The sequence below is a fragment of the Antennarius striatus genome, chromosome 18, assembly GCF_040054535.1.
Source record: "Antennarius striatus isolate MH-2024 chromosome 18, ASM4005453v1, whole genome shotgun sequence".
NCBI lineage: Eukaryota > Metazoa > Chordata > Actinopteri > Lophiiformes > Antennariidae > Antennarius > Antennarius striatus.
The window spans coordinates 6,802,417-6,946,595 of record NC_090793.1 but is presented as its reverse complement, the minus strand read 5'-3'; the positions used below and the strand labels follow the sequence as shown (position 1 = coordinate 6,946,595).

Below are 144,179 nucleotides of genomic sequence, written 5' to 3'. Positions count from 1 at the left end.
GTCTTCTGTCCAGGTTTCATTCCATTTCTGGCCTACGTTGTTGTTAGCATGTTGCTAACATAGCTTACCATGACTCGCCAGTTTTTGTGGTTTTCGCTGACGTTATCTTACCAAATTTGAAACCGGAGAAGGGGCCCCGTGGCAAACTGCATCTTCATCTTCTTCACGCCGCCGGTGTCACCAGACGTGGCGCAGCACAGAGAGAAGACCCCCAAAGCGAGGAACGACAAACGCAACCACTTCATCGCCTTCCGTGTTGGGGTTCGTCTCTCCGCTCAGAACAGACTAATTTATATGGACGGGTCGACGCTGTTTCGGCCCTCCCCGCTCTTGCTCGACTGTCGGAGTTTAAGCACTAGTACCACTTATATGTGGTGCCACCTACTGCTCTGGCTGTTCCACTAACTACGTCACTATAGCGATTGTTCTGAGGCTATGTGACACATACTGTATGTCAGAGTCAAGGGCCGGGGCCCACGGTGTTTGTAGACTTCAGTTCTGCCTGTAACACACTTGTCCCGAGCAGACTGTTGTTCAAACTGCATGGTTTGGGTATCGACGAGCACACCTGCTCATGGATCAAGAGTTTTCTCACGAACCGCAGCCACTCAGTCAAGCTGGGGGATTGCTACTCCTCAACCCTGGCTGTGAGCACCGGGGCCCCCCAGGGCTGTGTGCTCAGTCCAATGCTGTACCCTGTACACTCATGACTGCGTCCTGATTAACAGGGGCAACTTCCTCGTGAAATTTGCTGATCACATTACTGTGGTGGGGCTTATCATAAATAATGATGAGTCAGCCTACAGGGAGGAGGTCCTGAACCTCACCACTTGGTGCTCCCTCAACAACCTGGCACTGAACTTGAAAACCAAGGAGATGGTGCTGGACTTCAGGAGGAAGAGGGAGAATCCTAGGAGCATACATGTCAGAGGACCTTACATGGGGCACTAACACCAATGCCCTTGTGAAAAAGGCACAACAGCACCTGTACTGTCTAAGGTCCCTGAGAAGAGTAAATGTGTCGCAGGATCTGCTGCTGTCCTTCTACAGGGGTGCTGTGGAGAGCATCCTCACCAACAATATGCTGGTGTGGTTTAACAGCTGCCCTCAGGCTGACAGGAGGGCTCTGGAAAGAATCAGAGAATCAGAGTCTTTATTTGTCATGCTGACACACGTTTACATATGACAGTACAAAATATGTCTCTGAAGGTCCCAGTAAGCCTGGTCGATAAATAAGATAAAATAAGATAAAAAGGATAATTTAAGTAAAGATAGGTTAAAAATGTAAGATAAATAAGAGAACAGAGAAAAGTTAAGAATGCTAGATATATAAAGTGTAAATTTTTCTTGTTTACCATTTTAATCATAGAAAGGATCCCATTTGTATCTTATAAGGGCTACATTCTCCATTGATTACTCCACACATGTCATTCCATTTATGTGCATCTCTAAATCTTTTCCATCTGCTTGCCTAAAATGAAATTGAGTCTGACAGTCATTCACACAGCCAAAACTGTACTGGCAAGCAAAGGGTACTTTTATCAAACAGTACTTGACCAAAACAAAAAAAGAAAAACATAAAAACCAGTGGAAACTTGAAATCTAGCCAAGAACTGTTCGGCTAATTCCTTCTGAACAAACATTATATTATTCAGACGGAATCAAACGAGTAACAGGAGAACAAAACATCTGAGTTCCAATCAAATGTAGGCTTTACTCAAAACTGGCAGACTCATTTCCAAGAGTGTCAACTTGTCTTGATGTTGGAGAAAACAGTGGAGGAAATACAGGGATCATTAATCTACTACACCACTCGCCGTACTTCAAAAAATCTCTTCAGGTAGTAAATCTGTCCTAGTGTCATTGCCACCAGAACCAGAGCTTCGAAGAATGACCACAGCACCACTCTGCTGTTTGTGTTGTCATTGATTGCTCTGTGTATTCTCTCACGAACCTCCATGTACTCTTGCTCATGCTTCACAGCCGTCATGGCCACAGCCAGCTCATTGATCATCTCCTCCAACTTGTTTTGGTGAGCTTCAGTCTCCATATCTTGGCCTTTAGGGGCCTCTCCAATATCAATGGTGAACATGACGATCTTTGGTGTCATGGTTGACATCTTGTTGCTGAAACAGAACTTGTAGGTCCCGTCCATATGTGCTGCAACAGAGTATTTCTCACTGGACTCTTTATCACCTTTGTAAATCTGCTTGCCATAAAGTGTAAATTGAAAAGTGTCTGAACAGCAAAATCTATTTACAGTGTAGCAGCTTAAGTATGTAGGTGCTCCATCTATTGCACCTGATGAAGCACCATATTGCAGCAAATCGCCGTGTGTCTGTGGTGACATACGGGGCGTCGTGAGGGTGACTACAGAGCACCACAGGAGTTCAGCTGTCTAACAGCCTCTGGGAAGAAGCTGTTCCTCAGCCTGGTGGTCCTGCTCCGGATGCTCCGTAGTCTCCTGCCTGAGGGGAGGGGTTGGAACAGACAGTGTGCTGGGTGGGTGGGGTCTCTCATGATGTGGGTGGCCCTCCTTCAACACCTACTTGTGTAGATTTCTGTGGTGGTAGGTAGGCCACCCCCCACAGTCCTCTGTGCAGCCTTCACCACCCTCTGCAGAGCTTTCCTGTCTGCTGCAGAGCAGCTGCCGTGCCACACAGTGATGCTGGTGGTGAGGATGCTCTCCACCGCTCCCCTGTAGAAGGCCTTCAGGACGGGACCCCCCAGTCCAGCACGCCTCAGCTTCCTGAGGAAGTAGAGCCGCTGGTGGGCCTTCCTGAGCAGGTAGGAGGTGTTACAGCTCCAGGTGAGGTCCGCAGTGAGTTGAACCCCCAAGTACCTGTAGCTGGAGACCACCTCCACAGCTGCTCCTCCGATGTGCAGGGGGGGAGGGGAGTGACTTTTCCTCCTGAAGTCCACCACCATCTCCTTGGTCTTCCCCACGTTGATGCAGAGGTTGTTGTGTCTGCACCAGTGCACCAGGTGCTCCACCTCTGTATCTCTGTATTTGGACTCATCATTGTTGTGGATGCGTCCCACCACTACTGTGTCATCTGCGAACTTTACGATATGACAGCTTGGGTGTTTTGCTGAACAGTCATACGTCAGTAGGGTGAACAGGAGGAGGCTGAGCACGCAACCCTGTGGGGAGCCGGTGCTGAGGGTGATGGGGGAGGAGACCGTGTTGTTGATCCTGACAGTCTGTGATCTGTCTGCCAGGAAGTCCAGGACCCAGTTCCCTGTGGTGGCAGACAGTCCCAGCTCTGACAGTTTCTGTACCAGGGTCTGGGGGATGATGGTGTTGAACGCGGAGGTAAAATCCAGGAAGAGCAGGCGGATGTAGGAGTCCTTGTTCTCCAGGTGGGTGAGGGATGTGTGGACCACAGAGGAGATGGTGTCGTCGGTGGAGCGGTTCCTCCTGTAGGCATATTGGTGGGAGTCCACCGTAATGTCTATGGAGTCCTTTATGTGTGCCATGACCAGCTTCTCAAAGCACTTCATGACTATCGGGGTGAGGGCCACCGGCCGATAGTCATTAAGCTTCTTCACCGAGTGGCCTTTGGGTACCGGGACGATGGTCTTGGACTTCAGGCAGCTGGGGACCGTTGCTAGCTGCAGTGAGGTGTTGAAGATGTCTGTTAGCACCTCTGCTAGCTGGTGGGAACAGTCCTTCAGTTCTCTCCCTGGGACGCCGTCGGGGCCTGCAGCCTTGCGAGGATTGATCTTTTGCAAGGTCCTCCTCACATCCTCCGTGGTCACACTGAGGGGCGTGTCGTCAGGGGGAGGGGGGGGTGTTAGTTTGGTGCTTGGGGGGGTGTTGGGGTCCTCAAAGCGGGCATAAAATTTATTGAGGGCATCTGCTAGGGGGGTCTGTCGGGCCCTGTGCATTCCTGGTGTTAAAGTTAGCGATGCACTTGATGCCCTTCCACATACTCCGTGGGTCCCCTAAGGTCAGGTGACCCTGGATCTTTTGAGCATTAGTGGATTTTGCCTCCGTTATTCCCTTATCCAGAGCCCTCCTCGCTGCCCTTAGTGCCCCTGTGTTCACACCCCGCCCACAGCCTGTTCTCACTGCTGCCCTCTGGAAAGAAGTACAGGTCCATCAAGGCACGGACCTCTACACTAACCAACACGTTTTACTCGAGTGCAATCATAGTACTGAACACAGCACTCCGAAGGCGTACATGTTGGAAGTCAGTCCCAGTTAGGAACCCTGTGTAATGTCCTTGTAGCAATTGCTGCTAGTTACTGTTACTGAGTTTTGTTTTTGTATTTAGTTACTTTATACCAGAACTTTTGCACAGAGGGTTGTATGCTTGTGTATAATGACATTAAAGGTATTCTATTCTTCTATTCAATACTACATTCCCCACAATGCAAGGGTAGCCTGCAAATTCACTTCAGCAAGCAGGCCTCAGCTTCATTATTCATCAGCCGTCAGAGCAGAAGAGAACTTTCAGCTACCCCCTCCTCAAAAATGGCTAAATGGAAGGTAGAAGCTGAGAACAGGGGGTTTCAAGCCAGGTGGGAGGCAGAGGATATGTTCACGGAGGTAAAGTTAAACCTCTGTCTTCTGTGTGGAGAGTTTGGCTGTAATGAAAGAATATAATCTAAGAAGGAACCATCAAACATCTCAAACACAGACATGATTTTTCTCTGGAAGTTCATTTTTGTCTGTGTACCTGTTGAAAAATGTTTTCAATTGAAATTACTGACATAAGAAAATATTTCTTCACTTAATATACTTTCAAATAGACTTTAAACCTATAAATCCAACACTGAGGATGTAAAGAACAATACAAGACAAAAACAAGAGATAGTGTCTGATTATATTTTATTTAATTTGTCCATTAAATGCAATTAAAAGAAAGAGAAAAAAAGGTCAGTGGGTTTATTTTAGTGTTTCATGATTGCCAGGCTCTCCTGCTCCACGGCCGTCTGCAAGGCCAGCAAAGTGTCTGCGGATCACATATAAAATTGACTCAATAAAGTATTTAACAGTCATCTATCCAGATCATGACCTGTGGAAAGTAAATTTGAGGGCAGAATCTGTTACTGCCCCTTTATCTATTTTTTTAAACAAACCCAGTATTTTTTGGGAATGATCCAGCATGTCAGGAAGTTCTGCCTTAATGTCGAAAGAGGTTTTCTTCATCGCTGTGACAAATTCATTCACCCTCTGAAAAAAAAAGAAACAATCATGATGAGAATGTGGACTTAGAATGTAAACTTAGGGGGAAATGACAATTTGTAAACTGTGAAGCAGTGTAGGTACTACCATGAACTGGCCATAAACCTTCTCTTCCAACTCTGTCACTTGAGAGATGACATCATACACATGGGCATCCTCAACAATTTCCTACAATTTAAAAACCAAACTTTTCAGCTGTTTATAAAAAGGATAGTAGCAGTAATTAGGATTTTGGGCCCATATCATACAAAATTACCTCATCTGTTGAGATGTTTACAGGTTCCTGTGGCTTGGCTGCTCTGTTGGCTGTGGCATTACCATTTAGTTCTTTAACTCTGCCAAAAATGGAAGAAAATGTTTTATGTTTAGTTTTATTTTCCCTGGTGCAGATATTCTTTAAAGTTTACAATCACATTCTAACATGATAAAAATAGTCAGTATTTTAATGATAAAAACATAATTCAAAAGCCTAATATGTACCTGTCAGCGTAGCGTAGTGTGTTCATTGTGTATTCACAGGAAGCCATACCTGGAGACACCATAGCAATCTGTGGATAATACACATACATGCATTAATCATACATTAATCACACATGGTGCAAGCCCATCATCCATTATGTAAAAAAACATTGTAATACATTATTAACAGGCTTAAAATCAGCGTGCATATACCATGCAGGTCCTGGATTTCTCTCCAATGAAGGAATCCCTGAGGACTTTGGTCAAAGTGCACATCCGGAAAGGAATGTGGTCACTATTCTTTCCCAGAGAACGGATGCACTCCTACAGGTGGACATACATTATTTAATACTCAGACAGTATTATGAGCATCAGTTTGAGAACATATAGTTTTAGCTGCATCCTAGCCCAAGCGCCAGGAAAAAAAAAGAAGTCTCCTCTGAGTATCAAACACCTAAATGTTTATCTGGTGTACCTACAGAGAAATCACAATCTACCTTGAGAGCCAGCAGGCTGCGATTGATCTCTGCCGTCTCAACCAGGGTGCTGCGATCATTGCTGCTGACATCTGTACCACGCTCATTACCGGCCAAATCGACCAATGAAAATTTGCCATGCAATGTGGTGGCGCGGTTATTGCGTCGCAGGCTAATCTGGAGGACCGCATGAGAGCGGGATGAGTTGGCATTGGCTGAGGTCTGGCCTGATGTTCTGGGGGAGACAGTGCCAGCACAATTATAACATTACACACTAAAATCATTGTTATATGAAGACATCCTCCATGGCTTTCATGAGCCTGGAGCAGAGGATATTGTTTTATGGATGACTGCTGTGGAGATACCTTAAACTCATCTTTCCATAGAAAAATCAAAACAAAACATTTGTATACAAAATTGCATAAAACCATACAAACCACACAAACTAACGTCAGAAAAAAATCTAATTATCCCAAAGACACAACTAAATAATATGATTAATATGTGTGGAAAGTTCACTGAAGCTAGAATGCAAAGCTTGCTGGATATGCTCCGGACAAGATGACCACCATTCCGATTTGAATCCTTTTCATATCAGAGGGAACAGTACCTGCATGCACTGCCAATCTGGATCATCTTGATGACCTCCTCTGCTGTGGACACATAAACCTCTTCCAGCCCCACAACCTGAACCTGCTGTCTTTCATCTTCCAGTACCCTGAGCTTAGCCTTCTTGTTCAGCAGGTCATACACCTAAAAAAGAAGAGTATATTTCACTTCAAGAATGACGTGAATAAGATCATATGCTTTTCAAAAAGTATTCATAAAAGGTAATTTTTCTTACTTTTCCATTGTAAATTTCAAAAAAGCTGATGTAGGCAGAGATATCCAAATTATCATATCTGCTATGGTTCATGTAGGTAAAAACATCCTGGGCTAGGAAGGAAAAGATGACAAATTCTTAATTATTAAAACCAATTTTGTCAAATCCTCAATATTCTACTGTTCAGAGAATAAAGGAAAAGACAGCAGATGGTTTTACTTCTACCTGCAAATGCATAGATTCCTTTGGTGCAGTTCTGTTGTCTCCCTGTGAAATCACCACCCATTGTCTAGAGAAAAAATGTTCAAAACTAGAAATGAATAAACTGTAAAAATAATATATAAGACAAGTTAATCTTACACAACATGTAGAGACTTACGTGAGTCTTCCCACTTCCTGTCTGGCCATAGGCGAAACATGTGGCCATACCACCTTCAAAAATGGATTGCACCAATGGCTTCGCTGTGAACCTAGAGAAAGAATAACATGAGGGAACTTTAAATTTTAAAAGGTGATCACATCCTGTCCTAAAAACAGGAATTTGCACTGAAGAAAGGAAGTCTAAAACAGGTTTTAAAGCCTGTAATAACTCATATCTAGAGAACCAACAATCATTTCATTTTGTTGTGAAAGAAAAAGATGAATAAAGTTATTACTTGTAGACCAGGTCATTGGAGGTGGCTTCATCAAAAGAGTAATCAAAGTGGAAGACCTGGTTGTCCAAGTACTTGGTAAGGTCCACCTTCTGCTTTGGCTCATGAACCAACAGGACACCTTTTCCAGGTACAGACACCACATCTATCTCCTTTTTGTTCATCTCTGGAATAAATTTAACACTGTTAGTAATTACTCCATTAAGATCAAGTGGTAGATTCATGGGGTGTTGGACATCATTCTTTACATACCTTGCTTGTTAAAGGGGCGCTTGCGAACACACACACAAATTTTTCGGGGTTCAATCTGTGAATGTGCACAAATGTGCCGTTACTAAGGACTATAATGGCATGACAGCATATAGTTTTACATGAGAGCCACTTTTCTAGTCTACACTCACCTGGTCAGTGGATAGTAATGGAGTCACTTGCAAGGTCTCTCTGAAATCCTGAATCATTTCGAAGAACTTCTGGTTTGGTCGGGAAGCTTCTCCAAACTAACATAAAACAGATAAACGGATTTGCAATAGAATCTATAAAGGGACTTTCTATGATTAGAAAGATAAAGTTAAAGAAGACTAGAGTTAAAAAGATGAATATATCAAAATCACCTTTCCCTTCTTGGACTGCACATCAGGGGGCTTCACAACACAAGACAACCTTTTGCTGCCTTTTGCCAGGTCTTGAGCCATAGATTTTCTTCTACCTAAAGAGCACAGAGATTATGTACCCTTTTCATCTTTCTGCCAGCATGTCAAAATATCTAATGACACCTCATGAAGTCACTAGTACTACTACTCATCACCATCACAATACCATACAAATGTAATCACAAACTAATGGGTATATGCTAGGGATGAGCAAGTACACCACTATCTGCATCTGTTCAACAATCTAAATGATCTGTTTCCGTGTCTGTACTCAGCGCTTAAACCAGAAGTGGGTGTGGTTTAAATGGGTGGGGCATAAATGCGTACATTATTACATCCCGCTTCAAAGCGGTGATGTATTGTAATTGTCAGTGTTCGTCCATCCATTAGTCCACCAAATATCTTTGCAACCGTTGCAGATAGAAATACTCAACACAACTTTCTATTTTTTTTTTTTTAAATTTTTTTTAATTTTTATGATCAAAATAAAACTATGGCAAGAACCTAATGTTCTTGCCATTTTTTCCCCACAAAAAGTTTTAAAAAATGTTGATTAAGGTGTGTACGCATGCGTTTGTGTCTGTTCGTGCATGTGTGTGTGAGAAAGAGAGAGAACACATATGTGTGTGTGTGTGTGTGTGTGTGTGTGTGCACGCTCAATGTAACAGTTAAAATATCTTCCTAGTATATGCCTCACATTCCGTAGACGAGGTTGACTTATTTTCTCAGATCAATACAATACCATAATGATAACGGAGAGCAGTTTAATCAGCCATTATCACTCCAAACAAAGCCAAAACATGTAAGAAATGTTGGAAATGAATGGATACATGTATGATTTTACGTTACAAACTGAGTGACCAACTCAAAGCAATAAAATACGTATAATTTTCTATCTCCATGCATGCTCTCATTTTTCACATAACCATGATACGTTTTTTGTCTAAAATAAAAAAATCCTTTGTACTGGTACTAAAGAGCAGTTAGAGGATGTGTATTATACGTAATGTGAAATGTGTTGCTGACCTCTCACTGTTTGGGGTGGAGGCATTCTCTCAGGTTCGTCATTTTCCTTCACTGCCTCACGTGTGAGCATCAGCGACGGTTTGGCCTCATTCTTTTTATGCTGGTGATTAGGAACTGTTAGATAAGGCAAGACTGATATTATAAACTGGACATAGAAAGCACATTGAAAAGGACAGACAACATTTCAATGTAAAACATGCAACTACTTCTTTATAAGCAGTATCGAGAATACAAACGTAGTAAACAAAAATTAATTTTGTTTTTTGAGGTTATTCGAAAATAACAATACCAACCAGAATTTGTGAAGGCTGACGAAGATCGCAGATCATGGGGGAAGGTCTCTTGGTTTGCTTGAGAAGATTCAGAGCTCAGCATGGCTGATTTAATAAGGGCTGGAGCCTGGAACAAGCATGTCTGCCTGACTTGAGAGTGAGCAACTGAAAATCCAATAAATCTCAGTCAAAAAGCTGTAGTGCGAGTGTCAGTGTTTTTAACTAGTGGTAAAATTGATGCACTGTAAAGTTAAAGCCTACAGTACATAGCGGTAGCAAGCTAAGATCAAATGATGAGTTTGCCATCCTAAGTTCCATGAGAGACCAAGAGTGACAGAAATTTGGGACAAGACACTACTACAGGAAGAAAAAAGTGTTTGCTAAACTGCAGTAGCTGATTAAATATCTGATTAGATTTTTGCATCAAAATATTCCACAGACAACTAATAGTATTGCATTTGTTTGTGCAACTACTTAAAAATAATTGCATTGTATCAACATTTCTTTTTTAAGCAAATTAACTTGTTAGTGCAGACAATGTATCTTTCATCCGTAATGATACAAAGCACTTATTTTTTTTCTTGTATTCGTTACCACCCAGAATTAACAGCTGACAGACAAAAAGATTGTGTAGCCCAAGCTGTCTTTTTGCACCCATGTGCTTTACGAAAGCAAGCAAGTTCTTATGCAAAATCAGTGACCAGTCAAAGCCCAACTTCAAAAGGACTGTGAACCCTGACCCCACTAAGGGACCTATTCGAAAATACCCTTATTATTTATGCTTTAGTACAACATGCATGCCTTGCCAACCTGACTCTTCAGCATTGTTTGTGGCTGGAGCAGAGGCTTTTGGAAGGAGACAAGTTGTTAGGAAACAAACGACAGGAGATGGAAATAGGGAAAAACAATACATTTACATACAAGAGGCAGGAGCGGGAATCCGGGACGAGCGCAGTCGACCTTCATACTTCTAGACATATGGAAAGAGAGAGGAGGAAAACACTGGTGACAGATGGAAAATCATTTTTATCCAGGATGAATGCAGTGCATGCCATGTTTACCAATATATATATTTTTTTTCTTCACGTCACTGATTTTTACACTGAAAAGTTAACACTTGCCTTGTCTGCAGCAGGAGCAGGTCCAGGGGGGTCAGCAACTTTGTTGGTGGCAGAGTTGACATGTTCCAGCAGCTCTGGATTGAGATTACACAACTCGCTCACTTCAACCTAAACCAGTCACGAAACAGATGACAGCGACATCACCTCAGATTATGACAGGTTAGGTTAAATAAACGACTATTTCAAAAGACAATGTAAATATATGGTGGGATCGTATTATTGTTTTTTTTAATGAATTGACCGTGTCCTCCGATGTCTACACTCACCTCCTTCCCTCTGCAGATGTTCCTCTCATGCCATTCCACCATCACAGTTGACTTGACGGCATCAACGGATTTCACTGTCGCCAGATGAACCCGACCTGGTTGACACAGCATTTATTACTTTTTTTTTTTCTTAACTCAGCACAGCTCCAATACAGTTTACGGAACAAAAAACTGCTACGTATCTTACCGTCACTTCGGCTGATGTTTATAGACAGTCCAACAAGTAGCCTGGACAGGTTGCTCTCCATTTTCATATCCCTTCCTGTGCTGCAGTTCACACGGACAACACAAAGTTCACGTTAGCAACAAGCTAAGCTGCGCTATCTAGCAGCAACGATGTGGCCGCAATAAACACACGCTAATGTCTTCAATAACTGAACAAACTTAGAAATTACTTGTATTGCCACTACAGTATATCTTTGTATTTCCGGATTTTGTCATGGACTAACGACAGACTCAAATTTAACGCCGCCCAATTTTTAAACGTCTTCTTCTTTGAGCTTTTTAACAGCCTCCTGGCAGCGCTACTGCCATCTGGCGGGGAGTGTCGGTCATGTTCGCTGTGATTACCACTGCTGTGGTGGGAGATGTTCGGACACTGAATCCAGTTTGAGAGATTGAACAGTCCCACCAATTACAACATGTCAGTGGAATTTTTTTAAAGACAACAAAGCTCTTCAGTGCTTGTGTCACAGCTGAAGTTATATGAATTTAATTTAATTTAATTTAATTTAATTTAATTTAATTTAATTTAATTTAATTTAATTCAGTTTAATTTAATTTAATTTAATAAGTTTTCTTTGTTTTATGTATAATATTACGCATTGAAATTATTTCCACATTTCTGTTGTCATATTATTTCTGTCACGTTTCTGGTGAATTTGCTCATCCCAAATAGTTGATCAACATGCAAATGTACTTTTTTGTTATTTCTTCTTCTTCTTAATTTTATTTCTGGAGAGGCAAAGCTCGCAATTTACTTAACCAGAAAGAGGAAAATTGAAAACAATACTGTTCAAGAAGCAGCTACTGTTTTTTTGGCTGTAACATCAGATGTCGCTTACAACTAGAATTTGGTTTTTATAAAATGACAGAAGACCTGAACAGCTTTAGGAACATCTGGTGCCACAAAATATCCTGTGCACTTTAGTTGAGGATCAACTTACATTTGCCAATTTCTTGATGTAAAACACTGATTTTTAAATTGTATTAATCTTTATTGATGTTTTTTTGTACTTTGAACCACTTAAGCACTTTTCATCACATTGAGGTGAGGGGGGAGAATGAAAGTGGGACAGGTGAGGATGGTGGCAGGATAGCTTGGGGAACAGGTGAAGTTAGAAGCGAAATGGGTGGTGCAGGTGGAGTTATGGGAGAGCTTGTGGAAGTGTGCAGTGAGATGGGTGAGGTGACATTTGTGTTAGGTGTGCATGGTAAGGTGATGGGTGAAAAGGATGAAATTGGAGAGGTATCGAGTGAACGGGATGAAATAAATGGAGGTGGTAGGTGAACTGGGTGAGACTAGGGAGATGAGAAGTGAAAAGGATGAGAATGCTGAGGCAGAAAACCAGAGGAGTTCTGTGCAGAGCTACCTCAAATCTCTACGACGATGAACTCACAGCTTGACCGGCCACTGGAGTTGGAGGAACTCCATGCTGCTCTGCAGAGCATGCAAGGCTGGCGGGCTCCAGGCATTGATGGTCTCACGGTGGAGTTCTATAAAGCCTTCTGGGACATTCTTTGCTGGAGGTGTTTAATGAAAGTCTGGCCTCGGACTCTTTGCCGCTGTCCTGCCAGAGGGCTGTGATCGCCCTCCTGCATAAAAAAGTCAATCTACAGGAAATTAAGAACTGGCACCCCGTGCCACTGCTCTGCACGGATTTACAAGGTTCTGTCCATGGCTTTAGCTACCAGGCTGAAGGAAGTTATGATGCAGGTCATCCACCAGGATCAGACCTACTGTGTGCCTGGCAGGTCTACCGTAGACAATGTCTACCTACTTCGAGATGTTTTAGAGGTTTCCAGCTCATTGGGTATAAATGCAGGTCTCACTTCATTAGATCAGGAAAAGACTGTTGACCATGTTGAGCACAGCTTCCTCTGAAAAACAGTGGAGAAGTTTGGGTTCAGCACTGGTTTTATTGCCAAGATCTGGGTGTTGTACAGTGATTTTGAGAGTTTACTGAAGTTTAACGGCAGTTTGTGTGTCCTTTCAGGGTGCGCTGGGGCATCCGACAGGGCTGTGCTCTGTCTGGGATTGCTCTATGCACTCTCCCTAGAATCCCTCCTCTGCAAAATCTGCAAAAGCATTGACAGTTTGATTTTATCTGGTTTTAAGAAGAGCATTATTTTATCTGCCTATGCTGATGATGTTGTTCTTATTAAAAACCAGTGGGATATTGATGTTTTAGTTGTTTTAACTAATTTATACAACGTCTAACTGAAGCAAGTTAAACTGGAGCAAAAGTGAAGCCCTTGCTGTTGGTGAATGGCATGATGGCCTCACCGTTCTTCCAAGCTTATGTTGGAAGACCAATGGTCTTAAACATCTCGGTGTGCACCTTGGAGATGAAGCAACAACCAGGAAGAAATGGGAGGGTGACATTGAGAAAATAGAAGGGAAACTTAAAAAATGGAAATGGTTGCTCCCTAGAATGTCTTACAGAGGTCATGTACTGTTAATCAACAACCTGGTGGCCTCACAGCTGTGGCACTGTTAGGCCTACAAGGACCCTTCGTCAGGTTTTTTAGCTCAGATCGGACGAAACTTGTAATTTCTTCTGGGATGGGCTGCATTGGGTGCCTCAGGGAGTGTTGTTTTTATCAAGAGAGGAGGGGGGACAGGGCCTCATCCACCTGGCTAGTAGAACGGCCACGTTCAGATTACAGTTCATCCAGCGGTTTCTGACCGTACCAGCGGATCTGACATGGAGAGAGGTGACCAGCTGTATATTCAGATGTGTGAGTAACTTGGGGCTGGATGCTGTTTTTAATTGATTCTAAAAAAAAAATTAAGTGAAATGGTTTGGATCCTTTTTGTCATGGCGTTTTTAAGTCATGGGCCCTTTTTAAAAGCAGTTCAGGAAAAAGCTCTGACTCTCTGTTTTGGTTATTGAAGGAACCACTAGTGTATGGAGCCAGGCTGGATTTCTGCAGTGGAACCACACCTGGGCTGCTGACAGCACTTTGCAGAACCAGGACCCTGACCCACCAACAGCTGGTGGACAACCCTGGGTCGGCACAGGTTGTGGGCTCCCTGCTGAATATTCAGTCCACCAGGGTTGCTTAGAGGGTGCTAGAACTGTGAAGGCAAAGACTCTCTGGGAGGGAGAGAGGGAGGGAACCGTGCCGGGAAACAAAGATCCTTTCCCAGAGGTCCATATCAGTCCCCTGCCTGGAGAGCTGGACAGTCCTCTCCTCAGAGACCTTCAGGACGTCAGTCTGCACACAGCCAACAAAAAATACTGTATAAAAACTGTATTAAAGGGATTAACAGGAGAGGACTGTGTGACAGAGCACCTACTGCCTGGACCTGCAGGACGATGGGGAATGGACCGAATCCACAATGGAGACTTTTATGCAAGCTCCCCTCAAGAAAAAAATGGCCGACCTCCAGTGGAGGATTTTACTCAGTGCCATCAGTTCTAATGCTTTTATCTCTGTTTTTAACCCTGTTGTGTCAAGCCAGTGTCCCTTATAATAATACACTGATTTTTAAATTGTATTTATCTTTATTTATGGTTTTTGTACTTTGAAGCACTTAAGCAGTTTTCATATTATGTAAAATTGTAAAATAATTGAGTGTAATTAAAGTGTTTTTGTAAAAATAAAAAAATAAAAAAATCTTCTTATAGGTAAAATGAGCACAAATTGAATACAATGTAGAAGTAAACTAATAAACAAAATATGTATACCTTCATCTTACAATATAACAAACTAAAGTACAGCAGTTCCCTTTTGTCAGTTTTTTTTTAATGAAACTAGTCAGAATTACAGATTGGGAATTAAACATTGGTCAAGGAGAAAAATTTGCATAGAGTAGAAGTGTCAAGTGAAAAGGATTCAAGTTGAACTGTGGTCTGTTTTTTTAATCAAAATGCTGAAGAAAAGTTCCCTCCCCAAGGGGATAAATAAAGTACGTTTCTCCTTCTACTGTTCAATCAATTGGTTAATAACTTTGTTGGATACAGCGTATTAAATTACTTTTTTCGTCTTCTTGTATTAAATTTGTGACTGACCTCTATTTACTCTTTTGACCACACTGCTGTCCTACTTCGATGCAATAAATGTGAAATTTTGCATATGGTACCTGCAAAGGAAAGCTCTAGCATCGTTTGTAGCCTATGAAAACAGCTTTTCTACAAAAAAAAAAAAAAAAAAAAATCAATAATAAAACATCTGGTAAATGTTTACTGTAGAGGGAACAGATTTTTTTTTTTTTAAATTCTCTAGTCAAGTTCTCAGTATGATGTTGCTAATCAGTGAGCAGTACTGCTTTGTAAAAATATTCCAATAACCCGACTGCTACGAATTAGCTGATAATGTTTAATCAGTGTTCTTTTGGATCAGATCACAGACTGACCCATTCAACCTTCTGCATTTCATCCATGTCCCCACAAGAATCCTCTGTTTGTCCACATGTTTTCCCCCATACCTATTTTCAACCAGGCACAACAGTTCAGTCCCCCCATGACATCAACAATCACGGACAGCTGGAGATTTCCCATAATCCCTTTCAGTCTTGCCTTCAGCGTGGGAGGCTTCCCCTTTTTCCTCTTTTCTTTCATGCCTCCCAGCTTCCCACTCCTCCATGCCCACACCCTCTCAGCCTCCAAACCTCCTAACTATACACAAGCCGGACTTATGTATACACATTCCCCGCAAGCAAACGCTGACACATGACAAATCAAAGGTCTAATAAACAGCTTGCGCAGAACAATTTTCCCCCCACCGCCAAAGGATGAAAAATAAACAAATCCCTGTCGGTTTAGCCCGGCCAGGCCATTTGGAGGGTCTGTCTGTCGATGTCTGGGTGGCCCAGAGTTGCTCAGTGTGAGGCCTGGGATGGAGCCACAACTGTTTCCTGTGAGCAACCCAACCCCCAGAACCTCTCCACAACTGGCTTAGTGGGTGGTATTCCCCTCCTTCTTCTTTCCCTCACATCCCCCAAACTGCTACACCCTTCTCTCCTCTCCTCTCCTCTCCTCTCCTCTCCTCTCCTCTCCTCTCCTCTCCTCTCCTCTCCTCTCCTCTCCTCTCCTCTCCTCTCCTCTCCTCTCCTCTCCTCTCCTCTCCTCTCCTCTCCTCTCCTCTCCTCTCCTCTCCTCTCCTCTCCTCTCCTCTCCTCTCCTCTCCTCTTCAAACCCTCCTCTTTCCTTCAATATTCTCTGCTCCAAATGCTCCTTCCCCTTTTCTTCCCCTTTAGTGAGTACGTCTATTCTCCTAGCTTCAGTCCTCGGCTAAAGACTTCCTCAGAGGCCTTGAACAGATGGAGCACAGGCTAAAATGTGTGCTGCATTTAAAAGGAGATTTTTTTTTTTTGTCTGGTGTGTTTATTTAATCGTGCGTGTAGGATTTTCTACATGTTAGAAAAATTATGTCTACATGAAACATTCATCAAGTTCTACTCATTATGATGGAGTGATTTGCTCGATGCCATTGACAGAAAACAAATTATTACAAACAAAAACAAATGTTTTCATTGTTTTCATTTTGCATTTCTTAAACTTGAGTGTTTCTTTTTTTATATTTCTCTTTGAAATACAAGAAAAATGTAACATCTCCAGGTTTAAATGATAGACTATAAAGAAAGTAAAATCTGTAGATGCTCTTGTTCCTCCATGCCCTTGAAAATTCAGTGGCTTTTGATTTTTATTGCTTTATTCATGATGGTCATTTAAGAGTTTCTGTATGTCTGTATCACGTTGGAGTGTTCTGCTGGCCTTCATTTTGTCACAGCTTCTTATTCAAAGGCTATATTTTGTTTTGTGCTCATTTTCTGAGCATTTCAGACAATTTTTTTTCTGACTCATAAGCGAGATCATCATTTAATTGGATCAACAATGCTAATAGTATTTTGATGAACCTCTCCTTCTAATGAGCTCTGTTAGAAATTGATTTGCTTAGGGTGATAAGGACTGAATATTTTAATACTTTAAAACACTTAAGTGCAGTAGAAGCTATTCAGCTGTCTCCATGCTCCCTACATAAAGACTGCAGTCATGGAAAAGCAGCACCACCATTATGAGGCACTGGTTTCTTAGTATGGAGGATTGGTAGTGGTGGTTGATTTGGGGAAGAAGGGGCCTTGTATCTGTTGGCCCTGAGACTGTTTAACTGCTCCCATTTTTTCAGCCCAACAGCATATTTTCTCAGTGTGAAGAAAATTGGCCATGGTTCTGTTCCCCTATGCAGACTAAATAAACACACATGCATACAGTATGTGAGCTGCACACACTTACAAACCACCCAGAAAGGTTCACAGAGTTGTAGGGCAGCAGTGACAGAAACAAAGAAGAAGAAAATAGATTTAATCAAATAGCTGGTTCACCAACTCAGAAGGCTGTCTTTTTCTTTTAGTATCAGTAAACAATCATAATGGTATAATTCTTGACATTCTATCTATCTATCTATCTATCTATCTATCTATCTATCTATCTATCTATCTATCTATCTATCTATCTATCTATCTATCTATCTATCTATCTATCTATCTATCTATCTATCTATCTATCTATCTATCTATCTATCTATCTATCTATCTATCTATCTATCTATCTATCTATCTATCTATCTATCTATCTATCTATCTATCTATCTATCTATCTATCTATCTATCATCTATCTATCGTTGGAGTTCTAAAACTCGGCCAACAGAGGGCGATATAACTACAAACAGAACGACAGAAGATGTGAAAAATTTCAGGCACAAAGTCAAATTGAGCAAACACATTGTTCACTCACTGTCACTCTGTCACTCACTACAGTAATTATCTTCTTTGGCATGCATGAATACACTGAAATAAGCCACTGACCCAATTTGGTTCACATGTCATCATACAAAAATCTAATATATATAGTTTATTTACCTTTGAGCCCTGTCGCAAAGGCCAAGGAGATAAAATGTACTTGTTTCCTTGACTGTAATTATATTATTTACTTATTATTTATTCGGTATCTACAATACAGAGCATCAGGGTAGTTGAATTTTTTGTTATTCTTTATAAAAAAAAATTTTTTTTCTAAAATAAAGTCTTTCTTGTTAACGGCATTGCTTTGAGCTGGTTGTGACATATTTAATATTGCACGTTAGCTCGTGCACTCCAGGGAGCATTAACATGCTTATGTGTCAGGAGCTACTGATGCTGATGAATCTGAAACATGCTTCTGGTTATGAAATACGTTTCAGCCACATACATGTGTGAATATCTGTGTTTCTATTTTAAAGGCTCAGCTGTGTATGGAATCTTTTAAATGTGCACCTCTGAACATTAACATGCCTGCATGGGATCACTTTTGCACAAATATATGTGTAGGTTCAACTAAGTAAAAACATGTGAATGTCAGTGTGCTAACATGGTTAAAGAGAGGATTCCTTCAAGGCTTTGACTCCCTGTAGAGGGGATCACACTCAGGGCAGCCTGATAACAGGAGCAGTGACTTATAGTTTGGCCTCAGACCTAACCATTAGTCCCTGAATTTGACACTGGTCTAGTTTGTTGTATCATTCTTTCTAGTTGTGTTTTAAACTTGTGTTTTTTACAACCACAGTATAATACATTCTTGATTGATCCCTTGTGATCAGAGCAGATGATCAACTGAGAAACTGTTTGGCTTTAACTTTACCCCCTGCTGGACAAAACTGTTGAACTCACTATCTTTTTTACATAAACCATAAAGACTACCATATTGCAGGCCTGCATGCTATATATTTAAGGGAACACCCATCAAAAACCACAAACCATGAAATGCACGTAAACGTGTCAGTGTGCTTTTGAAATTAATTCTCAAACGCACCAGTTTTTCTTTGTTTTTTTACAGGACTCACAGGGTCACAACATGTGGACCTCACATCTCTCTACATCTACACCCAGAGCTGTTCTATATCTGAGATAAATGGTGCAACTTCCAATTTTATCAAAACATTTCTGACTTTTATTGAGTTGCAAAAGGCTTAATCCCTTATAACTGAATGTAAAAGTAAGCAAATACATAAATAAACAGAATAAATAAATAAACAAACAAACAAATAAATAAATAAATAAATAAATAAATAAATAAATAAATAAATAAATAAATAAATAAATAAATAAATAAATAAATAAATAAATAAATGGTTAATTAATTAATTAATTAATTAATCTGCCATTGTGGTGAGATAATCACAAAACTTTCCATTACCAGTCAGAAAACACGTGCAGAATGTGTCATTTCCTTTAATCAAGTGCAGGATTTTTTTCTTACGCTATCCTAAAGACAATGAAAGATTTTTACAAAAAATTGACCGGTATTTAAAACAAACCATTTGCACAGTTCCGCACATTGCATGTAATAGGATAAATAAAACTGTTTCAGTTGCATGTTTGTGGCAATGTTGATCGGATTCATGGCAAGTAATGCGCTGTCTGTGAAGAGAAAGTGGCAACGGCTTATAGTTTGAAACAAAATGTCATTGAACATGACCAATAAGTCTGAAGAAAGTCGAATACTCAGAAACTTTATTTTAAACAACAGAAATGAAACATTAACCATGGCACTGTGAGACAAAGAACAAATCAGCTTGTCAAACACAAACAGAAACAAAATTCTGAAACAGAAGTGTTCCAGGTTAGTACTTTTATCTCATTACATTCATCTCAAAATTTATATTGATTCATTTACTTTCTTTACTTTCTTACAAATGAACAATTTCTTTTCACATAGTCTTGTTAGTAATCACTCCTAAATGTAGAGGGGCTGGTTAGCTGATGTGCTTAAACTCTTAAAGCACTGTAATAAGCTGGGCTCTCTGTAATATTTCATTGTTAGTGCTCCCTAATGGTGTTAATACTGTTGTTTGCCTTTTCCATTGCACAGACCATGATCTGGCACACCCTGACACAAATGATATCGATAAAAAAACAAACAAACACGCACATGCATGGTGCCAATTATAATTTATACTCTTGCTTCTCCAACTTGCTTTCGAGTAGGACTCCGTCTTATTGCTCCCCAGCCCGCACTAGTCCTCCTCCTCCTCTCCTTCTCACCACATGAAATGGCTGTCTGTGCCAGCCTAGCAATAAGCCTTCATTAGCTTTTACTACCCCACTTGGATGTGTTTAGCTTTGCTCTCTTTCTTTGCCTCTCTGTGTGCGTCGACTATGTGTATGCGTCTCACCCTCTGTATGTGTCTGTGTCTGCATATGTTTAATTACCCACCCCCGCCCTCCCTGTGGAGCACCCCTCAATGGTACCATATCATTACACTGTGGCTACAATTTAAACTGCACTCGCACACACATGCGCACACACCATGTTACCCATGCTGGCTGTAAAGAGGAGACAGTGGGGTACAGAGGGGGGGTGGGGGGGGGGACTGCTTCGGTGCCTTTTATTCTCCCCTAAAATGGAAATGCAGATGTACAAAGCCAGAGCAACTGACAGAAAACACAACAACACAACAAAAATGCAGTGTAGCAGAGCACTAGTGCACGATGTGTCACGAGTGATCCATGGCTATGTCTGGCGTTCAAAGTGTTATTGTTTGAACTAAACATGCACTTATAAACACGAGGCCTCTGCCTTACGAGGCTCATATTTAGGCCCTTCTGTAAACAGCACAGCACAGAATGAATCAATTAAAAGGGCATTACGCTGGTTCCTGTTTATTTAAAGCATGTTTACACTATATGAGCCTTCCCGCCTGTCTGCATGATTGCCTGGAACCTAGTACTCCTCCTCCTCCTGCCACCCCTCAGTGGGCCCGGTCACGGCCAAGGTATATCACCCACACACACACACACACACAGACTAACACACACACAGAGGGGCATAGATTACACAAACATTTATAACGTTCAAGAGCGTTTTCAGTAAATATTGATCTCCTTTTTCCTCTGTTCCTGCAAAGACATGATTAGAAGAACTCCGTCAGCGCAAAGACCTTGTCCAGTGTGCAATTACAGAGGAGGAAGGCGTATAAATACAAGCAGTCAGCAGAAACTCTCAAAGTAGAGACTCCTGGGAGGCACACCGTGGTGTGAGAGCGGATGATTGCACGATTAAACGAGAGCACTCGGGTTAATGGAGAAAAGATTTTTTTTGGTCAAGTTTTTGTAAAGTGGTACAAATCAGAGAGATATCTGCAGTTCAGGTCAGCATATATAATACAAGCAAACACAAAAGAAGGCTTCAAAACCATGGTAAAACGGTATCTTTCAATATTTCATGAACAAGACTGAATGCGTTTGAACTGTATTCATTTTTATTTTTATTGATTTGTTTGTATATATATACTTTGAATCTTGTTTTGTTTATTGAATTCTGTTTAGTTTATTTGGAGGGAGAGAGATAAAGTAAGAAAATGGAGAAAAACCCCCCCAAAACCTAGGAAGACCCTAACTGCTGATATATTTCATGATGCTGAAATTGTAAAATTAAACTATGTATTATCCTTCTGGAAGTGAACCATTGTTTGTATGTGTATTGTATTTGTTGTATGAATGATATGTTGTCTTGTCTGTGTACAGGACCACAGGAAGAATGGCCACGCTTATTTGCAAGTGCTAATGGGATCCATAATAAAGTAAAGTAAAGTAAAGTAAAGTAAAGTAAAGTAAAGTGAATAGCAATAACCAAAATGAAAGTGACATTCATCCGAGTAGGTGTGAGGAAGGTGCAGTCACGACACACACAGACGCGGGAAGCTTATTTCTGCTGGAGCCATGAAGCCGCTGTTTATTTACTGACCTCTCCTACGACAATTACAGTCTTTATTTGAGAAAAGGTAGGAGGTTTTAATATGAAACCTTTCATTATGAAGTTAGTATTTTTACCTGGATGGGATGATATGAGAATATTATGTTTAAAATAGGAATCAATATTGTTCTTGATCATATGACATGCAATTTTCTGCTAGTGTGAAGAACAGCCTGATAATGATTGAAACCTAGTGCAGAAAACTGGAAAATGCCAGTATTGTTAAATATATTATGATAATCTGTGAAAAGAACCACAATGACGGGAAATACATCAGTTGCTTAGAGCTTGGTTTAGCCTCTACACCCCATAAAATTCATACAGCAAAGGTAGGAATGTAAAAGCCCGTAAGGCGGATGATTCCCCCCAGCAAAACGCACACTAGTTATAAGGACTTTTAAATGCATTTAAAGTTCCATGTACAAACCTTGCCTCAACTTTTCCATTGTCAGTATTAAGCTATCAAAGTCATCCTTGGTTAGTTGAAGTCGAAGGAAGAATTTGAGATTTTAAACTGGGGCTAACATCTGGATCCTGGATGGGGTTATAATTTTCAAATCCTCTTCATCAGATACATCTCAGGTTGTGAACTGTCCCGCTTCCTCCAAAACATACGTACATTTATTTTTGATCCCCAATTTTATTATGCCTGTGAGGGATTTGTTCTATGTGTCAGGAAACTATCCCCATTCCACAGATTTGTGTGGTATTTCACCCTGAAGTCTGCTGGCTTCACAGCTAAATCCCCCATTCTTCTCTGCTGCGCTTAGTGCAAACACAATACACCAAGTCCTGCTTTTCACCGACAAGCATGCCAGTGCATGTTTGCACAAACACACACACACACACACACACACACACACACACACACACACACACACACACACACACACACACACACACACACACACACACACACACACACACACACACGTTTCTCTACTAATCAACCCTATTGAATTCAAACAACAATGGTCGCTCATCTTCTGGCCACCCAAGCAGTGCATACACCCACCAAACACACACACACACACTCTTGCATACACACAAACACCAGCATCACCACATCAGGAGTTCAGTCTTTTGTCGTTTCGTTGCATTGTTTCATTGTCTTTACTCCATTGATCTCACAATTACACACAGGTCAGGATTTTGCGCTGGTGGTATCTGGACTATCAGCTGCTATCTGCACCAACGCACAGAATGGAGGGAATGAGCGTCATAAACCTGTTTACAGCCACAGCTTCGTGATTTCTTTAATTATTTCATTCCTACACAGACATGTTAGAAAGTCCTTTCTCCATTTCATCATTGTATGATATTTAATAGAAATGTCTCATTACATGACTTGAAACTGAATCAACAGAGATTGAGCTACCAGTCCCACAATGATGGATCAACGATGATCCATAAAACCACTGCAATAAACTGGAGTGTTCCTTCGGCATATTCTCTATCTCTCCAAAATAAGGAATCCAAATGCTTTTATAGTCAGATAAATGCTTGTGAGTGTTAGCACATTGTAAATGTTCAACATTTTGACACAGATGTCAAAAGCAGCATTGATAAGTATTCTCTACCTTTTGTTTTATTTAAATATCCACCACAAGTTTTTTTGTCATTATTGGTGTTACTATTAGAAGTGTTAGCAGTCATTTAGTACAGGTGGCTGTCGCTCAGCCGACAGAGCAATACTCCTCTTTGAATCGATCTAAGGACCATCAGGTGGTGCTTTGCCTTTCATGATGGCTTCTATGTCTGAATGGGTGAATAACGTCTTGTTTAAAGAGGTCAGTCTCACAAGAGGAGCTACATGACAACACTTCATTCTCTATATTAGTGGCAGTACCTTGGCTTCTTTTAATTGTCATCAAATGTAGGATACATACAATATGTTAAAGTATAAAAAAAATTATACAATGCTCTACAGACAAGACTGACAGCATTATTGCTTTTCATTATTATTTTATGATACAGTTGAAAATGTACGCTTAAAAGTTTTAGTGTACTGTAAGTGTCCCGTGTGATCACATTTGTTTTAGATGAGACTCACTATTTTCTCGCAGGGATAATTCGATGAAAATGAATTGGTGCTGTAAAATGAAGATGTTTTAGTGCCGCAACCATATAAAGCAGAATAGATATTTTAATATTTTAACCATAAGGATGTAATGAAATGATTAACAAGACACATCTAAGTCGTGTTGCCGTTTTATGAATGAGGTTTTCTGTTTTGTGCTGCTTTGTTCACAGATATAGACAATATACTGAAGTTATTTTATTGAATTTCAACAAATATATAAATAGATATTATGTTGTCCTGCCGTGACCCATGGTCAGACAGCGTGTTTTTGTTTTCTTGTCATTTCCAGGGATTTCAAAGTTGTCCTGTTTTCCACCAGCTTTCAAAATGAGCCAATTCAGCTGGTCTGTTGTTTGTTTTGTGTTGTTTGGATGGTTATTCACTAAACTAATGGAATTTGATGTTGTTCTAATCCACAAATACTGCATTATGCTGCCTGCTTGTTTGTGAAGGAGTGTGTATGAGGTTTGGTTTAGAGGCGGACATGCATGACAGTAACTTCAAAAGGCTGAGGTATCAGATTCAGACGTGGGCTGCTTTGGTTGGGCTGACAAACGAGGAGTTGTTGTGTGTGAAGCAAAGGAATTTACAGCATCTACCTTTCATCTACAGAGGTGGGCCAGTGTGCGCGTGTGTGTTTGTGTGTGTGCATGTGTGTGTGTGTGTGTTTGTGTTATGAGAGGGTAAAAAGGGGTGGATTATTTATATACATATGTAAGAATGTTCTTGCACATTTTAAAATGATATAGTGATATTTCTGTAAATGTGTTTTTATTGTATGTGTGTGCGTGTGTATGTGTGAGTTTGTGTGTGTGTGTGTGTGTGTGTGTGTGTGTGTGTGTGTGTGTGTGTCTACATTTAAAATGGTGGAAACTTAGACAGACGAGTCACAACAATGATCCAGGAAGTCTGTGATCCCAGACACTTTCCAGGTGGTTCAGTAGTTTTCAGTGTTAATCGTTCATGAAGTGGAGACATTTGAAACTCCACAGTAAAAAAAATACTAAAAAAAACCCAAAAACATTTTGTGAAATGTTGAGATCTCTGATAGTAACAAGAAACCTTAGCAAACAACCAGAAACATGACAGTTAAAGTGTATAAAGTAAGGCATTTTACAGGTGATTTCCTCACAGGAATACTGAGAGTCTTCCTCGTGGCATCTGGAGCATCAAGTATATAATATAACTTCCATGAAATTCAAGCCTATAATATCCATCCATCCATCCATCTTCCACCGCTTATCCGTAGTCGGGTCGCGGGGGCAGCAGCTACAACAGGGAGCCCCAAACTTCCCTTTCCCCGGCCACATCCATCAGCTCTGACTGGGGGATCCCAAGGCGTTCCCAGGCCAGTGTTGAGATTTTTTTTCAAAATATATGTATACATTTGACTTTACTGCATCAACATACTGAGGTCAAACTGTTTGCTTGGAGCCTCAACAATACCTCTTTGATTGTGTATCAGGCCTATTTAACTAGCAAACACACTCAGTTTGTCGGTTGCTTCATCTGCATTGTGATAACAGAGCTGAATCTTTGGCTTTTTGAAGGCTCTCGACAAAAAAACCCCCAAACAAACATTTGAAAACACTGGCAAAGACTACAGAAACATTTTTTTCCATTCAATTTATTTTGTTAGTTAAACTTCTATAGCAGATGACGGAACATAACGGTCACACAAGGGTTTTCTTGAGCATAGTTTTCAGAAGTCACAGTGTTTCAGACATGGACAAGAATTAAAAAAAAAAAAAAAAGACAATGATGGGCCAAGAGGAAGCAAAAAACAAGGTGTATCAGTGACATGATCCTACACACTTTTCATGGTCCCCCAACTGCCCCGTTTGCTCCAAAAAAGGCCTTTGTTCTAAAGTGTTGTCGACCCCTCCATACCACCCCATCCCATCCCGAAAATGCAAACAAAACAAAAGAAAAGCAAACTCGCCAACAAATAGATATATTTATATATAATATATATTCACTCTTTAAAAATAGAACTTCAGTCTAGATACTAACATCTGTACAAACTACAAAAATAAAATTTAATATAAATAATTTATATGGCATGACATTAACAAGTTTTTTGAAATAAACTACAAACCAATGCAGGAGTTCCCCCCTTACACCCCCCCCTCCCCGCCCCTCCCTTTAAACTCCTCACCACAATGTGACAACACCTACCGGCTGTCTACGGTAGATGGAGCTTTGCTCATTTGCTTAGCTATTTACAACAGTAGCTACGAAAAAAGTCTTTCTTTCATATTAAAAAAAAAAAAAAAAAGGAACCAAAGCTGCCATTTTGACAAAATGACATTTAAAAAATAGATCCGCAAGTTTTTCCCTGCAATTAAACTTGGCAGTGATGAGACCAATACTGAACCACAACAACGGAAAGTCTTCAAAGAGACATTACATGGAAATCCTGACAATGAAAGATTATGTTGCAGAAATGAGGTTTGTATTAGAGAAAGCACTGAGAAATCATAAAGAAAGGAGAGCTGGTTGAACTTCTTACAACCCGACAAAAGAGAGCAAAGAAGAAGGGAGGAAATAATAATAATTAAAAAAAAATAGAATCACTCCCTTTGCATTGGATTTTAGAATTCCCTTTCAAAATAAAATGAGAGCAGTTGTCCAACACATAGTAACAAATGTGAACTTCACTTGTTGTAGAGCTTACAAAAACTGCAGAAGAGAACAAGAATCTTATCACAGCTCCTTCAAGTAGTTTCAAACTGCAGAGGACAAAGAGTTAACATGAAATATTAAAAAGGCGTGATCACATTGGGATAGGTGTGCAGACAAAAATCAGTCTGCTACTGCTTGACAAGTATCCTGCATTAATATGGGAACATAATACTGAGCTCCGAATGCTGTGATAACATAGACAGGGAGGACAAATTCAAGGCACAACGGTCACAACTATTAAGAAAACAGATCTGTTGTTTTATATTTTCCCGTTCACACAGTTTGCACTGTGTTAGAAGGGTTACAGACTTAAATGAGAGGTGGAAGAGGGGGTACTGCATTTCTTAAGGCAAATCACTTAAAATTATTCTGAACTATAGCAGCAAAAAAAGACGTAACAATACAAATAGAAACAGACACCGACACATAGGTTCAATCGCCTAATATCTTAATAACATCTCACTTTTTTGTGGACAGTTTTTACATATAGCACATTTCTTATTCTATACACTGTGGAGGAGAAACAAAAAAATCCACCACCCCACAAAAACAAATAATCTTTTACATCTGAACTTTTACACAAGAGTATACCCAAGTTATACAGTACTCATTTAAATAGCTTCCTTCTTTTTTAGTATTAAAATATATACTCATAAATTTATATAATTCTTAAAACGTCATATTTTTACTTATTATGTCCTTGAAATAAATCCTCTCCTTTTTATTTGAAGTCTATGTACAGTTGAGAGTTGACGATGTGATGCCATGTGGGCGTCAAGGTGCTCTAGAAAGCCACCAGAGGCTCACGCAGAAAGTAGGTGTGTGTTGGAGAGTCTAGCAATCTTTGGCTGCCTGGATCCTCAACCCACCTGCAGCAGAAAAATCAAGACGGAAAAAAAGGAATATTAAAAAAATGTATCATCTCTTTAAAAAAAAACAACAACTTTGCTTTACTCCTTGAGTTTAAAGTAACCTCAAAGGATTTCAAATAAATCTGTGATTGAGTGGCTCCTGACTCACCTTTTGTTTTGCCGAGCTGATGCTCTGTCTCAATCTGTGTTGCTTCCAAGTCGTGGAGCTCTACAGAGTCTCTTTTATGTGAAGAAAAGTTCGTTTTGTCACCACAAGTCCTCTTAGCAGCCTCAAAACAGTCCGACTCGCTGTCCGTGTCAAAACCTTCATGCATGTAGCCATGGCACGCCGCTCCCGGCAAAGTCGGATGGACAGCCACTGTCACAGAGGCTGTGGCTGTCACCATGGTAACAGCGCCCCCAGCGGACCCACGTTGCGTTGGCAGGGTGGAGCTGCTATTGCTATAGCTCGGCCCTTTAGTCCTGTGTCGCTGAGGCCCTCTGTTGTTTTGCAGCTTGGGGCCGCTTTGACAAGTCCTTCCAGGGAATTGAGCTCTCTCGCTGGGTAGCTGTTGGGGAGGCTGGGTGTGAAGTCTCTGGAGGTCCTGCTGCTGCTCCCGTTTGTTCGCATCCCAACACGTAACCTGGGCGCCCAGAGGTGGCTGTGCACTGTGGGAAGATTCATTGAGCGCGTCTATCCGTCCTCCAGTGCTGGCATTTTCTTTGAATGACTTCACTACCTACAAAAAAAGACGTTTTGATCGTTACCTTTCAAAGGAAAACGTGAATCTAAAGAAAATTTTGAACGAGAGGAGTGGTTTCTATCTAAGATGAGTAGTTATGTAGCGTACCGTCAGCTTGGGGAAGCTGGGGTTCTTGCTGGCTTCCAGTAGTATGTGAGATGTTGCAGGTGGAACTCTGGTATGCGATGCTATGTACACATTCCGGTCACAGTACTTATAGTCTTCCTCCCCAATCCCTGATGTAGTGGTCATCTCTGAGTAATACTCCGAATCTGATGACTCAGAAAATGCTTGCTGCCGAGATGACTGTGGGTTATGACCCGTGTAGTAACCATGGTGCATCATTGGCGGAGGCAGCGGGGGCTCGGGAGATGGCGTGGGCATTCTGCTGCCATTGTCAATGGGCGTGACCTCAGCTGGAGGGCCCATCAGAGACAGCAGGACCGGTAGAAGAACCAAGCCGTTCAGCATCCCCAAAACAGTCAGGATGGCCAACACAGCAAAGAAATACCTGAAGAATGGAAAGATGAGGCGTTTTAGTGGGGAATTGAAAGAACAAGACATCAGAAGAAACAGGTTTCTGATTTAAATCAGCTGCTTATGTCTCTTTTTTTTCCTTTTGTGTGGCAAGTAAACGAAACACAGCGCCAATTAGAAAGAAAACACATTTCTTGTCAGCTGGAAGTGTCTGTTCATAGTTTGATTTCTCTTGAAGTCAAAAAATAACAAAGACTCTATGATTACACTGAACATTTGCAGAACCCTGTTCTTCTGGGCCTACATCAGTTAGATCATACACACACGCACACACACACACACACACACACACACACGCACGCACACATTTGCTGGATGCCCACAGAGTCTCATTTCATTTCATTAAACCCATTTAATCTTATTTTCTGTTGCAATTTAAGGTTTTCCTGGGATTTGACAAAAGTCAGATGCATTTACACACTTTTGCTGAAATTGGACAGCATTCAGCGTGTCAGCATTTCTGTTCAATTTTTATTTTAATGTGACAAACATTGCCTGATGTTTTATCCAAACACACATGCATATAAGCACGTGGACAGCTCCAAACACACACAGTTGGCACACAAGGAAGGGAAGTAGCTCAGGGGAAGAAGTCAGGGAAAGCCCAGTGTTTGTGTATCAAAGGCAGGGGGGGGGGGCAAATCTGATTCCCGCTCAGTCCAACTAAAACATGCTTTGATGCCTCCACTGCCGCTGCTATAAGATTTTCTCTCGCTCTGTTTTTCGCTCACACTTTGTGCATGTGTACATTTCTTTGTGCGTGCGTGCGTGCGTGCGTGCAACCCAGTGGAGCTCTGAGGAGGCCAGGGGTGGAGGCAGGCCACAAGAAAGAGCTACATAGAGAAAATTAGAGAGGACTCCACTTAAACACTAACAGAACGCAGGGAGACAGACAGTGAGATGCTAACCACCAGCCAGACTTTAAGAGGTAAAAAGAACGAGCGAGGAAAAATGTGATTGTTGGAATGAAGACGAGAAGCCAACATGGACTGGGATAATGGAAGCATAATGTTCTGGAAACATGCTTCCCTGAATGGACAACAATTATTAACACTGTTCAGGAACACCTATGTGATTTGCATGTTGGGTGTCCTTTCCCCACCCAGTTTTGCACCTTGTTATCTATAATAATATAGTAACTGTCCTATTCCTGTCCACCCACTGTCCTGGTTTCTTTTATCAGAAGCATAAGGTATGTCATGCTAACCGCTTTCGACAAAACACTTGGGAGTGTTTTCAATTCCTTGCCGTCTGCTCAAACCATGACGGTCTTAAAACCACATAAAGATATTTAATCTGCACGCTCTATTAAATGAAAGCACGTTCACATGCAGATACTGAAATTGCAACTAGATCATTGACCATCTTTATGACAAATCACCGGCCTCTGCTTTTAATCTGGCTTGCTGTACATACTCCAAGGCCAATCCCTTCAATTTCTTTATGGGATGTTGTTAAAAAAAAAGAAAAAAAAAGGGAACGAAACAAGGGAAGAGTGAGACACAAAGATGAGGGTGAGACTTTGGTAGGACCTCCAACAGCGTCTGACTGTCAGGAATTCTGTTGTTTACATAAACTGTAATCCTTTCCATTCGTGTCAGGGCCTGGAGAGCCATGTGTGAGAAAGAGAGCTGAAGTGTTTACATGCCTGTACGTATGTGCATTTCTCCTTGTGTGTGTCTGTGCGCACATCCAACCATGTGTGCGTGCACTCTGCAAGTGTGTACGTGAGGACGCTAACCAGAGGTGAATTAGACTTGCTGTTTATTCAGTGCGTTACAAGGCCAGGAGATGTTTACATCACTTTATTTATGCTGCTCCCCAGCTAGCTGGCGACCGCAGCTACAGCTACAGCTAAACAAGACCTCCATCAGAGATTTCAGACCCCTGCGTATCTCTTCCTCACCCTGTCCTCTGAAAATGATTTTTTACACACAGCCGTGGTGGAAAGAAAAGGAACACAAGATGCTCTCCGTGACGTGATCGTCATCAATTGCACCTCCAAATTCATTCTCAAATGTGCTGCCTTTCTTCATGTTTACACCTCTTTATCTTTCCACTTCAGCACAGCGGAGGATCTGCTCATCTGACATCCAACTAACCACCCAGCAGGACGGAATATCCTTGCAAGGAAGCCACCTTTAAGATTACTTCTCCTCCTGTTTCTCTCTCTGCCTCTGTCTCTGTGTCAGCAGGAAAATGGGCTGCAGGCATATTGAAGTCTGTGTGCTCAAGGTTGTGGTTTCAGGTTTGGGCCCGGACCACATTTGCTTGAAAAACATCAAGCTTTTTGAGTTTTTTTTTTTTTTTTCCACTCTGACCATGAAACAGTGGTAGAACACACACTGACACACAACTACGCAGAATGAACATGGACGTGCATACACACGCAGACACACACACAGTGGGGAGTGTTGTGTGTTGGTGGGCTTTCAACCATCTGACAAGTTGACCAGTTCAAATTTAACTCCGCTTTTTATTACGACACCCAACAGGGGGGCAAAGAATGCTAAATGGATGATCGGAATTTTTAAAGAATTCTGTGTGTGCGTGCGTGTGTGTGTGTGTGTGTGTGTGTGTGTGTGTGTGTGTGTGTGTATGTGTGTGTGAGAAAAAGAGAAGAGAGAGAGAGACATTACCCAGTGGGTAGGAGAACACTTCCATGTTTACGAGCAGCTGCTACACACCCTTGATGTTTTCCCCATTTGTTGTGCTCTGAGGTTGGGGAGACGGATGCGTGTTTGCCCAGAGTGACAGAACCAGGTGCATATTTGTGTGTGTGTGTGTGTGTGTGTGTGTGTGTGTGTATATAAATAGGAGTATAAAATTTCCACCTGCATGCACTGCTGACCCCCCACCAAGGCTTCCTCCCATCCCCAAGTGAGGCTAGACAACTGGCTCCACACATATACGCCCAAACACACACCAAAGGCGTTAAAACCAAAACACCACTTCTTCTGAATGTAACAAATGGGCTGTGGAGGGTGTGGAGTGTGTAGTGTCACTCTCTCACACATAAGCCCTTGTCAAATGTGAATTCGTAGCTACACACACACACACACACACACACACACACACACACACACACACACACACACACACACACACACACACACACACACTCAGAGAAGCAGACACAGATGCAGCATCTCACCTCATGATGAAGTCAAACTCTGACCCTGCCAGCATTAAAACGCCCAACAGAGTGGAGATCGCTCCGTCAACCACCGGGGCAAACATGTGCTCCAAAGCCACTGCAGAGCGCTTGTTTCTGTTGCCAATCGCTGTCAGGAAGCCCTGCGGCAGAGGGGAGGTGGAGAGGAGAAATGAGTTGGAAATCTTTCCGATCGCACAAAACTCACACTTGTGGTGAGGCTTGGTATGCCTCAGAATTCTTGCGTTTGTATGGGTCTCTACCCCAGCTTCATAGCAAGTTTTTAATCACACATATATCCGCATTATTGCTTTGAATATCAGGCCATGTGCCCCCATTAAGTTGCACTTCACTGCATTACTGTTTTATTGTGATAAACACACAAATTTATTGGTAAATGCCAGTCAAATTCTTCCCTGAAGTTGGTAAATCTACACAGATCTTGTGACTTTCAGGCAATTATTAGTCTGATTAGCTATGTGTCAATGTGCATGATGTATTTAGCAGCCAGACCAAAGCATCAGGTTTCAAGTAAAGTAGGTGTTTAACTGTAGGAGCTAAATCCCACTAAGACCTAATCCTGAAGTATGTTCTTGCTTTGTGAGTCTTGACTTACCAGTGCAATGTGAACGGTGAACTCCACTCCGATGCCCACAGATGCAATCAGGATAACCACAGGGATGGCGCTTAACTTGATGCCAATCAGACCCATGATACCAAACAACTCCACCGTCATCATGGCCAAGATAAACACCTAAGCAGAAAATAGAGGGAGTTACAAACCAAAGTGTTTTTAACTGCCAGTTCTTGAAAATCGGTATGATGATGAGGAAGGAGAAGGAACAAACAATAAAACAAGCAGAAAAAGACAAGAAAAAAGTGTTTTTATATGACTGAGTGGAGATTTTGCGCCTGTTCACCCGACACAATCTTTGACCCTGTGCTCACAAGCTCAACCTGATGGCGTCGAGTTACAAACCCTGAGGCTAATACCTTTCTCCCCTTCCAAAGGCGTTTTATTTGACTGACAGCACCTGGACAGCAGAGCGTGGGGTTTTCTGTCACTATACTGAAACACATCTGTCTTTGTTAGTGGAAACAAGTTTTAAAGAGTAAGTCAATTTTGAAAAATTTTGTTCCACCCATCCTTCTCCTTGCCTATCTGCATTGTGGGTCACTGGTCTGCTGGGGCCTATCCCAACCTACGACGGGCAAAATTTGAGGTACACCCAGTGTGAGATGTCGGCTCATCGTGAAAGGCAAACAATCGCACACACACACACACACACACACACACACAATATCAACTATGAACAATTTTGATTTGTGACCAATTCACCTAAGCTACATGTCATTGGAGGTGGGAGGAAGCAGGACGACCTGGAGAGAACTCACACAGACACGCTGAGAACATGCAAACACTGCAAGAAAGGAATCAAACCCGGAGCCTTCTTGCTGTGAGGCAACAGCTTTACCCACTGACTCACTGTGCTATTCTTTCTTATTTTATTGTTTCAGATATTTTAAAATGACATCTTATTTATGCTGTGTTACCATTTACTTGTCATATAATAGTCTAATAAACAACACAATGTTGCTGTATGCTGCAATACGATAGCAAGTAATGTTAAAAAATAAAAGAAGGAGAAAAGGTTCCCAGCCAATGGGAGCTTTTGATCTCAGTAGGCAATCCAAGCTGGGACACGATTAAAACAGAGATGATAAAAGCTGTTTTACTGCTCGACCACATGCAGCCTTGGTGAAACCGTTACAGGCGGACAGATGGTTAAAAAGCATGCATGCATGTATCAGTGCCTCTCTTTCTGTCTGCAAAGTTTGTGTGGTGTATCTGTCTCAATCAGTGTTGCTAGGGGCCTCTACTCAAGTTAAGCACATTCCAATAGAAACCGGTCGTGTTGTTGCGCTATAGTCGCACCCCAAACGCCTTGTGTTTGGGGATATGTGGATTTGGAAACGTGTGTATGAGTTTGGGGGGGGGGGGCATTAAGGATCACTGGTCCACACCAGCTTGTGTGTGAATTTCTTTCCAATCACTGAACATTCAGACCATCTCTTTTTCTCTTTCTCTCTCTCACACACACACACACAAACACACACACACACACACACACACACACACACACACACACACACACACACACACACACACACACGCATATCTCTGATGGATGGGTTGAGCAGGCCAAGGTCGCAAATAGGCAGATCTGTCCTGTCCCCAAGTCTCTCCCTCCCCCTCTGAAAAAAGCGGTGAGGGAGTTAGAGGTAGAGGCTTCAGAAGGGCAAAGCCTTTCGTGCTCCTTTGCATTTCCTTTTCTAAGGCTGGCCCAGCCTACATTAGAATGACAAAAGTCCCTGTATGTGTGTGTGCATGCTGGCCCTCCACAGAGCAAAAGGGGCCCCCTAGACAGCATTATTTAGCTGTGCTGAGAGGGTGAGAAGAAAGTGAGAGGAAGAAGAAAGGGAGGAAGGGGCTAATGATGTTGTTGAGGTAACATGAGGTGGAAAATTTGAGACAGGAAAAGCCGGTGAAGGAAAACGATGAAAAGTTGCAGGGCTAAGTAATTGCTGACTTACGGTGATGCCGGCTGTCCAAGGATTGAGCAGAAGAATTGCACAGACCAGGAACGTGCAGGCCAGTACCACACTGATCGCCAGCAGGAACCAATGTCTGAGGCCAATGTACTGCTCCCAAAAGAGGAAGGGGTATCCATTGGGGTAGTTGAAGACACCCTTGCGGCTAAACTCGTCACATACTGCCCGGACACTCTCAATGGCCTCCACAAAGTCACTGGCTTGACGAAGGCCGTTCAGGTAGAAGGGGAACTGGGCAAACTCAAGGGGCTCTGCAGCTGGGACTGTAGGAGAAAAACAGCAGAGATCACTTTGCTGTTTATACTCTAAGGATTTTCAGGTGCATCTTCTCTGGCAAACCCCCCCCCCCCCCCATGCAGATAACATAAAACACTTACTCCTTAGATTCTCTCCCGTCGTGTCATATTTGTCATGAATCCACTCTCTGGGATGGGGATAGAAGTTGGCCTGTGAGGCAGCATAGCCCAGAGGATCATTACTGACCCATACGGTCAGATAAATGTAAAACACCTCTGGGGGGATCAAACCCTCTGCATCCACCAGCCGTTGAGCAGTCAGCTAGAGAAAGATTCCAACATTTTATTCAATGGTCATTTATGTGAGTTTTTGTCGGAATAAAATGGGAAAAAGCTGTTTAAATCCCTGTCTATAATACCACACACAATGCCATACATAATACTGACATATGGATTCTGTTTAAAAGTATTTCTTAGCTGGTGGATGTACCTGGCTGTAGTTAAAAGGTTCTTTCTTGGAGCCAGTCTGGATGAGGAGCTTGTATGCAAGAGCTCCATCCTCTGTGCCGTTACGATAGCTGTCATATGTAATCCTGCCTGCCTGCCAGTCAGCGTCGAAAGCAGCCTGAAGACCTACATGTGAGGCAAAGCAGACAAAGACAGGATTATTTTGGTTATCTTTTAAAATACTATGACTCTCTTTATCGTGAAAGTATAGGACTTTTATTTGTTTTATTGTTCTCTCTATCTGGAAGTGAAGCTGTTTCTTATCATCTCCTTTTTGATCGCTCTGATTGACCTGCCATTGTTTCCTTCTTTCAAACACAATCTAGCCTCAGGGACACACACGCACACACACACACACACACACACGCACACACACACACACACACACACACACACACACACACACACATACACACACATTAAAAGATAACCTATGGCCCTAACCTGTCTCCTGTACCTCTTAGCCCAGGTGGATGGGGGTAAAAAAGCTTTAGTGAACTTTCACTCACCCTTCTCACATTCTCACCCCCACGCAAACACTAACCCATTCACTCATGTTCTTGATGACAGAGCGCACCTGAAAAAACCTGTTGCACTCTCTACCAGATTCTGACATCATTATCATAAACCCTCAAGGGGATAAGGGGGTAATACCACTGAGCTTGGATTCATACCTCTGAGCCAGTCCTGGAAGTAGTGCAGCCACATGCGGGGCAGTCTGTTGTCGCTGTCTCTGACGACGTATCTGACAGAGTTGAAGGCGTTGTGCAGCTGGATCAGCAACCTCTGTGACCGAGCGTAATCAAATCCATCCATGGTCACCAAGTGCATATTGTAGAAGGAGAAATACTTGAACTGGGCGTCAATGAAGTCATACTCCTTTGTATCACGTGGTACAATGTCAGTAAGGTACAGGCCATCATGCACCATGGTGGTCCCATATAGACTGAGTCCCAAAAGGCCTAAAAAGAGAACCACCACAGTGGCTTTGCTTTTGGGCTTGAGGAGCAGAGGGGCATATTTCTCCCTGGCGAATCTGGACAGGTTCCAGTGCAGGAAAGGGAGTGGGACGCACTTCTTTCCCGATTTAGAATCCTCCACCTGTGCTAAGAGGTCCCGTGTGGAGCTGGAGGTAGGAGTGAAGAGCTGAGAGCCATATGGGTCTGGCACTGAGGTGGTGGTGGGGGAAGGTGTGATGGCTGGGCAAAGAAAAGCAACAAGTTTTAGCATCATGAATTATTTGCAACATACTTGTCAGGATCTTAAGGTAGACTTTTACCTTGGGGTTGTGACGTAGGACAGACGATGATTGATGTAGGGCTGGTAGAGATCTGTGAGGTAGGTGGTAGGATGGTGACAATATGCTGTCCAGCTGCATCACACTGTGTGAATGCCTGCACTGTGGTGGTGATTTGTGTGCTGGTGGTAATCGTGGACCCCGCAGCGTACTGATGTGTGTGAGCTGTGGCCGTTGTGGGGTTGTGAGGCTGCTCTCCAACATCAGACAGCTCGTGTGGAGAAAGGTGGATGACGCGGTCAGAGCAAGGACTGTACAGACAGCAAAGAATGTCCAAACGCTTGTCCTCACGCCGGTGGAGGTCCAAACTGAGGATGGCGGGAAAGATGAGCAGCACCATGGCGAAATTAAACACAACGATAATGGCTGCCTAGGGAGGGAATAAGAGAAAGATACAGTGTGAGAGAAGACAGACAACAGCATGCGATATCACAGACACCCTCCCAGAGCTGGGGAACACCTTCTTTTTTTAATAACCCAGACTGTAGCCTAGAAAGTCAAAACAGGCTGACTCTAAATAACCAGCCAGGAATACTAAACTGGCCAGAAGCAGAGAGAGAGAAAGAGAGACAGAGATTGGAAAAAAAAAACCTACAAGACAGAGAGAAGTGAGAAATGAAGGAATATGTATTTTGCGAGTCTGAGCAAAACCATCACCATTCACTCACTCCAGCCCCTGGAGCTGACATTCTAACTGGCTGTGGTTTCGAGTGCACGCACATCTATGTGTGTGCATTTGTGTATGCGCTTGTGTGTTTCAGACCACCCACAGTTAGTCACAGATCAGAGCAAACTGCCTTGACGGGCCAGTGATATACTGATCCACTCCTCCCTCCCATTCTCTCTCTGTCTGTTAATCACCCTCTTTGCTGTGATTATTCCACATTACACAGACACACACACACACACGCACACACACACACACTTTTGCACGCATACATGTCTGCAAACACACTCCCAGAGACAAGCACACACAAAAAAATTGGCCCTCTAAGAGCAGCAGTAATAAAACGGGAAACAAAGGCTTTCCTCGCTCTGAAGAAGCGTCACTTCTCTTAAGTTATCTGTTCCATATTCAAAGGAGCTTCAGGCCTCATGGTGTGTTTATGTGTGAGAGGGGCAGACGTGCAAAAACATACCTGCAAAGAAAAAGCTCTTAAGGCAGGAATGGGTACGAGAGCGGCCATGAAGAAAGCAATCATGTTGTTGATGGAAGTCAGTGCCACACTGGTACCAGTACGACGCAAACAGTCTCCTGTCCGTTCCTTTAAAGCAAACACAAACAGCGTTCAAAAGAGAGGAGAGGAGCCTCGAGGAGATGAGAGGAGACAGTAGGAGAGAGACTCAAAGCTACCTTAAAGGGGATATTACTTCCAGCTTCTGTGAAGGAATGAGCCAACAGAAACATGTCATCCACACCAATTCCAAGTGCCAGGAAAGGAAGCACCTGGGATGAGAGGGGTCAGAAAAAAGAAATAAATGATCATCTTTTGAAGTGGCTGCTTTAAATAAGCTTTTAAAATTAGCTGCAACAGAAGACTATGTCCTTTCATTTGTCTCGTACCTGTGTGGTCGCAGCATTGAAGGAGAGGCCTAGCAAGGAGCAGAGACCTAGCCCTGCAGCCACAGAAAGAGCTACCAACAGCACCCCAGCCAGCCCAACGGCCCCCTGGGACTTGGCGCAGTCCCACCTTAGCATGGTCACACAAGCATAGGCCAGCTGTACAGGACGAAAGCATTAATTAATTAAGATATATAAGTACACATAATCATATGATAATATATGTTATATATTACAATATTATAATATATCAATTATAATCAAGTAAAATATTTTCCATGAACTTACTACTAGTTTGTAAAGCTTACCATGAGCAGGTATCCGCCAGCCACCCTGATCGCACTGACATCAGAGAAGGATTTCATGATGTCATTGAGGGTCGTGGTAGAGAACGCATGTATAGATTGGCTAGAGTTCTCTGGGATACTGTGGTGGACCACCTAATGGATAGAGATCAATTCATTTAAGTACGTCCAAACAAGCATAACATAATTTGTATTTAGTCTACGACTAATAATAATATATATATATATATATATATATATATATATATATATATAAAAATTAATATTATTATTATACAGGCAATTGTTAATATTATTAACACTCAAAGACAAGATGCTGAACGTAATGGGAGGTGCTGAACCACAAAGGAACATAAACTGCCCGTGAAACACACACTCCCATGCCTCTATTTGAAAAGAGTTAAAAGTGAGTATGTGTGTGTTTTTAAATGTGCAAGCATGTGTGTCAGCACATGTGTATGAATGACAACCGAGGAGTAATGGGCACAGATGCCAGAGGTTGTGAGGTCAAAGGTGATGGGATCACATGGCCTTGAAGGCTGCTCTCTCCACTCTGTGCCACAAATGGACCAAAGCTCCCCAAAGATAGTCACCTATCCACATTCGGTAGCTGTTCCTTCATCTCAAATTCATCTCTTCTTATTCTTTAATGTGTCAACAACAACAAGAGGGGTTGTGTCTCTGTTGGTTAGTGTATGAGCACGTTATCCCCACCCCACCCCACCCACCCCTTTCCCATGTCCCTTCCTCCCTCCTTCTCTCCTTACGCTCACCATGGTGGGTGTCAGCTATCACAGCAACAGCTTGTTCCTATAACCATGGCTCTGACAGAGAGAGATGGCTGACCTACCACGCACACACACACACACACACACACGCTCACACACACACCTAAATACGCGCAGATTCAATGCCCTGGTCTGCCCTGTGATTTGCTTTACAAGGGAGCTGAAGACTGACGGAATTCAGAGATTGCAGAATAAGCCTCATGTCTCTCTGTGTGTCGGCTTCTTTACAGGTAAAAGGAATGAGAACACTTTATATGTTTATTGTTTTTGTTTGTGTGTGTATTTGTCGCCACTGAAAACATGAAATGTGTGTTTCAGTTCGCACCTCTACGAACTTCCTCTGCCAGGACTCAAGGATAGCAGTAGCCTTTTCTTCATTCCAGTTTATGTCGTGGATCTCGTAGTCATCTTTAAAGTGCTCATACAGCTGCTTAGGACTCATCAACAGGAACATGGTCTGGAGAGCCTCCGCACTATAAAACACACAAGCGTAAGTTTAGAATAGATCTGAGATGCTCCCCCACCCCCCACCGTCCCCCACCACGAATCATCTGGTAACCATAATAAAAAATCATTCAAAAGGGATCATTTTGATGTTCTCAGTATAACTTAACCTACAAGAACATGCCTCGCTGTGAATGACTAAAGGCAGGCGCTGTTTCTTCGATGATTTGTTCGTCTGCCTGCTTGTCTGTCTGCCAATGTAAACAGCCAAATGTAGGTGTTATCTAGTCTGCCTGTCTTGCCTCTCAACTGCGATCCCAGATGTCCTCAGGTTTTCTTGGCACAGCCCTGGCGAACTGCGGCGCTGCTCAATATGTGACAGAAATGATCGTAAATCACACCTGGGAGTGAATGGGGCTGTTGCGGATGGGGACTGGAATCCTTTTTAGTTCAAGGCCCTGTTGGGACTGTGCAGGTCATAACCTGGGCTCTGACCCATTGCTGTCACTCCAGTTCTATTAGTCATGCTTTTAAATTTAGTTTAAGTCAACAGATGTCAACAAATGTTTTTCACGACTTCTATATGATTATTTTTCTGGGATTTTATTTATCAAACAATCAAATTTTAATCAGCTGATCTGGAACAAGAATCAAACAGGGTACCTATTCCTCTTGGTTTGGGGCATTTCTTTTATATGCCCCTGCTCTGACAATGAATGTCCCGCAGGTGATCTGACATGTTTTAATATGCACCCACCTTAGCAGAATGTCCTGACTGTTCTTGACTCGCCCTCCCAGGATCAGCTCCTCCTGCCAGTGCATGAACTTCCGGCTGAAACCGTGGCAACCACCCTGTACGTGTTCGGCAATGTCAGGACTCTGAATGGAAGAGCGGGAACAGATGTCAAAACACAGGAAGATATGTCAAGTGTTTTTATAGCTCTACGACCCGCTCTCATCAACCTGGAATATCTGAACGATGTCTTAATTACCTCTCTGTGCTCCTTGTTGGGGGCACTGAGGGGGCAATCAGTGTCTGAGGGGTCTAGACACGGCCTGTTCATGTAGGCATGTCCAACCTAAAGAATAAAATTAAAGTTAAAATGTCTCAGTTTTTTTGAAAAATGCATGCAGCTAAATGAGTTACTAATCAATCACATTAGACCTTTATTCTACTGATCTCTTTTTGTGTGTCCCACCTGGGCTTTGTCCAGCATCTCCTTAAATCCTTCCAGCGATGTGAACTGACTTAATTCTTCCATCAGTTTCACTGGATCAAGATTCATCCACTGGATATCTGGCATACCTCTGGGGAGCAAAGACACTGTAAGGATGAGCATCAACCCAAACATATTCAACAAGCCCTTCAGGACTATGTGGTTTTGCATTATGGGTAAGCTTTTACTGTCAGCAGAAAAACTAAGACTCTCTCACTTCAGTTTAATATCCTCTCCCTCGTTGTTCTGTTCTATGCTGGAGGCTAGCTGCAGATACAGGATAAAATTGCGTTTATTATCCTGTTTCACGCTGCAACAAAGCCTTGGGAAAAGGTAGGTGGCTGCCTGCTCACTTCCAATCCTCAATGTCCTTCACTGAGTCATAACAATTATCCCTGCCTTCCAAACATCTTGATAAGAGGAGCGGGAAGGGGAGAGAGGTTGGATGAGGATGGATGGGATGAAAGTAGGTGAGAAATGAGAGGACGAGCAAAAGTTGAACTGTGTGATGTTCACAGGAAAAGCAGCCAATAATAATCCCTGGCTGGTTCATCATCCTGATTCTTTAAAGTAGTGTACTTACATAAGTATCATTTATATTTAGGATTCTGCATGCATTCTTTATGATTATCATGGACTGCTTTCATGCTGTGAAGTCATCGTTAGACCATTTGACATGCATTTACATGATCACTTTTTTGCACAAATCTTGTGCTTTGACCTAACTTAATTCCTGTAGTTTGGAAACTGTATATTTATTTTCCAGAGAATGAATCTTTTTTTCTTTTTTTTTAATCCTGATTGGTGCAACTTAAAATGAAAACATTTCCAACAGTAAGCCTTACTGCATGTTTCACTTTGAAAGATATGTTTCTTGTCAGGAGAAAATCAGTTTGGATGGACAAGTCCTGGATTCAAACAAAGCAAGAAGAGGACAGACAAAAGAGGAAAAGAAAAGAACTCCAAAGGGTCTCAACTTTACGTCCAAATTCTCTCCAAAGGTTCCTGAAGGAGTTCATCTCCTATTCACACATACCAGGGTTTCTTTTGGTGCTGGTTGCTTTTTCAGCTAGTTTTTGCTTGACTGAACCGGCTTGGGCCCTTTCATTTTTTTTTTTTTTATAGATTGCTTTGTTATCCAAAGTTTTTTTTCCCCTCTCTCTATCTCACCGATAATCGTTATATTTCCCAATTCACATCTCTCCTACTTCCTCTCTCTGACGCTATCTTAGTCTTTTTATTTTATATGCAAAACCAGAGCTTTGTCTCACTGACAAATAACCCTCAGCTCACCATGAAAAAGTCAATAAATAACAACAGATGCGAAACCCTTGATTTACAGGAATAATCAGAAGACTTTAGAATCATCAAAAGCCCTTTTCCCCCTCTGCTCTGCTTTCACACAAGCCAACTGGGGGATAATAAGGATGGGAAACTTGTGTTTGTTTCTGTGTGTGTGTGCCGACTTGTCATGCAATATATAGAAACATAAACAAATAATTTGCTTGCAAAGAAACATCTGTTACGATGAAAACTATTTGCAGAGGATCTGATTGAAATATCACTTCTGATTACATAAATAAATTAAAAAAAACCCTTTCAGTGGCTCGGTTTCTCAATAGAAGTATGTTCAGCAAAAAAAGGAGAAAAAAATTCATCCACAAATACCCAAATACAAACCAATGCCACTGTTAACTGTCTTGTAGCCTCTCTCTGTCTTTCTCGGGGGACTTGAGGCTTGAATACTGCCCATTTTATTTGTTGGACAACTTGGAAGCTGGGAGCCAGGGGCATTACCATGAGAATGCCGAGTGTTAGCCGTGAGCTGACAAAGCTGGCCCCCCTCCCTGCTCTGGGGCCCCTGCACTGATGGACACTCACTCGTAAACTGAAAGAATGCTTACCATTGTCTGACCCAAAGGGCTCCCCTGCCACCACCACCACCACTGCCACCTCCCCTCTACCAACCCACCACCCAGTTGCTGCTGCAGTTATCTCCTCTCCTTCTATCCTTCTCTTGCTCGCTTCATCTCTCTCTCACTTTCTGTCTTTGAATTTCTCTGTCAAAACATCCCCTCCAGTCCCTCTCTGGGCTCTAAAAGAACTCTATTACTGACCACCACTGTCAGTCACAGTGCCCACTAATAGACTACTGAAAGCTCAACTGTATGTCTCCATTGAGCATGTGTAAAAAGTTACTAACGCCTCCAAAGGGCCACAATGTGAGCCACATGGAAGCAATGACAGCGATATTGTCTATGAAAACATGTGAATATGCAAAAAATTTAAGTTCGGTCAAATATTCCAAGACTTACGGTAAATAGGCGGAACCTCCTTGGAGCTTGGCCCCTTCCCAGAAACAGTCCAATGGGGTGATTATCATACAGGGGAAAAGCTTGTCAATCATCTGGGATCATGAAATATAAAGGAAGCACGATCAAGCATTGCTTTTTGAGGAAACATTTTGGAGGAAACATATATCTGTGAATTTCTTGTGAACTTACTCTTTCGATCATGACGTTTTCTATAATAGGAACTCCTGATTTATAGCATATTTTATTAAGATCCCACGATCTACAGAAGAGAAAACAACAATAAGTGTCAGTTGATAATTTACAAATGTTACCACTGATAAAAAAATATTAACACAAAAAAGTATTTGTCACGTCTGTGGTCCACTTACTTCCCAAACAGTGACACCTGGACTTTGCTGGCAGACAGGGCAGCTTCCATGTGAACGAGCAAAGCCTCCTGGGTAAGAATATTAGTGCCCTCTTTTTTGGGGGTCTGGATGAGCATCTGTGAGGTAAATACCGACTCCTCTCCCTGCTTCTCTCTCGTGTAGTGAAGCTCCGAGCTCACTCGGCTACCAGCTGGAAAACAAAGGAGAAAAGTTTCTTCAGATAGGGAGATTGATAGAGAAACACACATTTTTTAATGATAATAAAGTGTGTTCTCATGTGCAAACACACTTACAGAACACACACACGTATATCGACCAACGCCCTTGGCCCTCACCAGTGTTGGTTTTGAAGGCACTTCACACAAGCCAGTGTCTGGCCAAGAGAAATGAGTAATACAGCTTCACATTTCACATTCTGTGAAACAGATGTGCCCTGTTAGTAAGGGAAACCAGCCTTCTGATGCCCCCAAACACTCTGCCACTCTTCTCGGGGCAAAAGATATATCAACGATGACATGTAGAATGTGCAAGAAAACAATGAGTTATTGGCTTGCCATTCCTGATCCTTTTATACTACCATTTGACTGCAACTACATCGTTTTAGCGCCACATGAAACCCATTGAAGAGAAGGGCTGGAAAAGGAGGAAGAGCGAGAGGTTGGGAATGAAAGACCTCAAAGAATTTGCAGATACAAGTGGATAAAAAGAGGTAAATAGATTCATAGAGAGACAAATACAGATGTCAGCAGTGGGGGTGAATGAACACATAAATAAAAAGAGGATGAAAGAATAAAAAAGATTGCTATGTTGTCCTATGTGGTAGACTCCAGCCTCCTAATTACAGGAGGATGCCCTCAAAAGAGTTTGCCAGCCGGGGGGATCTGTGCTTGTGCCAACGGGACATGAAACATGCCGCGCTGTATCACAGAGGGCCCGTCTGCCCCTCTTGCTGTCCCAATGTATGACAACCCCAGAGAGGGGGAAAAGAGGGAGGGAAGGGGAGAGGGAATGATGGGGGAGGCAGGGAGTAGGGGGGGGTGTCAAAGGTTGCCTCTTTCTTAATTCTAAATTGTCGCTTTTCTCTTGTCTTTACCTACGACTGCACTCAGCCTAGCCCTCATCACTACCTCTCACACTCTCTAAAGTCTTCCTCTCTCTTTCTCTCCCCCATGCCAAACTCTGCACCTCCCCCAGCCTGGAGCAAGCTCCCATAATTGATGGCAAGAAAAGAAAAAACAAACTATTCAGCCTACAGCGCAAAAATGTGAGATCTGGTTAGGAACTCCGGGCCTTGGAGACATAGTCCAGCTTGATAATACAAGGTCACTAATTTATTTGTAGTAGTGGGTGTTTAGCTCAGTGCATCAAATGATAATAATTATAATAATAATAAAAAAGTGGAACATGTTCTTGGTGAACCAGATGTGCAAAACATCTGGGACTGCAATTCTATTTTTATTTTTTTTAGTTTTCACAAAGCTTTTATTCCACAAAACCATACCAACAAAAATGATGTAGGATAATTTCCTCTTTACTTTAAGAGACTAAGTGTTCCTGATGACGGCTGATTCTTTGAGTTTATTCAACTTAAACAATTTTCACAGATTCTGGCCTGGTGTTTAGGGGAGCACTGCTCCCCTCAACTCCCCTCTGTTTCACTCAGATTTGCAATAAAAGAAAAAGGAAAAAAAAAACTACTACAAAATGGAACCCTTTCCGTTTGTTCCGTTGACATCTGTTAAACCTTTTTTGACATTTCGTATGTTAACCTCTGCAATGTAGGGTTTTGATCCCAACAGGAACTGGGTGGCTCGGAGAGACTCTGGCTCTGTAATTACAGGCCTCCTGAAGTAAATTATAGCTATTTGTGTCTCGTTCCTCCCATCTGGACCACCCAGGCAGCCAGTCCTCTCTCTTCTCTCTCTTTCTCGCCTTCTCTTCTGAACCCCTGGTCTGGCCCCAACCACCCAACTCTGAGCTTCGCGAACACTTTCCTTGGTTCTGCTCAGCTCAGTTCACCACCCTCTCCAGGACGAACCTTGTCTCTCCTTTTCTTAATGGTCTTTCATCTCTATCTTCTGGTTTTTCTTCTTTTATACTCTTTTCTCACTCTTTTTCAATCCCCCTTTCCCTCTCCCTGCACTCAGTCTTCAGTTCACACAGTCTTAAAGAGACAGTTCCCGGAAATTTTCCCACCCTGGGAAAAAAAAAACCCGTCTTTGAGCTTGAAAGTTGGGGGTTTCAACACCCCAGTGGATGGTAATTTTATTACATGAGCATTTTTCTTAAATGAAATATAGGGTTTGTGTGTTTGGCACATGAAAAATGAAGAGAAAAAAAAGAAGAAATGATCACAAATTCTATTAAATCAGTGTTCTTTCATTGGATGTGGTTGAAAATCTCAACCACCGACTTTCAAATTTTAGAAAACAACTCAACTCTCTTGGGTTGAACATGTGAAGTCATTTACTAGCCTCACCACTTAAAGCACTTTAACAACAATTACGACATTGGGAAAGTGAAAACTAAATAAAACGTGTCATGAGGAGGGCAGACACAATCTTGTAGATCAATGTGTACAAGAAGATTGTTTGTATGAATGTGTGTGTACATGTGCTTTTGCGTATTGGTGTATGAGCATGTGTGTGTACACTGGTGTAACACTGAACCATGTCTGTACCAATGCACGTCATCTTTCCATCCCCAAGATCTCCTAACCAGTAAAAATTGTGGCATCTAGAATTTAGGATGGAGGCAATGCATCTATTCTATTCTATTCTATTCTATTCTATTTTATGTAGAGTACAGGGTAGTTCCAGTTCCAGGGTAGGTCAGACCAGGCCACCTTCAAAGTTCAGTGTGGTAGATTAGCTGGATTAGGGGGCCTCTGAAAAGCCCCACGCTGCTATGGAGGAAGACACAAGACGTAAAGGGTTGAAAGTGGCATGTATGCTTTTACGTGCTACATTGTGGATTCGATTTTCCCTAACTTCTGTGACCACATGAGGAAAAACAGCTGATTTCTGCACAGAATCCAATTTACTATAACAAAAAATAAAGGGGAAAATAGTTTCTTTTTTCCCAACCTGCTTTTTCACAATACCTTTCAATATAGGCTCTTTATTTCCAGCAATGAACCCACATGTGAGTCTAATTCTCTTGGCCTGGCACCATAAAAATGAAACAAAACAAAACAAAAAACCTCCTGGTTCTTTTGTCATATTTAGACCTTCAAGAATCAGGATTGTGCCCCAATTTCAGTCTTCAGGCCAGCCCTGCCCTTTGGCATTCCCCAGCCACTGCCTAAAAGCAAGCTGCTCCAAGCAGATGGGCTGTTCCTCCATACAATCTTTCAGTACAGCAGCTCCAGAATGAATGCGCCCCCTTTTTGTCATTCAATCCTTCAATTTCTTTCAGATGTTTCCCAACAAACAGCAGAATAAAATAAAGAGAGAACCCTTTTTTTTTTCAACAAAGGCAAATGGACCAAAACTTTCCCAGCCTGTAAAACAATGCGAGAGTTGGCTGTGGGAGGGTGAGGCTGGGGACAAGAAAAAAAAGAAGCTGGCACTTTGGTATCTTACCTATAGAAATACAGTGTGTGTGTGTGTGTGGGTGTGTGTGTGTACGTGTGTGCGTTTAGTCTTCTCAAGCATGCTGTATCTGTTCATTAATCGTCAAAGACACTTGGTATTATTTTGGGGAAAGAAACTTAAGAATAATGTGAACACCAGACAACAAAAATAGTGTCAGCGGTTTCAATCTGCAACCCCGCAACTCCAATCATCAGAAAAAAAAAGGAAAAAAAAAACACACCTTGAAAACAGTATTAAACAGTGAAAACAACAAAAATCAGTTTCACTTACATTCTATTCAGATGTGCCAGTGGTGTTAGCCATCACACATAAATTTCCACCAGGGTTGGCATTTAGGCACTTTCTATTTCCATATGTATAGGCTTTCCTCTGCTAATTATGCTAATCATGGGCAGAGTTGGCCACTGTGAAAAACAGTCACATTAGACACTCCACTGACCGCTAATACTGCTTAATGTGTGGTTGAAACATACATTCATCCCTGCTTGAAAGGCAAAATTTTTCCACGTTGCTGGTCTCATTCAGACAATAAATGAATTTATTGAGCCCAAGAACCATTTCTTTTCCCCTCCCAAGTACCAAGAAAATGTTTAGTCTCTGCATCTCCCTCTCCCTTTACTTTTTATACTTTCATGGTGTAAAGACAGAGGGAAATGGTGCAAACTCTAAGGTGACTGGTGCCGCTTTATTTTCGCAAACACCAACAACAAAGGTTGCTCTTCAGCTGGAAAAGAAAGGGTGCCAAACTATATTGATTGAGGTTTCATTATCCTGCTTTCAGTAACACTGCTGCCTCTCTGTATATATTGTATTCAGTGTTGCGATGACTGACAGTCCAATGCCCTTTCCATTTTAAACAGATTTGGGACAAAATCCCAATACATTTATTGCGATCACAGTAGATGTGGCTCATATATACAGTAGTCCAATTGAAGAATACTTCAGTTTCAGATATATACTTTGGGCCCAGCCTGTGTTTCCTGTATCGTGTTAGCAAAATCCCTGCATCCTTCATATGTACATGTATTGATAGCTGTGTTTATTTGTTGGGGGGGTGATCTTACTGTTTAAGAGTTTGTGTGTTGGGAGGGATACTGAAAAGGGGGATGGAATGAAGGAGACTCAGATTGAGGGATGGCAGGAAGGCGGGTGGGGGTGGGAGGGTGAAATAAACATTTAGAAGTGACCCAGGTTGACTCAAGTCTTGTTTGTTCTCTCTACCAGTGAGGTCCTGGGCCCTGAGCGCTGGGAGTTTATTTATCTAGTTGGGGCACCACCGCACACTATTCACCTCCAATAATGCCTCATAGAGCTCCCTTTCTCTGTCTAAACTGGGGCGCTGTGTGCACTCTGATGAATTATAGCATTTACCTGCTGTGGTGTTCTGAGGTTTGTTTAGAGAAACGGCTCCAAACACCAAAATGCCCATGTGTACATTCGCACATTTGTAGTCGGAATTTTTTTTTCTTCTCACTATTCATGTTTCACAGTCTGTTCTTATCTAAAGATGTCTGATTGCATTGCTAGCTGGTTAAGTTAGCCCTTAAATTGCTAGGTAATCATGTTATGTGGGCTGTTTACAGTCATTGCTCCATCCTTTACAGTACATGGCCTCTTTATGGGACATGTGGTGTGCCTGCTATCCGGATAGGGTCTGTCTCGCTCATGCCGGATTCATATTTGGACAGCTTGAGTCTGTGTACATGTCTGTCATGCCTCATCCAAACTCTGCCAAGAAGGATGAGTTTAGTTAAAGTAAGAGTAAACACCATCACTTTTCATGGAGGTCATATTTTTCTTCCCTTTTCCTAAACAAGCTTTTCAACTGGGCCATTGTGGAACAATCTGAACCAAAAATACAATATACACGACCCAAAACAGCTATGCAAACACAGTCCAAAACAAAAGAGAAATTGGTATAAATTTTGAGCTTATAGGCGAACAACTACACACCCTCCCTGTCTTTAATGGTGGGAGAAAACCATGTGTGAGACAGTCTCACACTTTCATGTTTGCTCAAGTGAGACGGGCAAAAACAGGCAAAAAAGTGTCAGCTGGCCATAAAGCTTCTGCCCTGTTCCTGCCCCAACCCCCAATGTGTTTCCTCATCCTTCTCTCTCTCTCTTTTTTTTAACCATCTCCCTCTTTTCTGCTTGTGGACTATAGTGAAATGCAGTCTGATTGTGACTTCACTTACAATTATTGTGGAATTAAAGAAATAGAATACAATTTTTGATGTAATATGTTACTGGAGAAATTAATAAAAAAAAAAAAACGCACAGCGTTCACACATGCTCTAACACAGTAGTTAAAACAGAGATTACCAACCAAGACTCGGGTGAGTAGTAGCAGGTATTTTCAGCAGTGATTCCTGTGTCATATTTCCGAGGTGAATAACACTCCTTTAATCCCTTTGTCAGACCAAACACCCTGCTATCAGGACTTATTTTTACCAGCACAGGTGTGAAGACCAGTGGTATATGTAACGTTCTACTTTCATGGTACATATCCTCCTTGAAAAGACACAGCACTCTTTAAAATGTAACAAATCCTGTAAAGAAAGAACAGTGTAGGGTCCTAGAATATTTGCAGGAACTAACCTTACATGCCTCCTCCACTTTGCACTTTATCACGGTGTTTTGGGTGCTTTAGGAAGGAGGAAGCAATTAAAAAAGCCCTGGTGGCCTGACTTCACAGAGGAGGCATATAGACAGGTAGAAATGTCAACAGACGTACCCAAAGAGCTGGCAGACAGACTAGCACGCAGTCAGGAAATAGGCGAGCTGTACACACCAAAGGTGGCAAAGATGACAAGTGTACATGTGTGTATGTCTTTGTGTGTGTGTGTGTGTGTGTATGAACAGTATGGGGGCAGCCTTCAGAAAGAATATACCCTTAACTCATTTACACACACACACACACACACACACACACACACACACACACACACACACACACACACACACACACACACACACACACACACACACACACACACACACAGCTTTCACCCTGCTTTAGTGTTCACACATTAGGTGTCAATCACAGCTAGTTTAGTCTGAACAAAATAGGATATGAGTCTGAAAGATCTGATTTGTTCCAATTAGGAAAGGATGTTTCAAAACATCACTTCTCATGTATGACAGGCCTGACATGCAGGAATGCATTAGAAGTTATATTTCTCATGAGTTAGGATGAATACACAAGAAATAGGGATGAGGGAATTCTGAGCACCTTAATACGAAAATCAGCTGTCTTATTAAGAAGTATATCATCCCTCCCTCTTCTGGTTTTTGTACAGTAGTGCATGTGTGTGTGTTCCTCTGTGTTTGTGTGTGCAGCAGCAAGTGAGACAGAGGGAGAGCTAGCCTCTCCTTGTTACCGAACCACTTTACTCTCCATTGAGGCCCTAGCAGCTTTGTCAATGGGCTATTGGAGGAAACAAGGCTGGCAGAAACTTTAGAAACATGTCCATGGGCTCTTAAAGGCACAGGATTCCTTTTCACCCCCTCCTCTAAGTCGGAGTTCCACAGTAAAACAACTGGCACACAAACATCTCCTCTGAGTCGTGTATCTGCCAATTAGCTAAAAATGCAATCCTGAGTCTTTACATTAACCAGGAAAAAAAAAACAATGAAAAAAGACTCTTTTTTTCCAGGTTTTGTAGTCAAATGTAGCTTTTCTCACTAAATTCAATTTAAAAAAAATGTTTGTGACAAAGGAACTACGTTCAATTTTTTTTGCATGTTTAAGGCATAATTTTCAATAACCTTTTTTGACGCGAGCAGCGTGTGATTTCTCCAACTCCTGCGGGAGCTGCCTGTCCCCGTCATCTAGTGGCATGGTGGGCTTAAAAAACCCCATAGAGTCTGTTTATATTCACCAACTGCTGTCGTGCTTTAAGAGTGTGCAAAACAGGTGGGTAAACTTCAGCTGCATTCACTTATATTTTCTGTTCTTGAGGAGGAGGGAGGCAGAGAGAGAGAGGGGAGTTTTAGGGAGGTGGTGCCTGCCTGCTTGCCTCTTGTTGAATGGAATCCAAGAATAGTTAGGGACCACACAGGGAGTCAAGGGGGGAGGGGTCAGAGCCCTCAAAGATGGTTAACCATTCACACAGTCCATCTGCTGTGGGGATCAGCATCGGCCCTGAAAGCCTGGGGGTTTAAAAGGAATTTGACCAGTGTGAAAAACCAAATAAAGCTGCCTCTAACCCTGAAAAAAGTACAGATAACCTCAATCTAAAATGCCCAGGATAAAGGAAAAAAGCAGCAAAATGTTTGCAAGTCAGGATAGGACTATTATGCATTCATGTTGGATATGTTTGGGTTTCACGGGTAAAACGGGAGTTATTAAGACATGTACAGACACGACAGAGCAACACTGAGCTGGTAGAAAATGAGATGTATAAATGTATAAATGAGTGTATAGTCCTAGTCACAATTCACAGGAAATAAAACTAGTATTCAAGCTACTCTGATCCAGACAAGCATAGCAAACAACTTTAATATCAGCTCCAACAAAAACAGACAGACCAGCCGTGTCAGTCTATCAGTGACTGAACGCCTAGTGCCCTCCCATGGCACTGAGATGACACTAACATGATCACCACACGTCTTCCCACCAGCCTCTATTGTCATTCAAACGCCAGTCAAACTATGAGCAGCGAGTAAATCCACATATAAACCAAAGACTCAGCATATTTGAAAGGTAGGAGATAGACAAGTGTGAGAAAAAGGCAGAGTCTGGCCTGTGTCGCTGCCTCACACAAGATCAAGGCCAATACCAGAGAGAGATTTCTGAAACTCACCTTCCACCCATAGCTGCTCAATGTCCGTTTCGATGGCTGCAACCCGGAGTCCCACGGAGAGAGCCCCGAATACTAAGAGTCCAATAAAGAGGACCTTCCCACAGTGCCTCTGGATGTGACAGCCCAGGGAGAACAGGAGGGCCTGGAACCTCGCCCGGATCCACAAAGGAGCTTTCTGACCTACCGCCTTCCCCTGGATTCGAAACAGGAGGGAAGGCAAGAAAAGGACAATATTATTACTATTGTTATTGCATAGATAATTTAGTCCCAACCTGATGACAAATGGATCCATACTCAGAGACGTGTCTTTCAGTCGAATATAAGGCTGTGTAACTTGATGACAACTGATGGTTCCAACTAGCCAACCACATATTTGATAATAATGCATGTGCTTGTCAGATTCCTGCTAAAATCTCAAGCCTGTCACCACAACGCAGTACAGGAACTCCCACATTTGAGATCATTTATTGTAGAAATACTTCTTTCTTTAAGTAGTTTTTAAGTTTAGGGTGAATTTTGAAATTGAGAAATTTGAACATTTGAAAACACATTTTTATCTGTGCCAAACAAGTCCTCCAAATAATGAGTATCTAGCAATAGTACAAATCATATTATAGATGCAGATCAAGAGTGAGACAACCAATTTTGTCCTATCAAATGAGTGTAATTCTGTTTTTTAGTTCTTTAAAATACATTTTATGAATATGATGAATAGAAAGTGTTAATATCTGCTGCTGGAAAGGGATGTTACTTGCCTTTTAAAGCAGTAAAAACGAATATAATCAATTATTTACATACATTTTCAGTTAACATATATTCCCATGTGTTCATGAACTTTATATAGCTTTTTTTGTTGTTTTTTTTTTTTTTTTAAATTATTATACGATTGTTTGAATTCCTACTTTAGAGAGAAACATTCTGTCCCTGTGCTGCAAAGTTCATTGACGCAGAAGACATTGCTCTGGTGTTGTGGTTTCTCTCAGCAGTGCTGAAACACGTCCAAGCATCCGGGCGGTCCTAAGATGCTTTGTCAGATCAAACTCAATCAGTAAATTCCTTTACAGGACCCACCACATTTCCAAACAGACCCCGGGCCAGTGCGCTCTCTCTCTCTCCGCTGTCTGCACGAAGCCAAAAAAAAAAACACGCACAAACACCACAGAGATACGGGAACAAAACTCTTTTAAACTCAATCCCTCCATCTGCGCCTTCCCCGGTTTTTCTTGAACTAAAATAAAAATGAATGAAAGTCTGACGTCCATTCAAACCGAACCGCAGTGAGGTCGAACAGACGGAACTCTTGTCTTGTTGTTTCCACTTTATCCAAAAGGGTTTCCCCCCAAAAATATGTCAAGTGAGGTTTCGATTTCTACACGATTTAATCCCCGGTAAACATAAAGGATAACCCTTTATGTGTAATGCATATCAAACATGTGGTGACCATGTCTAGACTTCATTTCGTGATAATCCGTTGAAGTCATTTTGCCGTCGACTCCCGCGGGGGGAAGCCTCTGGTGATCCCCAGATTTGGAGCTGCTGCTTCAGTTCACCCTACATTCCTACACGCACCCCTCATCTCACGATTAGATAACGACACACACACACACACACACACACGGAGCTGCCGGTGAAAATCTCTCATTCACGACTGAATGCAACCCGTCTCCACAGCACACCGTCCGCCTCACACACAGCGTTGCATCACCTTAGAGATTTGCTTCAGAGCGAAAGCAGCGTGGCAGTAGCTGGGTCTCCGGAGGAGGTCTGGGTCCGCGGGCGGCTGGGAGCGCGTATAACTTGGGGGTAAATCTCCATAGACGCAGGCCCCTGGGACCCCGTGATCCGAGGCCATAGTCCAAAGTAAGGGAACGGGGCACAGAGAGAAGAGAGAATCGGTGTGAGTTTAGGAAAAGCGACAATAATCCAGCATAGAAGAGGAGCGCATCCAGCACCGCCGGCGATGAACGAGAGGAACGGTTTCTAGTCTTCCTTGGACCCAAACAAGTCTCGAAACTCCATCCCAACATTATGCGCCGAAATCCTTACAGATCCCTCAGTATTCATTCGTCCCGATAGTTTATGAAACGACGTCTCAGGGAGTTGTTGTAATAGTAGTAGTAGTAGTAGTAGTAGTAGTAGTAGTAGTAGTAGTAGTAGTAGTAGGACTTGTGTTCTGCGCCGTCCTTGTCAAGTCTAACTCCGATCCCGTAGCGGTAACATTTGTAGAAGTTCTCCTCTCGGCAAATCCTGAAAAGGGAGGTTTGATGGAAAAGTGCTCCGTCTCCCATTGGCCAAGGAAGAGGCAAATTACTTTGCAAACATCGCCTATTATTAGCTGCTAAGCAACAGCTCACCAAAGTGGAGAGAGAGGGGGACCACCCAGGCTGCTGCTGCCTGGGCTGGAAGGAGGAGGTGGGGGTGGGCGGGGGGGAGGAAGGGGACGGGGAGGGAGGGGGGGCTCTTTCAATAAACTCTGTAGAGCGCACACACACACACACACACACACACACACACACACACACACACACACACACACACACACACACGCACACACGCACACACACAAGCCTGGCCCCTCCAGTTTGGAAGAAGCAATTACACAAGCCATCTATTGATATCACAGCGGGAGGCCAACACACACACACACACACACACACACACACACACACACACACACACACACACACACACTTTTTTTTTCTATTTCACCAGAACGGCGCAGAAAAATAGTTTAGGCAAGAATGTAAACTTTTGATTGATTTTTTTTTTTTTTTTTTTTACCTTCCTATGGATTTGCCCATAGAAAGGCATCTCCTGTTTAAGGAGGTTTGTTGCTGACACCTTGACAATACCGTATTACCCTCTGAAGTAAGTGCACGTTATTGGAAAAGGGAAGATATAATGCATATATGTTTAGCACTTACATCTCAAATCTTGTGGTCAAACATTTAAAGAATGTTGATTCCTAGAGCCAAGGAAAATTGTCTCATCCCTGCAAAATTATCCTTAAAAAGACCAGGGAGTTGTTGTTTTTTTTATATTCCATCAGTTAAGAAAGCAGCTCACCTAAAGACAGTCAGAAAGAAAGAACAGTGTCTTGGTGAGTTGATAACGTAAGCAGTAAAGTAAGGTTGTTTGTCTCTAAAATAGATGAAGACTACAGCATGTGATTATTTTCATGAAGGAAATTTTTATTTTATTTCATGAATATTGATCAGAGTTCCCAGAGTTTGATGCGATGTTAGCAGATGCCATTTTAACACAAATAATCTAAGACAAAAGAGGTTCAAAATATACAACCCGCCCTAGCGCATTCGCAGATCGCAAAATTTTTGGTAAGCAGTCACGTGATACCGTACACGCGTTCTATTGGCTGACGGCAACCAGAAGTGGGCTTCGTTCTGTGAGTCTTGGACTTAAGCGACCAAACTTTGATAGGGATTCATCATTGAAAATCTGTGCTGCTCTCTATTATGATATTCTTTAAGGCGTTATTTCCAATCTTACTACAGCGTATTCTACTATTCAACAAAGAAGCAAGGCTCTCTTCTTCTGAATTCAGGATCATAGACACTGTTGTTAACTATAGCTCATCACATCTGTCTGCAGCGACTCAGTGACACGCTGACATCTTTTTGAACTGGACTATCCTTCCTCATGCCACGACTTCTAGAGTGGCACGGGTCAGCCCCCTGGAAGTGGGTATGATTTTGCTGGACTGGGTTGGGTCAGGATGAGTGGGAGAAGGATATGGGCAGCTGGAAATGGGAGCTAATGTGGAATTTGAGGAATTGGGTTGTATGGTAGGGGCCCCTTCAAGCCTAACAAACTCAGGGAGGTCCCAGGCCTGGTCTGGAGACCTTGGATAAATAAACCATCTGAGATGACCATGCACTGAACAGATATCTGCCATCACACTGCCCCTGCCTCCAAACACAGCATCCAAAACCTCTCTTTCTCTCCCATGTCCTTGTGTTATACATGTCACCGTCCCTCCCCCCGTCTCTTCTTCTCTCACTCCTCTTCTTACTTTTATTTCTCAGTTTCATCAAATTAATCTTTCACTCTGTTTTATCTACTTCTCCAGTCTTTACCCCCCCCTCCCCCCCCAATCTCCATTCCCCCATTTCATGTTTCCCCAGTGACTCCATCCATCCATCCATCCATCCGTTCATCCATGCATGCATGGCTGGCTGTCCGTCCGGGGTTCTGTCTGTGCTATAGGCAGAGCTATGGAACCGCTCTGGCATTCAGCCGTCACACAACAGTCCAGACACCCAGGGTTTAGGTCCACAAAGTTTATTTATCATGGAGAGAGACTGTGAGACAGCTCACCGCTGCATTCTTCCTTCTACTCTACTGAGAAATAAGTAGAAAAGTGAAAAAATAAGTCATAATTTGACATAGGTGATTACTGGGAAGGGTGTACAAGGTAAAAGATAGTCACATATTAAATTTTTGTAGTGTCAGGAAATAATTAGCTCGTCAGAAATTGAAATTTTTTTTTTAACAAACAATAAATTACATTAAAAAAGATTTTAAAAAGTAGATAAACTAAGTTTATCTGATTTGAAATTTAGAACCATTCTTTTTGTGGTAGGAATAGATAATTGTTTTAACAATACATTTATTTTCTCTGATCGCTTCATCCACTTGCGCAGGTTGCGGGGAGCTGGAACATATCCCAGCTGACAAACGCTGTGAGGTGGGGTAAACTCTGGGCGCGACGCCAGTGCACCACAGAGCCCCACAGAGACACAGACAAACACACACACACTCACTTCTACGGGCAATTTAGGACTGGCCAGTTAACCTGAAGCGTATGCTTTTGGAGGTGGGAGGAAGCCGGAGAGAACCCCCACAGACACGGGGAGAACATGCAAACTCTACACAGAGTGACACTCGAACCCGGAACCGCCTTGCTGTGCAGCGACAGCGCTACCCACTGCGCCACAGTGCTGCCCATTGTTTTAAGTATATTTTTATTTTATTTATATATTTATATTACCATTTATTTATTTCTAACCATTACATTACATTTACTTCCTCAAGACTTCAAAGCACTTTGTAAACTGTGAAGAAAATAGTTTAATAAGTAAAGTTTGCTATAATACTAATACTCAAATATGCTATAAAGAAGATGAAATTCAAGCTTTTACTTAAAAAAAAAGTCATTCTAGGCTTTAGCTGTAAATATATGATGTGAATGTTTTTTTTTTTAGATATTTAGCACACCAACCTTATACATATACAAAAGTAATCTGGCCCTAAAAACACAAAATTATTTTATACACAAGTCTAGAATAAAGAAAAATACCACATTCAAACACAAAGCAGTCTAAACATAATTGTGGTGATATTGTAATATTTCCATCCTTTCATTTTGCCCTGTGAATACCCATCATCATGTGTGAGGGCATTTTTATGGTAATGACATCATACAACCCCCTTCAATAAAGAATTATACCAAGCTCCAAAAAAAAAAATAAAAAAAAATCCCTAAATATGAAAAATAGTGTGTCCAGAAAACATTTTCAAGTGTGATGATTGGATATTTGATTGTGTGCTTGCTGACAAGACAAAGATAATGCTTTTTGAAAACCATACAGATTCGAAGAAAACCTAGGAAACTTTTGTATTTAATAATGAAGCTTCCAATGTTGAATATTTCACATAAAACTCATTAATAGTTGTATACATTTTTCAGACATCAGTGTTGAGGCACAAAATTTGCCCAGGAGGCAAAGACACACTTTTCCGGCTTCAGTCTCCTTGAAGAGTTGAAGCTGCCACCCACAGTCTCACACAAGATTAATTATGATAATGCATTTCTTTACCCCTTTGTCATCGTAATGAATGGTTGCCTTTCTGCTGGCAAAAACACACAAAACACAGAGGGAGACAGAGAAACACACTTTTCTTTAAGTCTTTGTTTGTGCGGTTGTAACAGAGGTATTGTCAGACGCATCTAGCAGGTGGTAATACAAACTCAGACCTGTAGTTTAAAAGAAGGCAGAAAACCTCACAACGGTGTGTGTGTGTGTGCGTGTGTGTGTGTGTGTGCGTGTGTGTGCATATGTATGTGAACAAACAAGGCTTAAAAAAAAAAGCCCAGACAATTGTGATCCAGTGTAGCTAATGAATCCTATTATATGTCTGATATGAGAACCTTTTGTGGCTGCACATGTCTCATCACAAATAAAAGAAAATCTCAAAATAACTGTCGATAACATGCAGGAATTTTTTCTTCTTCTTCACAAATTCAAATTGAAATTCCATTGATGATGAGAAAATAGTTTATGTATAGATCCCTAAATTCGAAGTAGTTGCTAAACTGAACAGGATGACACATTTAAAGGAGAAGAAAAAAAAATAAAATAAAATAAAAAGCAATGGTTGGTTTTGATGATCTATTTGTAGATACAGTTTTACAGGTGATAATCATTCTAATAAGATTAAAAAAACAAAAGATCACATGAGATGGTAAGAAAATCTGCCTCTTGTTTCTTTTTGCGATTTTATTATGAAAGCAGTTTAAGATGTGATCCAATCAACCACCCAGTGTTTGGTTAATTAGCTGTTGGACCTCTGCAGTGACAGACGACGATATCAGGCTTGTGTTTGTAAAGCATGTCACCGAGGTTGTTATCCCACATGCACTCTTTGTTGGCTGAGCAACATAAGCAACTGTTGTATATCTTAGCTTGTAGAAAAGAGTGTTTGTATATGTATTCATGTGTTTAAATTAGACATGGGGTGGTTTCGGTGTGTCTGTATATGTGTGTGTGTGTGTGTGTGTGTTGTGGGGGGCATCTTAAATGGTAATGTGTGGAAAAAAAGAGGGAGGGAGGAAATTCATTTGTGGCTGGAGAACACAGAAGACAAATTGAGGAAGTGTTGTGCTAATGTGTAGAGGTCAGCAGCAAACACACACAGGTTTCTGACTGACTGCCACTTGGGTGGCCTGTTTGCTATCTCTCTCTCGCTCACCCACGATCAGCCTTCAAGCTATGAAGCCACCCAGCTACTCAACCAACCACCACCCCCCCCATTACAGAGCTCAGACTACACCCCACCTCTCCGCATAGTCGTGTTATGTCTATGAAGTCACCATTTACCTCCACCATCCATCCAGTGCACCTACATAAGGCTGTGATACACATTTATGTTTCCTATTACTTAACTCATTAAAATTCTACCCAGAATACATTTATTCTACAAGATTTGTCCAGATCCTACTCAAAAAAGTATGTAGTATTCAAACAAATGCTTTTATGGAATTCTAGAAGATATTAGATGGATAAATGTTCAAAGATGTATTGGCAAAAGTTAAGGAAATGCTGTTCCCAGACTGCGTTATTGGTTGTTTCTTTTCTCACATCTCAGTTCATTAATCAAAAGTGAGCAAAGTCAAAAACGTCTTCCTCAACCGTATTCAGATTTCTCTGGATAATCCAGATGTTGTGTTGGACAGTTTTCTGTAAATGAGCTCCAAAAACATGTCTGCTACTCTGGATGTTTGGATTAACAGAACTAACTTGAACACAACAATCCTTTTCTCACCACAAAAAAAACAACAACCAAAACCAAAAAAAATCCTTATGTTATATTCGGGTAGTAGAAGTTGATATTACAAATCCGCAACCCGTAAAATGAAATTCTTCAAATTCTGAAAATATGTTTTAAATGATTTGAAGAATCTAACCTGGGCAACAACTCTATTAAACTGTATTTGAAATGCTGTGTTGATTGAGGTGCAGTGAGACAGACGATGTTATCAAAAAAAATTATTAAAAAAATGACTTGTTGAAAAGATTACATCTTGCCCCTGATTCACGATGTACGGCCGTGGGTCTAACTGATGGGAACAAACCTGTAAATCTTAGGATTTGTTAACAGTCAACTACATTACTGCCTTAAAAAGTACTGAGATCATGATTCACTCCACACATGTCATTAGAAAATGACAAATTTAACACAAACACACACTGCAGACAGAGAAATGTTCTCTGGCAGTTCAAGAGAAACAGATTTTAAAGCTCATAAGTTCAAATAAACAAAGCCAATTTTAAAATGCCATTTTTTCCCATTGAAGTCATCACGTTAAAAAAAATCAATTCAGCAAATATGCTGCCACCAAAATGGCGCACCAATAATAAACTGTACATAAAAATGTCCTTGCTGACCCGAGTTCAATTTGTTTGGGACGGACAGTTAGATGGAAGTTCTGTGAAGAAATTTCAGATAATTCTATGAGACCACAAAGACCATCCAACGACAGACAGATTTAATCTGTGGCTTGACATTTGATCTCCATATCTAGAATGCAAACTCACACTTGTGCACTTGTGTTTGCACACACATGCATGCATTTGCTCAAGAGGGTGTGACAGGATTAACAATGCTCACACACAGGTGATTCTGCACATGTGTGCCCATATACCGCTAACACATCTAGGTGCTGGAAGGCAGGCTCAGCCGTGGCGTCGCTGTATTGAAGTGGACTCTAGAGTCTTTGCACAAATATACAAATCTCTACCCAAACACAGCCAGCTGTCAGATCTCATCATGTGGTTGAAGAAAGGAGTCAAAGGGTGAGACTGCTAAAAAGGTCAACACAGCTAGGACAAAGGGGAAGGACAAAGTTCCACAGTCCTTTTACAAAGAAAAGTTTCAAATGCATCTCTCATCTTTTCATCTGCATCGTCTCAAGAAAATGGTGACAAAAAAATAAATGATTAAAAAAAAAAACAACAACACTGAAATTTGTAGTACAGGAAGGAGTCAGACATGTCAGAGCAGGTAAAGGAAAGAAGAAAAGAACAAAATTACAAGTATACTCCTGCAAAATATGATTAGGTTCAAGTGTCAGAGTAAAACCTTTAACCATATACTAAACCATGCAACCTGTAGATGAAAAGTGAAGTAAGGGGCATGGAAAATATCAGTTATTTCAGTCTGTGAGTTGAGACCACATCTACAGTAAACACACAGTTCTGTGGCGGGGCCCAAATGGCCATATAAAGTATACTTTGATTCTCTAGCAGTTAATCTTTTCAGCCAGGACACACATTTATAGAATGTTTGTGTCAAGGAACTGTCTTTTTACATTCCACCATGAAACCTGGAATGTTCTCTACATTTAGAAATCACCACGTTTGATAGGGCTCTATTTCCTCTGGTCCATGACACCTCAGATGAATCTTGTCAACTTCATCACTTTTTAATCTTTAGTATACAGACAGGCAAATATGGGGAGACACCATTCTTGCAACTCTAGTCAATACCACACATTAATCATTGCAGTATGAATGCATTTGTGTGTCACACAATTAAATTCAATCAAGAGAATCATGTTTTGGACTAAAGACTTGTCTAGCGGGTGTAGTTTGAACCATCACAAACCCACGGGCAACATTTTTACAGCTGATCTACTTTTGTGCATTACATTGTGAGAAAATGGTATAATATATTTTAAGATTTTCATGCGATATTGAATTGGGTGACACAGCAAATCATGAGGACATTTAAAAATGCAAGATACATCATTTTAATGTTTCCCCAAACCACAGTCTTCCCCTAACTATAACCAAGATATTTTACTAGCTGAAAAACAGCCACCAATCGTCCATGGTGTCAACAAGTTTTAATCACCTTCAGACATAAGAACATGTTCCTTGTTATTTATCTACAAATGTATCGAGGCAGCAAGATGTGTCGTACAAAACATACATGCTGATTTATACTTTAAATTATACTTTAGGGAGATTACATCGCCATCAGCTGCATACATGTTACAGTATTTTTTTTTTTAAGTAAAGTATTTGCTTTCCTTTATTGCATACTTTGGATGAAAATGGAATTTTATGAGTTCATATTTCAAATCTGGAAATACAATATTGATGTAGTGTAATACAGCCATTCAGCAGCAGAGTTTCAAAGCAGGACGCATTATGGAAGTATCTGCAGACCAGGTGATTATTGACACAGAGATAAGACATTTTCAAACATGTGAGACAAAATAAAAACATTTTTCAGCTTATAGTGCTTTGGGGCCACAGGCGGTGTGCGATCATGACGCCAGCCACGCTTGGTAGAAACTGGCAGCATTTTATAAGCTGCCAATGGCTAAGAATCATCCGTCCCACAGCGAAGTGAACTTTATCCTGCCTCGACATGGCAAAACATGGTCTGTACACTTTTGTAAATTATTATATTAGGCTTTCAATTTACATAAGCTTTAAAATATCAGAGAATCTAAGAACTAATGTACCACATTACAAGCTCGAGACATTTTTACATTGGTGCTCGTATAACTGGGGACTCTACTGTGACTCAACCGACAACCAACAGTGAATATCGTATTCTATTGTTACCACATTAATCAAACTGAAGTCATTCATGTTGTGAATGACTTCAGAGCATCACATCATAAGGACAAAACAGCCTAGATGCCTCCCAACATGGCCACAGATACAATAGAAAACAGGAGTGTAACTCTCACACACACATACACACACACACACCCTCTGAACAACCCTGTCCTCATCCTCCTCGTTCGTGACTAAGGAACTTCAAACCTGTAATTTAAGAAATGCTCAGCCGGAGGAATGCAATAAATCTTGTGACAGCAAAGGGAGAAGAGAGGGGAAGAAGAGGAGAAAAAAGTGTCAGCGGTGAGTCGGTTTCCTCTTCTTCTCTGTTTGTGTGAGAGGGTGGGCCGTCTGTTAAGTGATACAGGATCAAACTGGGTGGTCCAGGGCCTACACATACACCATTTTGTGTACAAATAAACATAACCCCCACGCCATTGTGGTCACCCCTCCCACTGTTTTTTTTCCCCCTCCGTCTCTGGCCTTTACAGCTGCAGTATGCACATCTAAACACCCATGCACATTTGAACATGTATGAAGCTGTGCTCGACCCGCTAGAACAGACGGAAATTGAGTAATTGAGACCTGCTATTAGGAGTCAGTCAAGATCTGATAAAAACACTGTGGTAAAACAATTACAAAGATCTACCAAGATCTGACAAAGCAATGAAGAGATGCCACAAATATTTCTAAAAGATAAAAAAAAAAAAACACTACTGTAATTTAGGAGTTGAACCACTTGTTTTATTTGAACACAATGTACAAAAACATTATGAGAATAAGAGTGTAGAGCTGTCAAACAGCAGCCAAGCCTCTGATTGGACAGTCAACTGGTGAAGAAGTTGTATGTGTGTGTGTTCCTGCTGTTTGGTTAGTGAGGTGATGTCACTCCTTCATGGAAGCCAGATCTCCATCAGCTGGTCCGTCCCTACGATGACCTCGTTATTTCTCTTAGCTGGAAAAGACAGAAAAATTCATTAATTTGAACGTAAACAGAATACAAAATAAAAGTACAGTATCAATGTTATCTAAAAACGTCTGCTGACTAACTTTTTTGCCTCTTTTGATACAGGAGGAAACAGGGAGTTTCTCTTCACAATAACATGAAAAGTAGTTGGAGAGATATTTGCAACATCTAGATTTAGATATTGTGACCGGGTAGCAAAAAGTGATCCCAAGAAAAAGACAAAACATTGAAATATCAAACGCTGTTGCTTCTCAATGCCAACAACTATAAACTCTGATAGAAATCTCTCCATCAGAGTTTATCTCCATTACAATGACTGGTCTTGTTTCTTTTGACATATTTGAGTAATTCAAAAGGAAGATCAATCCAAAGGGATAAAAACATGGATAATTCTCTAAATGATCAGTTTGACAGTCAAATCCTTATTTAGACTTAACTCTTTGCTTAAAAGATTATTATGGGCCACAGTTAACCCTGTAAATGTAAAAAAGTTCCATTCTAACAAGATTGTCAACAATTTCTGCTTACTGATTTGATACCACACTTAAATGAACATCTTTTGGGCAAGAAATGTTAAGATTGTCCCCCATCTTGACGCCATCTTCATTGTGTTATGATTGGGACAAAGTAAGTGCCCTTTGAACTTCACAGAAAGAATGAGATGACGCTTGAAACTTCCTGCCTAGGATTTTACCACTATCTCACTCAACTGGAAGCCAGAGGACAGCAGCCGCTGCGCCTTCCTACAACAGTCAGCCTTTGAGCATCTGTACCGATCCAAAGAAAACGGTGGCAAAGAGTTATGTTCCATCCACACAGACGGGTTTTAGTGTGAAGGAATCTCAGAATGAGGTTATCCTCTGCAATGTGGAGGGAAGGACAAATGGAGCATGGGACAGTGGGAGAAGGAAGGAGTGGGGGTGGGGGGTCGGGGTGGAGAAATAGAGAGAAGTGGCTACTCGGTTTGGGCCTGTAATGTAATGAATACTGTACAGCTGCTAATTTGTTTTAATGCATGTATTTGTATTTATCGAAGGAGAATTAGAGTTATGAAAGATCTTTTTAAACATCAACACCTGACAGACCTGTGTGTGTGTGTGTGTGTGTGTGTGTGTGTGTGTGTGTGTGTGTGTGTGTGTGTGTGTGTAAGGCTAACTGGCAGGGTGGTCCTTAGCTGCTAACAGCTTCAGCAGCAGAGTGGGTGTATAATGTCTTTAGCAGCGCACAAACTAGTTTGGTGGTGAGAGACAAAACGGGGCTTTGTTACAATAGAATAGTAAACAGGCGAGGCTCATCTGATGTGATCTGCATGAACTAACATAAAAAAACATAAAACTGGCAGGCAGCATTCTACAAAACATTGGAAGGGGATTACAGTAGATTACTCGGTCAAAATATTTAGTTTTAAGTTTTAGAATTGATTCATCTAAAACTGTACTCATCCCTTTTGGTGTCATTTTCTCTCTTGATCGTTTGTATTAGCGCCACATAGGCTTGTCAATGACTAATTGTAGATTGTGAAAAAAAGAGGGGATTACTTTTTTTTTTTTTAATAAACATTTTTTTGTTAAAAAGATTTTCACATCCTAAAAGAAAGTCATGAACAAGTCAATGGTTGCATCCCTTCATCAGTCAAGAAGGCTTTGTGGAGTTTTTTTTTCTGTATTAATGAGATTAAGAGACTGTTGATTTCTACATGTGTGGTAAAGCCCCCTGTGGAAAAAAGTAAGTTTTAAGCTATTTATATAAATGTGACTTCACTTGACTCTAAGCATTAGTAATGTTTACGACAGACAAGAATGTATTCTAGAAAATAACAATCAAAGATAGCAAAAATATAATAAAAATGATGCGTGTCTTAGCGACAAGAAGAGAGACAATCAGAAATGCAGGTTTTCTATCCATCAGAGGGAAATAAGTTTATGTCTTAAAATTTGGCTTCACGTTGTGCCCTAAACAATGATCCAACAGGGACTTCTAATTGCAAAAGTTCAATAACACCATGTCATCGGCTCCTTGTGGGCCAGCAGGAGAAAGTTTGGTCGACGAAAAGAAAGAAGGAAGATCAGTCACTTGATACACCGAAAAGTCTCAACAGTTTCAAACATTTTCAGATCAGTTTAGCTCAAATTCAAACAGTTGTTTCTTAAAGCACCCTGTTGTTCAGTTAATTAGGCTGCTCAGTCTGGTCGGCCAAATGCTGTGTGTGTGTGTGTGTGTGTGTGTGTGTGGGTGTGTGTGTATGGGTTTGTATGTGTGTGTTGGATGTGGCTGGAGGCTGCTGCTGTTGAATTCCGGGTGGTCCTGTTCTGGCCTTGCTCTCTAACCTCTCCATCAATATGACACACACACACACACACACACGCACGCACGCACGCACGCACGCACACACACACACACACACACACACACGAGGACGAAGGACAAGAGGATTAGGTGAAACAAAAAAAAAAAAATCTGACAAATCTCTCTGTCAGACTTCGGAATTAAGAAACTCTCATGTTAGCTCCGACGCTTTGATCAACATTAACAGTAACAACAAATCTCAGATATAATAACCTTCAACAGTTTCTGCTACAGTCGTTCTTGTCATTGCTGTGATGAACGGTGGAAGAATGGAGGGTTTATTTGTTGTTTTAAGTAGCCTTTGTGTGATCTCCCCTTTCTTTCAGTTCCCAGTTGATTTAACAGGGAGATGTAGAAACCGTCACCTGATGTTTGTTTTGCTTCATTCAAGTGTATATTCAGATGGGCCAGTGAAACAAGAGAGGTTTGTGAGGCATCACGTGTGTTCTATACTGCGAGAAGAACTTAAACAACAACAAGGTGTGTGTCTTCATGTAGATGATCCTCACCCTTTGGTTCGATCGCTTGTCCATTTCCCACCAGACAATATTTGAGGTCAGCTCCTTTACCGATGACTGCGTTACTGCAGATCACACTGCTTTGGATGTTACACCTGGAAATCACACACAAATAAAATGCATTCATTACCTTTTCTGGGAGGTGTTGGAACTTAATATGGGTTTCTGAAGCAAACATGATTATAAAATTACAAGAAGTAATAAATGTTTTTTTTCATATTAAGGTAATGCAGTGCACCCTCGTTCTTTGTGGTTAATGCGTTCCAGCAATAGAGGAATCCGCAATCGAGATCTCAATCTATTTATCTTATTATTTATGGTCACTTAAAGCCTCCCCATACTGATATTAAACCACCTTCTGTCTGTATTACCTTTTCCCACACTCTGACAGACTGTTAAAAACACTTTTGTGTCTCACGAAAGTCCGACACTGACGGAACAAAGCGCACTTCCAGATGCCGTCAGCCAATAAAATGCGTGTACGGTATCACGTGACTGCCTATTAAAAATCCGCGAGGAGGTGGAGTCGCAATCGTTGATGCGCGAGGGCGCACTGTAACCAAAATCCAAGAACACTGGGAACTTTTGGGAGTATTTTGCCGACATATTCAGATGTCAGTTAAATATTTACACATACTTATAAAGCAATAACGTCTAATATAATAAATCCCATCTTTGTCGAAGCCTGAAACTCCGCTGTTTAAACTGTTTGCAAGATTTATCTTTACGGCAACAAAGTGGGTCTGTCAAGTTAGGCACTTTGTTGGACGACGTAGCATCCCAGAAATAACTGCGATAAAACGCATTATAGTCATTTTATGACCAGTTTCTGCCATTGATATCATTATAGCACTATTAAAAATCCATTCATTGCTTGAAAGATAAATATTGAGGACAGCAAAAGTAAGCATGGTCATGTACATATTGATAAGATGATAATGTAATTTTAAAAAAAAATCTAATCAACAGATTAGCATCAAGTGACAACAGAAAGGCCTCAAAGAGCCTTTGTGTCATCAGAAAGAGGCTTGGTGTCCAGATTCAGAATCCTCTGGTAGAAGAATCTCCTGCTGGGGATTTGAATACATTGATTTTTGCTAGGGCGGCACGGTGGCGCAGTGGGTAGCGCTATCGCCGCACAGCAAGGCGCTTCCAGGTTGGCGTCCCGTTCTGTGCGGAGTTTGCATGTTCTCCCCGTGTCTGCGTGGGTTCTCTCAGGGTTCTCCGGCTTCCTCCCACCTCCAAAAACATGCGCTTCAGGTTAACTGGCCGCTCCAAACCGACCGTAGGTGTGAGTGTGTGCGTGGTGAATGGATGGATGATTCATGTTACACTTTCTTCCTATTTCATGGATTTGTGTACACACTCAGCTCATACTTTGAACACAGTCTGCCCGTGTGGGCGCCACAGTGTAGGTCAGGCTGACAGTCAGAATGTTCAGCCTGTTTGCCGGTCAGGAATCCTCCCACCGGCTACCCAGACCCAAACATACTTTATTAACTGCATTAAATACATAACAGAACACAACAACAAAATCCAATGCTACATTTTTCACGTGTGTGTGTGTAAGTGTGTGTGTGTTAAGACATTTCTTGGCTTTAAGCTCCAGTCCCACCTGTGCCGGCGGTGCCAACCCACCATACGTGTTCACATTCAGCCAAACCATCACCATAAAGTTCTTTGAGGGGGAGGCACAGGCAGTCTTCACACAGACAGTGTGTCCTGTGTCAGCTAACCATGGAGAGTGTGTATATTTAAGTGTGAGTAGCTGTGTGCTTCAGTAGTTTGGGGAGTCCGGTTGAGAAGACATGTTGGTCTTGCCCAGGCAGTGACGCACACACACTTGGCCGTCTGCGCCTCACACACAGTCAGGTTTGTATAGGCCTATTCTATTAAGGTGGATAGGCCTGGAGGGAGATGGAGAAAGGTGTGTGTGTGTGTGTGTGTGAGTGTGTGTGAGAGAGAGAGAGAGAGAGAGTGTGTGTGACTACCTAGGAGGTGACGGTGGTAGTTGGTGATGGGAGATTACAAGATTGAGATTTTGTAAAATTAGGGAGGGAAAGAGTCAGAGAGACCACCAAAGAAGCTTCGAAGCCGAAACACCACTAATTACTAACACCAGGGCTCCTCCTTGCCATGACCCCCCCACACCCACCCCACCCACCCACCTCCTGTGCCAACCCCCCTGTAAAGTTGACCCCTTCTATCTCCCTTGCCAAACATGCAGCGCTTTGTCAACAAGTTCTGGTCAGCTCCAAACAAAGAAAGCAGAAATGTGAGGGGTTTCTGCGACATGGCCGGGGTCTGCTAATCCCCTCACACTGGCTCTTTCTTTCCCTCTTTCACCTTCCTTCTTATGTCCTTTAAAAAGAAAAGAAAGAATTGCACTCTATTTCTTGCATGCTAGCTTGCTGTTCCCTCACTTCTGTCTTCCCCTCTCCCATCTCTCTTGTTCTTTCATGCCTTTGTGTTAGCACCTACACATGGACACGATGATGGTCCCCATGATGGAAAGGCGTAAGAAGAGACGGGGAGAGATAGAGACGGAGAAAGCATTGGTGTCGAGGCCTCGATGGAGAGAAAAGAAAGGGAGGAAGAAGAAACTGAGATAAAAGAAAAGGAGCCAGTGAATGATTTGCATTAAAATCTAGACCTGAGGCCAGGATGAGCTTCTTTACGCCGTGAGTTCTGGTTAAGACACTGAGCTGAACAATCGACATGTCAATGCTACAGTAGATAGTAGGAGCTCTGTTAAAGCTACATTTGGTAATCCCGACATAATCCAAATGAATGAGACATAACACAATAATAACCAAACAGTTACACTACTTAACTTCAGAAGAAAAAGTACTGGTTACTTGTCGTTTTTCTTAAACTTGCTTCAGGCCGGTGGGTGAATTGAACATATTAACATTTTATGTTTCACTGTTTATTTGGAACTCATTTCAAGCTGGTTGCATGACAAATAGTTTTACCTCAGTGTTTCCTTGTTCGACCCCATAGAAAAACAGGAAAGCAAATAAAAATTTAACACTTCCCATTAACAAACACACTCACACACAATTGTATAGTAGAGCTCTCCTATGTGAGAGAACAGTGAGGGAAGTCTGTTGGGAGGGCGTTATTAATAAATATTTCTATATAATTTTAAGGGAATCATATCACTTAATTAAAAGGAGATGAAATTATTAATTATATTAATTACAGGCAACATAAAATGTTTGTTGACTAAATTCCTCTGGTTTATCTCAGTGTGTGCGTGCAGTGACTGAACACCACACCAAAGCTGACACGACAATTAAAACTTGAGATCTATAAAAATGCCTTAAAGGTGAAATTCTTTTGCAGACAAAATTAACTTGTTGGCAGAAACATTTCAAAATATGTCATTAACGAGTGTGTGCATGTGCTAAGCATGGATGTGTGTGTGTGTGTGAGTGTGTACTCACCCCTCCTCAATGGTTACCCCATGCATGATGATGGAATTGGTGATTTTGACCTTCTCTTTGACGACAGTGGAGTTCCCAATGGTTGACCTCTTTATAGATGTCCTATCTGCTACTTGGCAAAGCGCCCCCATGATACTGTCTGATCCCATCTGTGGGCAAGCGCACACACAATAGCAATACACAAACATGAACACACACAAAGGCTTCTCTAGTGAAAGTACAAACAGGATAATAGCGAACAAGCTGTGATCCAGGACAATTAGAAAAACTGTTAAAAAAAAAAAAAAGGGAAATGGAAAATTACACAAAGCTGAAAATTTTGATCCACTCTGTGGAGAAATCTGACACCGTGACAACTTTCTTACCTGACAACCCTCAGAAATGACTGCTGACGGATGGACCGCCGGCTCCACAAATAGCTTTGGTGCCTAGGAGACCACAGAACAGAGGGTAACATGTATTCATAAAACATGGGAGAATTAAACTAAATGTCATTCATCTGGCAGACATGCAGTTATGACCGTTCAGGTCGTTTTTACTTTTTAAACTTTGTTACTACTTACTTCTAACTTATTTTTCCCTCATTCTTTATTTATTAACTTTTGTTGCTTTTTGCAAGTTCATATTTTGAACCACACACCACATCCGATTAGTTCCCCTTTCTGTAGCAACCCATACCGACCAGCGCCGCCCCACACTCTTCTCGATTTTATCATATTAATAAGCAACTGTAAATAAGATAAAAAGGTCAATGTCAATCACAACAGGCGCTGATCTGAAATGAGTCATTTTTTGGACTCTTGTGGATGACTTTAATGGAATAGGTACACAATTCTCTAATATTTAAATCAGTTTTACAGCAAGACTGTATATGATGACGTTAAAGTCTTATACAAAATGTGACACTGACCAATCTGTTTGCTTCTATGTAAGCAGCTAGCGTGTTGACGCGGTAGCAGAGGCCTTCATCCAAAATTTGAACATAGCATCGGAGCTTTCCTTTGTGGTAAGAGTCGCTCATATCGCCGCGGTGGTCGTTCCAACAGGAGCGCTCCAGGGCCAGCTGGAGGAGAGGCTCGTCTCTCGATGAGATGAGAAGCTCTGAATAATAAAAAGAGATAAAGAGAATCATGATGTTTAATGAATGTACACTGTTCTTTGGAGGATGCTACTTTGGAAACGAAGAGTTGCTTTTTTTTGTCAACAGTTTTTGTCAGTCGTGAGGTTCGTGTCTGTGAACATTTACATCATGGGGGACAGCGCTATGTCATCATGCGCTATGTCATCATTCCTTTCATTTTGACGTGAAGTTGTTACATGTATCTGTTAACACTGACCGTGATTAGTCGAGCGGTCGTTCTTTTTCTGGTTCTGACCCTCTGTATCGTCTGTAAGTTTCTGACTGTTAGTTGTTTTGGAAAACTGCTTCCGTACCAAATACGGTACTAACTCACGACGAATGGATGAGATGGACCTAGATAAAAGAGAAGGAGAGATTAAATAGTTTGACATTTTAAAAGATAGGGATTGTCCCTTGTTCATTTATGTTCAACAACACTGTAATAAATCGGTATTAAAAGGTAAGAGATGGGCTTAGTGCAAAACAGAAAAGCAATCCCTGTCATTAAAGGCTTGTTTAATTATTAATGAGTCTACATGAGTTCAACTTAACACATATGAAACAAAGACACTGGCAAAAACGAGACGATCACATGATTATTACATTTAGATACAATCACAGTGTTTACACAACATGATTATCCTGTTCATTCACTGGTTTTGTTTCAGCCAGTGCTTTAATTTTTTATTGAATGTTTTCAAAGCATTCGTATTTTTATTTCTGTTTATTTATTTACACTCGGACAAAACTATTTCTTTAACTGAAAAATGATGACATTTATGATTACACTTCCAAACCACAGTGTAAGTAAGGTATATCTGTTATATATTTACAGCAATGATTGTGTAACACTTCACAGTAATTTCAAGCAGGATTTCAAATGAAGCTTTAATATTATTATTGTAATAAGGTACAGTGTTACTATGCGCAAAAGAACCCAGTAAATGCATGACTGTAAAAACTGCAAGTGTACGATGTATAATGTAATTATTGATACTCAAAGTACATTTTTTATGAATTAAATCATGACAATTAGCACTCTGGGTTTTTATGAAGGCTTTTTAAACAAAAGCAGATGAAGCTAAATCCGGATTTCAAGTATGGGTCTGTGTAAATGGGGAGGTAACCTCCCCAACTTAATTTCCCCTTCCTCCTGTGGGCACTGTGCTTTTGCTCAGTGATTCTCTTCTCCTTCTCCTCCTCCACCACCACCACCAACCCTTCACTTGCTCTCTCTTACTCTCGTTTAAAGGGAGATTAGAATTTCCATCTGAATGACAGGAGAAAAACAACACTTACTCTGTCCATTTCTTTCTCTGAGCAAGACAGGGAAAGAACATGGTGGTGAAAGGAAGGGAAAGAGAAATGAGAAGTGAAAAGAAAGTCTAAGAACACAACCGAAGAAAGAAATGAGTTGTCTAACTACAGATGATACTGAATATGCAGGTGGTGAAGGGTGTGTTAGTGATGTAATGATTTACAGCGTACAACTCCATGACAAATTAACATATTCAAGTTTTCCCTTTTCCTTTAACAGAAACATTCATCAGAGGTGAGGAGATGAAGTATTGCTAAAAGATTTGTTTGCCAGCTTGTCTTTGGACTAATTAATGTGTCAACTAAAACTAGCAAAGTGGGGAAACACTCCATTTAAAATAGTTAAATTGTAAAGCTGGGCAATGAAAGATTTCCAAAATCTAACCTTTAGCAAAGCATACACTTTCCAGTTGCTCCTTTCACAAAATTAAAAAAAATAACAAATGAACAGACAAGTTGGCATAGTGTCATCTCCACCCTGCTCTGAGGCACTGTGCTGCTCCTGAGCCGTTACTTTCATCATGAGGCTTTTATTGTGCTCTGAGCGTTTTTTTTTCAGAGGACACGGTTTTCCAATAACATTACAAAACTCAGACACAATAAAGAAAGACATAATATAGCCCTGTAATCAGCTCTAATGCCTCTAATTAACTTGATTTTTTTTCTTTTCTTGAATATATATTTAACCTTTATTTAACCAGAAAAAAAGTCCCATTGAGTTACAATAACTCTAGTAAGAATTCTAGAGGGCTTTTTGTCACCCTTTTCATCTATTAAGTAAAAACTAGATTATCTTTGGATTCCTTCATCATCCTACCACCAAAATCATGCAGTGTAGATGAACTGGTGACTCTAAAATGTAGTTATGAAGGGAAAATGAATGGTTGTTTGCTTTTCTATGTAGGCCTGCAAAGAACTGGCAACTTTTCCAGGGCAAACCCCGCCTACGCCCAAAGTCAGCTGGGATCAGATGAATTAATGGTTAGACTGGACACGCAGCTTGAAAGAATCGATTTATTACTTCTTCTTTTTTGATGGATAAAGTTTAATTGAATTAATAGGAACTGTTTGGTCTCTATTGACCTTTCTATTTTGGTAACTACACTGAATCTGAAGTATTACTTAAATACGACTACTTTGTGTCAACTCTTTAACTTTGAAACAAAGTTGCTATTAGGTGACTGCACCGTCCCTACCTAATACCATCATGTCAACATTAACACCAATACTAAACATAAAACAATTTAATATGAACTGTTATCATAGTCTAACCATACGTGTGTTAACCAGCGGCTACAGAAAGTTCTCTTTGACACTGTCACTTCAGAGGCTAAAGGCCTAACAGCTTGTCACAGTAGCACATAGTAAAACAAATTAACACCTTAATAGAATAACCTGCAAACAGGTCCTTCCACAAGCTCACACACCATGGAACCATGTTTTAACACTTTACTCACTTGTTGTCGACAAGAAAGTCCACTACAGCTTTTTTAAGGCAGTAGAGGTGAGCATCCACGAGGCCTGTTTTGATGTGCATCCTGGGATGTCTGCAAGTAAAAGTAGTGAGATGAACATTTGAAAAATTACTTGCTTCATATTCCTTTCTGTTTTCCTGATCGAGAGCCTGACATCTTCCCAGATAATTTAAAAGGAGCATTTGAAAGAATACACCACAGGTTTACTTTGGATGTTACACGGAGAAACAATTTGCTTTGATTCTTTTCATGAACTGGTATTTTTTCATTGGCTTCTCATTTACTTCAGCCTTTTAATTTACCTCTGCTTTATATGCAGGAAAGGAACATTTGATAGAAACCAGATACATAGACTCACATAAACATCAGAGTAGTGACATCTGTCTATTGTCCTCTCTCAGCTACCATAAAGGTTGCCCCCCAGAGCTGCGACTTTTATGTTGATAGGGGGGTTTGGTCAGCATACATACACACATGCACACACACCACCCATACATACATGTTCTCATACACTCACACATTGTCATGAGTTTGGAAAAAGTGGCATTTACGAAGCGACAGCCAATGTAAGCCATCTTATGCTCCAGGTTCTACTAAAAAAAACAAAATTCCCTCTTTTCTTTAGCCTGTTTGAGCACCCATCATCCTCTTCATCTGCCCTTTCCATAACTACGTAATAAAACCACAAGGTGCATCATTCCGTAAAGAACAACACAAAACTGCTTTTACATGCTTTAGCCCATTTAGTACAAATCATTTGTACATGTCCATTAATGCTTAAGCTTTTCAAAAAACACGTTGCACTAATTTGGATTTGAAGTTCTAAAACCAGAAAATCCATGTCATGTACACTCAAGTCAACCTGCATGGTAGATAGAACTAAAATAAAGTTTATTTTTCTTTACACCTATCATTATCAGTATCATTACTGGCAATACAAGTAATGGAGTTAATGAGGTCAGTAGTCCTGCTATGTTTTAAATTATTATAGGATTGAGATTGATTTCTTGTCTTGACAATATTTGATACATATGATTGATTTTCCATTCAAAAAGTTCAAACAAAGAGTGAAAAGATTTTACACATCACAAGTTCAAGGATCATGACGTGGGCTAAATTTAAGTTATAACAACTTCATAAATATCAAATACAATATCAAAGATCCAGGACAGGAGACCAAAAATATTGTGGGTTTCAATTAAAATTGAATGACGGTAAAAAAACGATCAACTTTTCTTTCTTTCTTTTCCCCTGATGTCTCGACTCCTAATTCCTTCCTTTTCCTTTCTTCACAAACTAAGATTTTCCAGCTTTCCCATCTCCTTCCAATTCAACTCTCTCCCTCTCTTTACAAAGATTTCATATAACTACAGAGACTCCAGGGAATTGCTTGGGTCACACACATTTTACAACCAGATGCTGAAATCCATAAATCAAACTCTGTGTGTGTGTGTGTGTGTGTGTGTTTGTGTTAAGGTATTTTATTCAAAAGCATAAAAGCACATGTAGGCGGCACTGTGGCGCAGTGGGTAGTGTTGTCACCGCATAGCAAGGCGGTTCCAGGTTCGAGTCCCGCTCTGTGCGGAGTTTGCATGCTCTCCCGTGTCTGCGTGGGTTCTCTCTCTGGCTTCCTCCCACCTCCAAAAACATGCCCTTCAGGTTAGTGTGTGAGTGTTAGCATGCAAGGTTGTCCGTCTTTGTGTGGCTCCGTGGCGCACTGACATTGCACCCAGAGTGTTCCCCGCCTCACGCCCTGAGCCAGCTGGGATAGGCTCCTGGTCCCTGTGACCCGCGACGGCGGATAAAGCGGTTCAGAAGACGAATGAATGAATGAAAAAGCACATGTGCGTACACACAAAGACATGCTCTGTGGGTATTGGCCAAATGTATCCTTTATTCATACAACATTTCCTAGGTGTGTGGCTGTGTGTGTATATATGGTGGGCTTGAAGTAGAATTTATAGGAACACCTAGTAGATCAGATCACTATTTGGCAACTGCATGTGAGCAGAGACACCTGAGGAGAGGAAGAATGAAAGAGGAGGAACAGGTGCCCCTAAAAGTTTTGCAGAGCAGGTCCACGAAGTGTGCAGACCCCAGGAATAATAAAACCTTTTTTGCAGAGGAGGTTCTTGCAATCAAAAGTGAGTCCTGCACATGATCATTGATGATGTAAATTTAGCTGTTCAATATTATACTGAAACTCCTCTCAGGAGGATTTAAATGATTTCATTTCCCAATTTTGCATCCATGCACCTATTCCCTGCAACATGCTACTTTGACTAATTAATATGAAAGAGAAATAAATCTTGATGCACTGTTGTTAATTATTAGTGGTTCCTTAACGGTTTCAACAAATGCCCTACAGTTTAAATATGGGGGTTATACTGCGAATTCAAGAATTCTATTACAATATTGTTTTCATTTAACTGAGGTTAGCAGAGGGACTCTTTATTTCTAATTAATTCCAATGTGAGCCAATGCACAAAGATCAAGGCAACAATGGCCTTATTACGTGAACCTTTTCAAGAATGGAATCACTCTGGTTCTGAATAAATACATTGTATTTGTTTAAATGCCGAAAAATCTACACACACACACACACACACACACACACACACACACACACACACACACACACACACACGCGCGCACACACACACACACACACACACACACAACACAGTTAACTTTAAAACCTACATAAAATAGCTCGTATCAAATAAGAAACACTACACCAAATGAGATTTTTAAAACCAGGATTCCTGTTAAATATTTCTTGCCACGGCGGATCATCGCAAGTCTGATTCATAACACTGAGCATTGGCCACATTGCACTTTATTAGTTTACTTGTGGTTTTTGCACAATCCAACTAAAACAAACATCTTGCATTTCCCATTAAAGGGTAAACATCTTTCCTGACAGCTGTGCCATGTGATTTCTGGTTGCTGCAGAGCTACAGAGCTCGGTGGCAAGGGGAGCAGCAATTTTGTGCTTCAACAGGCATGGATGAATCGACTCTTGGATTAATGACCGACCAGTAAAATACAAAAAAAAAGTCCTCAAAGGGATCAAGGGGACAAAACTGTGTCACTCTAAAGCACAAAGAAACAACACAGGCTGGCATAAAGTATGAGAAAGGACGAAAATGTTTCAGCATGGATGAAAAAATCGGAGTACCCAGAGTTGCATTTCAATAAAGAAATGCAAAATAAATTATTCATATTGACCCTCTTAGTTGCAATATTTGTTAATTGGATATTTAAATCAAATTACAAATTTGACAACATTTTAGACTGGTTTATAAACATCTACGGTAAATTATAATGTTTCACCAATGTTTTCTAAATTTGCCATTAGACATTGGAATTCTTTCAGGTCAATCACAAAAGCAGCCATCATTGGGATTGTCTAGTCCTGGTGCGTCAGACATTTTTTAGTCAGTCTACTTTCAAATGGGCAAAAGTTTTTTAACTCTTATTATATATTTATAAAACTGCAGACCAATAATAATGTTTAGCTATTTAGTCTGAGAGCTCCAAGAAGTTACATAGAGACCATCTCAGGAATTTTTGCAATCAATGATAATAATTTTGTAATTGCTGTATTCTGACTAGTCAAAGCCAAGTTTTTTAATAACCAGTTATATTTATAATGGATTAGATCCATGTAGCCCCTTTCCAGACACTAAAAGACACTTTACATGGGATTCATTATTCATTCACTCCTCATACATGGTGATGGTCAACTATATACTGTATATAACTACAGCTGCCCTGGGGGAGACTGACAGAGGCGTGACAGCCAATCCATGCCAACGGCCTCTCCGACCACCACCGGAACAGTCACACACCAGTGGAGGCAAGGAGGGTAAGGTGTCTTGCCCAAGGACACAACAACAAATTACTAGAAGAGTGGGATTTGAACCGCCAGTCCGCTGTTCTACCAACTGAGCCACTGCACAAAAGCAGTCTTCAAGTGTTCCAGGACACTGCCTGCAAGAAACAATGTATTCTTCACAGCAGCCAAGGGATTGTCACAACTATATCCTCATGAACACTGAAAAAAGAAAGACACATGTGGCGCATGTATGGTGACTTTCGAGTAGGTTGAAGAAGACGCACACACGCACACCTACACACATGTCCTAGAAAGTGCACACACAAGGGGCTGTTAGCATACATATAAATCGTGACCGGTAGAGTAGCGAACAGCTACTTCGTGGTGCACCCAATGACAAACTTGTGGAGGGATGGTGCCTTGCTCAAGGGCACCTTGGCAGTTCGCAGGAGGTGAATTGGCACCTCTCCACTGCCAGGTTACACTCCAGACTTTTTGATCCATTCGAGTCTTGAACCCAGCCCAACTTTTAGTGGACTGAGCTACTGCTGCAACCAAAGCTGTTGAAGTGCATTTAAGAGTCGTATCTTGTAAAAAACAGGCTGAAAATCCCAACTTGCAAAAATGTATCCTGTTGTTATTTTGTTAAAAATTGTAGGTGGAGACATATTTAAATTTATTTCATGTTTTCTGTAAGTGATCTGAGGTGAATTATATGTAATTAGTATTTCAATGTAAGCCACTAAAGTTGAACTGCGTCCTTATGATTCTATACCGAGAACGGAGGGGTTTGCAAGCAGCTGCCCCGTCTCCCCTCGTATTGGCCAGAATTTACAGTGGCGTTGGCTCCACGAAGTATTTACGAGCTCCCAAAACAACCACTCTCACACATCCATGCATTTTAACACTCAAACAAAAATTGACCTGGACTACACTTCTATTACAAACATTCCGCACATCTGCCACAGAATCTTCTGCCCAAAACACCAGAAAACAGGATCTGATCTCCCTAAACAAAGTTTCCAAATGGAAAACGTGTTAGAAGATAGTGACTTATTACCAACGCATAGATTGTTATACAACATTTAAATAAATCTATAAATCGGTGATCCTTCACCAAACTTTGTGCAAATGTTGCACTTAGTGTTGTGTGGCTGGGCTATTATACTTTAGTTTTATGAACTTAGACACTTTGCCTGAAATAGATGTTAATGTTTACTTTGAAAACCATTTTAATGCACTCATCTTTAAGGCAAATTAAACCAAACATATTAGAATCTACATATTACAACAGAAAAAAAGGGCAAAATATTTTGTTTTTGTCATTTGGAGGACCTTTCAGGATTTCTTAATAACTTACTTCCTTGTGATAGACTTCCTAATGGACAGCTCCTCCCTCAGATCAGCCTCATTCGCCATGAACAGCAGCCTCTTCTCAGACTGATCGACTCCCACAAAATCTCTCTGTTCAACTAGAAAAGATAGAGATAAAATTAAGAGTAAATACACTCAACACTCAACTAAACTTGACAGCATTGTGACTTTTCTTAAATTTGAGGGACCCTGCCCTCTTTCTTTAACATTGGAGGAATAATTAAAATATATTAAAAAGCACATTCATTAAAAAAAAAAGAATATGAGAAGACTTATGTGACATATTATCAGGATTGTGTGATAGAATTCAAGTAATACCCGACAGCAATTTAAAAACTTCATTGACACTGATCATTTTGTATCAATACTGTTACCTGTCATTTTCTTGCCATACTGCCCTGGGACTATTTCTGTGACTTCATGAGTTTTGCTCATTAGCATGGCCAGAGTTGCATTGTGAGCTCTGAACAGATCAACCACCTCATGAAGCGCCACATCCGTTATGAGGTCACAACTCACCACCAAGATGTCCGTCTGCAGGCGTTGGAAAGAGAAAATAGAGAAAATTGACACAAAATGTTCATAGGATGAACAAGACAGGTCTTATGCATTGCACTGACATAGCTGCATCAAGCAAATTTACACTTTGCCATTTTTGATACATTTTCAAATCTGCATTGATTTAAAAGACATTTCAAATGCACGTGTCCAATTGCAGACGCAAAAACAACAGGTCACAGGAGCATGAACTGTTTTGTTTGTTTGTTTGGTCACAACACTTTCAAAATAAGACTCTAGAGAGAAAATAGGATTCTAGAGAGACACATAGAGGAGAGAAAGTTGAAAAGAAGAATCATACGGTCAATAGCAAGCTCTTTCAAGCTTAGCTATAACTGTTTATAATCCAAACACACAGAGGAGCCTGTGTTAAAGCAACTTAAACTTTGATGACAGCAGGTAATAAATTCTATGTTTTTTAAGGCGGTGTTTCTGCTCAGCAAATCTGTTGTTTGAAAGTGTTTGAATTCCAGTTACCTTATAACCATCCAGCTACATTAATACAATGATATGTATAACATCACACTTAATGTACAATAATAACTGACTATGATATGTTTTGACTTCTAGAAATGTTGTAATAATGTCAATGTTACTATAGTAACGAATGTTGACATACATATTAAAAGTTTCCGGAGGACATTAATTTCATTACGGTTGAACCAACAATGCTTCTGATGGAGTCCAAAATGCTCAGTCATTTATTAGTAGGTACACAAGTCCATTCACCAATCTGAGACCTGCAATGAGAGAGTTCTACTTCCAAGTAGCATCCCACCTTCACTAATATCTATAAATGGCAAAGGAACTGTAGAATGTTTATCATGTCTTGAATTTCACATCTGCCGACACACAGTGAAATTTCTTCTTAATTTACTCCTTAAAGGTCTCCTGGGTTTGCCCTGATATCCAGATTGACCCCAAAATGTAACGGGTTCTTGCCTGGCCCCTGCTCATCCCCTCCACATGTAAATCAGTTCATTAGTCAGACGAATAGACACGGTTTAAAAAGCAGCCTTTTTGCTGGAGGTAATAAATGTTTATCTTGTCTGTTAGCTCTGTCATTCATTCCATTTCATTTAGTTTAAAACATGGATTTTGTTTGGCATTTGACTCAGAGGGTTTGGGATTTCACCTTCCAGAGATCATTTCCATCACAAACTAAAACTATTTTCAGCTATGCAATATATTCCAACCAGTGCATGTTTGAAACTGTATATTAATACACAGTTTGTGAATTCCACACACATATCACTTACTTTACCACCAATGACAGAGAGCACAAAACTATCAGTCATTCATCAGTCGCAACATGTCTGAAAGTGTGTATGTGTGTTTACATGTGGGTGCGCCGACATCTGGTGTGCCTGTGTGTACGGTATCCATCTGTCTGTCCAGTGATGAAGGCTGTCAGCATGAGAACTAATCCCACCATTAGCACAAGTCGCCGTAATGACAGAGACATCTTTAGTCTGTTTGTGATGCAGCAAAGGGGGGAAAGAGAGGAGGAGAAGGAGGAGGGTGGTATTAAGGAAGAAAAAACAAGCAATAAGCTGAATGGAGGAATGCAGGACTGATAGAAGAGAAAAGGGATGGTAGGAGGCAACACCACAAAGAAAATTCTGCTTTCCCACTATACAATGCTGTATAAACTAAAAATATTATTACACTTGCTTATTATAGACTGTATGTAGAAAATAAATCTGATTTGTTTTCAATTACATAAAGAAGAAATTATCTTTTTATCCTGGTAAACAATAAAACTCAATTTATTGAATCATAAAAATGATGATTATACAAACAAAAGAAAAACCAAAGATGAATGATTCACTTTATTTTTAAGGTGATGAGCACCAATTTTTTAAAAGCTGAACTGGGTTCTGTGTAGACGTTAGTGTGTGGGAGAGGAGTGGTATCAGTGGGGGTCAAGGGTCATGAAGTTTGGCCTGAAGGAAAGCTGTTACAACCTGGTATGGACCAGGCGACCAGAAGCAGCTGCGACAAAGCCGGAGGTGTCTGCAGGAGATCTACTGACACTGAGGCCTGGAGACCTTTCAACTCTACTCCCAGTCTATCACACACGGTCGAGATCGCACACATGGAGCAGAGCATGTAAGTATGCACCATATAAAGGGAGTTAAAAAAAAAAGTGCCTGCAGAATCGCCACACACACTCAGGCAAGAGCACAGTGGAGTCAGCTGGAGAGACACAGACACTCTGGCCTTTCAACAACCATGATCTCTGGACAGGTCAGGACCACACACACTGAAACACATACACGCACGCACACACACATACACACACACACACACACCCCTGTGGTGGCTGACATCTATCTGAAAATTCTATTATAAGAATTAGCAGCTTCAAGTTTTTTAAAGAAAGATTTGTTTTTATGAGAAATCAAATTAATAATGATTTAATTGAATGGTACTGAAACTTACTTGTGTAACTAATTATACAATAAGCTCATATCTCAGTATTATTCATTTTTGGGGGGTTGGTTTACATATTTTTGTAGAATTTGGAATAAAATTAAGTTTATTAAATTTTGTTTAAATTCTCCTAACAGCATAGTCATGGTAGACTTAACAGTTTATGTACACTTTTATATTTTAAGCCACAAAATTATGTTTTTTGATTGCATACCAGACCATGTTTGTTTTCAGCGGGAGTATAAATGAAGGAATCGTCTAGAAATTATGTGGGCCACTTTTAACTTCAGCTGTACCCAAATCATAAACTATTATGTGTCAACAGGAAGAGAAAAAATAAAAAGGTAGATAGAGACGGAGCTGGAAATAAGTCCAAGTCTGATTGTTGTGCCTCAGCTCCACCCCTCTCTCGCCATCTTTTTTTCGAGTCCTACAAGCTGACAAACATACAGTATATAGACCAAAAGTGATCCTTTAAATCAGCAGCTCCAAATGTGTGTATTTTTTTACACACGCACGCGCACACACACACCAGCCTGAATCCATTCTGTCTGCCAGGTGATTAAGCCTGAATTATAATAAAACGTCAAAGACATTTTTTAAGCATACAAAGCCAATAGTAAAAGCTAAGCACTCCTGTCACTGGTTTGGCCTCCTGTGAGAGAACAGAGTAATTATGAGGTATATCCCTTCGCCGTTTTGTAACTTCGCTGTTTGAAAAGAAGGTTAAATAAAAAAAGCTGTTTGTAATCTCCCTTTCACTAATCACAAGGAATGACCTACGCTGTTCACCTTGAGTGTACCCTGATTCCTGTAAGTATTTTGTTTGTTTGGTTACACCAAATCCCCTCATGGGAGGGTGTTTGTGTGAAGAGATGAGTGAGTGTGTATGTGTCTACTATGTATCATGAATCACTTTGACAGTTTGAGTGATTTCTGTGTCGGGATTTGGCAGGCAATGGTTACAGTTCCTCAATCATCACCCTCCAGTAGGCGAGTGTGTGTAACTCAATGCCTCTAATCTAGCTGGCTGCTCAAAGAATTAAGAACTCCACTATTCTCAATGGCAGCAAGCAGGAGCTAGTCCTGTTTAAGCTTGAATGTACTTGAAGCTTTATGTACACTAACCTCATGTTCAATTTCAGGTTGATCTGCAAGTTATGGGCGACCATACCCGCAGCAGTACGTATATAATTAATTCCCCCCACAATGTGTTTTTATGCTAATCTTGGAATTTAAAATGTCATCTAATTCTCCTGTCTACAGTAGACTTCTACTTTTTGCATTTGGTGTGATCATGCTCCATCCCACAATTTCATACATCTTTTTAATTTTGATAAGCAAAAACCCATACAGCCACAGACCTAGGTGAACTCTAAATAAGGGGAGGAAGCTGAATAAGAATTTTGAACAGACACTGTTATGAACAGGACTTCTTTATAATGTTATTATTTCGTCTTTATTAAGTTTCAGTACATTATATGATTTTTTTTTTTCCACCAACCCAAAATACTCAGTGGGAATTAGAGTTAGATAAAGATTTACATTAATTCAGCAACACTAAACGAACACCAAAATTACTGATTTTCAACAAATTTATAAGAGAAATTGCTTTAAAAATAAATCAAGGACTTGAAACTCTAAAATTGTTCGTACAATCTTGTCTTCAGGGTGAGAGGTGCACCCAGACACAAATGTCGCACAGATGTGGATGACTACAGGATGAGAATACATGGTGCACTGGGTAAACTGGCAGCACAGGGAGTTTGAATCTTAAACATGACCTCATCTATTTAAGAGTTGGATGAAGGGAGGGGAAGGATGTATAGAGGGGGTCTGGAAATTGGGGTTGGGTCATGGATATCATGCCAGCATGTTAAATATGTGTGCCCCTGGATGTTTGTGTGTGTTTTAAAGGGAGAAATGAGGCACTTCGGCAGCCTTGACCATTTAGAGGAAGGATGTGGATCAGTGATCACTTGGCATTGCACTCACCGCCGAGGTCAGCCTCCACTTCAATCTGTCGTTTTTCTGCCGCACTGTCTGTCTTGACTATTTTCTCACATACCAAATTTACATAAGAAAATGTTCCTTCTATGTATCAGAATCTGACCATAGGTATCAACTTATATTGTTGTAGCCTTACCCTTTGCCACATTAAATTAATATGCTTCCAATTTTTTTTTTACTATATAATCTACATTAGGTCTGCAAGTATGGATGGTAGAAGGAGGAAAAAAGGATATAATTTAATATCAAGGACCAGAAATAATCATTATTATAAATTACGAATTCATATTATATATAATTTATATACTGTATATATTTATATACTACGTACATGTACGTACACAAGAATGGACAAGAGAAACATAATATTGAACCTTTGACTGGAAAAGAATTAAAATACTAAGATCTGGAAATGATCAATAATGTATTTAGTCATTATTGTTGTACTCCCTGTTGGTGTTTTTTTCTTGAATGTTAAAGGAGTATACTGCTGTTTTTGTATGGAAGTCTAGATATGTTAAGTAAATGGAAGTGATATGGCATCATGTTATCAGCTCTATGTTTCCGATTGAATTTTTAAGATAACGTTTTTACATTAGGCATTAAAAATTATGAAAACAAGACTAATTATTTAAATATCAGCAGTCTGTTTTCTATGTAGTTAATATAAAAGGTTAGACCGAATCAAATCGAAAAGGGCATATTCATTAAATGGCCAGCAATATTTAAGATGCACAATAAATATTGGTTTACAGTTTAAATCAAGTGCTATACGCCACTGCTTTATTAATGACCTCAGCAATAAAGAAAATGTATGAGAATGTTTTTGTTGCTGTATGTGAATTTTGATACAATGTTCAATTTGATTTATCAATATATAACTGCTTTTATTTGATAACAATTAATCCCGTTTGAATTGAATTACTTAGAAGAAAAATTCATTTTATGTTATTAGGCCAAAAGATACAGGATAACAAGTAAAAGCCACATATTTGTGCCAGTTGTTGTACTCAAATTTTATTCATTTTTTAAAAATGTTGTCAAATTCATTATTACTGAGAATATACTTAGGCAGGGAGACATTAAGACTTAAATTCCAAATCTTTCTACATATACCCACAGCAATGATCAAGGAAATAAAACTACACGCACCTTAATCTTCCGATGGATGTGTCTGAGAGCATCGGCAGTGCCCATGTCCGCATCTTCTTGAATACAAAACACATCGAGTTTCATCTTCACATCTGATTTCAATTTACTGTCTGTGCTCATCATCCTCTGGACCTCTTTGGTGGTGATCACAATCACCTCTGACAAGACACGGAAAAAAATATTACACGCAAGAAAACGAGCAGAAAGTTACATACAGTCAAACTAACTCACAGCTGCACTTCCACACAAAATAGATATAAGATATTATGATTGTAGTTGTAGTAATAATGTAGTAACTGGATGAATAACATTCCACACGCTTGCTACTGTCACTACTCTTCTTATAATACTGTTGGTAATAACAGATGTATGAAGCCCGTTTCGTAAATCTAGTACATTTCAGTTTGTTTTAAACAATTTTGTCTGCATAAAATGTTCTTTACTGGGCATTTGTTCACTGTAGCTGTATCAGCCTAGTAAAATAAAATTGCAGCAAATTGGCTAGCTGGGTGTACACAGTAAATTTTCTGGCCACCCACGATGATTACTTATTGAAAGCTAGTTTTATTTAGGTTAGTGAAGACCTACATGCTTTTATAACAAACAGGACTGTTTACTGGAAAAGAACAGCATAGTACAACAAATCCCTTATAAGCCAAGAGTTTCTGGACCTACTACTTACTGCAGCACATATCTGCAAAATCTGGGCAGCAAATCTCGACAGGAAATGCACACCTGAAAATGGTTGCTGATCTAACAACAATCTTTGTAAGTAAGAGTAGAAAAAAAAGCAGCTGCATGTGGCGGGGGAGATATTTTGCAAGGACCCTTGTGTGTAATTTTCAGGATCAGGAAACATTGACCATGACTCAAATGAGAACATTTAAATTTGGTTATTAAAAAGAGATACAAGAAGAAAGAAAAGAAAAAGAAAAGTCCAAAGTTTTTCAGTGTCTATTAGAGATATTATAGATTGGACAAAACGTCTTGTGTTTCAAACATGTTCAAGTAATTATCGGAAAAGTGAACCAACGCCACCATTAAATTCTGTAAAACAATTGTTTTTCAATTATTTGTATATCTGTAGAGGTTTTGAATAATCGGATAAGTAATCTTTGTGTTGATTAATATTACGTAATACTTCCTGTATTTGAAGAGGGGGTCACAATTACCTGTACTCCTGAAGATTTTCTGTCCATCATTAAAAAAATTATAAACTACATTTCTTTATAGTTTGTGGGAGTAGAGTGCTAACAGCTCACATGCAGAAGCAAATATCTGATAACTAATGGAACTAAAATTAGAAGTGTGATGCAGTCTCACACTCAAACATAAGAACATTTTTATTTTGAAAATCTGTTTGTCAATTAACTTTAATGTTAATGATGTGTAGGATGTTCTGAAAAATAAAATATCCCATAATGATGACAATGAAGTATAAATACTGAGAAAGACTTTACCTTTTTAAACTACTTTTAATGCTCTAAAGACCAGTAATTAAGGTATGTATAGTTGTAATAGTCGAAGTGCTGTAAGAAGTTCTCACCTTCAAAACCCACCCTCTCCAGCAAGTTCAGTGGGTACCACATAAGGGGCCTGTTGCCAACAGGCAGCATTGCTTTGGGGGTGTTGTAGGTCAGATCCGTCATGCGAGAACCCCCACCAGCCGCCATCAACACCGCCTGGAACTCCATGATGTCTTCTGGAAACGCCTGAGGAAGACTCAAATATATTAAAAGAGTGATACTCACATTAGAAAGTACATGTGTTTAAACATAGTGCACAGACATATACTGTACAGTGTAGATGATGTATAAATACATATTTTCACTTTTGTTCTGTAAATATGGATTCACTTTTTACTTTCTTTGTGGCCCTTTGGACATTTTTAATGTGACAACACTTATGTTAACAAACTGAAGTTAACTAAACTTGGCAAAAATGGACATTTGACACATGTACGGGTATTGAGTTGGGAAACAAATGCGGTTGACACATGACTAAAGCTAAATTACTGGTGCACAATGCTAAAGGCAATAGAGAAAAGAAGAAAAAAAAAGTCAGCATTTTCAGCATATTCTTTCTAGTCTGCTATTGGGGCCCTGTGAAGATGTTGCAGCCTTGTTGTAAAACATGTAATTATTTAGTGTGTTTTGTGTTTGTTTTCTTGTTTAGATGTTTAGATGATCATTTTTGAGTAGAGGACAATTAACAGAAACTACCATTTCTCTATACATTATGAAAAATAATCACACAGCACTGACACAGAACTGGATCAATTTCAACTAATTTAGCAGTGTACTGCCATAAAGAATAACGAAAAATGAGATGAATCTACCTGTCCGGGATCCCTTACGTCACTTGAAAAGACGGCAATTGCAGTATCGTGCAAGTAAGTTGCTCACTGTTGTTAGCACTTGGCTAACGAAGAACACAGAGCAAAAAAAATGACAGCGGCACCAGCGACAGCTCACATGCAGCTGGATACGTTCCTTGGAAAGTAAGTAGTAGTTCAAATACAAGATGTCGACAGAAGCTCAATTTTGGGCTCAAATTTTTTAACAGAGTTCCCGAACAAAGCTAGATGCTTGCATCGTATGATGACACCTACGTACCTTCATTGAAATATGTCCGTGTAGGAAACCACTTCCTCCGTAGAACAGTTCCTACTGCATTTTAATGGGAATCGGCGCTGAGGCGTTTTTTGTCGTGAATATTTGACTGACTGTAGCAGATACTGTACAGACAAATGAGAAGAGAAAAGGGACAAGAGAACAAATTCACACAGTAATGTTTACAATGCACGGTTGAACCGATCAGAACTCTCCAGTCCACAGATATCCAAATTGTATGTGTCCTTATTCCACAGTTGGCACAAGACAAAGATGTCAGATTTCAACAAATCACAAGGTTTATTGAACAGACAGAATGGAATGAATCTATTCAATGGCATCAGCTTTGACAAAGAGGAAGGCCAATCATCAAAGAACAGAGTATAAACTCTGCTAAGAACTTCATAGTCTGTGTGGGAAGCTCTTTTCACCGAAATCTTTTCTCCTCCAAAAAAACAGTACAGAATGACCCTGGCATGTTTGACTATCTATTGGATGGTTCCTGTTATCTGACCTGAATACTCTGACATTTGACACTTACATTTTACCACCCAGATCTTGATTGTATGGGGAACAGAATATTCAGAGTTAAATATGAGAATATGCAAAACCAAGTTTAAACGATCTGACCTCAAAATACTATTTTAACAGTGAACAAACCTTTAAAGGATATTTATACTGTACATTGAATGATTATATGATTGAGAAAGCAAACATCTGAGCAATCACCACAACTATTTAACAATATAGCATGAGTGAGTAAATATCAATATCATAACAGTTAAATTATAACATTGAGCAAATATCTTAACACTATTTACTTTATACTCCCTCATTGATCTAGTTAGCACATATTAAGTCTTTCATAATTATTACACTGTTGATAATGATTAGGCTGTTACAAATTTTGTATCTATACAACAACTTTACATATTTATTTGAGCATTCAAAAAAGTAGTGAAAATAAAGGATATTACCAACCAAACCAAAGGCGTCCTTGAGCAAGGCGCCGTTCCCCTTACAAGTTGCTCATTTGGGGCGCACCAATAAAGGAGCTGCCCGCCACTCTACCTCCTCTGCATGCATACAGGCCCCATGTGTGTGTTTGTGTGTGGGCCTATACACACATACAGTATATATATATGCATGATTTGATTTGAACTAACTTGAGTGTGCCACTAATTGCCCTGTGGGAATTATAATCAGTATATTAAAACAAACAAACAAACAAACAAACAAACAAACAAACAAAGAAACCATAATCTAGCATTTCCTTTAAACCTGGAATACAAACACAATCATTTTTAACCAGTTTTTCATGGTTATTTTCCACCTATAAACACAATGCCGTATTTGTGATTAGAAAGCCATAAAAGTCAGACAATAAGTAAGACATCCCTTTACAAATTACAAACATTGAGCAGTTTGACTGCAATAGACAAAGAAATTCCTCATCCATCTGAGTACCTACAGTAATATGTTAAATAATATAGTTTTTAATTCATAAAGATTTTAATGTGAACAATTTTTTTTTCACCACAATAAAAGCAATTCCAAGGTTTTACACACACTAAGACGTGTGAGCTGTTAAAGCACTAAGTAGCCACCCAGCTACTCCTCCAGACTTCAGGCTTGAAAACTCCCAATTCACAGAGCTGAGACGTAACACCAAATTGAGCTTGGGGAATGTGGCTTTGGTTTTGTTTGCTCTGGCCAGGAGATGAGCTTGACTGCTTGTTTCTGCTTGCTCAAACCCAGAAGAGTGAGAGCAAGGAGAAAATGAGGAGTAGGAAAAGAGAGGGGGGAGAGACAAAAAAAAGGGGGTGGGGGCAAAGAGACAACAACACTGATGTTGTCTGAATAATATAAGAAAATAATGATTAAAGGAATAATCCTGGTGGGTCAAAAATGTTGGAACAAGAAGACAGAGGAAATAAAAATTAGAGGGACAGTTTACTGGAAAAAGCACTGATAAGTAACGAGAATAGGATTTATGTTACTAAGAGAAGAAAGAGCTCAACTAATGGAAAACAGTTGGAGGAGGAATAATTGAAGTGTAAAGAAAAAAGAAGAGAGACACTGATACTGATAAAAAAAGACAAAGAGACAGTTGATTCTTGTGTAATGTCACACATATTTGATGTGTGAAAAATAAAAAAAGGTAACACATGTTTAGCTCATCTTTTTTTTAAAGGAGACATTCAGGCAACATTCAGATAAGTTACCGCTCGAAATGCATGACTAGCATTGCAGTGAAGTCAGGCAGTTAATTTTTCTATCTAATTTATCTGTACACAAAGATAAATGACGAGCAGGAGGGAGCACACAGCGCATTAAAGAAAAGGAAAATTTGTAGTAACTTAAAAAAAATACCTTGAAAGATCTATAAACCTACAGTTCACTACTGAAAATTAAGAATTTGTGTTATTAGGTGCGTTTATAATACAATATAAACCTGATAATTGCAGAGACTATTGGTATTATCCAGTGAAACTGTTGAAGAAATACACCCAAAAAAATAATACTGCGTGTTACTTAATTCAATCAGTGAAACATTTTTACACTTACAAATATTGAGTAGATATGAAAGTTCTCAAATCTGTTAAAACAGAACCTTGAGTCATGAGTAAAATCTAAGTAATATTTTCTAGTACGTCTGAACGAATTGATTTGGTGGTTCAATTACCTACACAAATTGAGTAAAAGTAACTGAATGGGGGGGGGGGGTCGCACCCCAAAATGAGGGGGGACGGCACCTTGATCAAGGGTGCCTAGGCAGTGGCTGGGAGGTGAGCTGACACCTCCCACCATCAGCTCACACTCTGAGGGATGTCCTGGTGGGAGCGGGATTCCAACCACTGATGACTAGTGATCCGTCTTCAAGACATCTGCTCTACCGCTGAGCCACTGCCAGAATGAGTGACCAGCGCCTCGAAATTCTAAAAATGCGGAATCGGTTCTCTTCTGTATACTTAATGTTTTTAAGTTGTTAGTTACTTCTCCAATACAATTGAGTTGACTTGTTTAATAACTGCACTTATTAAAACTAATTGATATTTGTTAACATATTCTCAAAAAGGTTGGTGAAACATACACCTATTATTACAAATGTTTAAACCATGTAATCTGTGAGACAAATAATACTTTATTATAAGTAAGTAAACGTAATCTACATGTGTCGATTTCACACAAATATTCCTGTTGGAGTTTTACTAATTAATTTTGATGTAGTCAAATCAAATACTCATCATGATGATATTCAGAATTTTTATTGAGCGTGCATAACTGTATATTACTGTCACATTTACTAGGTCCTTGAATCATTTTTTAGAGTGTAGAGATGCCGGTCTTTATTTGTTGACACCAACTAAAATAGGTTGCACAATTTAACCAGTTATATCAAGGTTGTTGGTGTTTCATTTAAATACGCACACCATCATTTCGTTTCAAGAGATATTTTTAGAAAAAAGCATACTAAGAAAACCAAAATATCTTGGCTTTTCATACCTTAATCTGGTCAAGTTCACAAAAACTGGAGTCTATTACATGTTTAGGCATTTCTTTGCCATATGCTATATTAGAACTGTGGCAAAAAATAAACATACATTATTATTATTATTATTATTGTTATTATTATTATTATTATTGTTGTTATTGTTATTATTTTTATTATTATTATTATTATTATTATTATTATTATTATTATTATTAAAATATGATTACAGTATTATTACATACATTACCCGTCAGTCACGGTGCTCTGCTTGTCAGTGTGTGGCAGCTCGCATGTGGGCCAGTTGTGAAGATTTAGTGTGTGTGTGTGTGTGTGTGTGTGTGTGTGTGTGTGTGTGTGTGTGTGTGTGTGTGTGTGTGTGTGTGTGTGTGTGTGTGTGTGTGTGTGTGTGTGTGTGTGTGTGTGTAGAAACCTCCTTTTGCGGGTTTTGAGTGTGTTACAACTGAAGACCTTTATTAGACCTTGTCAAATTCTGGACAGCCTCGGAGTGTGCCAAGTTAGATTTTAGTTAGTGTCTATTGTAGTGTTTTATAGTGTTGTGTTATTCATCAATATATTTACTCTGTGCAGTAAAGTTAGGTTCAGGGGTGCTGTTTTCTGTTCAGTGTTTAGTTAGTTTTTAGTTGTTTTGTTTTGATTTAGCCAGTTTTGGACATTCATAACTCTTTTTCTGACATTGTGGTTTTGTTTCACAGCATCCACCCCACCCACCAGCCCTTTCACTTGGTTCACTTTTTATTTATTTTTTAAATTATCTTATGTTCTGCGTATTTATGTTACGTTTAATTCATCTGGGTATTTTTGTGTTATTTCCTTTTCTCCCGAGCCAAGTCGTAACGGTAATGATTATCTGTCACAAAAATATTAAAATATGAAGTGATAGCTTTTCAGATGGAATTTGTGAAAAACATTTTCCATCTGTCTTTTAACAATAAAAGAAATATAATAATGAATGAGGGCGGTACTTTGGCACAGTGGGTAGCGCTGTCGCCACGCAGCAAGGTAGGTCCGAGTTCGAGTCCCATTGTGTGGGGAGTTTGCATGTTCTCCCCGTGTCTGCGTGGGTTCTCTCTGGGTTCTCCGGCTTTCTCCCACCTCTAAAAAACATGCACTTCAGGTTACTTGGCCTTTCCAAATTGCCTGTAGTGTATGAGTGTGAGAGTGCATGGTTGTCTTTGTGTGGTTCCATGGTGCACTGGCATCGCACCCAGAGTTCGCCCCGTCTCATGCCCTAAGACAGCTGGAATAGGCTCATGATCCCCGTGACCCGCTTCGGCAGATAAAGTGGTTTCGAAGATGAATAAATGAATGAATAAACAATAATGTCATTAGGACAATCATCAATTCCAGCTAGCTGGCCCAAAACAAAATTGTGACGTCAAATCTGAAAAATAGCTGGAGTGTGAATATTCACAAACCAAAATTGCTGAACAATATATTCATGCCTTTAATTTCCATCCTGACTATTGTAACACAATGTACTGTATACTGTTTACTCCCAATGAAAGTCTGCTCCCCTACATCAGCTTCCAAATATATTGAGACATATTTTCACAGTTCTCCCCCCTACATACATAGACATTTAGAGGACTGCATTGTTTACACCCTCATTCACCACTTGCAGTTCTTATGGATACCAGGGAAACTATAGCTCATTGAATATTTTAAAACGAAAACTTATTTATTTCTCCAATTATTATTTTTCCAGCTTTTACCTCAGGAAATGGGCTTGAAACTCATTTATAGCATCCCCTTCTGCACTGCTTTTAAATTGATTTTATGCTTGTCTTAAATTAACTTTATGCATGCTTTTCTTGAATTAATATAGATAACTGCTTTTCTTCTTTATTTTGGCTTTTTCTTGTTTTTATTAGTATTTTTATGCAGCTCTACTACTATGATCAAGTTCGCATTTATTTTCCATTGTTTCTGTTCTATTAATTTGTTCTGCTTTTTCTGACTTTTTTTTAGTTTTATTAACTGCATTCGTCTTCTTTAATTATTATGATTGTGATTGTTATTTTTTATATGTGATTAGTATGATTGTTTTCAATGATAAAACAAAACTTGAACGAAATGATTTGTCTGATGTAATGTTATTAATGTAACATAGTCACATTTATAGATTTACTGTGCATTCATTTAAATACACAGAGATTTAAGAATTTTCCATGTAACTACCATTTTACTCTCCACTGAGTTTAACTTTTAAAATTTCCTCATATTTTCCATTTCTCGTCGTTACCCACCTACTTTAATTGGTGTTGTCAGTGTGAAGGTGTCATCCCTCTCTCCTCCCTCTCTCCTCCTCTTTTACCAGATACCTCAAGTGAGGTGTCTGGTAAAAGAAAAAGATTTTAAGAAAAGCAGTTAGTATAAAAGTAAACCCTAAATACTGACACTGCTGGTTTACTGCTGGCCTGATTTGCAAAGCACTGATGTGTATAAGACATTCCACATTCAACTGAACTGGGAACGTAAGCACAAATTTACCGGTGTCGCTGAAAACTAGCATGACAACATGTAAACGTGGTTGTGGAAGTCATAGAAGGTGGACAAAATTCCATTCAAATAATAAAAGACACTTTGCCACAAATACTGCTTTGGGGCGGCAGCAGCTCAGTCCACTGAGTTTTGGACCGGGTACCGGAGGATTGCCGGCTCAAGACGTGTTGGACAAAAATTTTGGAATGTGAACTAGCAGTGGGAGATGCCAGCTCCCCTCCGAGGCACCGCCGAGACACCCTTGAGCAAGGTGCAAGGAGCAACGTCCTTTTTATAAACTGTTCATTCGAGGCACACCACGAAGGAGCTGCCCGCCGCTCTACCTCCACATCCCTCGCATGCCTACAGGCCCCTTGTGTGTGTTTGTTACAGGCCTGTACCCACTATATGCACATGTGACTAACCACCAGTGTGTGTTAGAGTGGACTAACAATTCCCTACGGGATTAATAAAGTTGATTACATTACATCAAAAGCATACCTGTTTTATTCATTGGAAATACATTGCTGTTGCATTAGCATTACGTGTGAAAGATGTGAAGAGATTCTAATCGGTTTAATGTTTTTTTTTGGAACATTAGAAGTGGAGAAAAAAAAGATGAGAGTGAGCGTATGAACCCCTCAAAGTCTGGGTGATAATGTCAAATAAAGACATCCGTCCAAAGCGGTGATTTTTGGGTAAAATGAAAGAGACACAAACAAAGAATAACCACAGCTCTGAGACAGAAACAGATGGCGATAAGCATGAGAACAAACACACAGACGAGTGTTCAGGTCTCGTCACAGAGTGAGTTCAAATGGAGCTCAAAGATTTCCCTTGATTTTTCCTCCTTGCTCATTGGCCCTGTGGCTGCTGCGTCTTGTAAATCATTTTCAATTCACTCAAACAAGCCAGTCGGATTAGCTTGGTTTCAATCATAAACATTTGCAGCGCAGACCACCCAGGGAGAAAGCAGAGAGAGAGAGAGAGAGAGAGAGAGAGAGAGAGAGAGAGACAGAGACAGAGACAGAGAGACAGAGAGACAGACAGAGACGCCTCCCCCTGAGTTTAGAGGTGGGCTCTGCAGCACATGCACGACACACTCAATTGTCGTCTCTCCTCACATACATACATGCTTATACAGTGGTTTGTGTTTACACCACATCCAGGGTTGGTGCACTGTGTGGCCAAAACAGACATGTCCACCCAATAACACCCATAAATCACAGATAAAGATGTCTCACTTCACTGCTACTTAACAATAGAGTATACATTGTTTATAGAGGTTGACAGTCTCCATCCCAAGACGATGAAATTCATTCCTTTTTTCTGGAACTCAGTTTTTAAAAAAATTGTTCTCTCGTTTCTCTCCACATACAGGAAAGATCCACGAGCCGAGCTGATGTCCGAACCAGGAAATATTTGGACTGGGATTTGAAGAGCCAGGGTGGGAAAAGCACGGCGGCTCCGTGCAGCAAGATGCTGGTACTTTCCTTTGAAAGCCGTGTGTCATTCTGTTTCTGTGTCTGACTCTAACTGTGTGAGTTGTCCACCCATCTGTGTTTTATCCTGACCTCCTATCTCTTTACTTGCACGATCAGGTTCCTCTAACTCGCTACCTCTTACTACTTTCATCTGTTTATATTGAGCTAAAAGCATTTTTCAAGTTAAGTTGAGGTCGTGTTTTCGAGGACTGCTTATTTTACAAAAAAGTGCACACAAAAAAAAGGCTCTATCATGTATGTGAAGCACAGATGAGTGTCTTTGTTGTACCTTCACTGAACAAGGAAATGATTTATAGAAAGAAAGAAAAGAAACATTTTGATATAAAAGTGAAAAGTTTGTTGTGAAAGAAGATATGTAGAAGGATTAATGAGTGTAAGAAATAATAACAGGAGTTGTTTAGACACAATAAGCCAGGGACGTATCTCCCCGGTATCTGCAGTCTTGAAAGGGCACAAGCTAGTGTCAACTGTAGGCCAGTCCCAAGCTTGGATAAATCAATCAATGTAAAAACCTTGCCAAACAAATATGAGTATTCATCATATCAGGGACGATATGCCAGGGCGACCCCTAACAGGACAAGGCAAAAGAAAGTTTATGGTTAGACACGAGAAAACATTTTCGATTACACACCTATGTTTTCAATGTATGTGTGTGTGTGTGTGTCTACATATTACACTGTGTGGTTGGGAGACCACCCAGTCAGCGGACGGTGGGATGAGTAAGGGGTACAAATGATATTTTTTGGTACTTTTCAAGAAAAACATGATCGCTTAAAAAAAAAGTTATCGTAATGTGTAACATTTTATGATTTTGGAAAGGGCTCTCAGATTACAGCTTTAGAAATATTAAGTCACAAACACCTCGCAAGTATGAATTACAAGGCTAAAGATACTTTCAGAACTGGTGCCTACTACAGAGGAAACAAATTTAGAGACTTCCGTCTTTGAATTTGTTTTTCATATAAGCGATGACTTTTTAGGACAACACACCTAAAATATTTGTTCATATCTGATCTGTTCTATCCAGCTGACTACATATGTAGTTAAACTCTCCTTGTCTTCGAGCAAAAACAATACACACACACACACACACACACACACACACACACACACACACACATACACACACACACACACGCACACGCACACACGCACACACCCTCTTTTCATCTGAAATAAATGTTTATAGCATTCCAAACATTTCATGCATCAGACATTATGTGTGGTCCTGTCTGTACCTAGTATGAGGTTTGAGGTTAAGGTGTTTGTACGTGTCAGTGACGTATGTGTGTGTAAGAGGGAGAGAGAGAGAGAGAGAGAGAGAGAGAGAGAGAGAGATTTTGATTTTTAACATCACATTTATTCACAAAAGTCAAATTACAAAATAATCACATTGATCCAAAATCCAAAAGAGATTCACGTAAAGAGGACTTTCAATAGTAATGTGCGTTTTCTGAACAAAGAAACATCTAACCTTTTAACATTTATCAAACTAAAAAAAACCAGACAAAAAAAACAAAAAAAAAACAGTTATCCGTTCTCCACAATCATCTCTTCTACAATCATGTCTTTTGCTTTTTTCCTTAGTTTTTTCAATCTATAAAACTTTTGGTCTTTAAAAACTGGTTCATTACTTGTTTTACTTTTCACATAAAAGCTGACGCTATCCAGAAACAAGTTGAGGTCAGGACATTTTTTTCTACTTTTGCCCTCGAACCTCTTGTGTCTTGTAGGAATTTTTTTAAATCTTTTGCAAATCATTTTTCTGTTATGGCCTCTTTCAGACTGTTGTCATTTTCTTTCTCAGAGCTACTTGTATCAGGATGTGTCTCAGTTGTTTCTTCAGCAATTTTCTCCGCTTTATTCATTCTTTTGTTAACGTTTTTTCTTTTAAAGCTATCTTTAATAATTCCTCGTCTATCATAATATCATCATCCTCTTCGTCCTTCTTTAGCAGAGACTGTACCACCCTGGCGGTTGTCTCTCTGGCCCCTTCAGCCTTCACCAAATCCCTCTGTCCATCCTTGGTGCCGTTATCCGTGTCCTGCATGCTATTCTGTGGCTCCGGGTTGGTGGAGAAAGAGAGAGAGATTTGAAAAAGGCAGAAAATTAGACAGAAAAATTACGAATAACTCAGTGGTTAGTAGATAAAGATATATAGTGGAGTGCTGTTTGAGGAATAAGTCAAATAAGTTGAGATGAAAATTATCTCCTCACCTATATATTTGAATAAGCTCACTTGAAAAAGTCTCACGCTGTCATGATGTCACCAACTCCACCCACTACCTGTCAATCAAGTGCCCAACCTAATCACGGCATCTGCTATGTTAGGAGAAGAAATAACTATATATGGACTTCCCAGTTAACATAATTTTAGAGTGTCATAACTCTTCCAATAATTGTCATGTTTTTAAGCAGAGTCCAAACAGCAGGAACGAGATAAAAAACGGCAACAAATTCTGAGTGAAACTCTGACTGAAAGAGAGGAAAGGATTGCGTCACAAAAACAGAAGTACTTCTTAGCCAGAGCCAATGAATGCCAAGCACAAAAGGAAAATCGCCAAGCCAAACAAAGGAGGTTAATAAAAGATTGAGATTTACATTCACTGAGCTACCTAAAGAAATAATATATCATATTGCAAGTGCAAAAACAATGTTAACTCAACATCGCAAAAGAAGTACCGCTTCACTAGAGTCAATGAATCACTAGCACAAAAAAAAAAAAAAGCGTCCAGAAAAGAAAGGTGAGCTAATCGATGGTTATCGTGACATACTTCTAATAAGTTATGGTGTAAAGCAGATCATTAGTTCAAGTACAAGCATAGATTCTTCACATTTTTGGGCGCCATCCACTGGCATCCAGTACAGAGTGTCAGGGTGATATGAAATTTTAAGGATTAAAAATCAGACAAATATTTAGCACTTTATGTTTGGTATGAAGTCTGATATTATTGTTTTATTGTGGAAATTCCACGGGTTCCCACTAGTAATCATTATAATGAAACAATGGTGAGATAAACACATGAGTTTGTTTGTCAAACTGCAAGAAAATTTATACTTTCTACTGTGATAACGTGAAAAGAAGATGGTTTTACTCTAAAGACACTAAAATACACGTGCAAAATGGACCCTGGTTTTTGGGTATTATTGTCTAATACAGATATTCACAATCTCTGGCCGTTCTCCACTTGTCCCCCAGATGCCCCCAGACCATCTCCCCTCTCCCCATCACTTGATTGCCACACCTGACTATACACCTGTTCCTAGCTCCATCATTTGCTCCTCACTGTCACCCCTGCTTCTCCAACATCAGGACTTAAGGTATTTAACCAGCTCATTTCAATTGAGATTGTTACTTTTTGTGCTTAGGGTTATCAAGTTTTACTTATCCAACTGCAAATACTCTGGTCTAAATATACCATTCATTCATTCATTCATTCATTCATTCATTCATTCATTCATTCATTCATTCATTCATTCATTCATTCATTCATTCATTCATTCATCTTACTGGTTCTTCTGCGTTTGCAGGTCATTGGGGTTGCTGGAGCCTACTCCAGCAAACATATAGGTGAGATGTGGGAGAATTTGAACCTGAAGTGCACCTGGAGATAACCCACACAGACACGGGGAGAATATGTAAACTCTGCACAGAAAGTCCTGGAACACGGAACCGTCTAGTTGTGAGGCAACAGCGCTACCCACTATGCCATTTCTTTAACATATATTGAATAATATAAAAGTCAATTTTGGCTGAGCCCATATTGTCTAGAACTACCAGCCTTGACCCATGAGCTAGGCAGGTTTGCCTGCAAGAGCATTTAAATATGACATGGAAAATTTGCAAAGAATTGGTTCAGAGGGTTGTGAATGGTTGGCCTTGTGTACACATTTCAGAAAAAAATACTATGGAAGTGTGTTGACATTTGGGCACATACAGATTGGAGCATTTAAAACTTAACAACACTCAAACATACAGCTGCAGCAGCAAAAATGGCCCCAGTGGGACTGCAAAATCTAGCCTCCGTGTTATTATGTCGGTTTGGTTGGCAAACACACACTCACACACACACACACACACACACACACACACACACACACACACACACACACACACACACACACACACACACACACACACACACACACACACACACACACACACACACACACACACACACACACACACACACACACACACACACACACACCCTCATAGTAATTAATGCAACCAGTTGTTAAGGTTAATCTTGCAATTACACTTATTCAGAAACAATGCAAATGACAAAATAACAGCAGATGGTGGGTTCTGAGTCATGGGACTGTAGACATTGATAGCTGCTGAATATCTGGTGTCACAACTCAGTGTAACACAATGACTAAGAGGTCAGTACACTCACAACAAAAAGGTCCATAATTGGAGTGTGTTCGTCTTTCCAACAGGAATCTGTCACAGTCTGGAAACAGGAAGGTGATCTCCGTACTCGGAAGGCTATCAGCATACTGTTGCAATTGCATAGGTTTGTCCTGTAATAGAGTCAATAGGTCAATGGTGGCATTACGTTCATTGCTCATACACTCAAATGCTGGCATTAAATCATGTAATCTTCTTTTCCTTTCGGCTTTTCCCTTCAGAGGTCGCCACAGCCAATCAGTTGCCTCCATCTAACCCTGTCTTCTGCATCCTCTTCTCTTAGACCAACTCTTTCACTAGATTCATAAACTTCTTCTTGGGTGGTCCTCTAGGCCTCCTGCCTGGCAGTTCAAAACTCAGCATCCTTCTACCAATATAATTACTATATCTCCTCTGGACATGTCCAAACCATCTCAGTCTGGCCTCTCTGACTTTATCCCTCTGATGCACTCTTTCCTGGTCCTATCCATCCTGCTCAGTCCCACACAGAACCTCAGCATCTTCATCTCTGCTACCTCCAGCTCTGTCTCCTGTCTTCTCCTCAGTGACACTGTCTCTAGACCAAACAACACCACTGGTCTCATCACAGTTTTGTACACCTTTCCTTTCATTTTAGCTGAAACTTTTCTATCACACATCACACCTGACACTTTTCTCCACCCATTCCATCCTGCCTTTACATGCCTCTTCACCTGTTTTCCATCTGGCCTTTTCTGTACTTCTCTATCAACATCCTCAAAACAAATACTGTATCTGTAATACTCTTTCTTTTTTGGCATGAAACTATACTAATGCTCACAAATGCTCACATCTGCCCATAGTATAGCTTCAACTACTCTTTCCTATAACTTCACTGTATGGTTCATCAGCTTTATTCCTCTGTAGTTGCCGCAATTCTGCACATCTCCGTTGTTCTTAAAAATGGGCACCAGCACACTTCACCTCCATTCCTCAGGCATCTTCTCACTATCTAAGATCCTGTTGAACAACCCAGTAATCTGAAGGAGATCACTGACTGCAAAGTAGTGGTAGGCGTGAGTGTAGCCAAACAGCATAGGATGGTGGTGTGTAGGATGACTCTGGTGGTGAGGAAGATGAAGAGGGCAAAGGCAGAGCAGAGGACGAAATGGTGGAAGCTAAGAAGAAGTGGGACACTGAGAGGACTTAGAGTAGACAGGAGTACAAGGAGATGCAGCGTAAGGTGAAGGTAGAGGTAGCAAGGGCCAAAAAAGGGGCTTATGATGACTTGTATGCTAGACTGGACAGTAAGGAGGAAGAGACTGATCTATACAGGTTGGCAAGACAGAGAGACAGAGATGGGAATGACGTGCAGCAGGTTAGGGTGATTAAGGCTAGGGATGGAAGTCTATTGACAGGTGCCAGTAGTGTGATGGGAAGATGGAAAGAGTACTTTGAAGAGTTGATGAACTCTTAAAATGAGAGAGAACAAAGACTAGAAGAGGAGACTGTTGTTGTCCAGGAAGTAGCAAAGATTAGTCAGGATGAAGTGAGGAGGGCATTGAAGAGAATGAAGAGTGGAAAGGTAGTCGGTCCTGGTGATATACCTGAAGAGGTTTGGAAGTGTCTAGGAGAGGTGGCAGTAGAGTTCCTGACTGGGTTGTTCAACAGGATCTTAGATAGTGAGAAGATGCCTGAGGAATGGAGGACAAGTGTGCTGGTGCCCATTTCTAAGAACAAGGGAGATGTGCAGAGTTGTGGCAAATACAGAGGAATAAAGCTGATGAGCCATACAATGAAGTTATGGGGAAGAATAGTTGAAGCTATACTAAGGGCAGAAGTGAGGATTTGTGAGCAGCAGTATGGTTTCATGTCAAAAAAAGAGTACTACAGATGCAGTATTTGCTTTGAGGATGTTGATAGAGAAGTACAGAGAAGGCCAGATGGAGCTGCATTGTGTTTTTGTAGATCTGGAGAAAGCTTATGACAGGGTGCCCAGAGAGGAACTGTGGTATTGAATGAGGAAGTCTGGAGTGGCAGAGAAATATGTTAGATTGGTGCAGGACATGTATGAGGACTGTAAGACAGTGGTGAGGTGTGCTGTAGGTGTGACAGAGGAGTTCAAGGTGGACGGGACTGCATCAGGGATCAGCTCTGAGCCCCTTCTTGTTCGTTATGGTGATGGACAGGCTGACAGACGAGGTTAGACAGGAATCTCCATGGATTATGATGTTTGCAGATGACATTGAGATCTGTAGTGAGAGCAGGGAACAGGTGGAGGAGAAGCTAGAGAGGTGGAGGTTTGTCCTGGAAAGGAGAGGAATAAAGGTTAGTTGCAGTAAGACACAGTACATGTGTGTGAATGAGAGGGACCTAAGTGGAAGAGTGAGGTTACAGGGAGAAGAGATCAAGAAGGTGGAGGATTTTAAGTACTTAGGGTCAACAGTCCAGAGCAATGGAGAGTGTGGAAAAGAGGTGAAGAAGCGTGTAAAGGCAGGATGGAACTGGTGGAGGAAAGTGTCAGGTGTGATGTGTGATAGAAAAGTTTCAGCTAAAATGAAAGGAAAGGTGTACAAAACTGTGGTGAGACCAGCGATGTTGTTTGGTCTAGAGACAGTGTCACTGAGGAAAAGACAGGAGACAGAGCTGGAGGTAGCAGAGATGAATATGCTGATGTTCTCTCTGGTAGTGACCAGGATGGATAGGATCAGGAATGAGTACATCAGAGGGACAGCACATGTTAGAGGTTTTGGAGATAAAGTCAGAGAGGCCAGACTGAGATGGTTTGGACACGGCCAGAGGAGAGATAGTGATTATATTGGTAGAAGGATGTTGAGTTTTGAACTGCCCGGCAGGAGGCCTTGAGGAAGACCAAGGAAGAGGTTTATGGATGTAGTCAAAGAGGACATGAAGGTAGTTGGTGTAAAAGAAGAGGATGCAGAAGACAGGGTTAGATGGAGGCAACTGATTTGCTGTGGCGACCCCTGAAGGGAAAAACTGAAAGGACAAGAAGAAGAAGAAAAAGAATTAAAGTAACAAAGGAAAATCACATACTCAGGGAAATACTCATGAAGACCAATAAACAAGAGAATCATTGGAACAAAAGGTCGAAGCTGGAGCACGTGGCAGGAGGCAAGGTCAGCAATGTGGCGAGACACAGAGTTGCATGACTTGGAAATCTTCCGGCGCTGAACAAATGGGGAAAGGTAGCTAGATAGGCCCCAGGTAATCAGCCTGATGAAGCTCAAGTGTGAGACCTGGCTTTGCCCACGAGCCCAGACCCGCCTCATGCCACGCTCCAGCACTGCCGAGCAGGGGAAGGAGAGCAAAGCAGAGAAAAATGACCAGAGCAACAAACACAACCATGACAATACCAGTAAAGTCGTTCAGGAACAAATAGCCCAGCTCACTTGGAATTGCAGAAATGTCTTTAAAAGAACTGTAATGTGAGGTACTATAAAATACGTAGAAACAGAAAATTGCACTTAGACAACATCTTACAATCAACCCCCCCACCCACACACACAGACATGCACACATGGCCATGGAATTCTTGCCTGAATGCAAAAATAATGAATGACAGATATCCCCAAAATCACTCTTACATACTGACCAACAAAGCACAAATAGTGTGCATAAATAATATCCCCACCTATATATTTGAATCAGCTCACTTGAAAACCTCACGATGTCACATTTTAACTCCACCCACTACCTGTCAATCAAACGCACAACCAATCAAGCTCCCAACCAATCACGGCGCCCAACCAATCACGGCACATCTGCCAGAAGGAATCATGTGAACAATATGGTGTAAGGAATTGGGCAGCAAGGCTTCTTGTTGCGGTTACGCCTTTCGTCCATACGGCAACGCAGATATCCAAGACGAAAACGTTGGCCAAAAGGAAGTTTTTTGAAAACGCCGGGCCTGTGTTGTTGTGTGGACGCTGTAACTGAAACTTTTTTCTATCCGGTGGGTGTCTGCCCAGAATGGACGGAGTTAAAATTGGCTATATTCTGACATATAACAGCTCCACTTCAAAGACACGTTGATAAATATGCTTGATAGTTGGATATTTGTTTGTCTGTTTCTTTCTTTATGAATCATAAACTGTATATGTCTATTTATTAATTAATTAATTAATTAATTAATTAATTAATTCATTCATTCATTCATTCATTCATTCACGTTCCTAACCAAAGACGCCGGTGCCAGTCCTGGGTCAGAGCAGGGTGCGCTGCCTGCTGGTGGGAGAACTCTGTGATAGGTGCGCTTGATTTATAATACCAATACATTTGTTTTCATATGTTTGGTATGAAGTCTGATATTATTGTTTTATCGTGGAATTTCCACAGGTTTCCGCTAGTCAATTATATAATGGAAATAAATAAATAAAAGTATGCAGTAATCCATTTCCTTAAAGAAGCAGGAAATATGTCAATAGCCACCTCCAATCTATTGTCATTATAAATCGGCAGACTCCTTTCATGGATTACTGTACCAGAAAGCATGAGCATATGCTCACACACACACACACACACACACACACACACACACACACACACACACACACACACACACACACACACACACACACACACACACACACACACACACACACACACACACACACACTTACGGGTCTGCTACAGATGTTGGGAGTGTTCTGTTTCACTGAAGGTAGCGATGCCTCACACGGGGAGTGGTTAAATCACAGCTGTGAAGACGCTTTTACAGGCGTTCATAAACACACAGCATTCATTTGGTTTCCATATGGTCATAGTCACAGATGCTATGACCATACGACACATAACAGAAGGCCATGAGTAGAAGGCCAGCTTTATTTTCTGTTCTGGATGAGATAAAATAGGAAACTTTAAGCACAAGATGCGCCAAAAGTTGATGAATGCGCTCTAAAAAAGTGTCTAGATTGCAGATTTAAGTTGTGAGTAGTTTGTGAGCTTTTCTATATTTTGTCATGATATAGACCAGATGTGTCAAACTCAAGGGCCGTGGGCCAAATGTGGCCCGCCACATCATTCAATGTGGCCTTTGAGAACATAAAAGGTCAGAGTGTCTAAAAATAAACAGGTCAATAGTGTGCTGTGACCAAAAACTACAATTCCCACAATGCAGTAATTAAGTCCATTTTAACTCTGATAAAACTTTGTCAACAAAATTAATGTCCTAACTTTTTTTTGATGTTATTTTTCTTCATTCACTTGGATAGTTTGATCTTTGATTAATGGAGTGATGTGGGTTTAATAACCTGAAAAATTAAAAGGATTTATGTTATAACAGAGCAACAGGCAAACATTTTTTCTGTGTAACTGCAATGTTTGTAACTTGAATAAGTAATAAATTAAGAGTTATTTAACATTAAGGGGTAGTTACATTTATGTTACATTACACTGAGCTACATTACATTTATAAGTTACATCTGGCCCTTTGAGGACAGCCGTTATGCTGCTGTGGCCCTCAGTGAAAATAAGTTTGGCACCCCTGTCATATGATGTGAAGGCATGTTTTAATGAACAGAAAATATTTTCAGGATAGTTTGTTTTAGAATATCCCACACTGCATTAATTACAAAAGATATTGGATGTGGAAATGATAATGTAGCCTCAAGAGGGCACAAGCAAGTGTCTTATTGTGCCGGTTCCAAGCCCGGATAAATACAGAGGGTTGTGTCAGGAAGGGCATCCAATGTAAAAGGTTTGCCAAATCAAACATTTGAATCAAATATATGACTTCCATACCGGATTGGTCAAGGCCTGGGTTAACAACGACCACCATTGGTACTGTTCACTGGCAGGGTGCCGGTGGATATTGGACTACTGTTGGTTGAAGAAGGAGAGGAGGAAAGTGTGTTCGTAGGAAGAGAGTGAAAAGGAACGGCAAGAGTATAGGACTGAGAGTAGGGGTGTTGAATGTTGGAACTATGACAGGAAAAGATAGAGAGTTGGTTGACATGATGCAGAGGATGAAAGTAGACATACTGTGTGTCCAGAGAGACCAGGTGGAAAGGTAGCAAGGCTAAAGGTTTAGGAGTAGGGTTCAAGTTGTTCTATCACGGGTAGAGAAATGGAGTAGGAGTAGGAGTAGGAGCGTACAGGTAGACCACATCTTGGGTAGACGGTGTAATCTGATGGAGATCAGTGACTGCAAAGTAGTGCTAGGCAAGAGTGTAGCCAAACAGAATAGGATGGTGGTGTGTAGGATGATGAGCTGATGAAGATGAAGAGGGCAAAGGCAGAGCAGAGGACGAAATGGTGGAAGCTGAAAAAGATGACTTCCTGATGACTGGACAACAACAGCTAATGTGATCAGGGAGACAGGTAGGAGAGTACTTGGTGTGTCATCTGGAAGGAAAGCAGATAAGGAGACTTGGTGATGAAATGAGGAGGTACAGGAGTGTATACAGAGAAAGAGGTTAGCTAAGAAATGGGACACTGATAGAACTGAGGAGAGAAGACAGGAGCACAGGGAGATGCAGCGTAAGGTGAAAGTAGAGACAGCAAAGGCCAAACAAGGGGCTTATGATGACTTGTATGCTTGGTTGGACAGTAAGGAGGGAGAGACTGATCTATACAGGTTGGCAGGACAGAGAGACAGAAATGGAAAGGACGTGCAGCAGGTTAGGGTGATTAAGGATAAGGATGGAAGTCTATTGACAGGTGCCAGTAGTGTGATGGGAAGATGGAAAGAGTACTTTGAAAAGTTGATGAACAAGGAAAATGGGAGAGAACAAAGACTAGAGAAGGTGGCTGTTGTGGACCAGGAAGTAGCAAAGATTAGTCAGGAGGACATGAGGAGGGCATTGAAGACGATGAAGAGTGGAAAGGCACTCTGTCCTGATGATATATCTGTGGAGATATGGAAGTGTCTTGGAGAGGTGGCAGTAGAGTTTCTGACTGGGTTGTTTAAGAGGATTTTAGCGAGGAGTTGAAGCGAGACTAAGGGCAGAAGTGAGGATTTGTGAGCAGCAGTATTGTTTCATGTCAAAAAAAAGAGTACTACAGATGCAGTAATGCCTTGAGGATGTTGCTAGAGAAGTACAGAGAAGGCCAGATGGAGCTGCATTGTGTTTTTGTAGATCTGGAGAAAGCTTATGACAGGGTGCCCAGAGAGGAACTGTGATATTGTATGAGGAAGTCTGGAGTGGCAGAGAAGTATGTTAGAGCGGTGCAGGACATGTATGAGGACTGTAAAAAAATGGTGAGGTGTGCTATAGGTGTGACAGAGGAGTTCAAGGTGGAGGTGGGACTGCATCAGGGATCAGCTCTGAGCCCCTTCTTGTTCGCTATGGTGATGGACAGGCTGACAGACTAGGTTAGACAGGACTCTCCATGTACTATGATGTTTGCAGATGACATTGAGATCTGTAGTAGGAGCAGGGAACAGATGGAGGAGAAGCTAGAGAGGTGGAGGTTTGTCCTGGAAAGGAGAGGAATGAAGGTTAGCCGCAGTAAGACAGAGTACATGTGTGTGAATGAGAGGGACCCAAGTGAAAGAGTGAGGTAACAGGGAGAAGAGATCAAGAAGGTGGAGGATATTAAGTACTTAGGGTCAACAGTCCAGAGCAGTGGTGAGTGTGGAAAAGAGGTGAGGAAGCACGTACAAGCAGGATGGAACGGGTGGAGAAAAGTGTCAGGTGTGATGTGTGATAGAAAAGTTTCAGCTAAAATGAAAGGAAAGGTGTACAAAACTGTGATGAGACCAGCGATGTTGTTTGGTCTAGAGACAGTGTCACTGAGGAAAAGACAGGAGACAGACCTGGAGGGAGCAGAGTTGAAGATGCTGAGGTTTTCTCTGGTAGTGACCAGGAAGGATAGGATCAGGAATGAGTACATCAGAGGGACAGCACATGTTAGAGGTTTTGGAGATAAAGTCAGAGGCCAGACTGAGATGGTTTGGACACGTCTAGAGGAGAGATAGTGAATATATTGGTAGAAGGATGCTGATTTTTGAACTGCCAGGCAGGAGGCTTAGAGGAAGACCAAAACGGACATTTATGGATGTAGTGTAAGAGGACATGAAGGTAACTGGTGTGAGAGAAGAGGATGCAGAAGACAGGGTTAGATGGAGGCAACTGATTCACTGTGGCGACCCCTGAAGGTAAAAGCCCAAAGGAAAAGAAGAAAGAAGAAGATTGAATGTGGAAATGATGTAATTCTGCTGCTGGACAGAGTATTCCATTTATCCATCAGTCATATATTAGATGGTGACTGTGAGTTCATGGTTTATATATATTTTTTATTTTAGAAATATTTGTGGACACAAAGAGTGACAACAGAATGAGTAGAAACAATATCAATGACATAATGGCCAAAGGTCTATTTCTTACATCTTAGAAATATACAGTATGTGTCAGTGTTAAGTCCCATAACCCTGGCTGGTCTGCGGTACGTGTCCATCAAGATGATTCATCTTAATATGCTCATGTACCAGTTTAAAATAAGACGAAAGGATCATCTTCCTTGGTCCTTTTATTTATGGTTGCTCTACTGGCGCTTCTCCCTTTCTCTATATAACATCACAAGTGGCACACTGAGAGCAAAACTATGAGTCCCCCATTAGTTATTAGCCTGTATGAGACACTTCTGAACCAGTCTAAGACCTTCATTCATGTGGGGTATTCAAAGTCATCATTGTGGTTATTTGAATGACAGCAGTTTCTGGCTCTGACCACTAAAACAGTCCCTTCTCCTCTCATCTTGATATGCAGCCTTTTTTGAACTGAGGACCATTCAGATGTGGTCAGTCTCTCTCACGCACACTGATGGACACACACACTTCCTGTGTGGTCTTGTATGAAAGTTAAATGAAAAGGAATTCTTCATATTTTATGATATGATAATGTCTTGAATGAATTGGAGGCTGAGTGATATTCATTTGTCATTCCTCCCATTATTCTTTAGGAGGCCTTTAATCACACAAATGCTTCATTTCAAAATAGGGAACACTGACTCAATTAAATACTGGCAACTCTGTCATTTAAAATGTGGCCTGCAATCTCAGATGTTGGTCTTTAAATCTTAAAGAAACAGTGAATGACCACCATCTGCTGGTCTATTTTAAGTATTGCATGTCGATTAGTGTCTTGCCAGGATCTGATCTTTCATTTGAGGTGGGTGGAACAGTTTCTGTTTTGTTCTTCTCATTTTGCATCAGATACTTTTCTTTGAGGACACTTCAGCAGTCAATCAATATTTAGAGTACAGTGCTTTTTAAGTTGCTATACAGACATTTCTTTTTTCTTTAATTTCTCAGATGAAACCATGATGCAGCAGCATAAGAACACAGATTTCTATCTTTATTCTTTTATTAAAGTGTTGGCTCCAAATTATCATGAACCATCTGTAAAGTTTTTAAAAACCCTTGTACATGTCTTCAAACAGGAATATTTGAGCTTGGTCGCAGTGTGGACCTTTATTACTGAAAGTGTTCTATCTGCTCCAGTGGGGTTTTTTTCTCCAGACACGACGTGGGTGACCTTGTCGGCATTAACTAATTTCCACTCCTGTTGTTTCACTGGTTGATGTCACAATGTGCAACCCAAGAGAGAGATGTTTAGTAGACAGACTACATTGGATCATAATAACAAGTTCTGTTTTTATTGACACAAAACACCCTCTGCCCCCAACACACACATGCAGCATCCTTACATAGATCCCTGGCAAAACCAAAATGATACAACTGCCATGACATTGTCAACCCCTTAACTCCATTCTTCCCTCTCCCACTTTTTGTCCTCTCAGCCCAATCCCTGGTAGCTGGCCCTGCTCTTTTCTCCTGGTTGTCATGGAGATGGCTAACAAAGCCATCACTTTTACCAATTTCCTCAGAGACAGGTGCTGGCACAATGACTGCTTCCTCGCCGGCTGAAAGGGGAAGGGGCAACAAGGGTCCATGGGAACTCCAGGCGGACACTCTGAGGGTTGTCCAAGCGTCCTCCTCCCCAAGCTTCGCAGAGAAAAGAAGGCTAATTTGTTGTCCCTGTTTTCCCAGGGAGGGGGGATGAAGGAGGAAGGAGTGGGACGAGGAGGGGTGGGGTTGGTGGCTGGTGGAAGGAGGGCGAGCGTGCTGGTGAGAGTGAGGCAGAGAAGGAGGGAGTTTGTGTAAAAGGATGTCTAGTGGTTTACAAAACAGACCGCCTAATATCATTCTCCTCTTGCTTTCTCCTGCCAATGGCTGGTAAGGTCCTCCTTTCTCTCCTTGTTCCTTCATCTCCTCTCATTTCTCCTATTCTCCCTCTACAACTCTTTGGGCGGCTAAACAAAGGCAAGTCATGGCATCATGACTGCAAGATGTTTCAATTTAGCATTCAGCTCATTCTTTGTATTTGCCTTGTGTGTATTTGTGTGTGAGACTGTGTGCCTTTATATGGACCCACAGTTTAGTGACAATTGAGCTGAGTAGAAAAAGTATAGAAATCTTTTTTTCTTTCAATTTCTTACAGTTATCAATGGTGTATCTGTATCAACAAAACATTGTTAACATTAGAGTTACTTTACTACTTTATTTTTCGATCTGTTAAGTATTCATGTCAGGACCACGTTGCCACATTTAGAACTAATACTGCCATTAAAAGTAATATATTCAGCCGAGATACTAGCCGGGATTGTAGGTCAGTGGTGGACTGCATGCTTTGCATATACGAGGTCTCGGGTTCAATCCCCAGCATCTGTAATCCCCAGAATCTGTAATCTGATATGTGCCTCCATGCACATATCAGATTACAACATAAATACAAATTAATATGGATTGTTGTAACATGCACTTTAGAACCATCATCATGTTCTCATGTAGTTTGAAAAAATAAAGTATTTTTTGCATGCAGTTTGTTATTTTTCAATGTTCTTTTGTTTCATCCTGCAAATTAGGTCAAATTTGTCACTAGCTGATGATAGCATCAAACAGCCTATATGTAACTATAATGCTCCAAATCTCATTTTATTAGTAAGAATATTAGTCACTCAGAATGTTTCCTGTATGTTATACTATGGTTCAAACTTTTTTATATCAATCAGGTTAATTGCAGAAAACATTGTAAAGTAGAGTGCATTGTAAATACATCCAATGTAAAATGTAAAGAACTAGAAGTACACTGTATTGCCAAAAATATAGACTCGCCCAGCCAGATAATCAGAATCAGGTGTTCCAATCACATCCATGAACGTAGGTGTGTATAAAATCCAGGCATGCAAGCTGCTTTTAAAAACATTTGTGGATGAATGGGTTGCACTCAGGAGCTTATTGTATTCCAGCGTTTAACTGTGATCGGTTGCCACCTGATCAACAAATCCAACAAATTGACCTTTCCTTGTTCTTTAATATTCCACAGCCAATGTCATCTGTGTTATAAGACAGTGGAAGTGTATGGGAACGACAGCAACTCAGTCACAAACTGACGGAGCAGGGTCAGTGGATGCTATGGCGCATAGTGTGAAGAGTTGCTTCTTTTACTACCGTCTCAAACCATCTGCCTGGAAAGAGTAAAGCTATGTTTCATTAATATATTTCACTGCAGTATAATTTATATGTATATAACCAGTTGAAAGTTCATGCTAGCAAAGCTAAACCACAAATTGTACATTCAGTGTTATATCAAAACAATTTCAGGTTGTATCTTTCTTTTCCGACATTATCCTCCACTGGAGTCACAACGAGCTTTCAGTGATTCTTCCAAGTGGCATTTCCATCTCCATCTCAGCCTTCACTGTTCTACATGATATTGTGGCCACACCTGGACCCACCCCGATTATCATCCATATATCATCCATGTATAGTGCTTTCAAAGCCATTGCTACATCTTAACAGTTGACTTTTTTTTTTTCAACTATTGTAATGTATTGATTGGAGCTTGTGTGCTTTTTGTACTTTTTTTTGAGGGATGCAGAGGAGAGCAGATATTTATACTTTTTTAAGACCCACTTGCTGCATATTTTACCTTCCCAACTTTCACTGCCTTACTGCAGTGTGTTTGATTGCTTACTGATCCCATTGTATAGTGTATTGTACAGTTTGTGTGCATGTTGTATGCATATGCAAGGGACCTGATCACTGTATGTGGCACCAAAGAGATCGTGGACATGGCAAACCGTGAGATCCTCTTGATCTGTGGCATGGAGGGAAGGCCAACAACACGTTCATCTCTTTTCCTCACAATTAGCAGGTAAGAGAAATAATGTTGGAGGGTTAAGTTAATGTTCATTGGCAAGATGCTAGAAATTAGACCTTATTTTGCTATTACTAAATAAACTGTCCAGCTATAATGGGTGATAATTTTCAGAGCCTCCCTTTTTTTTCAGGTGTGTAACAAGAGTCTCCATCTTGGAGTTCCAAGATTTATGGAACCATAAATGGAAAGGGAGGGCTGACTTTCAAGAAGGTGCTACTTATTTTTAAAAAAAAAGCTGTATAGTCAAAGGATTTCTTGTAGATGTCTGATTTTGATTTAACTTTTCTTTGTTTTGCTTTTTGGATTTGGGAAGAGACAAACACCAGAATTGATCTCCCTGCCAAGACTAGCACCTCTGAGACAATAGTCATCACAGGAAACAGGACAAGCTGTGAGGCTGGATGAACTCACCTGCTAGCCATTGACAAGGAGCTGGAAAGCATATTAGTTTCTCAGAATGTTTGGGCCCACATGCACCAGCTACAATTAATGTCCTATTGCTGCTTTGGCAAAGGAAAAGGTTTGTCCAAGCTACCACAAGAGGGCGCTCCATTCAATCCTGTTTATGCAGTCGGTCTGAAAGTCATTGGCTCTACCTCGTGGTATTCTTGATACGGAGAGTATTTTGGAATAAATAATATGCTTAAACTTTCCACATTCTCAGATGAAACCATGAGGCAGCAGCATAAGAACACGTTAAGGTCATGTGACCTTAACGTCATGGTTGTGGGAACACACATATCAGCTGACATGCAAGAAATTTACTAGTTGTAGGGGAAATCCTCATGTGTGACGTATGGATATATGTTTAGCTGTCACCGTCTTTCTCTGTGACATGGATACAAACAGGGGCAGAATTTTTTCCATACCCCAGTATTGTACCTGCACTAGTACCGTGTGTGTGTGTGTGTGTGTGTGTGTGTGTGTGTCATGATTAAATGACAAACATTAAACCATGTAACAATATTCAACCAATTCATCAATTCTTATCTTGTCCCTTGGTCCAGCCTAAGGACAAAACACAACACCGCAGAGGACTGTAGTGAATGCTATCCAGTACAGTGAGGAATGCAGAGACTTGTACATTGGGGAGACCAAATGTCCGCTCCACAGCAGAGACAACTCCTCAGGGCAAGACTCAGCAGTCCACCTGCACCTGAAACACACAGGGCCATTTTTTTTGTGAACAGTCAAGTCCAGGTTTTATCCAAGGGAGACAAATAGTTTAAGAAGACATTTATGTCAAACTAGAGAAATCATCTCCAAACAGAAGAGAATTAAGATGACATCTAACAGCCACCTAAAAAATAAATATTGACCTCCAGAAACCACAAAAAACATTCTTGCCTGGGTGCAGCTCACCATAACAGCACAAGAAGGTGGACAGGATAATGATCCCCTTATAAAAGATAAAGACTCCTAATGAGACTCATTCTCTTGATGGATTTGGTCCTTTGTTTGCTGCTCCAAGAGGAGAATAAACATCTGGACTCTCCCAATCAATCAGAGTTGCAGAAGCCTCTTGAACGAGAGATGTAACATCTTCAACCAACCTAAAGCATGTCCAGTTGATATGTTTCATTTATTGTTCTTGTTGATGTTGCTCAATGTATAAAGTTCCAAAATTGTGCTTTTTTTAATTGATGTCATTCAGCTGCCAGATGTTCAAATACACAGTATTTGAAATGTCTTGCCCCAAATTGATCCGTGGTTCTCAATATCTTTGAATATTGATAAAATCACTTCCGCCACCAAACACTCGGTGTTAATGGGGCGTAGCTCTCAGCTCCTTATCTCCACCCCCCTGCCCCTCTGAGCTGCCTCAATCAACACCTCACTCCCCCCTCGCATTTACGTGCATTTTGTTAGCATGAGCCACTTGAATGCGCGTGCACTAGTGGAAGTGCGGAACGTCTGAAACTTTTTTAACTTTCAGTAACTTCATTACTACGTATTTCGTTCTTATTTTTCTCGTGTTTGTCTCTCTTGTTAATAACTGTTGATTTTTCATAGATCAAAGCACTGGCTTTGATCCACAGTCTCACTCACACTGGCCTTCTCCCTCATCTTTCTATCTTATCTGGTTCCTGAGTGTACAAAAGTTAAAATTTGACCTTGACCTAGTTTTCTCATGGTCAAGGTCATCATCTCATTTTCGTCCCCTTTGCCGCCCGAGTAATGTGCTTTTTGTTTCATCTTTCTATCTGCAATGGTTGTGAAGATATTTGGTGGACTAACTGACTAACGCAGTGGTCCCCAACCCCCGGGCCGCAGACCGGTACCGGTCCATGGGTCATTTTCTTTTTGTACGGGCCGTACAGAAAGAAAAAAATGTTTAAATTATTTATTATTTATTTATTTTGGAGTCTGAAAGATGTTTTATTTTGAAAAGTGACATCTGTGCGGAATGACGCTCAGACGAATGTATGCGTCTGTCCCGATTGACAGGTCACATGACAGGTTATCAACCCACACAATTAAGCGCCCACAACTGCGCCAGTGTTCTGCATTTAAGTCAAGGCAGAAAATCCTGAGATCGCCCAAAAAGTATTGAAGACCCTGTTTCCATTTCCAACCTCCTGTCTTTTTGGGCCAGGATTTTCTGCAGTGACCGTAAAGAAAACCAAATTGCGGAGTAGACTGGACGTATGGAACACACTTCAGGTGTCATTGTCTCCCGTTACCCCTAGATCAGTGATCCCCAACAGCCAATTCTCATTATTGTAATCATTATTTGATTGACCTTTTATTGGAAATGATCAGTATTGAATGCACTGATTTTAAGTCGCTATATGTCAAAATAAACATCAGTGCAGTCACTTCAATCGAGTTTTTAATATAATTATTTCTCACAATGTTTTTGTTTACAGAGATGTTGATTATGAATTTATGAAAAAAAGATTGTTTATTTTCTGTTGATGTCTGCAATTTACATAAACCACTGTGGAGGATTTATTATTAGACTAAAGTTGTCCTGGCATCGTTAAGGATTATCGAGCAAATGAAGGCTGGTCCGTGAAAATATTGTCTTAGATGAAACCGGTGCGTGACGCAAAAAAGGTTGGGGACCGCTGGACTTATGGACTAATGGACAAACACACAAATGCTGACAACTACAGTACATCACCGATTTGAAGCGGGATGTAATGAAACATGGGAAAGGTAATCCAAAGCGTTTGAGTACTGTATATTGAACTGTATACAGTAAACTGTATTATATTGAACACACACACATGATTGAAGCGGAGCTAACTAATTAGCCAAATGCTAGTTGATTTCAATAGTTTGTGACAAACTTTCAGTGTGTAGCTCTGAGCTAGGTCATTATCATACACCGCTACCATAGTCTGGACACGATTCTCCCGCCCCCCCCCACACACACACACCTGACTGGAGCAGGGTTAACTAGTTAGCCAAATGCTAGCTGACTTCAACAGTTTGTGACGAACTTTCAGTGTGTAGCCCTGAGCCAGGACATTACCGCACAATGCCACTGTAGCCTGAACGAACTCCCCTTCAGGGATGGCCCTGACCAATCAATATTGTGAATCACTCTGTCCAATCACAGAGCGCAACTTGTGACGTGATTCGGTCCGGGCTATGAATTCCTAACATTCCAAATATTTATTGATGCAAGAAGCGTTTGTTTACCAGATTCTAGGAGTTGTTCGGGTTAGGGAGGACCTATGAATTATGTATGAATTTGTAGAGACCTGAAAAAAATGTGATTTTCATAATAGGTCCCCTTTAAAGTTAACCAAACCAGGATGAAACATGGGCCCCGTCCACACGATGACGGATTTTTTGAAAACGCAACTTTTTAAAAACGCATCGAAGACGATTCACATCCACACGACATCATTTTCAAAAAAATCTCCGCGCACACGTAAGTGCACACACAGCAGTGCATTTTCGAAGACGGCTATAAGCATGCCAAACCATGTGGTGGCAGTATTAAGTCAAATTTTATCCAATAGGAATCCTCCCTGTTTTGTTGTCACAACACACGGGCCCATAAATATGACGTCACAGAGGTTTTCATCGCAAGCAAGACGTCAGCGTTTTTAAAAAGTTGTGGATACGCCGTCCACACAACATCGCAGACCCAGCATTTTTTTAAAAATCCACCTCGGCCAGCGTTTTTAAAAAGTTGCCTTTTTGTTCCGGATATCTGCGTTGTCGTGTGGACGGAGGGCGTAAATGCAACAAAAAAGTTGAGTTTTCAAAAAGTTCCCGCATCTTTGGACGGGGCCTTAGGATAATGTAAGATCCAATTTTAATGTGTTTTTTCATATTTGGCCAGTAGATGTCAGCAAAACACCAATAAAAAACATTTTTCAGAGGAGAACGTGTTTGAACACGATTCACGTCACGCAATCTAGTGACACAGTTTCTCCTTAGGGTCAAACATTTCTCTACCACGAAAGCCAACATGTCACATATAAGGACAACATTCAGGTTTTTCTTAAAAAAAACAATAAAAGGGTTTTATATACATGGAATTATTTTCCTCATCAGCATGGAAAAGCTTCATAATAATTCCTAGCTTCAGTTCAGTGTTTAGAATAGCTGCTACAGTGTGATGTACAGATTGGAGAACTCCTTGACTTCAAATAAGGTTTGTTAGACATGTTCTTTGGATAGAGATAAATTCAGGAATAAATATAAACTGCCTAGACAGTAAACAGCAAACACTTAATGTGCCTTTACTGTTGCAAGATGATTACACCTTAAAGCAAAAGACTTTTTAAATGCCTAAAATTAGGATTTTGTGACAGGAAAGGCCTTTTAATTGGAGCTCTTGTATGATATACTGTATATTTGCTAAAGTATATTCCAAGTCTGTTTTGAACTTAGTATGAACTTAAGGGGGAGAAAAAAAACATTTCCATTGTTGTTAAAACATTATCAGAATTAGTTGCTGCCCTAACCCTAACCCTAAGCCTAAACCTAACCTTAACCTTAACCCTGATCCTAATTCACACATTTGATAAAAAATAAAGTCATACAATATCTTCTGTCTTGTCTCAAACAATTTGGGTCAAGCTGCTTCTCCTTTTAAATATGGATTCTGATTTAAAAAGTTAGTGTTAGATTTATTATGAGAGAAAAAGCTTCATGTTCCAGTGTTTTTGTTTTTTGTCCATCATAAATATGTTGACTGCCCTTTAGAACAACATTCTGTTTCTATACTGTTTCTATCCATTTAGAACGGTACTACTTTCCATCTCCTTCCTGTTTCACTCGTTCTATGTCGAAGTGACTGAGGTGACCTGATGTAAAGTAGTCCGAATAATATGCCCTAGTCAACTCAAAAACAACCAGCTTTGAAATAGTGTATATACAGTATGTCAAGACGTTGTCAGTTAAAATTGTTTCTCCTTCACTCTCATTTTTCTTCCTCTTTTTCTTATTTTAATGAGCGTGGAACAAATGTTGCTGGTGAAACTGGCCTACATGCAGTTGGCTTTGCATGGCTAATCACTCTCAGGATATTGATATTAAATAGTTCACTAACAAATAGCAAAACACTATGTAAACACAAAGCCCTTTCCTTGTGCAGATTGTGAAACACAAACATTTTATGGTTATGACTATATGATATATTAGATGGTTAAAGTCCTTTTTTAGATCACATTTTTCCTGTAATGCAACAATCATAACATAGAATGAAGGAAAACATGTGGAGTGAGACACTAAGTGCATAATAAAAATTATGGCAGCAATTTCATTTTTTATTTGTTCTGTCATCCTGACATGAGATCTACTTATGCCAGACACGCGTCTTCTCTCTCTCTCCAGGATTAGCTGAAAAATGAATAGTATGTGCATTTTGGACTGTGGACTGTTATTTTCTTTCTTTGTGCAATTACAGTAATAACCCTTGTCCTTCTCTATGCTGTGACCCTGCATAATGATTCATCGATGCAGATAGTGCAAAGCTAAAATAGCAGGAGTCAGTCATCGAGTCTGGAGCTTATCTGGCTGCCAGCCTGCAGGAAAGGACAGAAGTAAAGCAAACACAGACACAAACACTTTATTTCTCAGCTGGCATGGTGTGGGAAAATATCTACCGAGCCTCTTTCTTTATAGATTCAAATAAAGACTTTGTGATTTTTTTTACTGCAAGCTAAATTATGTTGTGTTCGGAGATTAAAAAGCATCTGAATTTTAAAATGGAAGAATTTTTTTATGACAAACTAACACTTATGTCCAGATGTGTTAGACTTATGAGCAGAGCCACTGTCATCAGTCATGTAATATTTTGTTTCTGACAGTTTTAATCTGACTTCTGTGTGTAAAATTTGCCTTTTTAAGCCAAGCATGTCCTCATATCCTGTGTCTATGGCCTACTTTTAGTTATGCATTGTTCTATTCTGGTACACAGCCGGCAAGGGATTCAAACAGAAGAAAGCAACAACACTCACAGAGACCGTCTCAGTAGTTACAGAGAATAGGTGCAGCAAATGCTTCTGGCAAAAATAGAAAATAGGAAGGGAGGAGGATTTTCTTTACAGGTGTTTGTAGACTGTTTTCAGGTGAACATCACAACCCTGTACTATTAAAAAAAAAACAGGAGTGTTTTTCTTGTTTGCAGTGCTACATGAAGGATATTTAGCCATGTTATATGTTTGATCACTTATGAAGGGTGAAATTCAAATAATCTATTATGTGGGAACTAATAGGTTTATGCTCAAACACAGATTAAATGTAAATAGCTGAAAATCTATGTTCTATCATTATTATTGGACATGATTACATACGTTTGTAAAGCAATTTATGTTAATGCCCTAAAGGGGAATACGTGATGCTTTTAAATGAGCTTTTATCATTTCATTATTTATTATTGAACAAGATTAAACTTCAAGATTAAACTGTATGTTGCCCTGGAGATACATCCAGCCAGTCTGTGATGTCGCTGGAGTAGGTCGCTTCTCCTTTAGTGTTAATGGTAGAGCTATAACCTACAACCAGGATTTCACTGTAGGTGTCGCAAAGCTTGCACATCATCCTGTATTTATTCCAAAGGGTAGATATGGTAGCAAGTTAAGATGTGAATGCAAGAAGTACATTTAATGAATTTCTGCATCTGAACAAACAATGACATTCCTGATGGAAGGAACCAATGAAAAAGGAGGGATTTCAAACTGTGTTGGTATTGTGAAAACAAATTTAAAATAGCCTGCTGGACATAAAATAAAATTAAACCTCATATCATCTGTACCTCACTGTTTAACTGTTTTCTATTTCGCTGATGACTATGTTGAGATCACAGATTTTAAAGGCATGCATGCTCCCCCCCAGAATTTGTTAATCTTTTGCATGTCTTGACTGACCAATAAGGAATCCGTAATTTTTTTCCAGAGTGGTACGTAATGGATTCTTATCAAAAGTTACTTTGGAACGTGGTAACATTGTTCCTAGGTCCTAGGTTCCTAGGTTTTTTATCCCATCTCTATTTTGAACAAAGTAATTAACTCTGACAAATTGCTAGAGCACAAATAAAAAAAGCACAAATTAATAACCATTAAACAGACAATAGTTAAAACAAAATTTTATAAAGCCAGTATTTCAGCCTCAGTTTGGTCTCTTATCAACCTGATAAAGTAGTTGCTGCTGTGTTAAGTGGTACAAAAACAAACAGAAAGTCAATGGTGTACTACACTGTCTGGAAATTTCCCTGCTTTAGGGCTTTCAGCTTATTGTCTGCCATGGTTATCTTGTGCCTTTGAGTCATTTTAGTCCTCATTTGCTGTCACATCTTTTCTAGACTTTGTTTTTTTTCTATTTGAGCATAAGAGATGATTCCGTTTTTCTGTTCTATACAGCACAACACTGCATCTTCCTTCATTATTCCATGTCCCAGAATAAACCTGCTTTTCTGAGTGATGTAGGCTGTGTTATATTAAACGTCTCTACACACACACTTTCTTTCTCTCACTCTCTGTGTGTGGCAAGCACACACTGCAGTCATGCTGCAGTTGTATTAAATTGATCTCTCGATTGGCTGGGTTCCAGTTCACCCTCTTCCTTATCACCCAGCAGCTGCAGTGGTGTAACATGGACATTTCCTTCACTCCCATTGTAAAACACACCATCCTGGCTTTACAAAAAGTCCAATTTTAATTGACCCATGGAAGAGTTAAATCTACTGAATGTGAGGTTACAACAACTCAGATTTGGTTGTTTGAATACATGACTGCCAAATCCAAATCCTTGTTGGATAACATTTGTGGATTACTCGGGAAAAGTGACAATGGGATTTCTTGCTAGAGCAAGAAAAAAATCAGGCTGCTTGTCTTGGCAAGAAATCCACTTCATTTTGACTCTTTCTTCTCAATTGTGATTATATAATACAGCATGTTGTTTTTTATTAGATACCTTTATAACAATCTATTAAAGCTTTTGTACAATTCCCTGGGATAGACAAGTTGGCCAATTCACCAGAATTGTGTACACGTGCCAATGTACCCTACCATCTGCTGTTATTTTCTGTTTTGGTTACAATACTTCTTAATGTTGCATAATATGACATTCTTCCTCGCAGCACATGTGGCACTGAAGCAATTATCATTTTAATGTGCTATCAAATATAATGTTTCCAAAAACAAATGTCACTTCTTGGAAATTCTGCTCTCCTACTTAACTCATTCTTCTATATCAGGGTATCACATCACTAGCCATATATAGAGCTTTTCTGGAATTTAAAATTCTAGGACAGAAAGGTGGGATTCATGATCCAGAGTAAAACACATTTTAAACTTTGCTGTGAAGAAATTTGGTGATTTCCCTTTATAAGATCTGAAAAAACCTTCTTGTCCTTTTGTTACGATTGTGTAATCTGAATAGTTTGTGACTTTTTGTGGTAGCTCTGCTGCTGACAGGTAATCCGAAAGTAATAAATAATAAAAAAACGAATCAGTTTCTCAATCCATTTTTGTAATAAAGCCCTCACATGGCCACCTTAAATGCCTTTTAAATCATACAGAGGCAAACACACACGCAATACACAAGCTCAAAAATAACGCATCCAGCAATCGCCTGTAAAATCTCATTTTGGAAAGTTAAAAAAAGGAAACATATTCAATTTGAGCCTCCGTCCCCGAGACAGATAGCCATGTGTCCCGAAACGATGACATTCTCCTTCATCTGTCATTTGTGTTGCTGCCACAGTCTAAACAATAAAACAAACAGCATCGTACTATGAAAGGAAATAACATCAGATCTATGCGCGACTGCAATTTCCAGAGAACCTGGAAACGTGAACCGTGTCCTGACCGTTGCACACACACACTCAACCATAGAATTGACATGTCCATATAGGGTATAATCTATAGTTTGGAAATGCGGGGTTTATGTAAAACTAACTCTTTGCAAGTTCTTTTACAAACTACTTGAAATGTAATGTTGCTATTTCTTGATTAAATATTTCACTTTCCTCTCATCTGTGATTGCAATTACGGCAATTCACTGAAATAAACTTAAAGTGAATTTAGAGGCTTTGCAAGACGTTTGATTTGGATGGCGGAATTATGTGATTGCCATTACCTTCACATATTATTATGTCTTCTATGATCATCATGTATTTTGGATATTACTGCTAAAACACAGATGAGATGAGACTGGAAAGATGTTCTCCCTATTTATTTTCTTACATCAACTTATCATTGTACCTGAATAGTCCAACAATAAAGTACGGGTATATTTATCACACTCCCCCACAGCTTCCGCCAGACTAGTTCCAAAGGTGTAGCTAAAATTGACGAACGATAAATATACAAATCACATTATGACAATGTGTTCTGACCAAAGGTGTGTTTAAATACTGAGTATGGTTTTTATGTGTTGATGCATTTTCTTGAATTAAAAAAATATACCTGTTTGATAATAATCTAAAAATAGTATAAAATTAAATAAATAATAAATAAATACATTTATTTATATAAGACACCTTCTGATTTATTCTTGTTGCTAACACAATTCCATTTAACTTAGTTTACTTACCCAAAATGACTAAACTTTACTAACTTATAATGAAAACTACTGTACTCTAAACTTTTCATGCCTCTTCAAAAAAGTGCCACATGGAGACCATCAGAACAACACATTAATGACATAAAATCTCTCTGCAAGGAAGATTTCCTAAAAATCCCCTTTTCTGGTAAACATATGTAAACACATCTTAGTGCTCACAAGGATGTTTAGAGCTTAGTTTGAGGCAGTTGCTCTCTGTTTCCTTCTAATCTCATTGTGTCTCTGCCGGCCTCTGATCTTTGGCATTTTCCACATTCCAGCCATCTGCTGGTCTCTCATTTGCCTTGCTTTACCTCAGCAGTACTAAAATAAACACGTTTCAGCAAAGTAGCCTCTATTCCTCTGTCTGCCTCTTCAGCCAGATGAATGACGGAAAAAGAGAAAGAAAGAAAGAAAGAAAGAAAGTCACTGTGTCATAGATAAAAAATATTTTGTCTGCATAAATTAATGTGAAAGTGACAGATTGTAGGAGGATTCTGAAGCTGGGGTGGCAAAAAATAGCCGAAAATCACTTTAAAGGGGTCACCACTATACAAATTAGCTCTACTGAAAGGAGCGATGACGAGCAAGGAAATGCCACAGTAACGTCAGACATTTTCCACAAAGAAAGGCTATGGTAGTTTCCTCTCTGGTTTCTTAAAGGTGAAATGCATTACTGCGGTTGAGGAGGCAGGATGTTAAAAAGGTCATACAGTGGTTCTATCACTTTCGCAATCGTTTTCTCATTGCTTGTCTGATTCTCTGAAATCAGGCTAGAATGTCCATATTAGAGAAGTGGCACAAATAGTCTCGAAACAAGATATCAATCCGACATAAACTAAATAATCATGTTATATGAAAGTTCTTGAAGATGTTTCGTCTCTCATCCAAGAGACTTCTTCAGTTCCGAAGAACTGAAGTTCTGAAGAACCGAAGAAGTTCTGAAGAACTGAAGAAGTCTCTTTGATGAGAGACGAAACGTCTTCAAGAACTTTCTTAACGTCCAGTGGATTGACTTAAACAGCTTTGGATAACCATGACCCGGATAAATAATCACATTTTTAGTTGTTAATAAAAATAGCTTTCAGATTCATCACGCTACATTTGACTGAGGTCAGTCATGAACAAAGAATCACCCAAACATCAAACTCCTCCAGCTCACAAGAGACTTTTAACCTCCTTTGAGACATTCTTCAAATTTTACGGTCCACAACTTTACAGATTACATTCATTCCAATCTATCATTTCCAAATGAGCTATGTCAAGCAGAAGCACCCCTTAGAAATCACTTACCTTGACCTTCTTAGCACTAAAAAGCAGACAAGTATAGTCAGAAATGAACAGAGAAGAGCACTTAGTTTACAGAAAATAGATACCATTTCCGGTCATAGAGATGAAACACTGTGCATTCACACAAAGTAGAAAAAAAATACCATGTATAGAACATAGAAATTTTTTTCTCTAGTCTTTGGGACATTGAAATTGACAAGCACAAGGAGAGGAGCCAAAAGTGGGCCTGAGGACAAAGTAAGGTATAACACAATAATTTCATTGTGGACAAAGCTGGCAGCTAGTGAAGGGTGTAGTCCATGGGTAGAACTAAACTCCAGGGTCCATGTTAAGAAGTTTTGGAACGGGGTACAAAGTCAAGGCTGGGTGCTGGAGCACTAAAAGGTGAAGATACAAATGTGAGCTGAATTACTCAATTACCTTTGATCTGTATTACCTTGACCCACAGAGGGGATCCAACCCATCCAACTACCGGCCAATAACCTGTCTCTGTACAACATGGAAGCTCCTGTCAGGCATCATGGCAGCTAAGATGAGTAGGCACATGGATCAATATGTGAGCGAGGCATAGAAAGGAGTTGGTAGTAACACTAGGGGAGCCAAACACCAGCTACTGGTGGACATAGCAGTCCAAAGAGACTGTAAGAACAGGCAGACCAACCTGTGCACCGCTTGGATTGACTACCAGAAAGCCTACGATTCAATGCCACACACATGGATACTGGAATGTCCGGAACTGTATAAGATCAACAGGACACTAAGAGCCTTCATCAAAAACTCAATGGGAATGTGTAAGACAACCCTGGAGACTAACTCAAAGCCAATTGCCCAAGTTAACATGAAGTATTGCATACTCCAAGGGGATGCACTATCACCACTGCTGTTCTGCATAGGCCTGAACCCCCTCAGTCACATCATCACAAAGATTACGAAGTGGGATAACAATGAACCACCTCCTCTGCATGGATGACATCAAGCTGTATGCCAGGAATGACAGAGAAATCAACTCACTGATCCACGTCACCAGGATCTACAGCGACGACATAGGGATGTCATTTGGATTAGACAAATGTGACCGGATGGTATCCAGAAGACACAAGATGATCAGAACTGAAGGGGTTGACGTACCAGGGGCAGGATTTGTCCTGTACAAAATACAAGGGGGATGAGAGGGCCAACCACAATACCCCTCTTAAAGCATGTCTACTGAAGCAACAAAATTTCTTTATGAAAGCAACCAAAGAGAATAATGCTGCAGTTGAAGCTAGCTACGTGGTTAGTGAGATGATTGCTAAGGCAAGAAAGATATTCACAGAGGGTGGATTCTTCAAAAAGTGCACTTTGCAAGATGCAAGTCTCTTTAGCGTCTCTAAAAAAAGAGAGGTCAGTTTAGCAAAATCAGCAATTCTGCTTACATTGTGGTAGAGTGTATTTCTGACCTGTCAAGTAATATTTATGATAAATTGAGTGAGCCAAACATTTTGATGCATACTCAGTGGCTCTTGATGACAGCCCTGATGTCACTGACATTGCCCAGTTGACAATATGTTGTTGATAACAATCTTGAAGTTATGGAGGAGTTGCTCACAGTAATTACAATGTATGGCCAGACCCCAGATCAGGAGATGTGTAATACCATTGTGAATGCTGGTTTTCCATGAAAGAGGTTTGTTGGACGATGCTTTTCTGGACTTCATGAATTACCACTGCATGATCCATCAACAAGTGTTATGTGCTAAAGTGCTAAATATAAAAGACATCATGGATGAGGCAATGAAGATTGCTTGTTCTGTTTGTAAAATGTAAATGTATTTACTTTATTAATCCCCGTAGGGAATTAATACACAAAGGGCCTGTTGGCACATAGTGTGTGTGTGTTTGTGTGTGTGTGTGTGGGGGGCTTTGTGGTGCGCCCTAATGAGCAACTTATAAAGGACATGGTGGCTTGCTCAAGAGTGCCGCTTCGGAGCGTGAGCTGACACCTCCCAATGTCATTGGACAGTGCTGCGATCATTGGACAACCCGCTCTACCAACTGAGCTACTGTGCCAGGTCTCTTCAAAGATGGCTATCCTGTGAGCACCTAGAGAACTCAGAGTTGTTGCTACACACAGACATGAGATGGCTTAATCACGGAAATCCCTGCAAAGATTTGGAGAGCTCTGTTCAGAGATTAAGGAGTTTTTCCTTGTATGTGGACATGCAGAATACAAGCAGCTAAATAAGTGTCAGTCACTTTTAGTAAAGTCAAGTCCAAGTACCATTCCACCATGACTGATGATCATATGGATCAGCCTGAGGCTGGCTGTCAGTACCTACTGTCCGGACTATACATCTCTGGCTGATTTCATTCAGTGCACGTCATCAGCGTATACTCGGGACATGGCTACACATTTAAATTGTTAATTGTGTTGTGTTGTGCAAAATGCACCCATTTTTTTATGCAAGGTACATACATTGTACTTACTGTATAATATCAATTTATTAATAAACAATTATTTGTTTGGCATTTTTTAGTAGGTAAATCTTTTTGATTTGGTCATTTGATAAATTCACATACTAAAAAATTGCACCCCTGGATTACATTTGAAACGCTTTGAAGTTCATTCATCCATTTTCTTGTAGATGAGATGATCGCAATCGTAACACAATTATAATGGAGATTATTCTTCTGTGCTGTGCTTCTGTTCTAATGCTTACCTATTATGGTTTTAATTACTTGGCTTTATTTCAAGCTGTATACTGTATTCTAACAGGGCTGGATACAGTAGATTATGTATTTACGTGTGATCCCCTGTAATCATACAGAGTGCCTTTGTTTTTTTCCCCCTAAATCCCTATTTAGTCTAAACCTCCTTCTCTCTTATTCTCTCTCTCCTGCTAGCATACCATAAACTATCTTCTGTCAGCATTTTTTACCAGCCTACACCACCAAAAATTAATTCCAAGCGTAATCTGCTGCCTTTAAAAAATCTTGACCCTGAATTTCGGCTGTTAAAAATGTCAGTTTCAATAATCTAATGTGGGAACAAATAACCTTTCAGTTGAACACATTTAGGAACTATAGGCTGAGACTGTGAAATTAAAATAATCAAAATTTATCCCAGTCTCACAGGGAAATTAGCTCACTTTGTTCACCTTTCGTTCTTTTTTTTATGTGCCTAAAAGTTATTATGTATAGTGCAGTGTGAGACGGGGGACTGGCATCACAGCCGGCCAATCAGCCCGAGCCCACAACCCGACCCGGCCATGACCACCAGGGCCCCAGCCCGGCCACAGGCTTCCAGTGATCATCACCACCATCGACGACCACCGATCACCGACCAACCGGCAACCGGTCTGAGCCATCAACCCGCCCCACAACAACAGCAACCCAGAGACGCACCACCATGGCACCACAGCAGGGAAGGAGGGCGACGTATAGCCCGCCCCACTTTATTCACCTTTCATCTCACTTGGATGACATCAGATGATGAATTTGATGCTAGTTTTGACATCATCCAATAGGGGCAGACAGCTTAAGAACTGCAGCTCAGGGTTAGAGTGAGCCTCAGTTGATTTAAAGTTTGTCTTTTGTTTTGTTTTTTACAAAATGCAAAGTTTGTTGTTGATATTTTCACTTTACATTTTTCAAGTTAAAAAAAATTGAAGACACAAATACATATAGGGAATATCCACAGGTACATACAGTACTGTATAATAACACACTGAATTAGTGATTTCACGTAAAATACTTGACATACAAGTGGTTTTACTTGTGAGTGTTGTACATGTTCAACACGAATGCACACCAAACATTTAGGCCTCAAAACAGAAGAATATTTCAAAAATCTTGGTAAGTATGTAAAATGTATGCAGTCTTGGATGAAAGGCAACAAAGCTCCTATAATCACGGTCAAAGTAAATATGAATATTCATCATTGCTGTATTGTTCATGTGACAAAGCAGAGCGCTATATCAGCTGCATGATGCACATACACATGAGAACACTTTCAAACAAGAAAAAACGAGAAAAGCCATGCAGACGCACACTGAATGCACCAGACATGCATACAAGGAGTGTCTGCATTTAAAACAGCCCCAAAAGTGTGCCTGAGAGAACAAAAGAGGAGATTAAAAGTGAACCCTCTCTCCTCCCAACAAACACACACACACACGCACACACACACACACACACACACACACACACACACACACACACACACACACACACACGCACTGACCTTTGAAGGAAGGCGACAGATGGGTCTTTTTCTTTGACCAGGTCCCAGCATGCAGCTGTCCAGAATATAAGGACACAAGGTTGTGTCTATGTGTGGGGGGTGCAGGAAGACGGTCAAGGGTCAAACATTCCATGGAAAAAAGAATAGGAACACGCGCATATTTCTATGGACATGTTCAAAGTGCTGCACGTGTGGGCAGGCTGGAGCTCATGCATAATCCTGCATTCATCCATATTCATCAGTATCTGTCTAGGCTCTGTTTTTCCATCTGCCTGCCAACTTGCCCCATCATCATTTATCTCTCTCTCTAAAATAAGGCTATTTTTTGTCCTCTACCCTTTCATTTGCTGAGAATAAGTAGAACATATCCCAAATTCACATTGCACAGTGTTTGCCCACTGCACGTACCGGTTTCCTTTCTCCCCAGTATGGACATGTCAGTACATTTGTGAGATAGTGTGAGTGATATAAAAAGAGAGAAAGAGAGATTTTGTGATCTTTAACATCATTCATTAACATTTATTCATGAAGTTGGTATTACGAGATAGTTACATTAACAAACATCTAACTGTTAACAACATCTAAGAGAAAGAGAAAGAAAGAGAGACAGAGAGATTTTTTTTGATTAGAGAGAGAAAGAGAGAGAGAGAAAGAAAAGGAGATTTGATTTTTAACATCAAGTTTATTCATGAAAGTCAAATTACAAAATAATCAAGTTGATACCAAATCCTAGAGATTCACGTAAAGAAGATTTTCACTAGAGAGAGATAAAGAGGGGGAGGGGGGTTCAAACATGGAGGAATGCTTGCCTTTTTTTGTTTTGGCTAATTGTAGTTTCTATGGAAAAGGTTGTTCAGGTCATTCTAAAATATAAGCTTCTCTGTTCCAGTTTCTTTTCAGATGATCTTATATTTTATTTAATTAGGTTTTTAAATGTTTTCTACATTGGAATCTTTGCTAAAATAATAATTAAAAAAATTGAGTTAGTCACTTGGGAGAAAATTCCTGATCCCCCCCCTCAAAAAAAAAAAGGAAAAATAGAAAGAAAAACCAATGACAAACGCACTAAATACAATTCTGTGCCAAATTCAAGACAGTTACTTGCTTACTTACAGTACAAAGTTTTCTAAAGAATGTGTGTTTTGTAAAGTGGTCTATTATGCGGAGGTCAGGTTGACATTAGAATGTGGGTCAATGAAACCACTGAGGTGATGCGCTGGCATGCAACCTTGTGGAGAAAAGGTTAACCTCATTCAATTTGTACATATTCTCCTCGGGCAGTACTGTACTAGACAAACAGACATAGGCAGGCCAAAATTCAGGTAGAATAGGCAAAGCAAAAGATTGTCATTAAGCCTTTGCTGTAACTTTTTATAGCTGCACAATCTTGTTGTTGTGATCTTTTTAGGCATAAGAAAACCATTTAAATTTCAGTTGTTTATTGTCTCTGTGGGTTTGGGACCGAAGATGCATGGTTAATGCACCTTTCAGTACATAGCCTGAGCACCTGCCTGAGGGAGTTTCACTGTTATTCAACATTAGACTTTCTCTGTTTAATAGCAGTAATGAGGTCAAACTTTACATCTGTCTGTACAGCAAATGAATACGATTTCTGGATGTGTGGTTTTCAGGTGTGTCTTAAAGGTTTATTATATAACACCAAGGATAAATATCATTAAATACAAAATGCCAGATAAAGAACTGACAGACAGTGAAAGAAGTTTGAATATAATTTATTTAAGCACATGGATAATGTGTGAACACAAAGAAAAAAAGAGAACACTCTCACGTCTATAGCTCTGAATTTAATATTTATTAAAATAACAATGTAAGTGTGACTAAAACAAAACTACACCTGATTAAACCTCCCTCTTTACTTTTCTTACTTTTAATCTTATGCAACTTTAAGAACATTTTTAGTTACACCAAATGCAAAGTTTGGCATTCACTGGCTGCTCATTTCATCATTTTATCTTTTCATTTTTTGTTGTTGCCTTATTTGTCATATTAAACAGCAAAAAAAATAAAAACAAACAGAGAAAATTAGAGAGACAATAAGGATTAATCTGGTAATTATTTCATTAGTATTTATCTTATCATTTCAAAGTGTTATCATCACTTTAAAATGGATGTCACATTTTTTCGCTTCCTTTGCCTCCTGGGTTTCGCTGATGTCTACCAGACAAGTACAACTGTCTGGCTTTGATCCACAGTAAACCTTACGGGGCTTGCCCCAACCTGGGAATCAATGACTTTCAATGGAGCTCACAGAAAAGAAATGTGTGATTAGAGGGTCTTTTTGAAAATCTGTAGATACTGAAAGCACAGACAGAAAAAAAAAAAATCCCCCGGGAATGTCTTTTATTTAAACAGGTGTTTTCTCACCCACAGGAGCAAATTCACTGTCTGAGGTGAGGTATGATTTAAACACACAACATGGAAAGAGAATGATCACACATAAATGTCTGTATAGAAGAGCAGAGCAACAGATGTTTGACTACAGTTCCGTCTCTTTAGATGACTTAGACACAGGTAGGCACACGCTCTCTGTCATAGAAACTACAATTCGGCTGTAAATTGCAAAAAAGCGAGCATTCCTCCATGTTTGATCTCTGTCTGTCTTTCTCCTCTTCATCCAATATCACCTTTAAGCATCTCTCTTCAAATCCGCTTCAGATTCACTCATTCACCAATTCACCATATTCTCACGGAACCCATTTATTAGACCAAAACCACAAGACTGTTATTCACATTATTCCTGAACAGCATTCCAGTGGTGGAGCAGGTGGCTTTTCACCAAATCGTGAGGGGGGATTAAAAAAAAGAGAATTTTAATGTCCATTTACTTTTGTAGGGCCGATATATATTCTGAGGGATTGTTGATTTTTGCCTAAACCATGAACCACAATGTTTAGGTTTTAAACCACTTTTACATATAGGTCACCAAATTGGTGTCCAAGTTCACAAAAAATAAAGTGAAACTGTCTATTCTTTTTGATTTGGATCAGAAAAAAAATACTGCAGCTGTAGTCAAACAATATGTACTTTTCTGTGAAGGTATTAAAAAACATACATTTAAGTGACTGCAAGAGCACCTCACTTGGAGCCACACCACAAGAATGATTTTGCAAACTGCTTAGTGAAAACAGCTGGTTTGGTCGTAAATGCATTCCTCTCTCACTCCTACCCCAGTCTTGTTTTCTTATGCAGCCATACTAAGAGGACAGGTGTGAGTCTATTGCTTCCACACATGCAAACAGCAGGATTGGGATTTCAATAATGTCATTGAGCAGCGCTGAATAGGAGTCAGTAGGGGCCCCGCTCTGTCCTGTGCCCCAAGTTGACAGATGAGCAGCAGTGTTATTGTGCTGAGCTGAGGGGCCCACGATCACTCAGCATGGAGCAGGAGGCGGAGTAGGGCCTGGTGGGTTTATGGAGGTTTTAGCAGTGGCAGCCACCAGAGTCTTTATCTTTTACTGAGGAAAAGAGGAGAAGGAGGAGGAGGAAAATAAGGAGTGGCAATGGTCATGGTTTTGTAGGTCAGAAAGAATGGCAGACGTCAAGGGCTAAGGTCATGCGCCATGTCAGCATTTGCTGATTTCCTCACTGCAGATGGAAGTTTTGTCTGCCTCTTTCTATTTTCAGCTTAAGGTCTGTTCCCGCTGTTAACTGTTTGCATCTCGTTATTTCATCATTCAAATGTTGTCTTGCTCTCTGAGAGTCTACATAAATATGTTGGGCGGTTGGGGGTGAGGGGTTCAGGGAGTGAGGGGGGCGGTCATCACCTGCTGATGACCATGCAAAGCTTTGCCCCAAAACCTCAAAGCTGCTGCCATCGAAGCTCCTCCTTTCAGGCATTATTTCGGCTGTGACCGTAGTAAACACACATGTGAGCCTCGATCTGTCAGAGGTCATGTGAATATTAATTCATGGCACACACAGCTGCTGATGTTGCAGCTCCTGCCATGAAACCTCCCTTACATCGCCAAATGTGGATTATTAAATTTAGATGGTTAGTCTGCTAAAACCAGTAACATCTCCATTATCTGTCAGGAAATATTGATTAAGTGTTCCCGCAGATATTTTAGAATATTATATAGTTACAAAAAAGATGGATGGATTAAATAAGATAATCTATGCCTCTTCTTCTTCTGTTCCTTTCGGCTTTTCCCCTTAGCTGCCTCCAACTAACCCTATGTTCTGCATCCTCGTCTCTCACACTAACTACCTTCATGATCTCTTTCACTACATCCATAAACCTCCTCTTTGGTCTTGCTCTAGGCCTCCTTCTTGGCAGTTCAAACTCAGCATAACATTCCTGCTCTCAGTCCTATACTCTTAGCATTCCTCTACTCTCTTTTGCTACAAACAAACTTTCCTCCTCTTCTTCTTCGACCAACAGTAGTCCAATTTCCACCGGCACCCTGTAGGTGAACAGCACCGATTGCGGTCTTTGTCAACCCGGGCCTCGACCGATCCAGTATGGAAGTCATAGGTTTGATTCGCATGTTTGATTTGGCAAAAGTTTTACGTCAAATGCCCTTCCTCACACAACCGTCTGTGTTTATCCGGGCTTGGGACCAGCACAATAGGACACTGGCTTGTGCCCTCTTGCAGCTACATTACAATCTATGCCTCTGATATAGCCTGATACAGTGTATAGCTTGTGACAATCATTGCTGTCAGTCTCATCGACTTTCTCTCATGTGTTTAGCCTTGTTTCAGGTCAACGTCCAGTCTCACCTCAGTAAATAGCATAACCGAGACTAGGCTTGCTATCATAATTATAAAACCTGTGCCAAATGTTATGTCTTTGAAGGTAGAGTCTCTTTTAGCTCAGTTTAAAAGGTATACTGTTTCCTATACTGCTACCACGTGAGCTAGCTTTGGCCAAAGGCTTAACTGCAGTTCATTTGAGAAATGTACGTGAGGTCTGGTTTGACCTTCAATACTCCCAAACGCTAAGTCATTGTCACACACACATAAATATGCAAGGCTGTTTTAAGCACCAGTTGTACTTCCTCAACCAAAAAATTTGAGACAAATAAACTAAGTAAAAATAGAAAACTAATTCACACTACATGAGTCATGCTCTTGCTGTTGGCAGCTGAGACCCATGAGGCACACTAGCTGCAAAGGAATAATGCAACAGAGTTGGTTTTATCAAAGATATGAAATATTTAAACTCCCTGTGAGTGCAATAGAATTAGAAGTTCCCCTTGTAAAGCTTGTTTAAGGCAATGCTCTATAAATGTAAGAAAGATGTAATGTCATTGTTGTTTTTGTCTCTAAGATCACAGCAGAGGTGGTGATAGACCCCGGTTCCACATCTGTTTAGGTTTTTGATGGAAAGGAAGGGGATATGTTTTTTCCATAGCTCCGCAATTCCATGAGATTCAACAAGCCAAATGAAAATGTCTTGGAGAAGGCACAAATTTGGTAAATGATTACAAAGAGTATATGTAACACTTCATACAAGACACAGATGCCGCTATGTAATCAATGACTAGATCAATATTGTGCTGGAATTGTTTGTTCAGGATAAATAAATAAAGACGGTTTATTCATTGCAGTGGTATTGCCCCATCTCAAGGCTCGCATTGGTTTACAAAAAAAAAGAAGCAAAATGATCAGTTTCCAAACCTGACTGCAGTGCAACTGATGCATGTTTATTTTGTGTTAGATATCGCTTTAAGCATGTCATAAACTATACACGCCTGGATGAGTCAACTCCTTTATAAGACCACCCTGATCCTAGAATCAGAAATGATGATGAAAGTGAAGACGACAGCTGTGATGGTTACCCAGTTATGTAGGCAGACCACGTCTGAGCTGTGACATCACTGCAGCCCCCACCCCCCCACCTTCCTCATTTTTCTCTCTGTCTTGCCCTCTACTTAGTATTCAGCTGCTGCGTCTACTCTGAGAGACACTGTTCTATTCTCAGCTCAGTTTTAAGTGGGAACAAGGGACGTAGGGAAAAAGAGAGAATAAGCGGAAGTACAGTAATGAAAGAAAATGTGGGGGTGATGTAAAAGTTAAAGAAAGAGAGGCGAATTGTAGAAAAGCATGCAAATGATGAAAGCAGTAGACTGACGGATGGTTGTGGACACAGGAAACACGAGACAGGAAGCAAAGCAGAGAAGGGAGGGAAACAAATGGAGAGAAAAAGAATAGTACACCCTAGCCTCTGATTTTTATCCATCAAACAAGCACCTACGAGAAATGTCCATCTTTGTCTGAATGATAGTCATATGATAGCTGATAGTCAGCTAGCTGCAAAATAAGCTGTTATATTTTCCTTCTTTCAAGCGTCTCCCTGGTTCTCCCTCATTGGCAAATAAGATCCTCTGTGCTGCCAGAGGAATGAAGCACACTGTGGTACTGCCCTGCTCTGTCAATCATGCATTTCTTTTTGTTCATTCCCCCTTCTGAAGTGATCTACGCACCAATACCACAGTGATACACGATTTGATCTTCGTATGAAGGCTTGTAGAAGCTTTGCTCAAAGGTACAAAACAATATCACATATTTCTGTGAAAATATGTACAGTGCGCATTAAAGCTCGCCACTTCACCTCATAGTGGATTTTTGGTTGGCAGTCACGTAATACCGTACGGCTGACGGCATCCGGATGTGCGCTCGGTTCCGTGAGTTTCGGATTTACATGAGACACAAAAGTACTTTTAACAGTCGATAAGAATGTGGGAAAAGGTAATACAGATAGAAGGTGGTTTAATATCAGTATGGGGAAGGTCATAAATGTTTAAATTACCGTAAATAATAAGATAAATAGTTCGTAGCTCTATCACAGAATTCATCAATCGCGTGCGGTTCTTGGAACGAATTCACCGCAAAGTACGAGGGCGCACTGTAAATCCTAACCCGTCCCCCTTAGTCTCAAAGGAGTCACTTTTGATTCACTACACTATGCTAATTTTTTAAAATCATTATTATAAATCATCCAAACACATTTATAATGCAAAGATTAAAAGATCTGACAGGAGTATAAATATACTGCACTTTGGATAAGGAATCACATGCTCACTTATGATAAATTAACATTAAATACTTAGATGCCACCAATGAAAAACACTAAGTGTTAAATTTAAAGCTAATTTTACTTGATTGTTGGTGTCTGTACTATAACCATTGCAGACAATTAATGATAGGCATAAATTTGGTCTTTTCTCACCTGTACTACTAACTTTGTGTGTTGTAGTGGATACCAGAGTGGCTCACTTACTGTGTCTAACTGACTAATTGACCGTTATGAGGATGGATTCAAGCTTGCCAGTCTGAATCATGCACCACCTCACAAGGTAACCGCAGTATTTAAGGCTGAGTCACGCCTCCTCTCTGGAGACTGTGGTTGGCAGCAGTGGTACACCACAGGGTCCTATAATTTCCCCTTTCCTCTTTACTTCCCACAGCTCCAGAGTCCGCATCTATATGGTTTATCAAGGGCAGGCAGGAGAGAAAGGTAAAAGAGGTGGCGGACTTTACAATTACAAGTTGCAAATAAACACCTCCATGGCCGAAGAGTTGCTAATGGACTTTTGGAGAACCGGGTACCATCTGTAGTTGGTCTCTCTTGAGGCTTCAATATGGAAATGGACAGGATCTGAGTGTCTGGGGCTGCAACTGGATGATACCGAACCTATCAGCAGGGAAAGGGCTGACTCAGCACTTTTTCCAGAGAACATTGGGGTCCTATAACCTCTAGGAAACAAAAAAAATGCTGATGCTCTACCAGTCAGTAATCACCTGGTTTCTTGTATTTGCTGTAATGTTGTAGTGTGCTGGGGAGGTGGCAGACGGAGACTACATGACCACATAAGATGGTGAGGAGGTGAGCTGTTATTAGTGATCACAGCTCTGTTAAGCTGTTTCTGCATGGTTGACAGATGGACCCTTAAAAAAATGTTATCCATCAAAACAAAATCCTGCCCTGTGTTCTTGGACTTATAAATGTTATATACATTTTTATTCAAAAGACATTATTGCAACTGCCTCTGATGGTTGCAAAACTTGTCATAACTTAATATTTCACTGCCCTCTTGCAGTTATATTGATGGCGACGAGAAGGATCTCTGGACGCATGCATGTTGAACAGGAGACCATTTACATACAAAGGTGCATGTCAGCTGCACAAAGAGGGGTAATCAACGCTGCACATTCAGTGTTAACACAACCCTTTTGCAAGTACAACTTGTACTTTCATAGTTACTTAATGCAAATTTGAATTCAACATGTTCCTGACATACAGTAGGTTAAGTTGACACAGTATGATGATGTAACTGTGAGGCAGACATGCAAGAAAGGAGGTTTTCTATTTGCACTGGAAAACTAGATTTCTATGGTTTTGTACCAGGGACTATATGAATATATCAGAGTGAGCAAGAAGGAGAATCCTCTGGGTGAATTAGGACCTAGATTGTGGAAAATACATAAGATAAAGAGAGATGAGAAGAAGACACAGCATAAAAGAAACTTCTCAAAGAAACAATGATCCTACCCCACCCCCACTCCACATAATTTTCTGTTGGGAATGAACATTATTCATTCATTCATTCATTTATTCATCTTCAAACTGCTTCATCTGCTGTCGCAGGTCGTGGGGTGCTGGAGCCCATCCCAGTGAACTGGGGGCGAGAGACACTCCGGACGACGCCAGTACACCGCAGATGAAAGTTATTCTTGGTAATAATTTTAAACAAACACTAGTCCAGAAGATTACACATGAAGACAAACAAAGGAGATATACAATCTCAGCGGAAGTGAGAATGAATTAACACTGGATGACTTAACACGATGACTTAACAGTGTGATTATGGATTGCCATTCATATTGCCACGGTAACACTTCCTGTGATATGCTAATCCTTCCTTTGTGAGTATGTATGTTTGTGTGTGTGTTTGTGTGTGTGTGTGTGTCTGTGTGTGTGTGTCTGTGTGTGTGTGTTTGTGCGTGTGTATGTGCTGACTGGACACTGGAGTAATATCCTGGTTTTCATGTTCATAACTACTACTGCAAAAATAGATTATTATAACTGACTATGAGCACAAATCAGAGAATTATGTCTTTTTAAGAAGAATTGTTATGTTTTTAAAATGGCTTACACATTCTCTGACTGGTCTGGTTTTTTTTTTATTACTGTAGTCTTTACTGTGGTCTTTATTTTTTTATTACTGTTTTTTAATTATTGATTGATATCTATACAAATGTAGCACCCATTGCCTGACCCGGAAGAAGACACTTCTATGTTTGGAGAGTTGGACCCCTAAATTATTTAAAATGAGAGAACATGAAGTTGAACATTGACAATTTATTGTCTCACATATGTAATTACTGTATTGCAATGTATGAAAAATAAAAAATAAAAAATTATAGCTTTTTCTTGAGAAAAATAAAATAAGACAAACAAAAGTGTCCCTTCCCCCTTATTGGAAAATAAGAGTGCAGTTCAATTCTGTTTATTTAGTTAGTAAAATTAGTACTACTACCGAGCTGATTTAATGTGTGGTTGTTATCTTAAAAACCCACAGGTGACCACACTGTGCACCAGTGTTCCCTCTAGGCTGGAACGCTTGCGCAATTGTGCAGTGCTCACACATTCTCAGCGCACAAGAAAGTCTATGTAGCACATAAAATAAAATTTGATACAAACGCATTAAATAGTATTTAATAGTAGACCTAATTTAATGATTTAGACAAATCATATTGTTTTCTGTAGCATTTTGCATTGTAACTCAGTGAGTGACAGGTGTCCAGCCAATGATACGATAAGGTTTACTTACGGTACGCAGCCAATCCGAGCATTGACGGTCTTGCACATGTGCCCTGCTATACGTGCCATGCAGGTTAGCTAGTGGTCAGCGACACGTCCACTCACCAAGGCCCCGTTCAGACTGCAGGCATATCAGATTTCCTTCCATATCTGATTTTTAGGGATGATTGCATGTTCATAATGTTTTTATCAAGTGACTAAATGCAATCTGGCTCTGTTCAGACTGGGCCACATCTTACAGGTTGGCGTAGCAATGACGTTGGGGCGGAGTTGTCGTTCAGTGCGCATAATGTGTGAGGTCATATAATTGTGACGACGGCAACAGCAGCAACAAAGAACGTGAAGTTTTGTTACCTTAGCATATTGGCGATATGTGGTCTGGTAGAGGTGGACAGTGGTCTGGTAGAGGTGGAGAAAATCTCACACACACCAGACATCGTCAATTTCTTTTTACTTGTTTTACCACTCCGTAATGCATGGCGCTCTTCCTTCTGGCGCCTTACTCTCGCGTCGCTAATAGGACGCAAAAATCCGATTGAGGCTGTTCAGACTACATACGAGATATGCGACATCAACCTGGGTGGGCCTAAGATCGAATATAAGCGACTAGTCTGAACAAGGCCCAAGACAAAGTAATGGCTGTCGGACTATATGCAAATAGAAGAACAAGCAATGACACTGGATACGATTTTTTTCCTTTTGAGAAAGTTCAAAACAAGAAGCAAACCAAGCCATTAACCTTGACAAAGTGTACAACCACATGAAAAATAAGATAAAATTTAAGTCTGATTTGTGCATATTCTAGTGACATTTATTAGGATTTTTTATTTATGGATATTAATCATAAAATGCTGTTACTACTAGAGCATTTATGGGTAGTAAAAATGCTAATAAAAAAGAGTACTGTAATTAGATATTTTAAAGACCGAGTTACAGAAATTTATTCTGTATCACAAGAAACAGCACACATCATTGCACAAAATTTGAATGTTTTAATGTCAACAAAATATTATGTCTGAAAGGTGTATATGTATTATTTCTTCCAGAACAGGACCCTAAGCCAGGTAATAACTGAACCTCACGGGTCAAAGTAGCACTCTTCCCAAGGTCGAGGCAGGACCTTCACATATAACATACTACACATCTCATGAAAAACAGGTTTTTTCTCTTTTTCATTTCAAGTGGGCCAAATCACTTATATTGAAAGTAAACCAATGAAAATTGCTACTGCAGTTTGATTCTTTTAATAAGCCATGTAACTTGCTATGATCCAAGGTTTTGAACAAGCGTGATACTGGTGTGTGGCCACAGTGTGGATATATGATCTGCTCAGGAAGCTTGTGTGTTTGTCCAGACACATAAAAAATTAGAGGGAACATTGCTGTGCACCACTTTGTCCAATCTATTGTCCTTCCTGGTTCACCATCAAACCTCCAGTTTGGAATTTGAATCAGTAACTAGTCCAGCATTTAAAAAACCCAATCCACACATACAGAAAACATAATTATCATTTTCTATTCCATCGAATTTGTTATGTCTCAGATACCAAAAGATAAGTTTTACTTCTTGCTGCTATCCGAGCATGCATTGTTCTCTTATTCTAAGATTTCTAGAGATGCCTTTTGTTTTTGTTTTGTTGTTTTGCTTTTGATACTTTTGTAAGTACTTTCCCTTCGAGGTGATTTCTGTGTTTATTTGTTACTTTGTGTATGAGAATTTTTCCCGAATATATGATTTTCTGTTTGAACGTTGTTATTAAACCTGCCATCAGTTTGTACTCTGTATCTGGGTCTTGCCTCTCCTTCCACATACTGTGATGCCCTTATCACCTTCCATGGAATTGGATGGTCCACCACATTGAAAGAGTTCTGTTAAACGTTGTTGTTATTTTTTTTTAAGTTAAAATAGTTTGCTTTGTTAGCCAGGACAAATCTTTCAACCGCCTCCCAGGCATATCTCTCATCTGATGTATCAGACAGAAAATATAGAAAATATACAGAAAATATAACCACAAAAAATATTAGCACAAATTCAAAATAATGAATCCAGCTATCAATTGAGAGGAAACACAGAATTTTTACAGAAGAAAGCAAGAACTACATTAAAAACATTTTATTATCTTTTACCAGTGTTGGAACAAACTGGAGAACAAAGTTAGGAGTCTAGGAACTCTATATCTGAATTTAAAAAAGCTTTTAAAAACTTGACCTTACAAGGTTATACTCCTGACGCAGATTATGGTGAATATCTCAGATTGTTATGGTTTATTAAACTACATGTGCTATGCCTGTGGAAAATCTCACTGTGAACTGTGACATTTATTGTATGAATTTGGTTGATAACGTGTTGTAATGAGAGAGATGTTGTTGATTCTGGGGACAAACCAAATGGCCTCTACCCGTCAACACTTTATTTCTTTTTTGGAAGTTGATGTTGCAAAAGTGACGAAGGTGAAGTCTGCTGTAATAACACGTCCGGAAAGAAATAAATTAACTAACTAACTAACTACATAAATAAATTTTTATATGTCATGTGTTTAATGTTGAAATAACTGTGCAGCTTGAACGTCAGCAACTGAAAAAACCCATTACAACATAACAATGAGACACATTCAGGGATGATACTGGACTAAACGAGGCTCCCTGTGCAAAGACGCCAAGAGAGAGGCATCATATGATTTAATATTTCTTCAACAGTTACATTGATTATTCTTGCAGTAACTTTGTGACTGTGTAACAAAGCATCTGTTAAATTAAAATTTATCTTCTTAATTTCTGAGTTCTTTTGCACACATCATGTGTGTGTTCAGCTGAATTTACAGTAACTTAATTCTTGAAATGTTAACTAAAGCCATGCCCTTTCTTTAAGCCAGGTTTACCAGCATCTGCCCCTCCAAGTTCCTTTCCTGGATGCCAAACTTACCCGTCACTTCTTCATCACCTCTATTTCCTTCCAAACATGTTCATTAAAATCTGCACCCCCCACAAGTCTGTCTGTCTCCAGAATGCTCCAAGTAACTTCTTCTATTTCCATCTAGAATTTCACTTTCTCCTCCAGTTCACATCCTTCCTGTGAGGCGTAAGCACTAATCATATTACACATAACACCCTCAATTTCAAGCTTCACCCTTATCACTCGATCTGACACTCTTTTCACCTCTAAAACTCTCTTAAGTAACTCTTCTTTAAAATTACCCTCACTTCTTTTCTCTTACCATCAACACCATAATAAATTAATTTGAATCCTGTGCCTAAGCTTCTAGATTTACTGCCTTTCCACCTGCTCTCCTGCACACACAGTAAATCTACATTCCTCCTAATCATCATGACAACCAACTCCCTTTGCTTTTCCTGTCATAAATGTGATAAAAACTCCATATACAAATCTTGCACAGTGATATGAGTAATCTTTGATGTTTTGTGTATTCATTATCTCAAACTTAATCTTTTTACACACTTGGTTCACTCTAAGAGAAACTTTGGGTGTGTTCTGTAATCATGTTGTGTTTGGGACAACTTCACAGGTAATCTATGTGCAGCACAGGTGACACATGATTTAAGGAGCTGGCACAACACTCAGTCATTTTATCATACGAAGTTATTTGCTTGTCACTGAATGGATTAGCAAATATTAATAACATAGAAACCACTCCCCTTGAAAACCTCACATAGTGGGAGTTGTGACTACATGATGCAGAATGATACAGATGGCCATCTGTATCATGAACTGAACTTATTATATTGATTCTTTCTTCTTTCATTCATTCATTCATTTACTCATTCATCAAGTAAATTTCTTCTCCTTCTTCTTCTTCATTTTCTGTGCCTTGTGTTGACTTGTGAGGGAGCTGGAGCCTATCATGAATCAACTACACTAAACATTCACAGCCACAGTCAATGTGGAGTCAATCACTTCACTTCTTTTAGGCCTCAGACTAGTTGCCTATATTCGATTTTTAGCCCATGTTCAGACTACATATCTCGTGTGTAGTGTGAACAGTCCCAATCGGATTTTCACGGGACGGATTGAAACCACATTCGGGAGGTAGTTTTGCGTCGGATAGGGACGGAGGCGTCTGCAGTCTGAACAGCTCTAAACTGTCTGATCAGATGTGGCAGACCACATGGAAGAAGAAATTGACGATGTCTGGTGTGTGTGTGTGTGTGTGTGTGTGTGTGTGTGTGTGTGTGTGTGTGTGTGTGTGTGTGTGTGTGTGTGTGTGTGTGTGTGTGTGTGTGTTTTCTCCACCTCTACCAGACTGAGGTAGAACCCTTACCCTAACCCTAACTCTAATACACCAAGGTAACAAAACTTACCGGTAATGTTCGTCATTGTTCTTGTCCTCGTCACAATTATATGACCTCACACATTACACGCACTGAACGCAGAGTCCGCCCCGACGTCGTTGCTACGGCAACCTGTAAAATCAGCTGATGATGTGGCCCAGTCTGAACAAAGCCAGATTCCATTAAGTCACTTGATAAAAACATTGTGAACAGTCATCCCTAAAAATCAGATATGGAAGGAAATCTGATATGCCTGCAGTCTGAACAGGGCCTTACAATCTTGATACAATTAAGTAGAATGGTATGCTGAACCACACAATCTTGAGTGATAAAAATAAAAAAGACAACATGAATAGAATGCCATCAAAGATAATTAAGAATAGTTTATTAGTGGTGTAGAATATCCACGGAATGCTCAAATGATCTTACTACTCTATGATGGCATTTTATGACCTTACTGGATTGGATTATCAGAGTATTTTATTGAACTATGTTCTGTTGAGGTTAATGTTTTATTCTTTTATTCTTTTGATTCAATTTTTACCGTTTTACTGTGTTACCAACTCAGTTTTCTTTTGCCCCTTTACTTCCCTCTTCCCATACCCTAAAATTAAATTAAAGAAGAGAATTTTTTTAGTTCCTTAATTTAGTAGTAACACATGATATTCAACAAGCTATCAAAATGACTTTACGGTCAGCTGTCTTATCTGAAGGTCATGTGCTTTAAGGGTTTTGATAGCTTTTGGGTTGGGTGTTTCATCGTGGTGAAGCAAATTGTCTTTCAAATCGTATTACCAGCCATGATCTAGCAGTTTTTTTCCTTTACATTCAAGTAAGGAGGGAAGAGAAAGAGAGAAACCCTTGGGCATCGATCAAAGAAACCTCTGGGATTATTAAAATAAAATTCTTAACTTCTCACTTGTGCTTCACCCACACTCAGTTATTTACACCTCCACAAACACGCGGATGCACTTCAGATCGGATTGTTTAAAGAGTGATTATGAATACACATTGTGAGTTGTTTTGTTTTGGGTGGCAGCCGTGGGACAGCCCCATAGTTTATTGAAATACATCAAACGCTGCCATGAAAAGTGCTGTTAGGGGATCCAGAGTTGGTGTTATACTGACTAAAAGAACTATTGTTGATCCTCCGCACACTCTTTTCATACTTTTTATTTTATTTGACAACTGTTTAGCATAAGTGACAAAGTGACATATCCAGTTCCTCTACAGAATCTCCCTATTCACTGGTAGTGTTTAAAAAAATCTATGAAGTTCCAGAAACTGAATTCAAGTGGAAAAAAGACATGTTTGCAATTTGACAAACAGATTTTTTCCGATGTTATGTCTAGTTCTTCCAGCCTAGGTTTACAGCTAAACATATCTTGTTATGGTTTTGGTTCTCCTGTGCATGCTGTGTGGCTGTTTTTGTGTTTTCCCCTTTTGCTTGTCCTGTCCTTCCAGGACCTGCAGGGCTGGTGTGTGGAGGGGGCCTGACAATGAGGCACACCCGGTCGCAATCGACCCTCGTCAGCCTCTCTCTATACAGGTAAAGCTGGTCTTGACTCTTACTACAGTGCCAGATAATTCTGTCTTGTTTGGTAGCTATCCAGACTCTTTGTGACCTTTTGAGTACCTTTTGTTGTTTCTAGTGAGCTAATTCTTGTTTTTTGTTGATTGCAGTTTGGTGCCTCGTCGCCGTTATTACCTGGAGCCCCAGCCTCCGGCCACCACCAGGCTACCTGCAGCTTTTGTGTTTTTGCTCGCTCTTATAATAAACTTTCTGAACATTGATCCGCCTGTCTCCTGCAATTTGGGTCCACAAGTCGCCAGTCAGCCTTATTATATCTTCCTTCTTTGTTTGTGGTCTTACACCAGTCATCCTGAAGCTAGTTCAGAATGTTGCTGTATTAACTACAAAGAATATGAGGGACCACATTACACCCATCCTGCACAATGTATACTAATCAGTTGCTCTTGAAGTGGCCTAAAACTAGGCTTAAAACCTGAGGTGATTGAGCCTTAAGCTGCTTCTAACCTGTGGAAATCTTAGAAAATATCCAATTTGAACAGTAGACATGAAAATCATTCAGGTTCTCGCTCTATAGGCTTGTGTGATCCAACGTCTCCTGTATTAAACATTGTTACACATTTACAGTAATCCAGCTGTGAACACAAGATATCTGCAAATACAGCACAATGATCTCATTATTACAGCCCAGTGCCTGAGTTCGCTTCCAGACCGTCAGTCAGAGTGACTTGGGTTTTGCCCTCACTCCTCACGGATTACATTAAAGTCTACACATTTATGTGTATTGTTGTCAACTTGCCTTGAGTTTATTCATACAAGCAGGATGCTGTCCTGTCTGCCCCATCCATCTGATCCTTCTATGTAAACACACATGTTAGTTTATCTTTAGAAAAGAGTGTCCTTTCCCCATTTATGGTTTGACATAGCTTCACAGAAAAATGGGGATTTCTTTACGCAGGAGTATCTCATAAACATGTCTCTTTTTTTCTCGACTGCGTGTAGATGTATAGTTTGGAGTCACACACAGGTACTTCCCATGTCATGACTCAAACATTTGCCCTTCATGTTTCCAGAAATTAAAGCTAAATACAGATATAAATCTTTCATGAACTTTGAATGCCACGAGCTTTTCATCTCAGCTGAACTTTGTGCCTTGGTGTGTGTGTGTGTGTGTGTGTGTGTGTGTGTTTGTGGGGGAAATTCCCCTCCTATCAGTTAATCTGGTCTGGAATCTCTCGTCAGTGCTGGCGCTTGTTTGGGTTTGTGGGGAGCAGAAAGAGAAACTGTGAGAGAAAAGACAGAAGGGAAAAGAAACACAGAGACGATGACATGTAATTTAGAAGTTTGCACAAATGATCCTATGTCTTCACTGCTTTGACAATGTTATATTAAAATGTAAAAATATCTTTACCATTTTGTCAGTTTACTTGAT

General features: G+C 40.4%; 4 protein-coding genes across 7 annotated transcripts in view; all 4 read right to left on the bottom strand.

Moving 5' to 3' along the window:
* The window catches only part of selenot1a (selenoprotein T, 1a), a 6,652-nt gene extending 6,325 nt beyond the window's left edge, over positions 1–327 (bottom strand). The window contains exon 1 of the mRNA XM_068341419.1: positions 112–327. Coding sequence (XP_068197520.1) covers positions 112–245 — 134 coding nt within the window. The 5' untranslated portion in view covers positions 246–327. The remainder of the gene's footprint in view (positions 1–111) is intronic.
* Positions 328–4,824: 4,497 nt separating this feature from the next.
* On the bottom strand, positions 4,825–11,400 carry kif2c (kinesin family member 2C). Of its 4 annotated transcripts, none has more exons than XM_068340914.1 (21): positions 11,128–11,400; positions 10,941–11,035; positions 10,675–10,782; positions 10,475–10,523; positions 9,575–9,718; positions 9,282–9,398; positions 8,217–8,311; positions 8,007–8,102; positions 7,858–7,912; positions 7,609–7,771; positions 7,332–7,422; positions 7,178–7,241; positions 6,974–7,065; positions 6,740–6,882; positions 6,151–6,364; positions 5,867–5,977; positions 5,675–5,742; positions 5,451–5,529; positions 5,282–5,362; positions 5,089–5,182; positions 4,825–4,961 (listed from the first exon to the last, which is right to left on the bottom strand). In XM_068340914.1, exons 1-21 carry the CDS (start codon positions 11,192–11,194, stop codon positions 4,900–4,902), a joined length of 2,088 nt encoding a protein of 695 aa, XP_068197015.1. In that variant the 5' UTR covers positions 11,195–11,400; the 3' UTR covers positions 4,825–4,899. The 4 variants fall into 4 exon arrangements, with proteins under 4 accessions (XP_068197015.1, XP_068197016.1, XP_068197013.1 ...); XM_068340915.1 differs by having other exon boundaries at positions 9,282–9,395; XM_068340912.1 differs by lacking the exon at positions 4,825–4,961 and having other exon boundaries at positions 4,969–5,182.
* A 14,088-nt stretch (positions 11,401–25,488) lies between these two features.
* Positions 25,489–54,198, bottom strand: ptch2 (patched 2). The gene is made up of 23 exons (XM_068340349.1): positions 53,712–54,198; positions 52,007–52,199; positions 43,604–43,793; positions 43,425–43,494; positions 43,236–43,327; positions 40,903–41,011; positions 40,696–40,782; positions 40,461–40,582; positions 39,585–39,732; positions 38,475–38,606; positions 38,170–38,325; positions 37,960–38,052; positions 37,745–37,870; positions 36,588–36,975; positions 35,983–36,507; positions 35,292–35,434; positions 34,943–35,123; positions 34,548–34,828; positions 32,569–32,706; positions 31,953–32,095; positions 28,370–28,772; positions 27,688–28,258; positions 25,489–27,536 (listed from the first exon to the last, which is right to left on the bottom strand). Exons 1-23 carry the CDS (start codon positions 53,856–53,858, stop codon positions 27,502–27,504), a joined length of 4,473 nt encoding a protein of 1,490 aa, XP_068196450.1. The 5' UTR covers positions 53,859–54,198; the 3' UTR covers positions 25,489–27,501.
* Positions 54,199–63,107: 8,909 nt separating this feature from the next.
* Positions 63,108–87,562, bottom strand: eif2b3 (eukaryotic translation initiation factor 2B, subunit 3 gamma). Its single transcript, XM_068341504.1, has 12 exons — positions 87,281–87,562; positions 86,489–86,654; positions 84,943–85,100; positions 79,161–79,320; positions 78,773–78,884; positions 73,554–73,643; positions 70,997–71,133; positions 70,570–70,760; positions 70,025–70,087; positions 69,660–69,808; positions 66,202–66,305; positions 63,108–63,334 (listed from the first exon to the last, which is right to left on the bottom strand). The coding sequence occupies exons 2-12, from the start codon at positions 86,634–86,636 to the stop codon at positions 63,273–63,275; spliced, it is 1,374 nt and encodes a 457-aa protein (XP_068197605.1). The 5' UTR covers positions 86,637–86,654; positions 87,281–87,562; the 3' UTR covers positions 63,108–63,272.
* Positions 87,563–144,179: the final 56,617 nt, after the last annotated feature.

Coding starts and splice junctions, on each gene's coding strand:
- ptch2 (XM_068340349.1), bottom strand. CDS start 53,858: ATGGCCTCGGATCACGGGGTCCCAGGGGCCTGCGTCTATGGAGATTTA. Junction 52,200..53,711: donor CTCTGAAGCAAATCTCTAAG/GTGATGCAACGC, acceptor TTTCGAATCCAG/GGGAAGGCGGTAGGTCAGAA. Junction 28,773..31,952: donor GAGTTTGACTTCATCATGAG/GTGAGATGCTGC, acceptor TCCATTCTTCAG/GTATTTCTTTGCTGTGTTGG.
- eif2b3 (XM_068341504.1), bottom strand. CDS start 86,636: ATGGAGTTCCAGGCGGTGTTGATGGCGGCTGGTGGGGGTTCTCGCATG. Junction 79,321..84,942: donor ACATCCATCGGAAGATTAAG/GTGCGTGTAGTT, acceptor CAACGCCTGCAG/ACGGACATCTTGGTGGTGAG. Junction 70,761..70,996: donor CGACCGCTCGACTAATCACG/GTCAGTGTTAAC, acceptor TTTATTATTCAG/AGCTTCTCATCTCATCGAGA.
- kif2c (XM_068340912.1), bottom strand. CDS start 11,194: ATGAAAATGGAGAGCAACCTGTCCAGGCTACTTGTTGGACTGTCTATA. Junction 9,399..9,574: donor GTCAGCCTTCACAAATTCTG/GTTGGTATTGTT, acceptor TGCCTTATCTAA/CAGTTCCTAATCACCAGCAT. Junction 7,066..7,177: donor AGGAATCTATGCATTTGCAG/GTAGAAGTAAAA, acceptor TTTCCTTCCTAG/CCCAGGATGTTTTTACCTAC.